Here is a 142,813-nt window from a genome sequence, read left to right on the forward strand (position 1 = left end):
GAGAAAAATATTAATAAAAGAAAAGTAGGAATAATAGTAGATATAATAGGAATAATTATAATATTACTACTAATTGTAAAAATCTACTATAAAACTATACAATACTGTTCAAACCTCCTAGTCTTCAGTAGCCTGATGTCTGGGAGGAATTTGATAATGCAGTGACCCAAGAAGGGTGCTGCCCCTTTAGGGATGGTGGTCTCCAGATGGGGTATAATCCCTGCTAGTGGGCAGAGGCGCCTCCATGTGTTGACAGATGGTCAACCACAGCAGGGGCGCTAAACCATGGGCTAGGGCTGGGAAGGTCTGGGCCTGGCTCTCTGGGCTGAGACTCCCAGGCACAGAAGTCTTATGCAGTGGTGCTGGGCTGGGCCTGAGTCTCTCAATGATACTTCTTTTTAAGGTTCCAAATGAGTTGGCATATGACTGATATTTTTTTCTTAAATTGCGGATACAATTGATCAGTGAAGGTAGATGAGCCTGTAGAATCTTTTGCTTTTGTTTGTGAATGAGGTTTTATACAAATTGAATTATTTTAATGTAATTAGAGTTATTCTGGCTATTTCTTCTTGTGAAGGTTTTGTTTGTTTATTTTAAGCAAGTGGTCCCTTTATCTAAGTTGTGGGGCTTTTTGGCGTAAAGGCATTCACAGTATTCTCTTCTTATTCTTCTAAACCTGTAGGGTACATAGTGATGTCTCCTCTTTCATTATTGTTATTTGTAATTTGTGTCTTTCTCTTTTTTCTGATCAGTTCAGCCAAAAACCTGTGAATTTTATTAATGGACAAAATTTAATTGTGTTAATTTTTTCTATGGTTTTTCTTTTTCAATGCTTTCTGGTTTTGCCTTTTTTGTTCTTTCTGTCCATTTATTTTTTGTTTCATTTTTCTACTTTTTCTAGTTTTTTTTTTTTTAATGGAAGATGAGATCATTGACTTGAGAACCTCTTTCCTATATGAGGATTAAATATTACAAATTCCTCTGTAAGTACTGCTTTACCTTTGTCCCACAAATTTTGATATGTTTGGTTGATATTCTCATTCACTTCAAAATATTTTTTCAATTTTCCTTGTGATTTGGCCTTTGACCTATGAATCATCAAAAAGTATGATATTTACTTTTTAAATCATCTGAGAGTTTCTCAGATATCTTTTTTCTTGACTTCTAGTTCAATTCTACTGTGACAAAAAATGTATTTATGTGATTTTCAGTCACTTGAATTTATTAAGACACTTTATAAACTCAAACATGGCCTATCTTGGTAAATGTTATTTGTTTTCTTAAAAAGAGTGTTTATTTTGACTTTGTTGATTTGAGTCCTATAAAATGGCAATTAGGTCAAATGTACTGCTAATGCTGGTTGATAATGTCTCCTACATCCTTACTTATTTTCCATATTTGTTTCACCTAGTATCAAGAAAGGAATATTGAAATCTCCAACTGAAAGTGTGACTTCATCTATTTGCCTTTCTAATTTTATCAGTTTTTGCTGCATGCAGATTAAAGTTGTTTTCAGGTGCATGTGCATTTAGGATTATTACATTCTTTTTGTGAATATGTTTATAGATTAGCTATCGTAAATTCTTGTGGTTACTCTCATAAATGATTCTCAGCTCTTAGGTCTGAGGTCCACTTAGGTGGAGCAAATGATCTTTCAGTTCATTAACTTACGTATTCCCATTTTCCAAAGCAAATTACCAAGAAAAAACAAGATTAACAAAATTAAAATCTACAAGCTATTCTACCAATATACATACCACTGTAACACTAGAAACAATTGAAAATCACATGCATTCAAAACCACATCAATAATTTAGTGAAAACAGAGTGTGATTCCTGAAAATGAAGGAAATTTCAATGCTTTGTCTACATACTTGGCACAGAGATTTTTGCCAAGGACTATTACCGGGAATTTTAGCAATATTACCAGCAAGTCAGACTTCCCAATGGAATGCTAAAATGGGTCCTTCAGTGTAACTCCATACCATGTACAACCACAAGAACGAGGTTTTATACAAATTGAATAAGGACCATAGTACATGGAGTATTATACCATGTACGTATAATATGTCAAAATATACCCTACTGTCATATATATCTAAAAAACAACAAGGACATTTTTTAAATTGAAAATAAAATAAAATAAATGGGGTCCTTAGTAAACTATAGAGGTGCATTGAGCTTAATTCCTAACGACTATATTTGGTGACCTTAGTAACCGAGTCCCTGCAAAGCAGACAGCAATCACACATGGCAAAGGTAAACGGGATGAACCATTCACTACAGGAACTGGGCTCTCAGCGGATGCAGCACATCAGTCTGCAACCACACAGGCACTCCCACTTCTCGCCAGTGGGCTCTGGACTAGTGAGGAGTAGACGCCATCTGAGGACCCAACAAGAAACCACTTTCAGACTGAAGTTCCAGGAAACACTTGGCATCCCCTAAAGAGTGACTGTGGTCCTTTCCATACTGATGACCATCCTCCTTTTATCCATTTTCCCATCAACAGCTAGGAAGCTCAGAGCCAAACCTGCCAATCAAGCTTTAGAATCCCATTCCATGGGTGGTTTCATCTCACTTCTTATTTCAAACTGGTGTTTGTTTTAATCCTACTATTCATATTGTTAGAATTTATTAAACGTATTTCTGAGCAGCATCTCCCGTGTAGGGCATACGTGTGGACACGTGTGGAACAAGTGACAGCATGAATAAATGAAGGCATGCGTGACCATCTGAGGGTTCTACAGATATTTCTACGATCACGGAAACCAAATCCCTGACCACGACTTTGCACTCTGTTAGACTCCTTCCAAGCAGCTGAAAATACCATTGCACGTTTACAAGTCTAACCCTTTCAAGGAAAGTCAGCTCCCACCAGCCTTCTGGATGTGGCGACACCCTGGGGTCCTAGATGCAGCCCGGGTCTGGTGGGCACCAAGTGACTGAGGATGAGAAGCATCCTGAGCTTCCCACTCAGAGGGACGCGGGCTGCAGGGGTGGGCTTTGCATTCTGCTAGAACAGTTCCAGGGTCTGGAGTCCCAGAGAACATGACATTGTAATCTCAGTTATGTTTTATTTATGGGGAGAGGTGCCGCAGCTAGGGTGTGTTAACAAACAAAGATGATTGCTTCTGAGCCACTCTCCTGTCCTGAGGTAATTAACACAAAGTGATGCACCAGTTGGGGGATTCAAGGAGTCAACAGCCTTTTCCGCCAGAAAATGATCTGCAGCGCCCAGGCCAAAAGGGTGGGACAGGGGGAAGCAAGGACGCGTTTTATCTTTGGTTAAAGGTGCATCATTAAAAGGCACTGCATAAATTATTCTTTCTTTTTTAAAAAATCCATACAGCATTAAGAAAACTACAGAGTATAAAATGTCAGGGGCAGAGATGTGTGGATTTGCAGCTGTTGGCAAAGTGGGCCAGGGGCTCCCTGTGTATCTCCAGCAGCATAAATTAAAAATATTGACTGTAACCAAAATAGCATTTGCAATCAGCTCAGTGTTGCAATGTGTTATACAGACCATTTGCTTTTAAAAAAATTAAAATATGAATCAAACTTGGATGACAAAGAAGTTCAACTTCTCGGGAAAAATCAAATACATCATCAAAAGGTCACAATTCATAGACAAATTGCTGTTAAAATTTATTACTTGTTTGCAAAATGTACTGTTGATCATTGGTAACTGCTAAATGCTTGGGCGCCTCTGACAAAATAAATAAATAAAGTGCTCTGCATTCATTAGGTGGGGGGACGTGGAAAGGTACCCAGAACACTAAGACCCAGCTGGAGAAGCCGCAGTTGCTAGCCAGAGAAGCAGAGGAGGAAGGACCAGGGAGCTCAGAATGAAAAAGAAAAGAGAAACAAGCATTGCAGAGCAGACTCCTTCTTGCTCCTTTGGACACTCTGACATGACCATGATCCAGAAAACATAAAAGTCTGAGCATTAACCAGCCAGGGGCATGGGACCCCATGCATAGTGCTGGCAGATGCTGCCCAGTTCAGCAAGCAAGCCCAGGGCCTTGCGCTGGCCCTCATGTGTGCTAAGTGCTCAGCCCCACCCGTGTACAGTAAGGATGGCCTGCAGGGCTCTGAAGTCCCCGGGGGCAGAGACCATGCTGAGGCCAGGCCCTGCTCTCTAGAGCCCTATAGAGCTCCAGGCACGAAGCAGGACATAGTGCAGGGCTTTGTGGCTTGCTCCCAGCATCCCTGGCTCCTGCCCACCTCGGGCAGCAGCCATGGCCGGTTAGCACATGGTGTTCTTCTGGCCAAGGAAATTGGTTTGGAATAGGCATGTGATCCGCTCAGGCCAATGAGACGTGAGAGGAAGTTGGCCAGAAATTCTGGAAAGTGCATTTTTTGGTCTTCTGGGAAGGTTCGGAAGATCTGCCGGTGCTCTCTCTCCTCAGGACCACCTGGGGTGAGGGAGGGAGGGTGGCTGGAGATCAGAGATAGAATGGAAGGGGGGGACCAGACACACCAAATCCAGGTTTGAAGGATGCGAATGCTGTGCCGAAGCACTCCACAGCCTCCTCTGGAGTCAGAACAGGGCATGTCACTGCCTCCTGGCCAGGGAGACAGGGACAGAAGTGACATTCACCAGTCACAGGCCTGGCCCTGAAGACACCTGCATGGGTCCCTCCATATGTTCCATCATGAATGGCTCAATGCAGAGGGTCAGGCCAAGACCCTAGATCAGCACCATCTGATAGAACTTTCCGGGATGGTGGGAATGTTTGTGTCTATGATGTGCACTATACAGTCAGTGGCCACGTGTGGCTATGTAGCCTTGGAAATGTGTCAGGGGCAAGAGAGGAACCCAGTTGTTAATTTTGTTGATTTTTAATTAATTTAAATGTACATCATTCCTGCAGCTACAGGACTCTGAAAGATGAAGCAAAACAAGATGGAAGAACTGGAGTCCCTGAACCACCATGAGGAAGCTGCTGGCTGTTCTCTGTATGGGACTGCAACATTAGCCAGAAACAAAGTCAAGTCACTGGGACCTGGGGATTGTTTGTTACAATAGCTAGTATGAAGTACCCTGACTGATACACTGATGCTAATTGAGTGTTTCTGTATGCACTATGCTCTGCATTTGACCTACCACATCTTATTTAATTATCTTAACAATTAAAATAGTACTAATATTATTCACATTGTACAGATGAAGAAACTGAGGCATGGAGTGGTCACGCAGATTGAAGGACCCTGAATGGGATTCCACCCTGAGTCAGTCTGGCTCCAGAGCTGTCTGAGGCTAACATCAAGGGTTCCATGAGCGAAGCTTTTGAAGGAACCCAGAATGGAGCCAGGGGCTACGTTGGAGAGGAACCTCAGGGTTCTAGAATCTAAGGGGGCTGAGAGAAGGTGGGTTCTCAGCGGGAGGGGGCCAAGCGTCCTGCACAGCCCTGGAGCCAGCCCCCGGGTGCTTGTTTCCTGGCACCAACACCCTTCGTGCCCTTCTGTGAGGAGAGGGCCATTGATTTTCCAGGGCTCTATCATGCCAGGTAATGTTCCCTCCACCAGGAACCACAGGACACCTCCTCCTTCACAAGTCCTCCAGAACCTCTTGTGCTAAACAGAACAGATGTCCTGGGGTGAGAAAGTCCCATAGCCTGGGTGGTGGGAAGTCCAGCAGATGGGGCAAAGGGGACCAACCTTGAACTACAGGGGCCACAGGGCATGGATGCAAGGGTCAGACATTCCCAAAGGGTTGATCAGCAAGGAAGGAGCCTACAGGGCTCATCCAGGGATGCGCAGGCCCAACGAGCTGGGCTGGGATTCGCCATCATCTCGGACTGTCTCTTTACTACATCCATCCTTTCTGATCTGTGTTTGGGAGCATAAGCTCTTCACAGCCTCTCTGAATGCATGAAGTCATCGATCCGACTAACCATGCTGTGGAGATGGTTTGTCTACCCACCCAATTTGCAGAGAAGGGGACAGACCTTTCCAGGTGGTAGGACATTTCCAGGTCCCCAGGGCATGGACAGAGCTGGGACTCGTGAGGCTGAAGATCCCAAGTCTAAGTATCATTCACTGCACCCCAGTTGCCCCCTCCTGAGCCTGCCAGCTCTTCTCGCCACCCCTCCCAGAGGGTGAGGAGCAGACCAAGAAGACCAGCCGCCATCTCTGGAGTTAGCCACCCACCACAGGTCACCCCTGACCAGCAGCCAGGCACTCAGGGCTGTGCCAAGTGGGCATCTCCATGACCATGCCAGCAGAGTCCCTCAGACACACATGGAGCTGGGGCAGAAAGCAGGGAGCAGGTGAGAGGTTCTGGGCTCCTCTGCAGAGTGTGCAAGAGGGAAGGCAGGAGGTATTGGTGGGGGGTGGTCGGGAACTTTCTAGAAGCATTAGGAATCTTGAAAAGAGAAAGGAAGGTAAATGGACCTTTGCCGGGCCCTTCCACCGCCCCTTGCCTGTTCTCTGGTTGCTCTGTGGTAGAGATCCTCGTGCCCTAATTACAGGCAGGGAAACTGAGCCTGAGGTGACAGACCCCAGGCACTTAGCCGCTGAGAGTCCTACCCAGACCAAGCCTAAGTCCAACTCTAAGTTCACAGAATCCTTCAACTCCACAAAATTTCTCAGTTCTCAAAAATACAAAGAACAACACACAAGATTAAAAAAAAAAAAAAAGTACGATTTAGCAATACCCAGGTTGTCACAAGTCAGTTGTGAGATGTCACAACCAGAGGTTCAGACAATACATGCAGCAGAGTCTGCAGGGGAACAGAGTGTGCAGTGTCCTGGGATGGCTTCGAGAAATGCAGGATGTACCACCCCAGGGGCTGTTCTGCACACTGGGGTCATCAGTATTCAGAAGACAGTAATAAAATCATGTGCACAATAAGGTCGTCAAAATAGCATAGGAGGAAGTCATTTTTAAAACATCTCCAACCAATATTGCTGCTAGGATTAAACATTACATTTAACACTGAGCTACCTGGCAGTTGTGGCAAAAATAGAAACTGCAACAAGTTGTATGTTTCAAAAAAATGGAACATACTGGCTCGCTAAGGGAGCTATTTATTTCCCAATGCTAAGTCCTAGAAATCACTAACAGGACACCCAGGAGGATGAAATGTCCCAAATACTTGTCATCTTGGTTTTTTTATGTAAACATATATGTGTATGAGATGTGAATAAATTATGTCATTACGTGTGTCTGCGTGTGCACATACACAGAAAACACGATGAGCTCCCAAGCAGAAACCCCACACCCAGGGATGAGATCCAGGGGAGTCCTCCCAGGTCTGGGGATGAGAGAACCAGAAGACTGGAATGCCACAACCCAGGGAGCTCGCCACCCCCATCTCAGCTGTTCCTTTTCATCCCCTTGTTGGGAACCACGGTTACATGACAATAATACTTTTGCAACCAGTGCTAGAAGAGACCATCATGTGACATCATAATGAATATCATTCTAGATGCAAAGGACAGGGGCCCTTCCAGTGTAGCCAGGGGGACTTCCACCTGGAAATCTGGGAGGAACTTGAAATTCAGACAGAGCCAGATGTTCCCTCGGCTCTCTTTACTGATGAAGAACCCTGGCAAGAACCAGAGTCCTGGTCCTCCCTGGGAGAAGAGATGGGCTCTACGCCCAGGTGTTCAGAGCTTTCTAGGTGTCTGTGTCACTGGATACACTTGACAGCCACAATGAGCAGAATCCTCACCAGGTCCCCCAGAGTGGGCGTGCCACTATGCCCACGTTGACAGGTGGGGACGCTGGGGGACTAGCTTGTCACCGTCGGCATTTCCAGCTTCCTGGGCTGGAGAGGAGTCTCCATCCCCTTCCCGCCCTCCCTTCCCCTCGCCCTGGTCTTCCCCGGTGGGGACCTGGCCACTCCTCCTGTTGCTCTCCATGGTGGTACTTGACGCCCTCCTGCACACCCACACCCAACCCCTCACAAGTTAGGCAGTGCGCTTGTTCCCCAGAGATCCCGAATCCCAGCCCTGTCACCACCTCGACTCCTCTGGTTCAGTGCAGGCCGCCGTCCTTTCTCGGGGGCCCAGCTTTTCTTCCTGTGTGGCCATCTGTCCTCCACATGCAGCAGAGGGCTCGTGCTGCAAGGAGGAGCTTGCTCTTCAGTTCATGCATCTTTGCCAGATCACAAGGACAGGACAGACGGCCACACGCTGATTTTAAAACCCAACATTCCACCAGGGACATCTTTCCAGTACCATTTAAATTGTCCCAACAACATCATTTTTGATGACTGCCTAAGGTTCCGTTGAATGGATAACCCATCTCTTGCTTCTTAGCTAATCCCGTCATGAGACACTTTCTCTACAGTTCTTGCTTTTGAAAACCATTGGAGTGAATGTCTCTCTGGCTAAGTCTTTGGCCAGATTTTAGCTTCCTTAGGATGATTTTCCAGAAGAGGAATTATTTCAAAGATTAGGCAAAAACAACATGCCAGCTTACATTGCAATGAGTGCCAGGCGGCTGGAAAGAGAAAGGCACTTCCACATCATCCAGGGGGAGTCTACCCAGGGGCTTAAGGAATCCTGGAAAGTCATTTGAGGTGGAGCAAATGGTTCCCAGAGATGCAGATCCGGGAGTATCCCCAAAGCCTGCGGCAACACACCATCCTCCCGACTACTTCCAGTTGCGAAGGCGGTAGGACTAACTTCCTGCAACTCTGAACAAGCTGGGAGTAGCAGCTCTCTGGCAAGACTTTCCCCCGGGCACCTGCACCTGGTGCACATCCATAGCCACACAGTGAGCTGGGTCATTTAGAATCACAGCAGAGGAGCAGTTTCTATCCTTTTGACAGTTCACATTCTCTCACATACAGTTTTCCTGTTACTACCAGACTCTCCAACCCCCTCCTCTAGAAGAATGGAAATATTCTGTAATAATAAGTTCTTTCATTCATTCTTTCATTGCTGAACACAGGGGCTGCTCCCGATGACGTCACCGATGTCATTCACTGCCTGAGTAATATGCAGCATATTTTTGTGTCTGTTTCCTTCTTTCTCTTTGGCTACCAGGAAGCATAGATTCAGACATGTTCAACCTTATCTAGTTTTAACTTTTCCACGGGGACAGACATTTTACTTTATCTTTTAATCTCTCTGGTCCTGACGCTTTGTTGCTTATTTATGTTTTATTACACTTCCTCTTGGCCTGCATCTGTAGACACTCAGCTTTTCCTCTCTCTAGGAATCACTAATTAGTATCCTTAGTATAGCTTTCAAGAATGACATCACCAGACCAAACACTCAGAATATCATTTGGGCCCCGATACACACTATCCCAGAGCTTTCCAAAGGGAAAAGGGAAATGTGGTTGAAACCTGATACAGGTAAGAAAACTGAACCCTCAACTATATCTTCAAACAAAGGCCAGAGGGCAGGGCAGGAGAGTGACTGTCACCTGCTGGCTACCTCTCCACTTCCTTCTTTCTCTCACCAACCTATTGGTGCCAGAGTCACCTCTGTGCTGCGCCACAGGACATGAATAGCTGCTTAGTGCAGGGCTAGGAAAAGAGAAGGGGAGGCACCAGCCCCTGTCCCAGGGGCTCCTTGCTTTGCTGAGATGCCAGTCTTTGCAAATGGCACCTGAAGTGCATTTTGAGTCAAGAGAGCCTTGTATGGTCTGGCCCAAGGGTGTAAGTCAGCATCACTATCATGTCTGGATCTGGACAGGTAAGTGGCCACTCACATCCTCCAAACAGGAAGGACCCCTGGGCTCACATTCTGGACAATTTTTCGTTTTTAAGCATTTTATTATAAAAGATGGCAGAAACACAAATTCATTTGCATTATGGCCTTTGAGGAATAAACCATATTAGAGGGAGACAGGGTGGGCTGTGGCAGGGTGCAGTGGGAAATTTTCCCCTCTGAAATGAAGGGCAGGGACGTTTCCTCCAGCCCTTGCTGCACCCATGCTCCCCTGAAACAGACTAAGTCTGGATCGTCCCTTCCCTCACCACCCTCCCAGCTAGGTGGGAGTTATTCCAGGGCAGGGACTGCATTCCAGGCCTGGAAGTTGGGTGCAGTCAGTAGGAACTCCAGGAGAGTGAAGGGAATCAGAGACTAAACAGAAAGAGAGCTTGTCCCATCCTGCCAACTGAAAGGTAAACTCCCGGAAGGCAGAGGTGAGTCTTCTTCGCCCTAGCTTCCCATCAGGGTCTGCAACACAGCCTTTGATCAATGTTTGTTAAATGAACAAACTTGTGGGTGGATGGGTGGATGAATAGATGGATAGATGGATGGATGGACTGTCAGATAGATGGGTGGTAAGTAGATGAATGAATGGATGGATGGATAATTGTATAAAATAAGTAGTCCAGTGGTAAAGTACAGGAGATGCTGTTCGTAGGATTTGAGAGAGGATTCCCACGTTGGATGGGAATTTACTAAAGGAATTTTAAGAATCCCAGCCAGTCAGCTCTGGGATTCTGCTTCTTGTGGGCTTGCTTGGGCTTCCCCAGCCTCCAAGCATTTTCCAGTGTCAAACACTCTGCAAGTCACACATTTTCCCCACATGTGTCTTTCTGGTGAATTCTTACTTGTCTTTTCAGGAACAGCACAATTTCCCTAACCCTTCCTTCTGTTGACTTGTTTCTCCCCTGCTCCTAGCCCTTTTTCTCTGCCCAGCTGACCCTCTCCTATAGTCCTGTTTCATAACATGTTTCTCTCCTATGGGCAAGACCAGGCCAGAGACCTCCCTTTGTGCCCAGTTCTGACATCCAGCTGTCTTTGCTTTGGGAATTAAATTGACTTCCAAGATCAGTCTTTTGTGATTTCTTTCAACCACCCTAGATGATCTGTAATCAGAATCCCATAAAAGTGTTTGGAAGACCGTGCAGGGCAGCCAATTGGTGTGGGCTTCACCTGCGCACAGGAAGAACTTTCAACCTCCCTGGTGGAAAGTCACATGAGATTTATTACATATGCCCATCATATTGACATAAATTTCTGCTCAGGGCTGGGGTGCAGCTCAGTGGTAGAGTGCTCGCTTGGCATGTGCCATTCCAGTACCAACAAGGAAAAGAGAGAGAGACAGAGAGAGAAATTCTACTCCTTAGCATTATCTCCAAAGCAGAAGAAATCAGTTTCAGTTTTAACCTCGGGACCTAGAGCTCACAGTGAGCTGTCCAGCTGCCCTCAGGGATGTCCCAGACCATGACTAGAAAATGCAAAGATGACCACAGTGTGGTAGAAGACTCCGAGCCACCACCAACGACCACATGGGATTTTCTGTTCTCAAGATGCATTCCCCTGATGTGTAGCCTGGAATGGAAACTCCTGCTGTCCCATCCAACCTTGCTACTCTGTGTGCAGACAACGTTATCAGGGCCTATCTGCCTGCAGCACAACAGCTCCTGAACCCTTCATTTTACAGGTGGGAAAATAGGCCCAGATGGGGGCGGGGACTGACCAGAGGTCATGAAGCTAGTTACCAATGAAACAGGTGAGAACTGGATCGAGTCTTCTCTTTGCCCCACTGGTAATCCCCATATTTGGCCAGGCCACTAAGTGTGAATACCAGGGGCTCACAAGAGTTCACCTACTCATCCAAGCAACATCTGGGACTTAGTCTAAGTGTTTTTTCCTAACCAAAATGTGGAAAGTCTCTCCCAAAAGAGCATATGTTACTGTGACTATCCAATCAGAAATTAACTGAGCTATTTGCGCAGCTTTTTAGGTAGAAACACAAAGGTCCAAATACCTGTGCTTAAAATCCAACTGGGGAAAAGGTAGGACTTTCCTCTCTGGGAAGTTTTATTCTTTAAGCCCTAGAAAGCAGGGCAGGCCCTCTGCTGAATCACTATTGTTTCCACTTCTAGGACGGGGTTCAAACCCCATTTCAATGGCGGAATGAAAACTTGTCTGGGGTGAAGACAGGACATTATATGCCACCTTGTTTCTATTGTCACCTCTGTGAGCAGAACCCACAAAGTGCCTTAGCAAGCAGAGAGCTTCTTGCTTCCTTCTGTGCAGTCTTCTTGGGGTGCCTTGGGGTGCTGGCTGGGTGCCCAGTGAGAGCTTGCAGAAGTGGAGTGAGTGCAAGGTTCTCTGTCCTGTTAAGAGCAGGAAACAGGAAGGGAATGCTCTAGAACCTGGTGGGTCCTTAATCCCTTCACACTTAGGTGGGCTCTGGCTCTCACTCACACGGGCGAAAACTAAAGCCCCTCCTGGCCACGTGGCTGGAACCCTGCAGAACCCTGCTTTCTCCCACCCCAATTCATTGGCTGCGCTGGTCAGCACCGGGAAGGCCAAGTTCAAACCACTTCATTCTGCAATACCCGACTGATTACTCCCAAAGAAAGCTTCCACAACCGTATCAACAACCAGCACAGGGAAGGGAAGGGAGACCTCCTGTGTGGTTTTGTTAGAACTCATGGATGTTCAGAGGCTTCATTTTATACACAGGAAACTAAGAGGCCCTGCCCAAGTGTGCACAGCCATTGCGGGCAGGGACTTGTCCTCTGGTTGATTCCTGGACGGCTTGCTAGGTGTTCAGGAAAGGTTGGCCGAATTAAGCTAGACCTGAGTAGCAATTCCCAGACCGGGGCTCTTTCTTTTAAGCCACTTGTTCTTGAACTTGACTGTATCAGAGAATCACCTGGGTCACTCAAAAATGCTGGTGCCAACCTCAGCAATTCTGATGGAATTGGCCTCAGTGCTATCCCGACATGGAGATTTTTTAAAAGCTCCTGGGAAATTCCTGTGTGCAAACAGGGCACACAGCTCTAAACCACACTGCTTCCCCAGAGGAGAGAATTGTTGGTCTCTGGGCCACTGTTCCCTCCCCTCCAGGACTGACTTAAGGTTTGGGTCAGCAGGAAAATGGAGAAAGACCTTCGGTTCACCCTTGGAAATAAGCTGTCCACTCCCCACCTTGAAAAGACACAGAAAAGGACAAGGTTTGGAGATCAAGTTAAATGTCCAATTTATTTTTATAACTTGAAACCAGAACAAACTTGGTTTTGAACAAGCGTACAAATGAAATGGCAGACACATGCTGAACTCAACATTGTGACATTAAGGGAAAAAGAGGCCCAAAATCTTGTACAGAGAATAAAAGGAACAATAAATATTTTACTAAGCCATATTGAAATGACCTCCTGTCATCTCAACATTTTATCCATAATTAAAAAAAAAAAGAGTGCCCGTTTTTTAAACAGAGCACAAATACCAAGCAATAATAAATAGTTCCAAACTTGTAGTAAAAGACAAAACCTCCAAGTAAACAACAAAAGCTCATACAATAAGTAATAGAAAAGGTAATAAAAATATTTCGCCTTGCCGGTACAAATGCAAACGACTGAAATCAATGTAACTTTGCTTTGCAGGGCTGAGGTACAAAGAGCACCAAAATCACGGATTTGCCTGTGTTCAAAAAACCTTCGGCTGACGGACTGGGATGAAGGGCTGATGTCCTTGCTTTCACATTTTGCTTAGAGTAATTCAGTCTCCTCTCCCCATGAAAGACCCTCCAATGGCAAGTGGCAGGTTCCAATTGGGGGCAACTTTGGGCAAAGTTGTGGCAGTGTGGAACCCGGCCTGAGGTCGGCTGGGTCACCCAGGCTGGAGGCCTCTCACTGGGTCACTGCTTAACCACGAGAGAAGCAAAGCTCTCTTCTCTCTGCAGTCCACAGAGACAACCCTTGTGCTTTAGGATGGCTTAGTCCCGGCATTCCGGTGACTTTGTTGAGCTGGTGAGCGCTGGCTAGCCTTCGATAGCCACAGGAGGACCACGGTGGAGGCTCCCAAAGCTAGGAGGGCTGTGCGGGGGAAGGGCAGCGCTGGGTTTTGGCTCAAGCAGGTAGGAAACTGAAATCTCAGCTCTATGGCCCTCTGCCTCCCCCTCCTTTAACCCTGCAGGTAAGTGGCAAGGGGGGCGGGCAGCGCAAACAGAAAGCTCCCAGAAGAAAGATTTCTGCATTTGGTAAAGATTTGCCCAGAAGGATGCTTGGTTATCTTTTTATAACCTGCAATAATGGATCTTACATTTCCTGAAATAAAAAAATGGCTTCCTGATATAGGTATTTGTTAAAAATGCATTATTCCCTTATCCAAAAAACCACCAATGTATTATCTTAAAGCTACTTGGCTTTACAAAAAAAAAAAAAAAAGAAGAAGAAGAAGAAGAAAGAAAGGAAGGAAGAAAGAAAAGAAGTGGAAAGGACAGAGAGGGAGAAAAAAAGAAATTAAATAAAAATGAAATGAACAGATAAAGGACCAACAGAGGCAGGGGCAACGCAGAGGAGGGAGAGGTATGGAAAGGCACCGAATTCATTCATCCCAGGCCCTCGGCAGTCGGAAACTGACAGAATGCAGGTCTCGGAGAGAGAAGCAGCGAAGCAGGGGAGCAAAGCAGACCACCACGGACGGAACGGAAGGTCCTGGGTGCGAGGGTCCCCTTCCTCAGCCCCACCTGCGGGGTCTCTCAGGGCAGAGGGCTCCAGCTGGACCCCACTGACACCAGCTCCTCCCCCACACGTCTTGCCTGTCTCCTGTTTTCTCAAGGACTAAAGCAGCTTGGTTTGCTTCCTCTCTGCTCTCAAGAGCGGGACAGGTGGTGGTGAGCGCCATGCAGTGACAGCAGAGAAGGCAGGCCACCCTGCTGGCTCCCCTCTGCAGCTGCCATCTTCAAATGGCCTCTTAGAGGAAGGGAGGACTGTGTGGAATGTCACCCACATCTTGACAAAAACTGATTTTTCCACTCAACACAAATAAAGCATTTCCCATCCGGCCTGCTGTGGCCACACCAAGGAGCCTTGATGTGAGGTCGGGCATTCACCCGGAAGCCCAAAGCCAACAGCTCTTGCGCAGGCCAATTCTGACAAAAATATATGCAACTAAAATGGTTTGTGACCCAAAGCATTTACTTCCTTTTGCTTCTTTTTCTCAAAGGTTGTCAAACAACCTTTCTTCTCCTGTACAATAGGACTTAACATACAAATTTTTTTGCAATATTTTATCCTGCCAAATTAAAAAAATATATTATGGCAGCCTGTTTTGTTTTTGTTTTTTTTTTTTCTTTTTATTTCCAAATTCACTAACAAAAAGGTACATTAAATCCCTTTAAAAGGACAAGCTTACAGTTAAAAAATTACAAGCTCCAGTAAAAATACAGCAAGTGCCTACATCATATGAACCAACCAATATATCCATTCCAGAGGGAGGTGGGGAGAGAAAAATAAGTACAGGTCAGAAATGTGATTTTTTTTTTTCTGCAAAGCAATGACAATATTAAGCACTTTTTTTCTACATACTTTTTCTACATGGTGTAGCAATCCCCTTTTAATCCCCAAATACAAGTTTCTATACATTTTTTTTTGAAATAAAAATTCAACACCCAAGGCAGAAAAAAATTTACTAAAACTCCGACTTTACAGTTACTGTGACAAGAACAAATTTATAGACCCACCATTTAAATTTTACTGCAACATTTTCAAGGAAAAGAAAAAAGTTTTTTTTTTTCTTGTTTTGTAAAATGCCCAGGCATTCTCGATTATTACAAATACTGGTCCACTTTTACAGTAATCAAGAAATTTTAATATATATAATATATACTAAAACCCCGTCACCAAAAGAAAACAATATACACGCAGCCATTGTGGCATGTTTGTATAACCTATTAAGCAAACTCTGAAAAAAAAGATCGCTCCAACACACATACACACAATTTTTTTTTACCCTTGTATGTATCCAATACTGTAAACGTATTTTTAAGACAGAGTGCACTAAATTTAACTTTAGAAAAAATTAGCCATTGTTCCTGAATTGTTTTTCGTTTTTTTGTTCAACGATATCAACTTGTGTCACTCGGGTTTTAATTCAGCAGTAAGTCACCTCTACTCCACATCTAAGCAGCGTTGTCCCAAAAACAAAAGGGGCGGAGGATAACAGAGCTAATGGATGGCCAAGGTTGTGCTGGGTTTATTTCTTCACTTCATTGGGTCTTATGGCATTTCCATGTCCTCTATGTTCAACCAGGATTTTTTTTTTAATTTAAAGTAAATGTGGCTTTGTTTCTAAAGAATGTACTTTTCTTGTTTTACTTTTTTAAAAAGTCTTTTCATTTCAAAAAAAAAAAAGTTTTGCATTTGTCTCAAGAGACTCAAATAGGAAGATCAGTTTTCAAGGCACTCACATCAAATTGAATGGCAGTAGAAAAACTGTCCAATAAATTATTATTTCATTTTGTTCTTTATAGTGCCAGTATTGTGAATGCCACGCTTAGCAACACCGACACTCAATCTCAGCTGTCCCTTACAGTTTAACCCACCTCTGGGCAAAGAGAATATGCTGCAATTTCTTGTTTAGAAGCCATTTAATTTAAATGCAAACAAAAGCTTTAAAGTGCGGGTCAACAGAATTCAAATGTCTAATATTAACAGTCCAATGTTAGTACCTTCCAACCTAATCCGAGAAAAAAAATAATCGGGAAGTAGCGCTGGGCACCTTCGGATGGAACTCTTCCTCTGCTTCTCCAGGAGAGGGAACAGAAATCTGCAAGATATTCCCCCAGTCCCTACAGTGTCATCAGTGTGCACTGAGTAAGAGGGCACTGACTTCCTCAATTCTCCATCAAGGCTTTTGTCTGCTTGAGAAATGATCAATCACCACGTGTAGCAACAGACGCTGGGGACTGATAGAATGGGGGTGAGTAAAAGAGAAGTCGACAAGTCAGAAGAAGCCTGAAAGAACACCACTGGTTCCTCCCTTTCTGTGTCACTGAAGACCACCACCGTCTACCCAATAAAGTCCCCTCAGCCCACTTTTTTCAGACAACTCTACAGCAAAGGGCAGAGACGGCATCCCGGGGCGCACCCACATTCCAAGAAAAGGGTGCTCTCTGCTGTGGATGCACCACCTCAGAATGCTCTGGGCCTCTTCCCAGGGTAGCCCTCGAAAAGGGTTTTTCTAGCAGTACTTTGTGGGGTGTCTCCCCCACCACCCCACTGTTTTCCCTATACAAGGTGAAAATTGACATCAACACAGAAAAGGCCTCTGGGACTCAGAACATCATCAGTGCTACATCTCCATTCCAACTCTGAAACAAAGTGCTACAATTTTAAAGATTGTTATCCGCTGTACATCCACCCCCCCCCCCGAAAAAAAAGAACAAAAAATAAAATAAAAAGCCTAAAAAATGCATGCCACTTTTTATTTCAGGACCAAAAAAAGGGGGAAGGAATAAAAAAGTAAACAACTTTAAAAGTCATTTAAGTGTTGGCTTCTTCACAAGAAATTACACATGCTTAGCTTAAATTTCAAAAAAGCAGCGCCCCCCCCAAAAAAAATTATAATTTAAAAGATATGCTTCCCCTCTACATTGCTTGCGAGTCATTGCTCAGACCACTACGGGGTTAAAAAAAAAAATGAAGAAGGGATGGATACCCAACAAAATCTTTTAAAGGAATTTAAACAGAAGGAATAATAATAAAAAGTACCTGCACATGCCAAAAAAATTACAAAACCCAATAAATACAGAAATTATTGCACAGTTAAAAGGCTCCACAATTTTTACTTCCTTAATCAACCCTCGGGTTTCCATAGGACTTCGCAGACACAGGTTAGGTTGGGGTGCCGCCTCCCCTGGGCCCCGGGGACACACGGGGTGCTAAGTGGCGGTGACGCGGAGGCAAGTCAGGTCGGCATTCTCTCGGTTGGCAAGGGTTCCACTGTACAGGTGGGGGCGCCCGGCCCGCGCGCTTAGCTCCTCTCGGCCTGCTCGATTTTGACGTCGTTAGTCAGCAAATGCTCCCCGTGCCACTTTTTCATGTGTTTCTCCAGGGTGCTGTAGACGCTGAAGGGCATCTGGCAGATGTCGCAGCGGTACACCTCCTTGCCGATCTGCCCGTGCGTCTTCATGTGGCGCGTGAGCTTGCTGCTCTGCGCGCACGCGTAGTTGCACAGCTCGCACTTGTAAGGCCGCTCGCCGGTGTGGCTCCGCCGGTGCACCGTCAGGTTGCTGCAGTTCTTGAACACCTTGCCGCAGTACTCGCACGTGTCGCTGCGGCGGCCCTCCTTGGAGCTGGGCCGCCCAGGGCCCGGGCCACCCAGATGCGGCGTGCTGCCACCGCTGGCAGTGCCACTGCGGCCCGAGAGGCCGCCGTCCAGCAGGTCCCCCGGTGGCGTGGAGAAGCGCAGGCTGCCGTTCTCGGACGAGTGCTCGGACGACGTGGCGAAGGGCGACTGGCGCGCGTCCGTGAAGCCCAGGAAGGGGTCCTTCATGAAGTGCCGCGACGCCGCGTAGCCCACGAGCCACTGTGAGTACACGTTCTCGGACGGGATGAGCGCGGCAGGCGGCAGCTCCAGGTCCTTCTCCACCTTGATGCGCTTGGCCGCGCTGTTGAGCCCCGGGCTGGGCAGTGGGGCCGGCTTGCGTGGGAAGAGGCCCGGGAAGGGCTCAGCGCCGGGCGCGAAGCCACCGCCCCGCCCGTTCACCGCGCCTCCTGCACCCGCATCGCCGCAGCCACCCGCGTCGTCGTCGTCGCCCGTGTCACCCGCGGCCGTGCGCTTCAGGAAGGCGCCACGCTTCTGCTTGTCGGCCAGCAGCTCGCTGTACTGGGGCAGCGCACCCAGGCCCACGTTCTCCATGACCTTGCCCAGGACCAGCGCCTTCTCGTCGGCCAGCGCCTTGGCCGCGCTGCCCACTCCGCCCCCGGGACCCGGCACCCCGGCCACCCCGCCGCCGTTCTCGCGGTTGCGGCTCAGCTCCGAGTCCATGCTGAAGCTCGACTCGGGCCGGCTCTCGTTTTCCAGCAGCAGCTCCTCCTCCTCCTCCTCCTCTTCCTCGTCCTCCTCCTCGGGCTCGTGGCCCAGCGATGGGTCGCTCTCGTGGTGGCGGAAGTCGCCGTCGGCCGCTTTGAGGCCCTCGCCGGCCAGCTCGCTGGTGCCGGGCTCCGGGGAGCTGGCAGCCGAGAGTCCGTCGTCCGAGCGACCGGCCAGCGAGCCGGCCTTGTGCATGTGCGTCTTCATGTGGCGCTTGAGCTTGCTCGCCTGCGAGCACGCGTGGTCGCACAGCTGGCACTTGTAGGGCTTCTCGCCCGTGTGGCTGCGCCGGTGCACGATGAGATTGCTCTGGAACTTGAAGGTCTTGCCGCAGAACTCGCACGACTTGCTCTTGGCCGGGGGCTGCGGTGGCGGAGTGCTGCCGGGGGGCATGGGGGGCAGCGGCGGCGTGCTCAGGAACGGGGACTTGGGGCTGGGCTGGAAGGGGTTCAGGAGCCGGTGCATAGGGTTGCCGCGGCCGGGCGACACGGGTGGCGGCGTGGAACTGTTGCCTGCCAGCTCGCGAAGCCGCCGCGAGAAGTCCATGGCAGGTGAGTCGATGGCCATGGGGTTCAGGCGCATGACTCGGTCAAAGGCACTGGGGTGCTGGGCGACGAGCCCCATCTCCTCGGCACTGAGGCGGTGCGGGTCCAGGTGGTGGCGTGGCGGCGGGCTGAAAAGCGGCGGCGTACCAGGCAGGCGGCCCTCGCCAAAGCCCGGGTGGTCCCGCAGGATGGGGCCCGTCATGCGCAGCAGGTTGAAGGGGTTGCTGTCGCCCAGGAAATTCATGAGCGGGGACTGTGCCACGGCCTCGGGCCCCAGCGGCGGCGGGATGGTGAGCCGGGGCGTGAGCGAGCTGCTGGCCGGCCCGGGCTCCAGGTAGATCCGGAAGCCGTGCGTGTTCTGCGCATGCTGCAGCAGGAACCACGCGCTGTTGAAGGGCTGCTTGCATGTTGTGCAAATGTAGCTGGAAGGCTCATCTTTACCTGGGGAGACACACGGACAGAAAGGCAGAGCGTGAGAAGGGGCAGGGGGCGCGGGCACCGCGGGGTCACTGACCTGTGGGCACTTGGAGGACCAAGAGCCCTGTGCTCCGACCTGAGGCTGAGGGGCCACTTCCAGGCAGGCCTTGCTGGGCTGTCTCCACCTGGCTGGCTACTGAAGAAGTTGAATGTGTGCATACGGGGACCCTGGTGACCAAGTCTGAACAAGTTCCTTCCATTCTGTAGGCCTGGCTTTTGCCTGTCCTTAGGGTGCTCTTCTTATCTCAGAAACCAGATGAGAGTGTGCAGGTAGAAAAGCCTTATTCTAATGGAACTACCAAAGGCTGGACTGTGGAAAGCTCAACCATGGAAGGCCATCGAGGACGGGGTTTCTCAACCCAAACTCTACTGACATTTAGACCTCAATGATTCTTTGTTGGGGTGGGAGCAGGGCAGTCCTAGGTTTTGTGGGGTCTCCACCAACTAGATGTCAGGAGCACCCCTCCTTCCAGGTGGAGACCAAAAATTGTCTCCAGACACAGCCAGATGTCCCCTGCAGGGCAAAATCACTTCTCCACCTCCCCTGGGGAAACACTGATTCAGACAGCATCGGACTCAAGGTAGTTCTACAGAAACAAATCAAACTATTGTCTTGCAAAAAAATTGTTTTTTCTTGAGCAGAGATGGTTGTGATACCTTTGCAACGTTTGCCATTTAGCCATAGGAAATTCCCGTGTTTCCCACACCAGTGTCTGCAGAAACAGAACCTAAATAAAGTGCCGCAGAGACCCAACAGCTGTCCCCAGCCGGTGTCCTCGAGCACAGTTGGGGTGTGGAATTCAGCCTCCCCCACCCCGTCGGAACACTGGCCTAAAGGAATGAAAGACCGTTGCCATGTCTGACAGGCCATCAGGATGAACAGCTGTAAAGGCTGATTTGTTAGAAACTGGCTCTGGTGACATCGGCAGCAAATTGTAGTGGACTCTGGTGGCACTGAGCCAAAATGTCACCGTCTTTGTCCATCATTGGGGCAGTCACAAAATGGAGGCTGAACCTTTCATCTGGAACATCTCACGGCTGGCCTCCTCGACCTCTGCTGAAGCTGGCTGCTCTGCCAACCGGAGCCCCGTTAACACTTTGCATAAGCGAGACAGGCGCAGACAGGCCATCTTCCGCCATCAGATGCACCAGCCGGGAAGGAAAAAAAGAACAGGAATCCCTTCCCAGACTGGGCGCAAGACACGGCAACTGCAGTCCTGAAAAGCTCCTTTTGCTTTATTCAAACTTTCCTGAACCTGGAAAATCTAATGCAGATATTAAGGTCAGGCGCTGTGCAGCCCAACATGCTCGAGATCACTGCGCCCCACGGAGGAAGGGCAAAGCAGTCCCTGTCCTCGCTGCTCCCCCAGGCAACTGAAGGACTCTGGAATCCCGCACAGAGCGTGTTTTTATTTTCCTGGAGGGCACACCCTTAGCAGTGCTTGTAGCCCCCTTAACGGTCCTTCAGAAACCATCTTTAAAAGGCACGTGGCTCAGGGACATGTGCCCTGAGTTCCACCAGAGGGACTCGGTCTTGAGTCTGCCTCTCTCACAAACTGGGCTTGCCAGCCTCCGAGGGTCTAGGACCTCTCAACATGCCCGACGTGGGCAGTGTCACGGAAGTCACCCAATGGGCAGGGCACAGGTTCCCCAGGCTGCAGAGAAGACCCAAAGGACACCCAGTGCTGGAAGCCAGGACGTGCTTTTCCGTGCCTGTGATCACTCAGGGATCATTCCACCTGCATCTCGCTTTGTGTCTGTTTGGTGGAGAGAAGACCAGAGACACAGAGGCGGGCAGAACAGAATCCTGAGGTTCAGCCTCGCCTCGCCTTTACAGCAGTGCAAGGAGAACGTCTGAGGCTATTTTCATCTCCAGGGGGTTGGGCCTTTTCCCTCTCCCCGTGTCTGAGTGACTCCGGTCCTGTCACAGGACCCCCTGAAGGGAATGTCCCCCACCTGGAAGAGGGTGGACAGGCCCTGGTGGCCATGCCCCACCCCTTCTGCAGACACTAGCAGTGGGGGCACAGGTTTCTCGGGGGTACATCTCCTGTCCTCGGCTTCTTGGAAAAGGTTCTTGGGAAGGGGACACAGTACCTCAGACGGCTCATGAGCCAGCCAGTCAGAAGCCATACTTAGGGGACTCCTCACACTCTCTGTTAGGAGTAAGACAGAGTAAGTAAGCAATAAGTAAGAAGATAAACGAAAGTCCCTTCCAGACACAGGAGCTAATAACACAATAACCCTTCCCGGCTTCGGCCCCTCTAACTCACGTGCTGATGGCCCACAGCCACTGTGCTTCTGCATGGTTTGCATCCGGGCCTCCCTCCCCCCATCTCTCCTCCATCATCTCTGCTTCCTTGGGTAGCTCCTGTTTCTTGATCTGGTGGCCACACATTTTCTAGAAAGTTCTGTGGCTAATGGGGTATATCAGAGGAAAATGCAGAGGTCCTAGGCAGGCAGGGGATGAAGACTGCCTGAGAGCCGAAATGGCCGATCACATTTTTTTTTTTTTTAACTCAAAATGGCAACTGCTGAGAAGCATGTAGCTGCCTGTTCTAAAAAGCTCACAATTCCACGTCTTGTTGGTTTTTTTTTTTTTTTTTTTTTTTTTTTTAAAAAAAGGACACTTCTAAAACTCCAGCTTCGGGAGGAAGTTACCTGTCCGGAATTCACCGTGAGGTAACCAAGAGCTCTGTTTACCAGTGGGATCTTGGGGCCACCTGTCATGCCAGGGTAAGTGCTTTCTGTACCAGAGCCCCTGAGCCACTCTGGATGGTAGTGCCCTGTGTGAACAGCAAGGTTGACCGCAGGCCATGGCCTCCCCAGGATCTGATGGCACCTGATCTAACACTCTCCCAGCGCTCAGAGGCCCTCCCTAGACAACTCCTTTGACTCCCCCCCTTTTAAATAAAATGACTTCCTGGTTATCTCCTGCCATAAGTGGCCCCTGGCAGGGGAGCTGCTCACTTTTAAGGACAGAATGCCAGAAAGTCTTTGAAGAGCCACTCAGAATGGTTTTCAATTCAAACACTCAATATTTTTAAACAAAGCCCAGAGACACAGGTGGCTGGTTTTTAAATGCAGCAGAAGACCCTAGGACAGCAGGCCGTCCTTCCTGGGACTAAACCTGTCCTCAGCATCATGCCCTCCTCGAACTTGGGCCACCTGCCCCTGGGGAGCTGGAGAGTCCTTTGCTAGTGTCCCAGACAGGCTCCGCTCCCACCACACGGCTGCTGCTGCTGCTACGGCTCCAACAGAGACGGGTCGGGGCCTGGACTGTTCAGAAGCACTTTACCAGAAATATCAAGCCTGGCCTTCAGACCTTGGAATGTCAGCTGTGTTTTGCTGGCGGGTTGGCACGGGGCGATCCAGAACTCAGGCCCGGGTCTTGTCTTCATTTGCTGGCTTCCTTCCTCCCCCCTTTCTCAGACCTTCCTGGTGCCCACTGGCAGGAACCCACACTGGCCCTTCTCGCTCTGCTGACTCTGAAGCCATCCCCTTGATATCCGTCTCAAATGCAAAGCCCTCCCAGTGACCTCTCGGTTACAAGAGCCCTGGACAGTGCTTAATCCCTCTGCCCTGTTCCCAGACAGGTGTCGCCAACCGAGTCCCCTAACCCCTCTGAGCCTTGATGTCCTCATCAGCAGTACACAAATGACACACCTGCCTTGCTAGAGGGCTGCGGCATGCGGGGGGGCTGTGAGTGACATGTCGCCCCTCGGGTGCAGGGAGGGCTCCATGCGGTTGGGTTCTTGTTTTCCGTCCTGTACCTGGTGGTGGGTGTTTCAGGGAAGCCGCTCGGTGCCACTCGGGCAGTAATGAAACCCTGGAGGAATTTTAGTGCAGCCGGTCGCGTGCGTTAGAGGTTCCTGGGAAGTGGAAACTTGCAAACGTTGAGAAAACATGATTTTTTATTGTGACGCTTGGGAGCCGACAGGCAACTGGACTCCTGCATTGCCATGTTGCTCTCCCTCTGCTTCCAGCCTCTTTTTACGAGCATTTAAATGATGGCTCCTCCTTGTGATGCCGGCTACTCTAATAATACCAATAAAGGCATCGGGGTGTTCAATAAAAAGCACACCTTTAATTGAATTATTGTTCAATGAAAAGGCCATAATCGAGAGCGCTGGCCCTCAAGGCCAACTGACACCTGAGGGAAGGGCGCGGGGCCTGTGAGAGATCCCGCGCCCAGGCTGCTGGAGAGGACCAGGTCCGGGCTTCGCAGGCCCTGCGGCCAGCTGCAGAGCGTCCTACCGGCATGAGCTCATCTCATGACTCCTCACCGCGGCCTCAGAGGGAAGCCAGGCAAGGACCGGCTGTGCCCGCTGGCACATGACGCCGAGGCTTAGAACAAGGTCACACCGCCAGAAAGCAGCCGGGCCAGGCCCACTGGCCCCCAGCAGGACCCCTTGCTTCCCCGCACACAGCACCTGCCACTGGAGGGATTCACTGTCCTCTGTCACAGCAGAGGTCAGAACAGGGGTTCCTCCGCTGCACTGTGTGAAGGCACTGAGTCCCTTGGATGGACCCCAGTCAGGTCCACCACAGGCCTTGACCCCAGGGAGAAGAAGCGGAGTCACTTCACAGAGCCAGCAAGCCCAGTGGGTGCCATGTGCTACTCAGGGGACCCAGTGAGGGAGGGGGTCACAAGATACTGGGTGGCTGAGTCTAGGACCAAGAAGCCAGGCCCCAGGAGGACCGGAGGCAGCTCCTTTAGGATGCCCAGGACGCAAGGACGCAAAAACTGGGCTGGTTTTGCAGGCGCAGGCCTAACCTTCGTCTAGAGTCTGCCGCTGCTCACAGAAGGCACGGCCCAGAGCCATCCCCACAAAAAGTGAAGAAAATGACCACCTTCTCCCTTTTCATGATGCTGGAAAGAAAATGTCAACTGAGCACCTTGGAGGTCTACGTAAAGTGTCGTGTTTGTATTGTTCCTGGGCAGTCGCCTCTAAAACCGGAAGGCACCCTGCTCGTTCCAAATGCCTCCCGTCCACTCTCAGCCCTCCTCAGCAGAAGGTGGAGTTGGGCGATAAGTACAGTGAACCTGCAGGAAATCCACTCCCTGGCCATCCCTGAGCCGAGCTCACAGAGGCCCTCACCCCAAATGGCCTCTGAAGCTGGGGACTGAGGAGAGGAGGGGCCCACCCAGGCCACACTCCTGGCCAGTGGGCACTGTCAAGATAAGAGCTGGGCCCAGAGAGAGACCTGCAGACTCGGGGTCTCCAGAGCCGAGGGATCAGGGAAGGGAAACTGCATGCCTTGGTATTTTACCTTTCATGCCAGCCCAAGTGCCAACGGAAGTGTCGAGATGTGCTGTTTGGGGTTAGAACTTCAATAACTCATGAAATCATGCTGACTCATGGGAAAATAACAGTTGTGGCTAGTTTAGAAGAGAAGAATCTTCCACGAGTAGTCCAGAGAGGGTGTTGCTGCCATGGTGGAAGTGACCGTGCTACTAGGACCAATAATAAGTACTTGCTCCCTGATGGGAGAACAGACCCATTCTCCAACACCAGTGCCTGTGGCAGACATCACCAATCCATCCCTGCACGCTTGCTCCAGACCTTCAATCCTCTTGAACTCCACATTCCAGAACTCCAGCCATTACCAAATCAGGTGTGTCTGAGCCTCTCTGCTGCTCTGGACACCAGCACACCTAAGTCCAGGCAGCGGGTGATCACAGCAGTCAAGGATGAATACACGCAGTAACACACTGTGTCCTGCTGAGCTCAGTGACCACTCACCTGCCTGTCACTTACTCACGGGACAAGCGGGAGCTGAGGTGCCACATGTGTGAGGCACCTGGCTGGGGATGCAGCTCACAGTCCAGGGCAGGCAGGGAGCACCTAATAACCAGCTCCGTCACTTAATGAAAATTTGGGGTGATGCTAGAGGGGGAGAGAGGAATTCAAGGGCTCGGCTGGACTGGGGTCTTGGAGCCTGTTCCGTGCCGGGCTTCGGACCTGGCCTGCCTTCTCCTTCACACTCCCAGGAACTACAACACCGTCACCACTTATAAAAGGAACAAAGCAAACTCCAGAGGACCTTCTTGGCCTTGGATCATTCATCTCAAAATCACCTTCTGCCTGGATTCCAAGCTCCCTGAGGACACGTCTGAGCTGCTGTGACCGGCGGCTGGGCCCCTGCCCAGTGCGGTGCCTGAGACCGACGTGCTTCCAAACCCTGCGTGGCCTGCAGTCCGGCGTGTTCCTCAGCTTGTGCCAGCAGGACCCGTGTTCCCTAGACGCGCTTTGGAGCCAGGACACTATGGCCGGGTGGCTGGACTCCAAGGAGCTTCAGGGTCCTCGTCTGTGCGGTGAAGACGACACCTGGGCCGATTCCTTGTGGGATGAGGAATCGTCCTGATGAAGCACCCGAGACGGGGTCCCCAGGCAGCAGACCCTGGGTGCGCAGGGCGTCAAGCAGGGAGACGCAGGGCTGACCTGTCACTTGGTGTTCTGTGTTTTCCGTGGTCAGTGTCACTGCAGGCATCACCACCAGGAAAGGGCCCAGGCATGGCCGACCCCGATCCTCAGCCAGCCCTGCCCCACACACCAGCCACCTCTGGAGCTCGACACTCAAACCGCCCCTTTTCCTGGGCACGAGGGCACGCGACCCATCTGGCACCACCCAGCCTCGCAGCAGCTACATTGCAGCCACAGGAGCACACCAGGATCCAGGGGACACTGAGCAGCACAATACGCCACCACTCTGCCACTACCCTCCCCCAAGCCCAGAGCTGCCCCAGAGGACGCGGTCCTTCAGGCCTGCACACACCACGCCCTGGCCACGCACGCTGAGGCCCGTGTCTGAGCTGTCCCCTGCCACCCCTCCAAGCCCTGCTGCCTGAAATGCCTGCCTTTCACTCTCTACCTGCAAAGCACCCTCTCAGAGGCAGCCCGTTCCCACAGGGCTGTGTTCAGGCCACTCATGCGGATCACACGGCAGCACCGGGCTTTTGAAACGGTCTGAGCGTCGGCTGGATGCTCCAGGGAGTTTGAATCCACACTTTCCAAGAAAAGGAAATGAAGTCTCATCACAGACAAAGTGAGGGGCCAAGTCTCATGGCTTAAGTGCAGAACCAGCACCCACCCAGTCCGCGGGACCTGGGGCTGGCACTGCGTCGGGGTGCCCAGCTGGCTGTCCCCTCCCACCCAGACTGACAGCTCCGCTGTCACTAGCCTTGAGAGGAGACTGGCCTAGCTGAGCGCCATCATTCCACCTGAGAGAGCGGGACAGGGAGGCCCAGCTGTGGGATCTGGAGAGCGGAAGGGTCAAGAAAGAAGAGGTCTGACACACGAGGAAACGGAAGTCAGCTGCACCGTGCTTTGCCACGCCCCCTTACCTGGAAGGGATCTGCTTGGCAGGGCTGACCCACGTGGCTCCACCTGCCTGGAGTTAACTGAGGCTGGAGAGAGCCCTCCACTGACAGCCTTCACTGCAGCCTCCAACCAAGAGCTGGCATCGCCAGGGTTTGCCCAGGCTTGTCCAAGACAAGCAAGTCTTGCTCCCCTCCCCTCCAGGAGGCCACAGGTGGACAGAACACAGAACCCCAAGACAGAGCCAGAGCTGCAGCAGGGCTGCAGGGCACCCAGGGAGGAGGCAGTAGGCAACAGTGCACAGAGTTGATGTCCAAGCTGGATCCCAGAGCTGTGCATGCCCATGAGGAGGGAGAGGCCTCAAGGTGCAGGGAGGCTGCCTAAGCACATGCAATTGCAGCACACCACACAGCACAAAGGATGAGAGGAAGACAGGAGATGCAGCAGCCACACCATGCAATTCTGAAGGGGCTTCCATCCGGTGGTGACCAGGCCCACCATGGCCCTCAGTGCAGGGCTGTCCTCGTCCCCAAGCTCACTCTCCTAACATAGGCTAAATGTGAAACTGTGTCCCACTCCCAGAGGTTCTTTCCTGGGGAAGAGTATGAGGACAGCCGAGGCCACACTACCTCTTGCAACCCAGGTACCACTGTGGCAAGTAAATGTGTCTCCTTCCCTCCCTGCTCTGCAGGTGCTGGAAGCCCTCTGCGCAGCGGGACCCAGAAACACAGGGCTGTCCTCACACAGCCCCCAAGTCCAGTGCAGAGGCTGAGGATGCGGGAAGGGTTGAAGCCACCAGGTCACAAACAAGGAGTGTGTACAAAGTGGGACCCAGGGAGGGAGAGACCAATAGCCCGGGAGGCCCAGAGGTCCCCAGGACTGAGTCCAGCTCAGAGGGAAGAAGGAATCCATGAGGCGAGAAGGAAGAGCAAGGGTGCACCCGGCAGAGAAGACTGCTACTTGAAGGCTCAGTCGGGGGAGCCGAGGTTCAAGGAGCGGAAGGACTGGAGGAGGGACTGGAAAGGGGATGGGAACCAGTCTGGGGATCTGTTCAGGAACCTAGCTGGAGACGGGACAAATCCCAATTGCTGTAAATTCCATCCCAGTGAAAACGGCCAAAGAAAAGCGAAAACGGAAGATACTCAAGCCCACGTTCAAGACCTCCCGGAGTCGGTCTAGTAAAATCTCAGTACAACGAAAGAATGCAGGTGAACCCTTCAGACAGCTCTGCTTCCAGCCAGACCCACCCTGCCCAAACAGTGAAGCCATGAGACGTAAACCAATAGAACTTAAACAGCATGAAGATCATGATCCCGGGCAGTGGCTTTTCTATCCTCCTCTCAGGCAGGAGGTCAGTGATTCCAGCAAGCTTCTCCTCTGAACGCCAGAGGACTGTGAATCCACCTTCAGGAACAGTGCGGTCCAGGCTCTTTGGGGAACAGAGAAGTATTCAAACTGAACCACAGCTGCAGGGCCCCGCGCACCCCAGATTTCCCAAAACAGTCTTTCTTTCAACCGCTCAATTCTGTGGTCAGACCAGGTGTGCAGTTTCAGGCTCAGGAAATAGACACCCAGCCCCAAAGCAAAGTGAAATTGCTGACAGTGGAGCACCTCAGCCTAGGGAGAAAGAGCAGTGCTTGTCAGCGAGATGGAAGAGTGGTGGGCCCGACAGGACACCCAGGGCATCTCGCAGGTGGCCCTTCATCTGAAGCAGCCCCAGAGAGGGCTCCAGCACATCCCTCCAGGTCCTCGGAGCCCCTCCTGTCCCGCACAAGGTGCTCAGATTCACCGGAAGTCATGTCAGCCTTCGGCCAAAGAGATCAGACTCCCCTGGAACCTGCTTCTGCACACTTCCCTGACGGGGGTTGGCAGATGAGCTCGTTTGGGTGGTTTGGCTCCCACATGGAGTGTTCAGAGAGGGTTCTAGAACTCTGGGGACAGGAATGGCCTCCAGAACAGGACCAATAGCATGAAGCAAACCACCCTTATCCTCATGTGCGTGTGCGCCTGCATCTTGGCCTCACGTGGGCGCCCAGCCTCGGACCGGCCCCACAGGAAGTCCCCTTCTCCATGACTCACCTCCCCTTCACGGGCAGGCCTGCATCCCCGCGTTCCTTAAATCCACAAAAATCTCCACTTTCCACCCCAAGAAGTGCGGCAGGGGCAGTAAATCTCGTGTTAATGGAGTGTACGTTTAGCTCTGAGCAGATAATTGACGTTATGGAGAGCCTCGACGCCGAGTTATATAGGTTAGCGAATGCAGAGGGGACTCATTACCGACTCACTACAAACAAGTAGTAATATATGTATATTGTTCTGAGTGGTGTTATAGCAAAAGTGTTCCGGTCCGCAGGGATTGATAAAGCACAAGAAAACAGCAGATATGCACTTGTAAATTTGTCTCATTTGTCTCTGAAGTTAAAGGTTATTCCCTTGTTCTGAATTTGTAATAAAAACACGCTAGCCCAGGGTTTGTGCAGGATGTTTGAATATTTAAATTGTGTATAATGATAGGCAATTATAGGGTAAAAACTGGACCTCGTGGATGGGGGGAGCACTCCACCAGGTGTTTGTGCTGGATGGCTCTCTCATCTACAGCATTCCGCAAGCACCTTTCCCCGGGGGCCTCAGGGAGCATCCCCAGGACCCTTGGCCACCCAGCAGTGACCAGTCAAGCTTGGGTTTGCCTGGGGGCGTCTTTCCCACCTCCTTCCCCTCTCTCTCCCCGCTCCCTCTTTTTTGCCCTTTTTGTTTCCTTAAGCATGCACAGTGCATCTCTCCCGCCAAGGGCCGGGCCCACCGCCCTCTTTCCACAGCTGGTCACTGTTTCTGCGCTGCTGAGATGACGGAGCCGGACACCGGGAGGGCCTGCAGGGTGCAGTGTGAGTTCGCTTGCCCCCCATGGGGCGCCCGTCCTCCACCCTCTCGTCCCTCCAGGAGAGCAGGGGGCTGGCAGGGAGCCCCAGCTGTGCCTGCGCCAGCCCAGGGCGGGGGCAGGGGGTGGCGCTGCAGCTCCGGCCTGGAGCCCAGGTGCCCGCCCGGCCTCGGCAGCCCGTCTGCCCAGGTTAACCAACCACAGTGTTAGAGTGACTCCGGCCAGCTTGTCACCGAGCACAAAAGTCATCAGCCAGTGAATGTTCTTTTCTGCACCACAATTAAGACGAATCAATACGACGTGCCACAAATGGTATTTTACTCTCAATAAGAACTCGAGCTGAGTTTATTCAGAATATTTTAGCGCTTCCCCGGGGGATTTTGGGCCGACGCAGATGGCAAATAAAGTACTCAGCCTAAGGCTACAGCACATTATGGTAATTCTAATGTCAGATGTACTTTAATATACAGCTCTATTTAATCACCCCATTATTTCACATTTCCATATGAAAAACCTGCGGCACTTCTGCGGCACTCTGCCTCTGCCACAGTGCCAAGCGTCCTCCAGCCCGCTGCCGGCAGCCGGGCCGTGGGCATCCTCGCCAGGCGCAGCCCGATGCTGTGGAAGTTTCCGGGTGCCCGGATGCACGGTCACAAAATCAAGATTCGGAGGTGTGCCAACACCACCACGGAGCGTGTGGGAGGCCAGGCGCAGTCCACACAGACATGCAGGACGTGTGTGGCACAGGCACCAAGGGAGGCCGGGCCCGCTCACTACACGCCCCCTGCAAGCACCACAGCCCAGCTGCGAGGCTGGGCGGCCCAGTGGCTAGGCCGAGCCAGGGCACCGGCTCTGGTCTGTGACCACAGCAGCTGAGCCGGCGGGTCCTCCCGGCACTGTCCACCACCCCGTGAGGCAGGATGAGGCCCAACATCACAGGCAGCACCCAGGGCCAGGAGGGAAGGAGCGTGGGCAGTGGCTGCCGGCTGCGACACAGAGGGCGTGGTGGCGGGTGGGGAGCTGCGGCCGGAACTGAGCGCTCTGAGCCAGGAGGCCCAGGCCCGCGCTGTCGGGCGGCTCCAGAGAACCTGAGGCCCAGAAGCCCAGTGGAGGTGGCGTCCTGTGAATTCAAATGTCTGCAGTGCCTGGAGGCTGGCGGGCCGGCCAGCTGGCGGAGAGTGGCCCGCGGAAGCGCAGGTCTGGGCTGAGCCCACGAAGCACTCCTGCAGTCACGTGGTGCTCCCAGGCAGCCCACACAAACCTGCTGGCCACCCATTGCAGATTTCTCCAGGATGGTCTGCGATGGGTGCAGGGACATCTGGCACCGGACCTTAGTGGGTGCCCTGGAATGAGTCAACGTTGAGAGCCACATGACACGGTTCCTGTAAATGGTCACAGCACGTGTCCCTAAAAGGAGGCACTTGCCTGGGGGCAGGCTGGGTCCAACCCTGACACCGAGCAAAATCAGTCAATCAGTCAGCCTCTGAGGAAGGAGGGAAGCAGGGAGGAAGGAAGGAAGGAGGGAGGACGGCCGATTCCTCAGAAGTGTCCACTCACCATACCTGGTCCAGGCAGCGCTGTCTCAGGAGACCAGCAGGGGGGACTTTCAGAGGAAAAACACTTGAACATCTGAAGGTACAGTCACCTGGGCTGCCTGGCCACACTACAGGTATGCCCTTGAGGGACAGCGTGCCACCCTGGCCCTGCTGCCACACAGGTCACTCTGAGGTCGCCCTCACGACAGGGCCATCCTATGTAACGGCCTCTTAAAATACGCTTTGGAGGTAAAATTCAATGGTGGACTTCATTCTCAAATTCCAGGGTCTTGCTATTATTGCTCAATCCTACACGTAAAAATGGTACTACTATCCCCAGACCAGGGGTTCTCAGTGGAACCAGGAACCCCTGGTCAATGTCTGGAGACACGTTCGATGGTCACAACTGGGGTGCTCCTGGCATGCACTGGTCAGAGGCCAGAGAGCTGAACATTGCCCAGTGCACAGGACAGCCCCCCACAAAGAACAGCCAGGCCTGGAGTGTCTTCCGTCCAGGGGGCAAGCTGCCCTGGGCGAGAACCTTCCACTTCAGTCCTGGTCTCTGTGTGGGCACTGCCCCTGAGCCCAGCAACACACACCTAAGAGAAAGCAGGACTGGGGAGTGGGGCGAGCGGGCGGGGTCGGGGGGAGAACCGGGGGGACCAGCAGCGCCCGCGGCCCAGGCTGTCTTCTTTGGGCAGTGAGGGCACTGTGGGAGCCAGCCAGTCATGGGGAGAGAAGTCGTCTGAATTCCAGGGTGGCCCAGGGCTCTGGGGCTCGGGGCTTCCAGGGAGGGAGCCTTGCAAAGTCGAAGAGCGGCCTGAACAGGCGGAGGAAGCAGGTTGGTCCCCTGGTGGGCACCCGTGGCCCGGCCCACCGCCTCCCGGAACCGAGTGCGGGTGAGGGCCGGAGACGTCGGGGGCTGCCCTAGATTCAGCTGGCAACGTGGCTGCAGGAGGCCAAACCCAAACACGCTTCCTGAAGTCAGAGATAAAAACACCATTTCTGCTGCGTGCGCCACTCTTGGAGGCCACAGCCACGCCGTGTGGGGGGCGCGGGGGACGACCATGCAAGCTGAAGTGATTTACAAAGAAAAGCACCGTCCGGGGAGATCACCCGGAAAGCACAGTGAGGGGCTGCTGAGCGTCCCGGGCCGTGGGGAGCGGGCCGCCTCGGGAATATTTTTAGAACGATCCCTGGAGCGATTCTTCTTGGTTGTAGAAACGCTCCAGATCAGAAAGTCAGTTTTTCCCCTATTTGCAGAAGGGAGCTGGCTGCTCTGGACCGAGCGCGTGTTTTGCTTGGCGGCTGCTCGTCATTCTGTCTTGGCAGCCTTCCCTGGAGCGCTCGGTGAACCTGGCTCTCACACAGTAGCACTTTGATTTTAAGCGCCCCAGCCACGCTTCCCTAATAACAGCCTGGGAACTGCAAAACCCCTGTAAGCCCAGCCCTTTAAATGGGGAACAGAGTAGGGCTCTGGGGCCGCTCACCACAATAGGGCCTGGAAACCGGGCCGGGGCCATCGAGACCGAAACGTGGCTCTCGTTAGCAGCGGAAAACGAAACAAAGCCGCATGTTCTGGGGCCAACAGCACGCCACCGCGCCTCCGCCCTGCTACACGCACAGGCCTACCCCCTTCCCGTGGCCCTGACAGGTACCAGGTGTCTCCCATCCACTGAGGGTGGGATGGGAAGGGACACAGCAGCTTCAGAACCACATGGGGCTGGGGCTGGGGCTGGGGCTGGGGCCGGGGCTGGAGCTGGGGCAGATCCATTCAGCTTCCCGAATTTGGCTAAACTTGAATGGGTGAGCTCCACTCTGCCCTCCAGTCTCTTTATCCACAAATGGGAATAATAGCTATCTTGAGGATGGAGGGAAGATTCCAGAGCATCATGGAAAGATCTTGCATCTGGTCAGTGCGCAACAGAGAAAGCTAAAATAGTAAGGATATGAATGAATGAGAGTGCGTGAATAAATGAGCAAGTAAATGAATGAGTGAGTGACGGTGTGAACGAATGCATGAATGAATGAGTGAATGAGTGAGTGTGTGAATAAATGAGCAAGTAAATGAATGAGTGAGTGAACGAGTCTGGGAATGAATGAGTGAGTGAATGAGTCTGAATGAATGAGTGAGTGGTGGGTGGGTGAGTGGGTGGGTGAGTGGGTGGGCACGTGGGTGTCAGCAGCATGGGACTCTGGGACCACGTGTGAGCAAACCCCACTTCATGGCTGACCAGTGGTGCTGCTGGGTCCTGCCACTAGGGAGTCATTACTCATACAGGGGACTTCCAGGTACAATTTCCGCCCCTCCCTGGCATCAAGAAATGTAGTTCTTTGGGCCTCTCAGAACTGGCTCCTCACCACTGTGTTTCACACATTCGCCTTTCTTTCTCTCTGTGTTGTTTACAAAGGTTTCATTATGTTTTCAACTAATCAGAAAGGCCCCGCTAATACACAATTAACATGTGATTATAAAAAAAAATTAAAATAGCTTCCAGAAGAAGGAAATGTAATTAAGTAGAGAATGCTTTTCACTAAGTGCTTGCTTTAACCCATTGTCCGGACACAGTCTCCGAACGTCCACAATGCCTGGAACAGATGCCAAGGGCAGAATGTTAAAAGCCAGTGAAAAGGGACGAGCTTTTCTGGGGAACAATAACCGTCACTTGGCGTACCGTGCTGGCCCCCCTCAGAGTCCGGCCACAGAGTGGCCACCTCCCCCGTGCTCACCCCACTTTTCTGAAAAAATGTCTCCCTTGAGCATAAAACAGACGATGGCTCCCAAGCCCCAGATGACAGGCATGGGGTGAAGGCCAGGGTCAGGTGCAGCAGTGACAGTCCCCACCAGGAAGTACACTGCCCCCACTGCTCACCACTGGTCCCTGTCCTGTTTCAGTTCACACAGGGCCACATTTCAGAAGGGACCTGTCTCTCAAACCTCCCAATTCAAAATGGAATTTGAACCTCCTGTCCAAAAGCCAGCTGACAAATCGGGATTTTGTGACCACGCGACCCGTTCCTGAGCCATCCCAAATCCTTCGAGCCCACTGGCCCCAGTGTTGGTCCACCGGAATTCAGGCACCAGGGTTTGGGTGGTGTCTGCCAATCAATACACCACATGGCAGCCTGCACCCCCCAGCAGCCTGCACCCCACAGCAGCCTGCACCCCCAAGGCAGCCTGCACCCCACAGCAGCCTGCAGCCCGCAGCAGCCTGCACCCCCCCAGCAGCCTGCACCCCACAGCAGCCTGCACCCCTAGGGCAGCCTGCACCCCACGGCAGTCTGCGCCCCTACAGCAGCCTGCACCCCACGGCAGCCGGCAGCCTGCACCCCTAGGGCAGCCTGCTCCCCTACGGCAGCCTACACCCCACGGCAGCCTGCACCCTAAGGCAGCCTGCAGCCCGCAGCAGCCTGCACCCCCAAGGCAGCCTGCAGCCCGCAGCAGCCTGCACCCCCAAGGCAGCCTGCACCCCACAGCAGCCTGCACCCCACAGCAGCCTGCACCCCAAGGCAGCCTGCACCCCACGGCAGCCTGCACCCCAAGGCAGCCTGCACCCCACGGCAGCCTGCACCCCAAGGCAGCCTGCACCCCACAGAAGCCTGCACCCCAAGGCAGCCTGCACCCCACAGCAGCCTGCACCCCAAGGCAGCCTGCACCCCACAGCAGCCTGCACCCCACAGCAGCCTGCACCCCAAGGCAGCCTGCACCCTAAGGCAGCCTGCAACCCGCAGCAGCCTGCACCCCACGGCAGCCTGCGCCCCTATGGCAGCCTGTACCCCTAGGGCAGCCTGCGCCCCTACGGCAGCCTGCACCCCAAGGCAGCCTGCTCCCCTATGGCAGCCTGCACCCCTAGGGCGGCCTGCACCCCACGGCAGCCTGCGCCCCCACGGCAGCCTGCACCCCACGGCAGCCTGCGCCCCTATGGCAGCCTGCGCCCCTACGGCAGCCTGCACCTCAAGGCAGCCTGCACCCCAAGGCAGCCTGCACCTCAAGGCAGCCTGCACCCCAAGGCAGCCTGCACCCCACAGCAGCCTGCACCTCAAGGCAGCCTGCACCCCAAGGCAGCCTGCACCCCACAGCAGCCTGCACCCCAAGGCAGCCTGCACCCCACAGCAGCCTGCACCTCAAGGCAGCCTGCACCCCAAGGCAGCCTGCAAGTGCAACCACTTCCCACGGAGATGGGACCTCGTGCGAAACATGCTCGGGCCACCCGGGAGGCGTGGCTCCTGCTCATGGCTCTCGCTGCGACGTGGGGGAGAAGTGAAATCCAGAAGGGGGGCACTGTCCAGGACCCATCGGCCCTCCGCAGGGCGAGCAGCACAGCCAGCTCCCGACCCGGGTGGTCCGGCAGGACGGCAGCCAGAGAACTGGGTTCCCAGACATGCACAGCGGTGGCAGTGCCAGGAGGCCTGCCAGGCGTGGCCAGCTCTCTGTCCGTTCCCAGCTTCTGCCCTCCAGGCCCTTCCGAGCCCATCCAGAGCTGCCCCGTGGGCCCCAAAGGACTTGACAGCACATGTTTCCACAGTTATGAGCTGGGTGACCCCAGGCAAGGCGCTCGGCGTCTCTGAATCCACCCCTGACGTGTAGCCCCACGTCACTGGGGAGAAAGTGCCATCCAAAGGGCGCAGGTGGCTGGTCCTACGCACAGGGAGGAGCCGGGCCCCAGGCCTGGGTGACCAGGCTCAAGAGCCACTTCCTCACCTCGGCGGAGGCTGCCTGCCACGGTGAAGGCCCCACAGGAGCTGGTAGCCCGCAACGGGCACTCGTCACGTCCTTGCAGCAAGCCCAGCCACTGCGGTCCCTCCAGGAGGAGCCAGCACAGGAGCGCCAAGAGCGTTTGCCTGCGGTCACCCGCATTAGGAAACAAAGGGCCACCAGTAGAGTCAGGCCCAGCAGGCCCTTGCTCTCCCCAGCAAGTCACCTTGATCCACAGAGCCCTCTCCCAAGAGTGCACGGAAGGGGAAACCGAGGCCACCCAACACAAGGAGGCTCCGAAGGTCAATGGGTCAAGGACTTGGTCTTCAGACTCCAGTTCCACTCAGGTGAGAGGAGGATGACAAGTCCCCTGAGGCAAAGCCAGGCTGTGCTCCAGGAAAACCAGCCGACCATGGATCCCCCAGCACCTGAGTCCCACTCACCAACCCACCACAAGCACCTCTGTGGGCTGCTCTGACCCCAGGATCCTCTGGAGAGAAGGAAGAAGGCCACCAGAGGCTCCCGGATACGCCCCAGGCCTCCTCTCTGGGGCTCCCCCAGCACTCGTTTCTCAGAGACTAGAACACAAGCCAAATGGTACCCCAGCATTCGCTCCTTACCTCACTCTAACCCACACCCCATGATCAGGGCACTGTGTTCGGCACCCCCAAGACAGCAGCCCGCCCTCAGTGCACATTTGCCAAGTGTCTCAGGGGCTTCAGTGACCCCTAAGAAGCTTGTCCTCCCTGGATCCCATGCTCAGAGAGGGAAAGCAACCTGTCTGAGGCCACAGAGCTCACGTGCATCCCAAGGCCTGTAGCACAGTGGCACTCAAAATTCACCATTCACCCCTGCGTCCCTTCACCACCCGCCACCACCTGACGCACAGTAGGTGCTCGACCAACGCCTGCTGGGCCCTCCTGAGACGGCCCTCCTGCCCGCTGCCCAGAAGAGCCGTTAAAATTCTGCACCCGGCGCCTGCCCCTCGCGTCTGTGTGGCGCAGCAAGAACTGACAATTCTTCCTAGATAAATATCTGGAAAGAAGTCGGGAAACAATTAAAACTAGAAGCTAATAAATGATGAAGAAGCCCAGGAGCCAAGTCCTGGCCCACTTCCCAGTCTTCATTCATGCATCAAAAAAGCCCCAGCGGTCCGAGGCTTCGAGGGCAGCTGGGCAGTGGGGCTGTCCAGCGTAATATAAATGGGGATTTGATATGATCGAATGTACGCGCTGCATTCCCAACAGCAGACACTAGCTCCCGGCGCCCCACCCCCGTCTGCATCGCCCCAGCCAAACCCCCTTCTCGGGGAGCACGTGACAGATGATCTTGTAACCAGGCAACTGGGTGAGGAAAGGTTCCAAAGTTCCTCTGCAGGAGCGGGCGAGATGGGTTGCATCCTGCTCCGGGGGTGGCTGGTCGTGATACCCTCCCCTAGACCCTAAGATCTGGGGGGAGGAGACGCACCAGCCTGACCCCCACGCCGAGGCCTGGATGTCCTGGACTTCACCTGCCCACACGCACCGAGCGGGCCAGGCCTGCAGGGAGACTCCACATCCTTCAACAACCACCGCGGCCAAAGGTGGCCCCCAACACGGTGCCACAGGAAGGTCCAGGCCCTGGCCTTTCCACGGGGGCTCTCACTTTGCAGCTGTTCAGCTTCCTGACCATTCCCCGCCCCAGCTGTAGGCACAAATGCTCTCAAGCCCCAGTCAGCTGCGCTCCAGGAGAGGCGGGCCTGGTCAGAGGGCCTGCCTGCTGTCCAGGACAGGGAGACGCACGGGGGTCTCGCGCTTCTCGCGGATGAACAGGAGCCCTGTGTGCGGTAAGCGTGCGTGCTCCTCCTGGAGACGCACAGTGCTCTCCCAGGCCGCGGGAGGTGCCCCCAGAGCCGGGCTTTCACAGGGCACCTCACAGGCAGGTGCTCCCCATCCCAGGACGCGCAGCTCCTCCCTAGAGGGGCGTGTCTTATGGTCACCATGAGAACCTTAGCAGACACCCTGAGGCTGGGCTGGACAGGACAGTGGAGCGCTTGCCAAGAGCCGCCTGTTTCCTGGGTCCCAGGACTCTGCCTGCATGAGCTCTGGAGTTCACAGGTGATGAACTAAGGCCTGAAACCAGAACCAGAAGCCGGGGCCGGTCCTTCTGCAGCCCTAGCCCATGCGCCTCTCAGGAGCTTCTGCTGACAGGCACCTGGTTTTAGGGCACCGTCATAGGATTCAGGGGGGTGGCAGGTCACAAGCAAGGAGGTGAGTGAGAGGAGAGGTCCCTGGGGTGAAGGACACCTGCGGGGACCCAGGGTGTGCCAGGAACTGCCCAGGAGCCCAGAGGACCCCGTCACCCCCTCTCGCTTGTCAGCTGAGCTCAGTATGCAAAGCAGGGTCCCACGCTGAATTCAGGGTGCAGCTGTCAATTCATTCCTTTCTCTCCAATATCCACAGTGCACTTAATAAAGAAAATAAGTAAGGGTGGAAAACTGAAAACTGGAAAGAGTGTTTCTTTTTCAGAAGGCAAGACTCCAGCCCCTCTGGGTGTCAGAGGGTGGCGAGGGGCTCTCCAGGGAGGAAATGAAGACCTTGCTGGGGGGCAGGGGAGAACTATCTGCGTACCTAATGAGGTTCTTCTGACAACACCAAGCTACACGCCCCACTCGCGCTCTCCGCGGCTGCATGAGTAGAATATGATCATTCCTAACGTCTCTATCTGAATGGAAATGACCAGGACCAGAGGCAGGAGGACAGCTGGAGCGGAGAAGGCGCAGAGACCAGGGCCATCAATTCAACAGTGGGTGTGAGGGCCCGTCCTCGGCAAGCGTCCCCATCCTGGACATGCACCCCAGGCCCAGGAGAGCTCCCCATTCGGAGCTCCCAGCAGGGTATGGAAATAATACCAATAAACGGAAGAGGCCTCCCAATGCACAAGGGTGGTTAGCAGCACTGAGAAGCCATCCATCACAGCCCGCTGACACGGTGTCTTTAGAGCATGTCCCCTGTTACATCTAAGGCTGAATGGTTTTCTGGGAAGAGGAAAGATGAGCTGATGAAACCCAGGCCTGGCCGAGGCTGCCAGTTCAGTGCGCCCCACTGGACACCTCCCTCCCATCAGCAAAAGTCACTGCAAAAGTTCAATGTCACCGTACTTTCTGATTTTCAAGGATCACTTCCTTCTTGCAAAAAACTTAAAAGATACAGACAAGGATTCAGAGGAAGATGCAAACCACCAACGTAACATCTGTTAAAATGCTGGCATTCCCTTTCAGTCTCTCTCCACTGGATTCAGACAGGCCCACTCAGACTGCACACAGTTCACTTTGTGCTTCTCTCTCCTGACACTGGCCCCATCTTTAGAAAAGCTACAACACCGTTCTTTTTCACTGCTGTGTAATGTTCCTTCCCACAACTGGCACATGGTCCATTTCACATTCTCTTCCTGCCGGAATCTACCGGCTTCCAGTTTTCCACTCTTCTAAGGATGCTGCGTATTTTTATGCATCTCCCTGGTTAGTGTTTATGGCCTCCTGGGAGAGAAGTCCTGGGCCAAACGTTACAAAAGTCCTTGCCTTGTGTTCCCAGCCATATCCCCAGTCCTCCCAATACTGCTTCAGTTCACACCACCTTGGGGCCCGTTTGGGCTACCTGCTTCCCCACCCTGGGCCAGCACGTCAAGAGAAGTTTCCAGAGCATCCATCATCTTGGGAACACCTTGCCAGGCTGGGGCCAACAGGTGCTGACCCTCCTCATCCCTCCCAGGCTGACCGTGATGCCATCTCCCTGGGCGCACCCCGAAAGCACAGCACCCCGATGACATGCCAGAACACCGTCCTCTGCCTTCCAAGCCACAGGACGGTGCTTCGCCCGGGCCACTGTCCACAAACAGTCATCTTTGCAAAAACAAACAGAGCATCATGGACACTTTTGCCATACTTGTCCGCTTCCTGAAAATGTGAGATAATGAATAAAAATGTTCATTACTGAATTATTCACTTTTCCTCCCTGATTCACGTCCTGGTAATTACCGTGACCAGCCTAATAAAAACTGCTACAAACCGAAGGTCAACTGGCAGTTAGAAGTGTTCATTTTCATTTCAATGTATTCATCTCTGGCTCCTAATGGCCTCATTTTCTCCTGTGCTCCTTAATAAATACCACTGAATTACAGGTTAAATAGCTAAATTAAATTATTGCAATTATAGCGTGCAGAGCCCTGAATCTGGGTTTACCTTTCCCAGTTCAATTAGAGGCGAAGTTTCAACAGCCACGGAATTCTGATTGCTGTCAATATTCTCAATGGCTGAGAGTCTTGCCCAGATATTTGGTGAGGGCCTTTCCCCCCGTCTCGTCGCTGAGGGGCCGACGGGAGCGCTCTCGAGTGAAACAAAATCACACAATCAAAAGTGGTTTTTGGAAATCGACCACAAGGCATAATTGATTCTTTTCCACTAGAAAGGGAGAGGGGACTTAGCGGGGTTCTGGCTGGCACTGTGTGTGTGTGTGTGTGTGTGTGTGTGTGTACACAAAAGAAAGTCCCATCTTCCGAAGGGGAAAAGTCCATTTCAATAAATACAGAGCCTCTCTTCCTCGTGCCACCAGCCCACAGTTATTTTACGGGTCCACATTAAAGAACTTCCTCCTTATTTAAATAGATTCGAACGCTTGTTGCTACTGCCTGGCCACAGGATTAATTACCCAACATCCCTTATAAGACAGAGGGTCTTAATAATACGGAGTGCTGGGAAGGGAAAAAAGGAAAACCTGCCAGCTCTGCGTCCCCAAATCCCAGGATCTGAGCGTGGATTTCTTGTGGAAGAGCTCCCCCTGACTTCTCCATCCCTCGGCTTCCAACGGCACCGAATCCCATCAAAGGGACTCTCGTCTTTTTTGGAAAAAAAAAAAATAGCAAAATAACAATAATCTTACTAACACCCAGCATGGGTGTGGTGAGCCGAGAAACCCCTGAGGCCACCACCCACGAGAGTCTGGAAGCCAGGCTGCTGCAGGGTGTCCACGGCAAGGAGCGGAGCCCACCGCCCTGGCACTGAAGGCCGGTCAGTCAGCCCCAGGACAGCAGATTCCGGCCAGTGGGCAGCAGAGGGGATCCTGCTGAAACCCATTCTTCCCCGGGCGACTTCACTCAGAAGGGCTGTCGCTGCCGAGCACTGACAGGCCGGCACCTGAAAGCCAGGGCCGGGGCTGTGGGCGGCCACAGCTCAGCACGTGCTCAGTCAGCCTTGTGGGCAAGGGTCGGCCTGCGGGCTGGGGACCGACATCCAGAAGCCCTAAAGCAGGACAGGCCTTCTTCCCCGGACCCAGGCGTCCGTCCCCCGAAGGGGAATCATTTGCCAGGCCAGGGGCACCAGGCCATGAGCAGGGGTGTCTGTGTTCGCATGGCCCACTCCTCAGGCCAGGGTCACAGTCAGGACCAGGCACCCCTGCAAATGCCCGTTCTAAGACCTGCACCACAGCCCCCCACAGCCACACGGCCCCAGCCTGGGCTCCCGCTGGGGCCGACCCGGAACAGATAAGAACCAACAGGTCTTGGACAAGGACTCACAGAGGGCAGAGCCTGCATGTGGCTCCCCTCCAGGACCCGGGGCCTCCCCCAGGCCTGGCACAGAGCAGTCCTCAGTCAATATTTGCTGACCGGAACCGAATGTGAAGCAGCCTCCAGGGGTCCACAGGGCCAGAGGAGCTGGGCTCCACCCTCTTCCTCTAGGACCAGACTCTGCTGCTCAGGGAAGGGGACCCAGCCAGACCCAAACCAGCAGCCAGCCCTGGAGCAGGTCAGAGTGGACACACACCACCCCAACTTTGCCGATGCCCAGCTCTTGGGCCACAGAGAATCCAGGTCCCCAGGGAAGGGACAGCGGCCACACAAGGAGGCTCCAGGTGGAAAGCAGTGGCAGCCAGGGGGTTATACCCACAAAGCAAAGCCAAGGCCAAGCACCCCGGAGGGGAGCAGGGGCTGGGGCTCAGCAGTGGAGCGCTTGCCTAGCATGTGTGAGGCACTGGGTTCGATTCCCAGCACCACATAAAAAAAAATCTAAAAATAAAGTTAATATTTAAAAAAGAGAAAAGAACCCCAGAGGAACAGCCACCTCTTCTGCTCACTACTAGTCAGCAGCTGAGAAGCGGTCACACACAGCAAACAGTGTTTAGGGGGAGCGACCAAAGCGGGTCAGCAGCCTCCACACTAAGCAGCAAGCTCACATCTAGATTCAGGCCTTGCAGCCCACCGTCACCGCCATCCCCGGGGGCTGCCTCCTCCCACCTATGGACAAGGAACCTAAGACTCAGAGCGGTACAGTGGCCTATCCAGGTGACAAGGCTAGGCCAGCCCTCCTCCAGAGCTCTCGTCACCAACACACCTCCTCCAACCCAGTGCTGGCCCCGTGTTCACTGCGGTCTGTGCAGGCAGCCATCTTGGCCTTCTCCCTCACGCCCTCTGCACAGGTAGCCTCCCATCCAGGTGCCTGCCAGTGGGCGTCCTGGCCTCCTTCAGGTGTCCACTCAGACGCCCCTCCAGAGCTCCTGGCCTCCTGTGACCGCCCGGGGTGCAGCTCCCGGTTCCACTGTGTCCTCCAGGGTCTGCACCTGTGCCTGGAGCAGGGGGCACAGGTCCTCGGGCACAAGCCGGGCAGGAAGGACAGCGTCAGTCACACACACTGGCCCCTTCATGCCCCCGTGGCTTGTGAGAACTTCTACACGTGCAGGAAGCTGGCCTCCTAGGTATGTCTACCCAGGAGGAGCAGGAACTGTCCCCTCAGCAACCGAGCCACCAGCGCCCAGCAGACAAGGCGGCGACCTGCTAATCCGCCGAAGGCCGGGTGAGCTCACAGGACAACTCCCTCCTGAAGTCCAGGCACAGGGGCCAAGGGCTCAGGGGCTGGGTGGGAAAGGGCCGGCCCCTTCCAGGCCCACACCCCCCAGAGCCCTGGGGAGGGAGAGAGGCCATGAACACCCAAGTCCAACGGCACCGGTGGGATGGGTGGCCGGACCTCCTGCGCAGGCCAGCTCAGGATCCGGACAGCAAGGCGGGTCTGGAGCTGGTGGGACACGCCTGCTGGACCCTGCTGAGTGACCTGGGAGAGCCCTTTGAGCCCTTTCCCCTCTCGAGGCCTGGGGCTCTGGTCAGGGAGTGGGCAGGCCGGCCAGATGGCTCTAATGCCAACCTCCACCAAGAAGCCCGGGCCTCACGGGGCAAGTGCCCCGGGAAGGGGCATCTGAAAGGCAGCTCGAAGAGAACTGCCCACGCACCAGCAGGTCAGCCTCCTGCCCCAACCGGGCAGAACAGATGGCAGCGGTTTTTTCCAATCCCCCTGGCGCCCAGGCACAAGGCTGGATCCTTCCACACATTATCTCAATTAACCCCCACTTCCTGCAAGAGGTGAGGCTGGGGCTGGGGCCCAGACGGAGCTTCTAGCCACCGAGCAGGAAGGCAGTGGCCACTCCACACCACCGGCCCTGCTCTCCTCCCGCAGCCTCAGTGGGCAGAGTGGCCCCAGGGTCAGGCACACACTGTCCATCTGCTGTCGAGGGTGAAGAGGCAAGTGTGAGGTCAAGAGGGGCTTCTGAGGGGAGACCTTGGTCCTCACGGAGACCTGTTGGGCAGCAGGGACTGACTTGCATGGCCAGGACAAACCATAAACGCTGAGCCCACCACTTTAATTTCTGAAATTGGGCTCAAAGAGGTGAGTGAAGGAGAAGGGCAGCGTTCCATCCGTGAGGACGGGGGTCCTGGGGGTCCGCTCCCTGTGTGCAGGCACTGGGGCTTCTGGAAGCTCCCTCAGGCCTCCCTCCATGCTGTGCTCTCAATGCACAAATGGGCCTACTCGACGGGTCTTCTGAGCAGGCACTGAGCTGGACAGGAGCAATGGCGGGCTCGCTGCAGCCCAGCAGAGGACAGCGCTCGGCGGGGCACAGAGGAAGCAGCCCCTTCTCCCTCTCAGAGCCCAATAAACCCCGTGGCAGGCCCTGCCTGAGGCCGGTGGGTCTCTCAAGGCCATCTGCATCTGGGGAGGGTACTGTCCCTCCGTCTCCTGGGCTGCTGCACAGCTTCTGGGACCCTAGCTGGTGTAGGCTGGCCCTGGACTGAAAGGTCGTCTGGCTTCAGCACCGGGGTGTCCATCTCAAGGCACAGACACTGGGTGCAGGGTTGAGGACGGGACCCACACACCCGCTGCCTGGGGACCTGGAGACCTCCCCGGGGTCTGGAGTGAAGGTCCTCCCTCCTGGGTGAGAAGCTGAGGCACCTGCGACCAGCCCCTGCTGCCTGGCACCTGAGCTACTGTGGCAAAGGCATCTCACAGGCCGGCTGTGGAGCCTCCTGGGTAGCAAGGAGGGCCGGGAAGTCAGCGCCTGTCCCTGGAGCCCACAGTGCACCCCGGCAGCGGAACCCCTCCGCAGGGCCGCGGCCAGCGCTGAGCAGCTGGGAGCCTGACAGGGTCTAGAACCTTCCCCCTTTCCCAGCACCCTCCGGCAGAGTGGGAATCCGAGGCCAAATGCTGTAGGAACAATTGAGACAAAACGAGCTCCACACCCTGGTTCCACTCGGGTCTCTGAAGGCTGCTGGAGAGGGCCGCCTGTGTCCCCCGTTCAAAAACGTCCAAAACCCAAAGAAACCTGGGAACTTGCCCACAATAAGGCCACATGGACAAAGAGAAGCAGCCCAGCTGGTGTGACAGCAGCGTAAGGGCCCGGGGCCCCACCTTCGGATGCCACCTGTCACCCAGGGTTCTCGGACAGGACAGGCAAGCTAGGCCCCAGGTCGCCTGCTAGAAAGTGAGGTGTCCTCCCACTAAATTCCTGCCACAGGCAGGAAGAAGGGACGGCTACTCAATGGCGGTGGACCTTTGACAGCAGGGGTCAGGGGTGTTGAGATCAAACAGGCCCTCAAAGGGACTGTAGGCCCCTCCCGCAGGCGAGAGAGAATTCCAGAACCGGAAGTGACAGAATTTCTGTCCACGGCTACTTCTTCCTGATGGCGTGGAGGGTCTCAGCCCTGGTGAGCACGTGGGGACAGCCAAGCTGAGACAGGCCGGGCCAGCAGGGCCCACGGAGAGCTCGCCTGCACTCGGGGCCACCCACGCTCTAGGGCTGGGGGCTTTCCAGGGTTCTCCGACTGCACCTGCCACTTCAGACCAGCGACACTTAAACGCACACCAGGAGCTGGACAGCTAGCGGCCGGGGACGCAGGCAATGGACCCCGAGCCCTGTGGTGTGTGCAGCACCCGCTGGGGCACTGGAGGAAGCCCAGGCGGACCCAAGGAGGAGAAGCAGCTGGACTTCCACAGGGGGCTCCCAGCCGCCCTGGCCCCCTCCCAGCCTTGGCAGCAGGAGGTCAGAAGGAAAGGCGCACTGTACGCTTCACCGATGAAAAGGAAATGGGGGCACGTGCACCTGACCCCGGAGGCTGCAGCCTCAACCACGGCGCAGCACATCCCGGCCAGTCCCAACGCCACTCCGTGTCTCCCTACCAGTCTCTTCAAGGAAACGAGTTGTCCGCCCTGAAGGTGCAGCCCTGTACAGCAAGAGGTCCTGCAGCCTGCAGAAAGGAGCCAGGTGGCCTCCCTCCATCCTGGGAGGCCTGAAAGCTTGGGAAGGGAATACCTGAGCAGGTAAGGTTCACCTGCTCCAGCCAGGGCCAGTGGCCTCCTTGATCACCAGACCGTTCTCTCCAAGGTCAGAAGTAGAATGAAGTTCAGGGATGCAGAACAAGAGAGCCAGTCCCTGCATTGTCTCCGTTCCATCAGGGTCAGTCTGAGAAGGTGTCCCAGCTACTTGTCTGATAACACAGGGTCACCTGTCAGCGTGCTGTTCACTATTCTTTGTTGAGGTTGGGGGAAACAACAGCCATGCCCATCCTTTAATTGCCCCTGGGTGCTGAGGGGTGGCCACAGAGAACTTTTGGTGCACACAGCCTAAGTAGTCACTGTCTGCTCCTTTACTCCAGATAAAGGCCCGCCTCCTCGGAAGTCTCCCAGGCTTGAGATGGATCCAGTCTTTCTAACCTGGACTATGACTCTTTCACAAGCTCCTCCAGAACTCGAGATGCTTCCCTTTTTGCCAAGGCTGCCAGGAAGCTCCAAGTTAAATGCTGTGCTCTGCCGCAGAGCAGGTCACTGGGACAACCCCGGATGGGCGGCCTCCGTTCCTCCACCTTTGTTTGAATGTTCCTTCAAGAAGACACTAGGGATTCCGCTTATTACGGAGGCAGCTGGGACAGATAAAGAGGCAAAGAGCACCAGAAGGAGAGGGGCTGTGCAGCTTGGGGGTCCCTCTGCACCCAGACAAGCCTTTGCAGACCCACTCTCGGAACTCCCCGGTCAAGGGCCCCTCCAGCCTCCTTCCCTGCCCACCTGCTCCTGCGGGTCCTCTGAACCGGGACGCCCACGCTGGGCTCCAGCCACTGCCAGTGCCCTTCCTACTTCTAGGGGGCAAGAGGGCTCCAGAGATGGCCCTCGTCCCCAGGCCCTCCCTGGCCCTCCTGCACCCAGAGGCGAATGCAAGGGAGGACAGGTGCCCACAGGCACTCAGAGTCCAAGGCAGAACACAAGTGCTCAGCTGGGCTCAGCCCAGCAGCCAGCCTAGGGCTGCAGCCGAGCCTGCCCCGGGAGGGTGACCGGGAACAGCCCGGAGCGGCAGAGAGCGTATCAGGCAGAGGCGGCAAGGCCAAAGCACAGAGATGGCAGGCCCCGAACAGGAGCCCCACGGAGCAGTCCTCCACCCCGGGAGAGTGAACCACATGCCACGGCTCCCCCTGCAGATGAGCCGGCCAGCTGGGTGACCCGGAGGCACTTCAGACCTGGCAGCTCTCCAGGCAGGACTTGGGTAGCCAGGGCCCCACGCCGGCACATTGCCGCAGCCTGCTGGGGCTGCAGGACACCACTGGACAGCACTGTCCTCTAGAAGGTCCAGAGGCCTCGAATGCCCAGCGAGGAGCTGACTTTCCCAGGGCACCTGAGAGCCAGGGCCTTTCAGCGCAGGAGCAGACAAACCTAGCTCCTCGCCTGCAGTGCACTTGGGACTGAGTCTTCCTCAGGCCTGGCCGTCCTCGCCCTGTGGAAAGCCTGCATGCTCAGCCAGGGCCACGGTCACAGGGCTCCAGACTCTGCTGGGCCCTCGATCCCAGGCAAGGTCAGGGGAGCCTGTCCCTCAGGGCAGCAGCCCCCTCTGACCCTTGCTAAGGACTTGGAGTTTATCTGACAGTCACTACCACAGGCCGCTGGCAGGCTCTCACACTGACACCCAGCTCCCTTGAGGTCCCTGTCCCCTGTGGTCTCCATGGGTTCCACCCCAGGGCCGTGGCCTGCTCTCCAATTGCCCGAGGGTAATAAAAGAGCCATTCCTTCCAGCCACGGACAGGGACACCAACCAAGCAAGACCAGAGCAGAGGTGAGTTTTGTTTTGTTGGCACTGGGGATTGAACCCAGGGGCACTAAAAACACTGTGCCCCCTCTCCAGCCCTTTTTGTGTAAGACAGGGTCTAAGTTGCTTGAGGCCTCACTAAGTTGCTGAGGCTGACCTCCAACTTAGGATCCTCCTGCCCCAGCCTCCTGAGCAGCTGGAAATTCAGGTGTGCATCACTGTGCCTGACCAGAGTCGTGTTTAGTAAGAAGAGAGGGGTTCTAGGGGTTCCTTCATGACTGGTTCAGAAGGCTTTCCTGAGAGGTAATATCCCCAGCTACCCCACCCTGACCAGGGAGGCTGGGGGCAGGGCCCCTTGTTTGAAGCATTCTGGCTCAGGGCCCCTGGAGCTCACACTCTGGCGGCCCCTCGTGCACAAGCAGGCACGCTCAGGCCTTCAGTGGGCCGAGCACACGCTGTATCACAGACGCCAAGGTCAAGAGCACACGCCCTGCTCAGCAGGGCTGGGTCCAAAGGGGGCCGTGCAGACATCCACATCGCCCCCACACACACGGGGCCAGGGCCCGCACGGACACGGGACCCTGGAGCCCCAGGACAAGGGGAGCAGCTCCACCGGAGAGCCAGACGTGTGCAGGGAGGCAGAGCACCACCGTAGGGCGGGTCCCACCCGCCGGCAGAGAAGCACTGGCTGCAAAACAGGCCCCAGGGAGAGAGAGGGCTGAAGTCCCAGAGCTGGTCACCATCCACTTGGCAGCCCCTGGGCCTGCAGGAGGCCTGACCCTTCTCAGCCTCAGTTTCCTCATCTGTCAGATGGGAGGCCATCCTCCCTCAGAGATCCCAAACATGGATTGAGGACGTAAAAGGGGAACCTTTCGTGGTGATGGGGGGCTCCCACCTCTCAGCTCATGCCTTGATCCTGCTGGATCCCAAAACTCTGCTTCTTGTTGATCAAAACACACAGCCTCTGCTGACATCAGTGGGGAATTCTCGGGCGATTGGAGAGCAGGCCACGGCCCTGGGGTGGAAACCCATGGAGACCACAGGGGACATGTGATAGAACAAGTCACAGCTGGCACCAGGTCAGTGCCAGGGCCACCCCTACCCCCGCCCAGGGCTTTGCAGGTGACACCTGAGGCCCCCAGAAGAGAAGTCGAGCCACAGTCCCAGCAACATGTCAAAAAGGACCCGTCCTCAGCCCCCCAGGGAGCCCGGGCCCAGGCAGGGGGAACCTCGGCCTGGGTGGCCACAGCCACAACTCCAGACAGCCAGGTCAACCTGGTAGGAGGCGAGGCAGGAAGTGCCCCGAAGGGCACTGGCAGGGTGACAGGAAAAGCCCTGGAGTCAGACGGCCTCCCGTGTCCTCCCTGCCTCTGGCCAAGTCCGGGACCTCAGACCCAAGCCTGCCCTCCTCTGCACCCTGCGTGCGAACCACACGGCGGCAGCATGCGCTGGGCGTCAGGCTGAGCCTAGCACACCTCACCCTCAGCGAGGACGCGACCATCTCTCCAAGTGCAACAGGTGAGCAGAGCCTCTGCTCGTGCCCCACGGCCAGCAAAGACCCTGGAATCCCCAGGCCTCCCCTTAAGGGCTGCAGAAATGGAGGCAGGTAGTGTCCCCTCCCACCAGCCCCTCAGAGCAAAGTCCTGCCGGGACAGAAATGTGGTTGCAACTCCTGGGTGAGCAGTGGCTGCCCGCCTATCATCCTGAAGCAACCAGGAGGAAGAGAGGCTGCAGTCACCAAGTGATGTCTGCCGTGCAGGAGGGAGGCGGAGGCGTGCGCGCCCTTCTGCCCGGTCACGCCCGACCCTCACTCACCTCGGCAGCCTATTCCTTCCAGGAGACACTAACAAAGCCTCGGAAGAAGGACTGTGGAAAACAGCAAGGTTGGAGAGCTGCTCCAAAAGAACGGCCAAAACCAGGGAGGGTAGGAGGAAGTGCCCAGATGCCCTGAATCCCTGGGCTCCGCCAGCACACGGTAAACAGGAGGCCGGCCCGCACGCAGAAGGGCTTGCCCGGCAGGTCTTCTCCAGGGAGGAAGCACAGTGGCTATTTCTGTCCTCCCAGAGGGCCGCCAGCCCCTTCTGGTTCCAGCCCCTTTGCTCTGGGTCTGAACCGGCTCCCAAAGGAGACCAAGCAACTCAGGCCTGAGGACTGAGGAACCAACCGCATGAGGTCGGGCCCCGTGAAGATTCTCCCTGCTAGGTGTGGACAGCCCCTGCGGAAAGAGACAGAGCCTAGCAAAATCGAGAGGCCAGCTTAGGGCTGGGGTTCCCCACGGGGGGACAAGGATGTCCCCAGGGCTGGTCCAGACAAACACTGCAGCCACACAGAGCAGCTGACAGTGGCCTAATAGGGGCAGGGGTGACACGCCACCCCTCCAGAATCCAGGGCCTCTGCACCTGTGCCGTGCCAAGGAGCCCAAGGTGGGGCCCAGCCTCCAAACCCATCTCAGCTCAGACACACGGCACCAGGTGCTGCAGACCCAGGGTCACGTGGACAAGACCCTTCCCCACCTGCAGTGGTCATTATTGTGATAACCAGGGCAGTAACAACCCACCTTGCTGAGGCCTCCCAGGCGCCACCCGTGCCAGGTAAGGAGCAAGTGAGAACAGCCTCCCAGCTAAGGAGGGGAAGAGCTGGCTCGAGCCCAGGACTCTCCAACACCCCATCAGGCCTCTGCCCGCTGGCTCTGCCTCAGGACTCACTGAGGGCAGCAGAGGCGCATCCCCACCCTGGGGAACTGTGCGAGCCTGCAGCTGGACCCAACGGTGCCCAGGCCAGGCACACCTGGGAGTCGCTTCTGCCCTGAATCCCTCGCCGTGCCCTTTGCTGCTCTGTCCCCATCTCAGAGCATCACAGCAGCTGGTCAGAGCACCTCCTCAGGTGGAGGGGGCCGTGCCCTCAACACACGCACATGCGCCTACACACAAATGAACATGCACGTGAACAGTGTGCACACTCATGTGCACACACATACATTTGCATGCGTGTGCACATGACCATATTTCTGCCCGTGCTTGAACACAGGTGTGCACGGCACATGCTTACATACACATGCCTGCATGTGTTCGCGTGTATACACACACGCCCCTCCTCTGGCCACCTAGCCCATCATCCCTTACTTCTTGGGGCTGCACCTTTTCTCTCCGATACAAGTGCATGACCTTGACCCGCTGGCCCATTTCCTACCCAGAGGGAAACACTCCTACCCTCCGCAGGCCCCCACCACTGGGTCCTCCATTCTAAATCTTTGTTTATTTTATGGGAAATTTAATGAGTAAACAAATGGCTTTACCAGCCTGTGTTTCTCATCATCTTCACAAGCTTTTTCTTCTTACTCATAAAAAGAGGAAACTTCAACTTAATACAAGTAAATGAACTTGAACTCCTGCCCATCCCCACTCCCCCACACATCCCAAAAGAGAAGCATTAGTTCCAAACTCAGAAACCACACTCGGTATCCCATTCCAAAGCGGAAGGCTTCCCCCACCCCAGCAGCTGACGTCCCCTCCCCCTCCCCCTCCCACACATCCTCTGTGTCCCTGGAGATGCCTCAGACCCCAGGACCCACCCTCCCACCCAGGGTTCACCTGAGCAGCAGGGGGGGCTGCAGTGACTTGCTGAATAAGGAGAAACGAAAGCAAAAGGGACCCCAAATCTCCAAAAAAATCAAATCATGTACCCAGAGCCAGAGAGATGCAATTCAGGGTCAGTCGGTCAGCTGCGCTGGGTACAGCTCCAGGCCTGTTTCTCGAATGTGCAAACCCGCAGTTTCCCCTGAGCCTGACCCAGCAGGCAGCCTACAGTGAAGGAAACAGGTCCCAGGATGCATCTGCCCCAGGGTCTCTGCCACGCTGGGCTTCTGCTGTCACCCAGGCTCAGGGACAGCCTCCTGAGGGTCAGACCTTGTCCTGAGCATATGGGGACAAATCAAGACCCAAACTAGCCCACTGCCTGGAGTCACGATGGAGAGGTACAGGGACCCATGCAGGAGGGTAGAGGTGACGCTGACGTCAGCCCCAGGATCAGTGAAGACTTCCCAAAGGACATCCTCATCCCCAGGACCTGAATCTGGAGCAGGAAGTTGGCCTGCCCACGGACCAAGCCCTGCAGGGACAATGGTCAAAGACCCAACTGAGGGAGGCAGATCCCAGGTCCACTGGGCTCCCCAACCTCCTCCACCTGCTTTTCCCCAAAGCAGGAAGTCTCTGAGTCCATCCTCAGGCTCCAGGGACACTTCCCTGCCTAGGTCCCTGTCCTGATCATTATAATACCACCTAAGCTGCAGACCAAGTCACTGAGGGAACAAAGGCGAGCCTGTCTCCACCCTCACTCACACAGGGACCCCAGATTCTGTAGCAGAGCCAAGCTCAGAGCAGGGGATCCCCACTCATCTGCTTAGAATTCACGTGTGCAGCCAGACACCAAACATTTCCAACAAGACATGGATCACTTGCAACAGTTAGGTGCCGAGACCGGGCAGAGGGGACCCAACGAACCCCAAGCACACTGCCTGAAGCACCGAACAGAAGCCCCGCCCAGGTGTAACGGCAGAGGAAAGGACGTCCCTGAACTTGCCCCTTTTGGGTGCACAAAGCCCCAACTGCAGTCCATGGCAGAGGCCGCGATACCAAGCGCCCGGTGGATCATTCAGTAAGGCAGTATAATTGAAAGGATTAACATGAATGCGATGTTTCCCTTCCAAAAATTCGAGGAACGCCGACACAACTCTCATCTGGGCTGGTATGACTCATGTTTTTAATAGAAGAACTTAATTTTCAGTTGTGAGGAATCTGGGCTCAGGGAAACATTGTCTAAGAAATGATCATTTTACTCCACGGACAACAGGAAAAGCCACCACCTCAAAAGTAAAAATGAAGGTTCCCCAACCAGTGCCTGGTCTTGCAGGCAGTGTCATGAGCCACAGGGTGTGTCCCTCATCAGCCAGAACAGAGTGCAGGATTCCAGGGGAAAGGCACGAGCTCTGAGGTCAGCCAGACAGGTCCTGGTTCCGCGTGCTGGCCTGGCACAAGCATCATGCCCTCTCTGGGCACACAGGCATAGCTGGGGGGTGGGGGGACACTTTCTCCTGATCCCGGAAGGCCCCAGGTGATGCAGCTCCTGCTGCCAGCTGGGGAGGGCCAGGCTCCATATCCTGAACCTGCAGTGCTCCAGCGGGGCTGGCTGGAGAGGGAACAGGGCCCAGGAGACTGAGCCCCAGGTCTTCTGCTCCTCTCTTCTGCCAAGGCTGTGCTCAAACCTGGCAGAGGCAGGTGGAACCTGGGCTCAGGAGTCCCCACTTATCAGCTGCCTAATGGGCAGAGATAACTTTACCTGCCTGGGTTACCTACCGGGGAGATAAAATGTCACAGGTGCACCCCCACCCCCACCCCACCGCCTGTCCCCTAGCTCATCCTGCAGAGATCCTGCCTCCCAGGGCCTTCTAGCCCACCTCTTCCCACACAGGGCTCCAAAGAATGGGAGTAAAAACGAAACCCTGGGCCCAGGCTGCCTGCAAGCCCCGGACCTGGCAAGACACAATTTTTCTGCCTCTTGCTCTTATTTACACAGGCCCCCAGCAGGTCCCAGGCACTGAGCTTCTAGCCTCCTGAAGCGGGGAGGGATCTTGGGTGTCGTCAAGCGGCAAGGCAGCAAGTGCTGGCTGGACCCTGCAGGACCCAGGGAAGACCATCACGTGCCTGAGAGCTGAGAGGGAGTTTCCCTATTGATCCTACAGGACGAAGAGGCTCCAGATACCTGTTTCCTGGAGTCTCCTGAGCCCTGGGGCCCATTCACGGAGGCCTCCAATGCGACCTGTCCCCAGTACAGCCCCTACCACCCCCAGCCCCCACCCTGCAATTAAGAACAAATATCCAAAGTCCCCCTCCCTCATTCTCCCCTCCCCTGCCCCGGCCAAGGGAGAGGCACTAATTTATAAGTTGCAGATAATGTCACCCACCATTCATCCAAATGTGTCACTAACATCCCATTAGACTGTAATTATTTTTTAATTAAAACTAAGAAAACTGGCATGCCTGAGCCGACTTTATGCATCTGTTATGGGTTAAAATAGCTTTTAAAAAATGTTTCAGAGACCGCAGTCTATTGTGGCCGCGGCCTCTGCCAAAGGAAACGCAAGCTTGCTTATTTTCTCCGTGGGGCGCAACAGTGCCTGTGTGTCGGCACAGAATCGGCTGGCCGTGAAAAGAATTCTAAATAAAACACAAACATGGAATTTGGCAACGCCACAGAAGCAAGCTTAAGACTAATTCCAGCAAGCGGACGACTCTCACATAGTAAGTCTGGCTCCAGCGTAAATGAAACCAGGCACTGTAAAATACCGAGGCCAGTCGGAGCTGCAACTTAAAGAGACAGGACGCGGATTCCAGGTATCAAAGCTTATTAAGCCGGCTCGCCCGGCTCCATAAATCCATAGGTTATTAGCTGTTTGCGCTCAGCCAATCCCTTCGTAAAGAGATGTATATTAAGGGAGAGGAGGGAGAGCGGAAGAGAAGAGCGACAAATGAAAACCACCACTTTGCACTTGACTTTTAGTGCAGCGGTTCTGGAAAAACTGTGTTCATTATCTCAATTACAGGAGAAAGACCCTCCGAGACCTCAGTATGCAAGTCCCAAACAAGGGAGAAGGCGAGGGAGCAGCAGCCGTGAGGCGGGAGGTAAGAGCGGCAGGGTAAGGATGGATGTGGCCCCGGAAGCCAAGGCTGTCCGGAGGCAGGAGGTGGCAACAGGGAGGGGCCTCGCGCATGCTGGACCACACCTCCGCCCAGCACAGCAATGACCATGACCGTGAAGGTGGCGATTATGGTTGAAATGACAGTAAAAGCCTAAGAGTAGGACCTTCCACCATCCAGAGACCAGCTGCTGCCTAAGGCAGTCCAAGCTAACAAGGAGGGGTTCTCAGGATAAAGCAAGGAGGGCCCTGGAACCTTCCACCCCCACCTCCTGACAACACCACCTTCCCCACAGAATGGAGGTGAGGACGTCCAGACGCAGCCCACAGCAGAAGCCACCGGTCCCCTTGTCATTGCTACCCATCCCACTGGCTGGCACCATCCTCGCTTCACAGATGAGAAAACCAAGGCTCCTTAACCCAGGTCACCTGTCCAAGGCCAAAAGGCTCATCAATATCACAGCAGGGAGGGGACTAGCCACCTACGTCCACAGTGCTCACACACCTCCTGGGCTGGTCACACACTGGACCAGGACTGGGAACCATGGGCTCCCCCAAAATTGAGGTGCAGTGGGGGTTCAGTGTCCCCAAGAAGTTATCAAGAAGGGGATTCCTCTCCAGAAAGAGACTCTCCCCAAAGGCTTCAGCAGGCCTCAGTGCTGAAATATGGGCACACCACAATCCTGGAAAAATCGCCAGGTTGGGACACTAATCAAAAGTGGACACCCAGCAGCAGGCAGTGGTAGGAGGGACCCACCAGGTGCTGAGGGTTCCCCCTCGACACCACATGAGGAACACACACACACACACATACCAGCATAAGTACACACAGACACGCACATATGCATACACACAAATCTGTGTCCATGTGCATACATGCACAGGCACATACACACAAACACACACGAGCACCCGCTTCCCCCGCCACAAATGCACACGCATACAGTTGAACACACGGGGCCTTTTATTATGGGGTCTGCCAGGCCTGAGGACCCTGGCAGAGGGAATGGGAAAAGTCAGGGAGAAAATTACAAGAGGCAATGGTTGGCTCTACACAAAAATGCCAAGGACTGCTTCCCTCGAGTCCTGGTTATTCCTTGCAGGTCTGCTCAGACCCAGATCATCCTGGGGTGGCTGGTCAGGTCAGCCTCACCCCCAGGGAACCACCCACCCCTGCCCAGAGCTGGCCTGCTACCACCCTCCCAACGTTACCAGCTACCTGCCCAGGTGTGGCCAGGACATCCCAGGCCACCAGCATGGCGCCTGCTCATCACACAGACACTCAGCAAACTGGGACCAAAGACTGGGCTCCCTCACCTTGGACCCTGCCACTGGCCACCCCCTTTCCACAGGCCTCTGATGAGTTCTGTCACCCAACATGGTGACATCACCACACACCGGTGGGCTCTGGGCTGCTCTGCCTGAGATGAGGCACAACGTCTTAGAAGATGCAGGCTAAAAATACCCCAGCTTCTCAGAGCCAGTTTACAAAAATAATTGTTTTCTTAAAAAAAAAGATAGATTATAGGCAAGTATGGGTCCAGCTATTTTTAGCTTCTATTCAACTCTGCTAATTTTTCTCATAACAATCATTTTTTAAACCATCCCCCTCTCTTGTTCCTAACTGCACTCTCACTTGGCATAGGGGCAGGGCCGGGGCCCAGATGTGACCACACAGCCTTCCGTAACCCGTGGAGTTTGAAAGCTGGTCAAAAGTGCCAGGCGTCTGAGACTCACCACGTTCCTCAGCAAAAAGGAACACATGGCCACATGGCCACCTTTTCAGAGCCGACTGCAGGTTCCACACAAGAGGCCTCTGGGGGAGGCCCCACAGAGCCCTGAACCTGTCCCAGACCACAGGCGTTCCAGAGGAGACCCAAGACCCAACTGGGGTTCCTGGCCTGGAGGGGCCTGTGAGCCAGCAATGGTGCCTGCAGAGCTGACTGGTGGCCCCTGAGACCATATGTGCACAACTGAATCAGTGGACCTGTGAATGTGGCCTTATTACAAAAGGGGCCTTCGCAGCTCTAATTAGGTTAAAGATTAAATCATCCTGGATTTCTAGGTGGGTCCTAAGTCAGGGACAGTTCACTTCATCATGCAGAAGAGAAGATGGCAGGTGACCATGAAGGCAGGGATGGGGGCCACGTGGTCACCAGCCAAGCACATCTGCCACCAGCCACTGGATGCAAATAGGAAGGACCCTCCCCTAAGGTTCTGAAGGGGGCCAACACTTTGAACTTGTGGCTCCTCCACTTGTGGACACGATTTGTGTCCATTTGCTCCAGGCAGGCCTGGGACCCTCGTACCGACTGGCAGAAATCACAGGCCCAAGCCATCATCCTCACGATGGCTTCACAACCACCTACTCCCATCTATGAAGGACCCAGGCCCACTCACCAGGAACCCCGCTCTCCAGTCCCCACCAGCACAGCCATGGAAGCAAGGCCAGCAGGAGGATTCCACTGAGATAGGGACAGCCCAGGAGGCTCAAAGGGGCAGAGCGTGCCTTGGGACGCCCAGCCCCAGGGGGCTCTGCTGCTAAATTCAGGGCTCCCTCTGCTAAGCCACTCCCTCAGATCGTCACCCTGAGGACACAGCAGAAAGGGCTGTGAAAATTGCCCATTGGAAGAATTTTCTTCCCCAAACTCTCAAGTTAGGCAAATGTTTAGCTGATTGCTAGAAACTTGTCCTGGGAGACAAGTCTGTCACGGGGGAGGCAGTACGTGTCACTGGGGTGAGGTGCTCAAAACGGCGTAGGAGGCAGCCCAGCCCGGGTCGGCGGGGCCTGGGTTCCAGTCCACACTCTCAGGCTTATTACCCTGAAGCTCAGTCCAGCTGTTGCCCACACCCTCGAGAGACCGTGTCCTTAGTTCTAAAATCCAACAATCAGAACTCTTGTGTGTTGTGGGGTGGGGGTGTCCCATGGAACAGCCATTGTGGGAAACAGTTTGGCTGGTCCTCAAAAAAGGAAACAGAATCCCCATATGATCCAGCAATCATACTGACGAGCATGAACCCAAAAGATCCAAAGAGCGCGGCCTCAGAGAGACATTCGCACACACACACCCGAGGAGCACTGTTCACCGCACGCCCCAGGTGGCCGCGAATGGAGAAGAAGATGCGATCCATCCACAGCAGGGAGTAGGATCCGGCCTCCCATGGGAAGGAACTCTTGTCACCTGCTGCCACATGGCTGGCTTTGAGGACACTACACTGGGTGAAATGAGCCCGTCACGGAAGGACAAATGCCATGTGCTTCCCCGGAGCAGCGGCTTTCATAGAAACAGGAAGTCATGTGGAAGAGGCCAGGGGCTGGGGAGGGAAGGGCAGAGCTGGTGGCTGAGGGGACAGAGTTCTGTTCGGGAGGGGTGGTGGCGAGAGTTGGGTAACAACTGCAGTGCGCCGAAGGCCCCTCACTGCACCCTGAAACTCCTCTGTACATTCTACACCGTGAAAGAAGCACTCCCAGGATGCTTTGTGAGGATGGCGGGACTCGGTGGAAGCGCTGCCTATTCAGTCTGCGGCACAAAGTGGGTCCTCCGTCACCAGGTCCTTTCCTGACTGAATCAAGGATACACGAGCTGGTTAATAAAACACAAGGAAATTCAGAGCAAAAGAACTCGAGTCAGAAAGAACTGGCTAAATACAGCAGCACCGAGAGCAGACAGGTGCCCCTCCCGGGACGGGGGAGGAGCAGGCCTCGCCCGCCTCGCCTCCTATTAACAAAGGCAATAATTAAAAATGTCCAGTTTTATGAAAAGATTCCAACTGCCCCTGTTCCTGCAGACAGCGACTCCGTTTTTGCATTAACCTCCGTGGAGAAGTTCCGCGCCCTCTGACCCTCTCTGTTGAAATCATAAAATGCAGCATTCTTATTACCCAGGGCTTGGCCGGCTCTGTGGCAGTTCAGTGATTCACTGGCTCAAGCCTCTCCCTCGGCCGCTCCCACACACCTGCCAGGTGAAGTCCAGCAGCAGGGGCAGCAGGCCCTGGGTCGCGACCCGAGTTCTGCTGTCTGCAGCTGCACCACACTGAGCAAGTCCCGACATCTTTGGGACAACAGTCTCCTCACCAGCAAGTGGCTAGTGGAAGAGGCCGCCCCCGAAAAGAGAGCTGCAAAGAAGCCCAAGTTCAGAGCTGAGAAGGCCCCTGCCCAGGCCCAGCACAGAGTGGGGCCGTAGAAACGGCCCGGCTATGACCTGGTGGCTCATTACTAAGTGCAAGAAGGACCCCGATGGGAGAGGAAATCAAGGCTGACACTTCGCCTGCCTCTGACACACGCCAAGGTCGCCGCCACCCGCTCTCAGCCATTATTAAATGAAGTCCACGTAGGTGGCCACAGTGAGGGTCAGGCTATGATCCTTCTAAGTTCTAATGGGGTCTGCGGAGCCCCACAGAGGGGCCCCTGCCCACCCTAGGTTTTTCCTGCCGCTTTGTAGATGACATTGGCCCTTCTTGATTATGTTTGGATAAACTCTATTTCATGGTTAGGACTATTTGGATTTGATTGTGAAATATGCACAGCACACAGCCCCTCCACTCCTACCCTGCCCTCCGGGTTTGCAAAGTCAAGGACATACTGTTCCCCTCACCAAAAACACACAAAGAACACCTCAAGCTTCTTCAGGACATAGCCTGCTCCTCCCAGGTGCACGGAAGCTGATTCCACGTGACAGGGGTTGGGTTCTCCGTGGAGAATGCGGCTGAGGACCTTCTCAGTCTTTCCTTTCTCTCACAGATGTAGACCTGCCCTTTGCTGGGTCTCCTGACCCTTCCAGTAAGAGATCCTGGACCAGGATGCCTGCCACTGACCACACCGGACCAGAAGACACTCCCCCTACCCCAGCCTCACCTTCCAGCGCAGTAAAACCCAGTGGTCTCCTGGAGCCTCCAGCTCCCTCCCATAAGCTTGGTCCATGTGTTTATTCTTTTTAGATAGAGAAAGGCACCAGGGAGCAAGTGTCTCACATCACGGCACGAGAAGGCCTCCCCGCTCTGGGTCCCTGTAGGGCAAGTGCCCGGCAAAGACCCCTCTCACTCGCTTCTGCATCCCCCTCTTCTAGCCAGGGGTCACGCACAGGCATGACCCGTGAAATGAAGGAAGACCTTGTATCCTTCCAGGATGTTCTAGCAAGATCTGGTTTCCCACCGGCCAGTTCCACTTCTATTGTCCACGTCCACGTGGCCACTGCAGTCCCCGGGAAGTGGGAAGGGACAGCCAGGAGCACACTGAGGTTGAGCAGACCTGAGTCTCAATCTCAGTTCTGCCCTTTGTGTGCTATGTGACCTCAAGTAGGTTTTCTGGCCTCTCTGAGCCCAGTGTCCTCATGGGCAAAGTAGGGAGCTGTCCCTTCTTAGGGGCAGAAAGAGAATAGAATGTTGTGTCCATGGCAGTAAAGGTACATAGTAGGTTCTTTAGGAAATAGCAGCAAGCCCTAGGAACACTGATAATAATGGACCTTCCTCCCCTGCTAAGAAAGCGCAGACAAGGGACTCAGAGTTGACAAGCTAGTCGTCATCGGGAGCAGGTCCCCGAGGTCACCGTATGGCCCTGCTTCTCCACAGTGCAGGCTGCTCCCTCCTAGCCCCCTGCTTGCCCTCTGCCTCTGCTTCACCCACGTGTGGGAACGGCTGAGGCCACAGCCCATGGTTTCTTTTCAGAGCACCTCCCAACGGAGGGATGATGAGCAGGCACTTCTGGTGTCCCCATTGTGCAGGTGAGAAAACTGAGGTTTGGAGATGGCAAGTGGCCAGCTGGGGGTCACATATCCACACCCACTCACTCTGAGAACCAAGCCCAAGGAAGGACCCATGCCTGGAGCGTCCCTGCTAACCCGAACGCACAACGACCCTAACACAAACACTTCCACGCCACGGAGCAAGGACACGGGCAGCCAGCCACCAAGGCACAAGCACGGACCCACGGAGGAACATCCCACAGCAGACAGAGGGCTGAGGTCCCGGGGCCACACAGGGGGCTCCTCAGTGTAAAGACTCCACCTGCCGCCACACCTGCTCGCAGGCTGCACAAGGAGTCTGGAGGTGAGGTGGAAATCGGTTTTTAAGCAGCTTCCCCTGGTGACGATTTCCTGTTGTGTTCAGTGTGAACTCAAGAGGGACAGTATGGCCTGCTGGGTGGAGCCTGAGGGACCTAGGTCCGAGTCAGCCCTGCCACCCACCTCCTGTGGCATCTTCCCCACTGTCTGCCTCAGTTCCCCCATCTATCCAGTGAAGGGACTGGATGAGGTGACCTCGCCTGATGCTGGAATGCTTAAGACTGCAGCCTCGGGTCACCCGGGTTGAACCCATTTCTGGCCAGGCAGCTGCCCAGGGAGAGCAACACCCAGGCTCCTCTGCCACGTTCCAATTCCCTGCCAGGGAGCAGCGGCTGCTGCGCTCCGAGGTCCCTAGTGCCAGGCCAGTGCTGGTTCTCCACAGCCACTAACTGCTTGAAAGCACTGCATCCAGCGCTGCATTAAAAATTAATTACACATGCTATTTTATTGCCAGTGCATAATGTAATGAGCACCAGCTGTGCTAAACAGCCAAACTCCTTTTTAAGACAGCTATAAAAAAAAAAAAAAGAAAAAAAAGGAAGAAAGATAGAAAGAAACTGCACTTCCAAATGCCTCTCCCGTCAGAGCAGAAAAACAGCAACATCTTGTATGGATTTGAACAGAACTCTCTGATTGAGCTCCGCCCGCAGAACGACGTAAGGGCCAGCTCAGAGGCTGCGACAGCGGGGCTGCTCCGGGTGATGGCTAGGACCTTTCATCTAAGGACAGTCACCCCACAGGAGCCCCACCTCCAACTGGGCAGCCACACAGTCCTTCGGCCGGCCTCACTCCCAGGCTGCTTTGGCCCCTGGAGGTGCGATTTTCCAGCAACACTGGATGGGGGACTTGTCTGGAGTCCACTAAAGCCCTGCCACCCTCGGCCACCTACAGGCCCTGGAGAATGGGCTTCCTGCAGCTCTCCATGGCGCATCCAGGCACTTCCTCCAGTGGCCGAAGGTGGCGCCTGGTTGCCAGGCAGGCGGTGGAGGACAGCCTCTCAGCGGAGCATCCCAAGAGGACACACAGGCCAGCGCGGAATCCAGGAACTGGCAGGAAGGAATCGCCGGGGACGCAGTGAATGCTGGGTCCTGAGTGCTGGGAGCAGCAGCCCCTGGACAAAGCAGGCACATGAGGTGTGCAGATGACTCTAAATTTGTAATAACTCCCCAAAAGCCCTTTTTATCCTAGAAGCCAACCCCGCTGATGCTGGAATCTGGAAGACCTTGACTGCCCCTTTGCAAAGGGGGCCCGTCCCACAGCACGTTCCTCCACCACCCCGGAAGGAGGTCCATCCACACACCTCCTTCACTCACAGCTCTCCGCTTCTTCACCCCGCACTCACCCCTCCCTCCGGAGTCCCAAGGAGGGCCCTAACACCTATGCAGCCCTGCCATGCATCAGCGGGGGCTTGGGGAGGCTGCCGTCTGTCCGTCCGCATCGCTGTGGGGCTGCACACCAATCCTCCACTGTTAATCAAACCCAGTCCAGAAAGCAACTCCAGCTTGCTTCTTGTTCTGGTATGAACTGTGCAGCGCACAGACCATATCATTAACATAAAACTTCCAGAAATAAGGCCACTTTCCAGACAGGCTGTATTAATTGCATCAGGCCTCTGCAGCAAGGGTGGTCTAATCCACGGCCTCCCATTGGACGGCTCCAGTTATAAAACCGACACAGAAGGAACGCTGGGATATAATTGAAGGAGGAGAAAACGATAGATTCTACTGTTCAACCCTACTATTTACTTACAGGTATTCTTTTATCTTTATTGTCCCTTTAACCCATGCCAAGAAACCCCAGACTAGTTAAATAACACAGCAAGCACAATTTCAGTAGAAAAGTAAATTGAATTTAACTTTACAAGATTGCCCTGTGATTTCAGCATATACTAATGACTGCAACTGACTCCCTCTATTAAATCCAAACACTTCCACTTCCCCGAGCCGGGATCCTGTGTGTTCTTGCACGAGACCTTGAACTTCTCCAAGCACATGTATTAATCACTGTGGCTGATGACCATTTGCAGCCTTTAAATATTCAATGAAGTGTCTGCGTTCTGCTTCCACCTCGTAATGCTGGTGCATGATCTGAGGCGGCCAAGAGGCTCGATACCTTTAGGTGTGAAGCCAGGCATGCAGCTTGAGAGGACATCCACACAATGCCAGGCACCCAGCACTGCCAAGGTAGGAAACCCTTGTGCTCCAGCATGGACCCCAGCTCCTGTAGGGTCCGCTCAGCACCTGGCCTATGAAACCTCACGCAATCCTAGGATCAACCTAGGGAGCTACTCTACCCCCAATTTACAGATGGGGAAATGGAGGAAAAGAGAGGGACAATGACCCATCTGAGGCCACACAGATCACACTGCACCCCCTGGCAATCTGATATACCCTGAGGACCACCTTCCACTCACAGAAACCTCAGAACAGAGAAGTGCTGGGGGCAGGAGGAAGCCCAGTGGTTTTCAGTTGCCTCCTGAGTATCCCGGCCTGTCCTGGAACCCCACCAAGCCCATGCGGCCCCCAGTGATCTGCTTCAGAGATCAACATGAAAAGCCTCATTTTCAAATGTTACACACATGTGCGCGACATACATATACATGTCAGTGTGCGTGTGTGTATATATATGTGTGTGTGTGTATATATATATATATATATATATATTTTTTTTTTTTTTTTCTTTTTAAACAGAAGAGGAAACCAAGGTTCAATGAGGAGCAATGACATCTTCAAGTCCATTGACCAGAAAGACTAAGGACCAGGGCCACAGGTGCCCTGCAGAGACTTCCTTTGGAATAATTCGGGGAAGGTGTTCATCAGGGCCTCAGCTCAGAGCCCCACATTACTTAAGCAGAGTCCAGAGGAAACAGGCCCTGAGTCCCTGCTCCCCACTGTGACCACCAGAAAGACGTCTGGGGTGGGGGCCCGGGAGGCGGAGCTTCTGGGATGCTGGGATGCAGGTGAACACATACCTGTGTGAGCTGCTCCCCAACAGAATCACCCCTTCTCTAAATAACCGCGAGTGCGGTCACGGCACACGATTAACCTGTGTGCCACACGGCCGCACAGGGGTTTTCCCTATTGATCTGAAGAGATGGGTTCAAGGCATCCTGATCCTAAGAGGGATGAAACAAGGTGAGGACAGCAGCCCGCTCCACCGTCACAGCGGGCTGCTTCCTCCTAACGGGTGCCGCGAGTTTAACGACTCCATTCCAGCTACTCATTAAACAGGCACTAAAAACACTTACGCAAACAGCCCAGTGCCAGGGACAGAAACTACAAAGGGACAAGACCCACTGGAATGGGGTATTTTCAGATATTGAAAATTGATCGGAAAATATGATGGTCCACTCTGGTGCAGGCTAATAGGTCAGGATCAAATGAGGAACAAGAGAAGCACTGGGTATGGGGAAAAAGGGTTGGAAAGAGCAGGCTCCTCAGGAGCGGCTCCCGGAAAGGTCCAGGGGCTGTCCACTACAGTCCCTACCCCAGGAACAGGCCTCACCCTTGCCTGCTCCCCTCCCCAAGCATGGCCACAGCCCTGGAAGCTCCGAAGCCCTAAAATCCCGAATTCGCCCAGGCCACAGAAGAGGCAGGTGCTGCATAAGGGCACCTTCCTCACTGCCCGGTCTCCCACCTTCCAGTCACCCTTACTTTGGGTTCCATCCCACGCCTCTTCTCCCCAGCAGACTGCAAGCTGCAGGCGGGCAAGGAGCACGTGGCGAGTTGCCTCCATTTGCAGGGTGCCTACAAAGTAGGTGCCCAAGAAACAGCTTTTGGTTGAAGAATGAGTGAGCGCATGCAAGCAAGAGACCTCGATATCTCCCAGGTTCTTCCATAAAGCAGGAAAATGAAGTCTGAGCCTGCTGCGAGGACTGAACACATGCACACGCCTGGCGGAAGGCAGCATCCGCACGCCTAAGACACACTCGGCCCTTATCAGGCGCCAGGCAGAGTGTGAGGACAGACTGGTGGCAGGGTTTATGGGGTCAAGGCCATGCGAACCCGCAGAGGCAGAGGCAGTGTGGCTCCACGGGAAGAGAGGTGGTCTGCTCAGGAGGCCTCCCAGGGGCAAATCCCAGTTCTGCAGCCTCAGCCCAGCCGCACACCTCCCGGTCTGTGCCCCTGCCCCCATTTGCACAACAGGACGGCAATGGCTCTGCCTGGCACTCCACAAGACTGCCAGCAGAACCCAGCCCCGTCAGGGAGGTGCCAGTCCCCTGGCTAACTCTCCTTCACTCTGGCAGCTCCTAAGGAGGGCCAGAGTCAACAGAGGGTTAAGCAAACTCGGGTGCGCCTCTGGCGAGGAGATCGTGTTTCTACATGCAGAACTTGACCGAGTCCAGTCGTAAACACTCAGGCTGATCTTTGATAGCGCGGCCCCCCGAGGGGCTGCAGGGCTGCTGCACTAATTACAGGAAGCCACGAGAGCGGGGCAACCACCCAGACAGAGCAGAACAGACAACCCTCGCTCAGCAAAGGGTCCTCCACAGACTCACAGAGCAGACAACCAAGCCAGAACAGGAGCCCCAACCAGACTGGGGACCAGGCAGCCCCGGACAGGGAGCCAGCTTCTTTACCAGCAGTTCCAACACCTTCCTGGGTGATTTTGATCTTTGCTTTGGGCATTTAAGGCACAAGCCCAATAAGAAACCAGAACGCCCCCTTGGAAGCCAGATCCTATGACGTCAACACCTGTCATAGTGGGGTGGTACTGAAGGCTGCAGGCCACCCCACCAACAGGAAGGCTTGGAGCAGAGGCTAGCCATGGACTTTGCAGAGCTACGGCTCCAACAAAGATTGTCTTTTGGGGCAGTGTCAATGAAAAGCAAAACCTGCTCAATACCAAGCCTTCCTTCGACAACTTGAGTCAAGAGAAAGCCTGCAGTGTGCCTGGTGACAGGGCGGCAACAAGCTGAATCTGCCCCAGCTCTGCGCCACCCTCTCCTTTCTAGCTGCCACGGAAGCCAGGCCACAGCCACTGCCACGTGAGTCTGTGTCAGCATCCTGGCTCAAACAGCCACCAGGCCCCGTCTGGAGGACGCAGTGAGCGCCCTCTGCCCGTGAACTCCTGGGGACCCCTGGCCACAGGAGCTTGGGTTTTCTCTGGGGAGAGAGTCGGGGGAGGCAGAGGCTGTGTGTCGCCACGCTGCCCCTGCCTGCCCTTCTGCACAATGGGCTGCCACACGGCCTCCCAGGAGAGCGGGTACAAACACAGATGTGAAGGTCTGAGGTCCGCCCAGGGCCAGGTCCTGTCCCGCCCCACCCCCCAAATGTTTCCCTCCCTCCCGTGGCCACAGCTTTTTAAAAAAGGCTCCTTTTGAGCAGCATTTTTTTTTTCCCTCTAAGTTAATGGGCAACACATTGTCCCAAAGAGAAACTCAGCATTTTGGATGGCTCCAGCGATGCGCACAGCCGACCGGGAATCTCCGGGCCTTGTCAGGGCGGCGGGGGGTAGGGGTACAGAGGCAAGGGCAGAAGGAAACCTCAGATGTTAAGCGTTATCCAATTAAGCTTTAGCTAAACAGCCCAAAGAGATGAAATTTGGAGGCTGGGAAGTGCATTCTGGGAGTTGGGGGGGTGGAGGTACCTCCTGACCCATGGGGACCAGGCATGGGTTCACAGCTCTGTGGACATCCTCACCACTTCCCCTAGCACCCCCAAAAATGGCTTTTGGGTTGAGGGTTGCACATCCTCCCTGGGTCCCACCTTGGGTCCCCTGCTCTGCCCAGGCACACCCCGCCATCCCCGGGAGCCCGCCCCCCATCGCGGCGGCCTCGTTACCTGACAACTGACACTGGCATCCAAAGGGAGCCTCCGTCTGACCCTCACCCTGAGTCCCGTCACCCGAGACCGGGCGTGCGCTGCAGCAGGGCAGCGGGAAGCAGGGCGGGAGAGCGCCCAGGGCGCGCAGAGGTGGAGTGATCACGGATGTGTGAGGGTGGGAGGAGGCAGCTATGGGGGCCATCGCTGGCAGCTGGGCAGGCCTGCACGGCCCTGGAGAAAAAACAATAGAAAAGACGGTCAGTCGGGCCCTGGACTGCACAAGGGGCTCGGGGCGTGGGAGGGGCCCGGGGCACAGGGCCACAGACAGCCTTCAAGGGCGGGAGGCCCCTGGGGTGCCGGGCCCTGCAGGGAGGATGACCAGGGCACAGGCAGGGGAGGGGGCCAGGGAAGTGGGCAGGGGGCACTGGAGAGAGTCATATCCACAGCTGCCAGGTATAGGGGCTGAGACCCCCACTTCTGGGGGCCTTATGTAGGGCAGGGTACATAGGGACTGTCAGGGCCCCCTCCCAGGGAAGACCCTTCCAGCAAAGGTCTTCTGTAGCAAACTGGAGCAGGCTCCAATGGGGGATTTCTTCCCCCAAATCTGGGCCATCCCTCTGGAAGAGCTGGGAAGCTCAGAGCCACCACCATTTGACACCAGAACGGGCTCTTTGGACAGGTCTGGTCTTCTCAAGTCCACCTCCGAGGGTCTGGGCGCTGGTAAGCGGCCTGCCTGGCTAATGACCAGCTGGGGCCTCTCTCCAGTCCCCCACAAGCAGCACCCATGCCCCGGTCACTTTCAGAGGCTTTTTTGACTCCCTCCTCCCTCCACCCCCAGGAAGACCTTGCAGGGACCAGAGCCTCTTCATGTCTCAGCCCTGGCTTGGGAGTCCTTGCTCCCCCCACTTGCCACCCCCAGTGTCTGATGGCAACAGCAACTACGAGGGCCAGGCTAGGGCCCGCCTCGCCTCCGCCCAGCCCCACGGCTCGCCCAGGCTGCCGGCAAGGCCTGCGTTTGATTTGGCCGTTTATCTTACACGGCTAAGAGACCACCAGGGCAAAACATTTGTGTGAAGCCCTTGCCAAAACCACAAGTGAAGAAGCCCAAATTCCCTGGGTAAATAATTGAGCAGGGAAGCATCAGAGAGACAAAAAGAAAGCATCAACGAGATGACGGGCAGCTGAGCCCTGCCGGCTCCGCCAGAGAGGCCACAGCACCTCACCTCCCAGCACAGGTCTGCAAGGGGGGATCGGCCCACTCCACGGCCACCATGTGGATTCCCCATCCCAGGGAGAGCCACTGGGCTCAGCGAACCCACTGCAAGCCAGGAACCTGTCTGTCTCCATGTGACTGAGCCTTCTAATATGCCATGGCGGGCATGGACTTAGGGCACCCATTGCACAGAGCAGAAAACTGAGGCCATGGCCCAGAAATCCACCGATCCCAGCAGCCGGCCCCAGCAAACCCTGCTGCCTGGCTCTAAAACCAGAGCTCTTCCTCTGCATGCCCATTTCCCTAAAATGTGAATCCAGCATCAGGGTCATCGGGGCATTTGAGAAGAACCCCAGTTTGAATCTTGGGGGCTGTGAATATGCTTTGCCAAAGGACACACGAAGCTCGTGCCAACACTGCTCAGACCCATGAAGACTTTGCACTAGGCTAGCCCAAGCACCCGGATGTTGCAGAGCTGGTCACAGCCCCAGAATGGCATGGCCAAGGACCCCTGAGCATTTCCAGCCCCAGAGGTTGATAGGAAGGCCATGCCCCAGATTTAGTGTAGGCACTGAAAAAGGTCTGCATGTGAGGCCAGTGTCACCTGCCTCCTTCCAGAAGTCTGCCCTGGACAGCACTTGCCTGAACCCCGAGCCCAGAACTGAACATTGTACTTCTGACCCTATCCACTACAGGCCTCGAATCCCTACATGGACCCTCCCTCGGACCACTGGGGGCTCTGGACCCTCTGTAGCCCTGACCGTGGCTTTGTGCTAAGTATACCCTCACCACCTTGTTCAGAAGGTGGGAATAGGGGGGCCTGGGGCTTGGGAAGCTCCGGTCCTGAGTCCAGTTGTATTTCCAGAGCCTGGCCATGTCCTGCCTCCCCCTTCGGCTGCAGATGGGGTAGAGGGACCAGAGTACCTGGGATCCTGAGAGCAAGGACTATGTGAGGCAGGGAAGCCTGAGAGTCCCTGGCCTCAATCTGGCCTTCACTGGATGGAAAAGGCCAAGTCCAGACTCTGGCTCCTGGGGTCTGAGCAAGATGGCCACATAGCCAGCAGTATTTACCGTGTGAGCAGCACCTCACAGCCTGGAGTCGGCCGTCCCTCTGATGGGCAGAAGGGCCGAGGAGCAGGAAAGAAAGGGCGACAGTGGGCTAGACCAGAGTCTCATCAGGGCAGGCCACAGGCCATGACACACAGAGCTCTGCACCCTCAGGGCCTCAGTAGGAATGCTGACCATGCTGAAGTCCCCTGCTTTAGGGGTGGCACGACAGAGGCAAAGCAAGGGGCTGCAGGGCAAGGGCCTCTGGGACTCTTAGGGCACCCTCTGCCCGCAGGAGGACGTCCCTGGGGGCAGCTTACACAGCAGCTCTGCCCACAGGTGGGATTCAAGAAGCCCCTTCTGCGGCTACAGAAGTCAAGTGACGAAAAATCATCCATCACATGATTCCATGGGTAGGAAACATCCAGAACAGGCAAATGGAGACACAAAGTCCTGGTTGCCAGGGGCTAGGGGCTAATGGGTGCAGGGTTTCTGTGTAGGAGTATAAATTAGATTATCTGGAATCAGACAGTGGTAACGGCTGCACAGCACTGTAAATATGATCAAAACCACTGCCAGTACAAAATGGTAAATTCTACACTTAATGAATCTTAAAAACAATCAAAGGTGAGACATTGTCTCTAGGTCTCAGTACCTGTCCCAGGCCACCTCGCAGGCCCACCTTTCCACAGGGAGGGGTGTTTGCCTTTAAAAGTGCAGCCAGAAAATCTAGGGTGTGGGTAAAGAGTACCTGAGACCTGATGGCAGTCTGAGCATCCAGGCAGACACAGGGGAAGCCAGGGAGCCCAGAGGCAGCCTGGGTTCAAATTCTTCCTCTGCCATTTCCTGGCCATGTGACCTAAGGTGGTCACTTTCTCAGAGCCTCAGCTTCCTTGCTTTGAAAAGGTCAGGACAACACCAGTCAGAGTTAGACATCTGGTAAACCTGATCACCATCCTTAGTGACCACTAAATGTTCAGACTCCTTCCATTATTTTCCATTTTGGAACTTTCCCCACTCCTAAGGGTGCTTCTCACAGCACTGGTGCTGCCCGGTGGAGGGAGCCCTGAAAGACCTGCAAGTCACTCTTTTGAAAAGAAAGCTTTCAGGGCTGGAGGTGTGGCTCAGTGGTAGAGGGCCTGCCCAGCAAACTGGAAGCCCTGGAGTCCATCCCCAGCATTACGAGAGTAAATAAAAATGTAAAATGCTTTCTTTTGCAGTCTACGGGTTCCCCTTTGGAATCGAACAGACCCCCACGCACCAAGAGATGCCATGCCACCATCTCAGTTTTATGTGGCTTATAAATAAAAATTGTGGTTGGCTTGAATTTTACCGTGGAAGTTCACTTGCATTAGGGAAAAACAAATAAAGGATTAATACCTAAGTTATCTCAAGCTAGCCCAGAGCCTTCTTATGGGGTAGCGGATCCCACTCTCACAAAAGAAGAAACTGAGGCTGGGGAAGGCTGCAGAAGGTGCCCAGGCACCCTGGTAGGAGGGCCAGAAACTGCCGCTCCGCTCTCTGCACCTTGTACAAAGAGGTACTCCCAAAGAGTCTCCCTAAAATGCTTCAGAAGCTCCAGCACCAGGCGCGAGCTCATTTCAATGCCTTCCCGGCCCGAAGCGTTCCGAGGGGTCCGCAGCCCACCTCCCTCCCGGGGCCCTGCAGATGCTCCGCTCCAAGCCTCACACATGCGCACTGGCAGCGACACGCCCACCGCGAGCGTGCAGACACAAAACGCCTGGAAACGCCCCAGCCCGGCGAGCCGGGAGCCAGCCCTGCCCAGCGCCGCGTCCCGGGGCGGCCGCTCCCGGATGGCAGGACTGCAGATGCCGCGTCCCCAGCCAGAGAGGTGGCCCGGAATACACTGCGCGGGAGAGGTCTATTTTTCTCCCTACTGGTGCCTTTCGACGGAAACATTTTTTTAAGGCGAGAACTCCTACTGATAGTGCAGAAATGAGTCATAGATCAGGGAAGGAGACAGACAGGGAGCCAGGCATGTGAGCGAGGGACACTGGCGAGGGAACCTGACAGTCCCCGCGCCCCCTCCCCCATGCCAAGACATTAATTCTCACAAGTCGGAGAAAATTACTATGCATGAATGCAAAAAGCATGATCAGGAGTAATTAACATGGCTTCATATGCAAATTTTATTAATGCAGAAGTACAAAGTCATTATGCAAATGAAACTTACGTCAACTCTCTTGACAAATATTCATCTCTGAGGCTCAAGTTTCTCCCTTTTTATTTATTTATTTAATTTTCTCTCTCCTCCCTCCCCCTTTTTTCCTTCTTTTTTTTTGGGGGGGGGTGGTGCAGGAGGACGTGGGGAGGGAGGAGGCGCTGGTGGCCGCTAAGGCGGCAGCAAGCCACAGGACTGTTTGACAAGTTTGCAAAGTTGTTTTTCAACCAGAGAAATTTATTCTTGCATTGTTGATTTTTTTTTTTTTTTTTTTTTTTTTTTTTTTTTTTTTGGTGTGGTTGTTGGCAGGTACAAGACAGCTCATAGAAGGAGAAATTTAAAAAAAAAAAAAAAAAAAAAAAAAAAGCTCTGGGCAGCAGGCAGCCAATCAAAACGCCAGAGCCTGTAATGAGGGCGATTGATGGCTGTTTGGCTTTTACTGCAGGGTAATGAACTAGAATCCAGTCTGAGGAGGGGGGAAAATATGAATATTCATGAGACTGTGCTCCTGCCTTTGATGATTAAAGAAATTTTTAATATTCAAATAAGCGCTTGCCAAGTGATTAACAAAGAACAAGCACGCAGAAATATGGAAATGGGAACCGGGAAAGATTTGAGAGGCGAACATACTGTGTGGAAAGGCAGCCCCAAATTTCATGAACAAGATAGGCAGATAACCCAGTTCACACGCAGGCAAATAAAAACATTTCTTTCTGATCACTTAAATATTTTGCCAGCTACTTTGTCTTAAAGATGATAAAAATGCTGTGTATTAAGGGGGGAGGGAGAAATAACACGAAGGCAAATACACTGCTCATATTTAAGAATCATTATCCCGATGCTAGCCCGCCTCCTCCCACCTCGAAGGGAAATTAGGATTCTTTTTCCGGTTTGCTAGAGAGAGAAGATGGAGGTGAAACCGGCTCAGTCGTAACCCATGCCGAGATGCAGGTCTGCCTACTTCGGTACCGTGTTCTGGGGGTTCAGCCTGGAGTGGCACTGCCATGACATAACTTGTGGTCATTCATCACCCCTAGCCAGGTCCAGAGGCCCAGAGACTAGGGTGGGTAGTGAAGTCTAGAGAGCTGTGTGTAACCACTGGTGTCCACAATCTGGAGATCTCCAGGCCTCCTCAGACTCAGACCCTGCTCTAAGCACAGAAAGAAAGTCGGAGTCAGGAAAGCCCAGGCTCGTCTTGAGGGGTTGAAAGGACTCAGACCTTCAGCACAGGCCAGGCCTGGGCATTTTTAGGTCCGAAAATAGGATGTCCCTAGCCATCACTAAGGGGAAGTGCCTCCACAGATCCTGCAGCCTCCATTAGCTGTCTGTTAAGGCCTCGAGCTCATATTGTAACAGCTCCACCATGGGTTCACACTGAAGCACATAATAACAGTATTAGCTGGTAAAATGATCCCACAGTTAAAATACATCTAATTAGCAGCCGATGACATCCATTTTGGCAATTTCCTATTCGAAAGAAGTGGAGTGCCACCTTAAATGAGACAGGCCCGGGGGTCTCACCCGACAGGACCCGACCTTCCCATCACTTATGTCTCTCTCCCTCTCTTTTTTTTTTTTTGGTGGGAGGGAGAGGGGTGGTGGGTGGAGGAGAAGCCCAGACAGCACGAATAGAGAACAATTCTAAGGAACTTTCTTTGTTGCTCAGTTTCAGACCTACACAAGTCTGGGGGTGGGGGCACTCAAAAAAGTAAATTTCTCTGCTCCATAGGTAGGATTATCCCAAGATGTAGGAATCAGCAAAAGACTGGAACTTGGTTTCATTTCATGGTAATATATATATATATATATTATATATATATAATTAATATATATAATATATATATTAATATATTGTTATATATATTATATACATATTAATATATATATAATCATCATCATCATCCTCAGACACAGAAGGAACAGTCAATCCCATGAACACCCACAACTCCAGGACAGGTCTCCAAGACAGGAGCAGAGGGTAAGTGGGTGTGTGCACCACCCAGTTCACTGCCCCACAGCAAGTGGGGGACCTAGAAATCCTACACAGGAAGCCAGGGGTCCCCAAGTCCTAGCTCTCACCTCCAGATTCTCATTCTAAGTCAAACACTACTGTTTTGTCTGAGTGCCAAGTGGCTGTCCCGGGTCTCCAGTCCCTCACTATCAGAGATTTGGTGTGGGGATGAATGTGGAAGTGTCCTTTGGAAGGACAACAAAAAGTAAGTGAAGCCTCACAGGAGTTTGCACAGCTGTGTTTACAGAGGTCCTTCAGGGTCATCACATGGAAGACATAAAAACACAGTTCAAACCCATGTTCAGCCTCTACAGACTGAAGGACAGAAACCTTATAGGTGGCTGGAAAGGGTGGGAACTTGGATGCAAGTGAAAGAGCCCCACGAACTTCACCAACAGTCAGCCCAGCGGGACTCGCAGAGGGCCACTGCCAGTGCTGGGCAGCAGGTCGTGGCCTCCAGGAGCATACAACTGCTCAACTCTGGGCTTGAGGCCACCTCTCCCTCCACTTCCCAAATGACCACCTGAGACACCGCCACACCGGCAGCCCTGGGCGGACACCTGGATGTCTTCTGGCACCTGCCATGAGAAGATCTGGCCACCCAAGAGCGGCAAGAAGCAGGTCTCTTGGACAGGAAGCCAGGTGGCCTCCTCTGAGCTCCTCCCTCCTCCAGCACTGCTGAAATCTGTCGCAGTGAATCACCACTTAAACTATTTTCACTTCCCAACATGCTGCCCAGTTAGTGCATCCCAGAAAGGAGACAGGAGAGGCAAAGACAGATCATGCCCCTCAGAACAATACCAAAACCTGTTTTCCTCCTTCCTCCGGGGTTTGGAAAGGGAGCCGTCCGCCTGGGCAGCTGCATCTTGCAATTAGAAGCAGGCGAGCAGCCACGCCCCTTTCCCGGGTCCAGAAGCACCTGCTTCAATGACTGCCAACCCCAATTTCCTCAAGATGCAAGCTGCTGAAATCCTCTGAGGCAGCAGATCCCCTTTCTGCACCCTAAGCCAAGAAATGGTGAGGTCGTATGGCCATGGCCCTTCCAAAAGCCCCCCCCCCAAGGGACAGAGCAGAGGAAATTCCAGGTGTTGCTGGGGAGGACGGGTGCTCCCGCATCATCTATGCAGAACCACTCAGGGTAAGGCAGAGGAAGTGACCAGCTATTTGGGGCTCACCTTCCAACCCCCAAACAGGAACCTGCAGGGAGGAATCTTGCAGCTTGGATTCTCTCCTGGGGAACACCCTGCAGCTCTCTGAACCGCTGGAATGCAAATAAACTATAGCCATGCTGAGGCCTGTGCATTACTTCTTCGGGAAGCACACAGAAGAAAGAACAGGACTGCTCTGGGGTGACCCTGGCAGGCAGGGTCCACCAATCCAGGGCCTGTGATCCTGGAAGTGGTAAGCCTGGGGACAACATAAGGTGAGGCCATGTGTTTGAGGAGTTAAAAAATGTGCGCATGCACAGCTATAATATACAGAGAGATTACACATACACATGCACACACACACAAACACATCTACATCAGCAACATGGACATGTGGAAATATCTGCATGCATCGCCTGAAGTCAGTCTGGAGGGGCCAAAGACAAAACTGGGGTGGATAGATTCTCTGAATCTACCCAGTACCTAGCAGAGGAATTTCCCCTTCTTCCCCTGATTTAGGCCTTCTGGTCAGAAGCTGGGCGGCTGCTTCATTCAACCTTTATTTAACAGCTCCTGCCCTCAGATAAAACTCATCCGAGAGCCTTCATGAATTTTACCTCCAGCTGTGTCCGGAGCAACCACCGGTGTGCCACATGTATTTGCAAGAAGCATGCCTGGGCGAAGAGCACAATCTACAAACTGAACGTAAACGAGTAAACGCTGGCTACATTCTAAGCATGAAGGATTTGGGACTTGAGATCAGAACCCCATACCCCTTTCTCAAATGGAGCTTAGAGACCAGACTCCAGACAAGCTTGCCAGGCATCTCTCAGATGTGTCCCCACGTTTCCCTTATTTAGAGCTGGAGGAAAAATCCACAGTGAAGACAGAAGTCACATGTCACACGAGGGAAATAAACCAGGAAATGAATCTTCAGATTCCATGCCAACAATGAGTTTTCATCTAAGGACACCTTTCGCTTTCCCGCCAGTAGCCACTGTGCCTGATGGGAATAACCTGGAAACACGAGCCCGGCTCTGCTCAAAATCTGGTCCTTCATAAAACAGGTCTTAAAACAGTGTGCTCCGGAAGTCATTGTGGTTCCAAGGTCCCACAAACTCTGACACTGGCTTTTGCTCAAGTACCACCACGAAGAAGGCAAGAGAATAAATAGAAGGGGGAAGGAAGTCGGGACTGCGAGAATCCCGGGGAATTAAGAATGAAAATATCGCAGTACAGCCAATAAAAATAACATAAAGGAAACAGAGTGCCCAACAAGGACGCTGCTGAGTGACCTGGGCAGCCAGGACAGAGGACTGAGGGCGCAGGTGCAGATGCAGTCGTGGGCTTTAGGAATGCATAAAATCCTACCTGAGCAGGAAGGGGCTTGGCAACCATGGGGCCAGCGGGGTTTCTTGTTTTAGATAGAATAGAAATGAACTTGGTTAATAGAAAGTTGGAAGAAAGAAAGAAAAAAATGGAACTGAAATTGTAAACATAAGGATGCTGCTAGTCTAAATGCACATTTTGTCTTTACTTGCATTTACCAGTCAGAAGCAATTGATCTCCACTATTGTAATAAAAATAATCTAGCTCTCCCCGGAATTTTGTTAATGATTGAGCCTTTTTTCCCCCCCATTTCATTTCTTTTTACCTTTTCCTAATGGACACGTAGAATACTGAGGCCCGACGCTCTGCATCACGTAAGAACAAAATCTTTCTATGGCCTCTTTCTGTTTCTAAGCCAAGTCTGAAATGTCACTGACTAAAAAATTGTACAGGCCTGTAATTACTTTCAACCAAGTAGTTCCTTTAACTGAGTTTTCTGTATGTAGATGGCATTTAATATACATATTATGAGCCTTCTTTTCAGCACGGTAGCATTTGACGGCAAAAAATCACGAATTTCTTTCTCAGGGCGCAGCCTGACAGCCGCCCCTTCTTACTTATTTTTTGACGTGAAATCCATTTTCATCTTCTAACACACCAGAGGTGACGTGCAGTGTGTGCACAACAAAATTTGTAAAAATTAACACTTCGCGGGATTAATTTAATAAAGATTGTTAGCACATTAACACTGGTAACATTGCTCCTTACGATTCAATCTAGCCCGGCTCGCCACGCGGCTGTAACAGGGGTTTACGTTCTGCTGAGGTTTATACCGCTATTTAATGTAATTAAAGAAACCGGCAGCGCCGTCCTCAATGGAAATATCATTTCTATTGCAGAGTATTCCCCTTAGAAATTGGGGGAAATCATGGCCCGCTGACTTTGATTTTGTTGTATTTTTTTTCCTTGGCTGTCTTTGAAACCAAGCTGAGGAGCTGGACCTCAGACAGAAGCCTGCACAGCTCACCTCCCTCCAGGAGTCCCAGTGTTTACTTGGCATTTACTTGTTTTTGAAATTCTTTTTAATTTTTTTTTTTTAAATCTGCAAGTCTATATTTGGCTGTAATTACCCAGGAAGTCCTCTGGCCGGCCAACAGCATCCCACCATGAAAACGACTTCTCAATGTTCCCCCCCGTAAATGTCGTGGAAGGAGCTCAGAGGAAGGGGGGTCACCGTCGCTGATCTTATGCACAAACAGTGACAGAGCAGCCAGGATCCCCACAAGCTCCCATCCCAGATCAGGGCGAGATTCTCAACTGCAACCTCAGAGGAAGAACGCAGCGAGTCCTGCTCAGAACCCCCTCAGAAACTAGGCAGACACAAAACCAAACAGGAAAAAAAAAAGAATCCTTGCATAACATCACCAAAATGGCACAGAAAATGAAGTCCTGGGGCTGAAATGAAGGAAACCTGACTCAGCTCTCCAGGCCCAGAGCAGCCTCTCCGCCTCCAGCGGCCAAGTACACACAGAACCGAGACCTTTCTTCTCTCACCCTGCTCTCTACAAGCCCCTGAGCGGCAGGGGTGACTAGGTAGCTTTCTTCCCCCTCCCCTAAGGGCTTTTTAATACCCTTATTCTACATCCTAATTTCTTTGGAGAAAAAAAAAATCAGTGTCACTAAAAAAACGTCACTCTGTTTTGCAAAATCCAGCAGCTTCCTTGGCAGCAAGAAAGGCTGGCTGGCATTATCCCCTCATTTGACAAAACTACTATTTCTGGGCATGTGCTCAAAAACAGGTAGGAAGCAAATGCTGAGAAATAAGGAAGTAGAAACGGCCAACAGATTTTTCACTACCGAGAACGCCAAGCGTAAACATGATTTATTTAGCTGTGTTTAACGTGCCTGTCCCCCACTCAGCTACAAGCCCACTTGGGTTTAAGGGAAGGATGGGTGGGAGAGGACAGGATGGGGGGAGTAGGGAGGACAAGCGGGAGCAAAGAGGCGGCAGCGCTGTGGGGAGACTTCCTGAAAGGTTCAAATCAGAGTTTTGGGAGACCAAGAATCTTCTACCCCGAAATATATGCAAGTGTCAAAGGAAGGCAGGCGGTAGGATTCTGCTGGTTAATTAACGAGCTGCCACTAACAAAAGCTGGAAGAACCCGTTCACACAAACAACATCACCAGGCGTCCGGATCTCCTCGCCAGCCTCCCTACCTTTCTGCACATCGTGTGGGCCAGATGGAGGCCGGGGAGGCTCCTGGGATTAGGGGGTTATGAGCTTCCCAGTCCAGCCACAGGGAGACGGGAACATCACTGCCTCCCTCGGCCACCCTTGCATGCCCACGTGGAATTTACTCAAATCTGTATTCAATTAAGAAGCACCAGACACGTCCTGGCCACAAGCCTGCAACAACAGATTCGGGGTGGGGGCTGCCCCCACCCACCCCACTTGGGCTCAGATGCCCAAACAAGGGCTCCATCCAGGACCCCATGGGGAAGGGAGAGTTCACGCTCTCCCACCCCCACCCCGAAACCCAAGCCCAAGGTCTGGACCCTGCTGGGGTGAACAGGCCAAATGTGTAAAGACAGCATCTGTATTCCTAAAGAGCAAGACTAACCCAGAGGTTTGGGGCCTTGCCAGAGGTTACCCTTGTTAAAAATCTAATTCAGGTCACCCAGGATTGCTGGGAAAAGAAACTAAGCCTCTTCGAAAGGAAAACTACAAAAAGTAAAATGAAGCCCCCATAGGCCACTGGAGGCCTCCATTTCCCTAGTGAAGGTACCACTTCATGGAACCAGCTGTGTACTCCGTGGATATAAATGCCAATTTCTGTTAGCTCGGAGAGGCGGCAGCAAAAAGAAAACAAGAATTTCCTCCCCAGTTTGCATGACATTCCTTCCTCACCTGCACCTAGCATGACTGTGCACTTAAAGGCTGCCTGCTGTATGCACTTCTCCCCACCCAAGTCTCTATTGCCCCTGTGCTGCTATCTTGCTTCCAGGGCCAAAACCCAAATATTGGGAAAAACATCTACTGGTGGGGGGTATCCTGGTCAAGGACAACAGCAACAGATTAGGAGTCTGAATCACATGACAGTCCTCAGGGGGAATAGGGAGCTGGGGAGAGAAAGTGGGGAGGTTCTCTAAAATGAAGGGGGACGGGAAGGAGTGTTTCCCATTGGTATTAGGTTACTAAATTGAAAATCTAAGTCCTCCTCCCTGGTCCTCCTCCCCAGCCCCTAAAGCTTCTTCCTTGCATTAAAAATGACACCCTATACAAGCAGCTATGTGACTCCTTTCCCCTCTGCAAATTAGTCACCCCGCCCCCACAGACTGAACAATAACAGTCTCTACTTTTATGATGTCTTCGAAATCAGCAACTGCTTAACTCCACAGACCGGTTTGTGTTCATATCTGGACGGTGACAGGAAAGCAAACAACTTGCTCGTCCCCATTTTATGGACGAAGACACTAACACAGGAACTGGTTCGCCCTGGGCTGTTTGGGAAGTAAACACCTGTGGGGCTGTGCAAGGCTACCCGCCGGTCTCCACTCTGGTGCTTTCACCTTAGGATGGGTCCAGCCACAGCAAACATTTATCAGACGCCTAACCGGGACTCAGGTGCCACCACGAGAAGCCCTGCGGCAAGGGGGGCTCCTCCCAGCACTGCAGCTCCCAGTTCCACCAGTGCAATTTCAGCTGGATCCAGTTGACAAAATCCCCCATTGCCAAGCAAAGCCCTCTGCCACACACTGCTGCTGAACAACACCAGGCAAACCCACCTGTGCCTGCAGACCCAGGCTAGGGCTGAGCCACGCGAAGCAAAATGTGCACCCCCCACGGAAGGCGAGCACCCTGAACTCTGAATGAGAACCTTCGGTCACTGCCAAAGTCTTAACCCAAACCTAAAATGAGAGATCATGCCTGATTTTTGTCACTGTTGGGTCGTCGAAATAAGGAAAACAGATGATAAATTGGCCTCCTCCCCAGGTAATAGCCATTAAGTCGACCAACAGGATACCTGTCTTTCAAGCAAAACATGAACAATTACCCACACACACACACACACCTGGTCTCCAAAAATCCAGAAATGTGCATCTCTCCAAATGAACTGCAGAGACCTAGGATGAGGCCCCCTCAAACACACACACAATTAGTGTTTCATCTTTCCTTCTGTAAAGGAATCCGGTAACATAAATATTAATCAAACACGAGAATCTGCCTTTTCGTCTTGGCCCATTATGAGTGCTGGATTGTGATCTTTACCCGTATTTACAGATATTCAAAGGCAGATTCTATCTTGTTGGAACTGTTATAAATGGACGTCTGAGAAATCAACGAGCAAGTTCAGGCAGATATGAAAACCTTCCTGTCCAGGACTGGCAGCAGCTTTGGGTTGCCAAGTGTTGAATTGGTTCCTTCTCCTCAGGCCTTTCAACAAATAAATTGACAAATACCTCTGACTCCTCCACCAGAGGAGCCTGCTGCTCAAAGTTTGGATTAGCTAAATTGGGGATTTTTTCTAAATACTCAAAATGCCAGGAAGACACTATTTACCCAGTACCTGGAGAGCACAGAGGGTGCAATATACACTGTTCATGACCCAAATCCTAAATATTTATGTATAGACCTATTCTTAAAACTTCCTTGCCTGTTATAGCGGATGTGTTCTGTCTGGTTCAGACTTATTTCTGAATAATGGAGAATAGAGATGTGGATCCAATCCTGGGCTGGAAAAGCTGTCACAGGGAAGGCAAACTTTTCATCTTCCATAGGCAAACAGCATACATTTTTTTTTTTTTTTCCTGGAATAATAGCTTTGGGAAAATGAGCATTTTCTTGAGTTTTTCCTTTAGAGGTCCACCAGAGATCCAACCGTTGCTGTTGCTGATCTTTAAGGGCCTGTAGGTGCTTCCAACCATCAGAGGCCAATTTTTAAGAAGAAAAAATAAAGGCAGGCTCCCGGCAAGGTGACCATTTCCATCCAGATTCTTTTTTTTTTTTTTTTCCTTGGGGGGGTAGTGATAAGAGAGTCAGGGCAGAGAAGGACTAACATTAATTCCCTGTAATTCCAGGAGGCTTTGTGTCCCATTCCAGTGGGGGGTTCCATTCCCACACAAGCGGGAAAACACTTCTGTCCCTCTGTGTTTTTAAGTCGCAGCCTCAGGATTTCCCTCTTTAAAAAAAAAAAAAAAAAAAAGGCTCTATTTTCCAATGCGGGGGGAGGGGAGAGGTTCCAAAGAAAACCACTTTGAGAAGGCCGGTTTCCCCCGCATGATCACAACCCGCACTAGGAAACTCTGAGGCTCCTTCCTTCTGGGCCTCACCTGCATCTGGACCCCGCCGGCTGAAGGCCGCGCGACCCTTCCGGGAGATGGCGGCGGGCAGAGAGGGGGTCCCGGGACGCCCCCGGGATCCGGGACAAATGCCACCGAGGAGAGGAGGCCCGCCCCTCGCGCCCGGTGGTTTCGGGGAGGGAGCCAATGGCAGTTTCCAGGGGTCCAGAAAAGCAATTCGCCACGCCGGGCAAGGTCACCCTCCTGGGCGCGCGCCCGGGGGGCAAGCAGGGAGCGACTGGTGGAGGAGGGGCGGCCCGCGCGCACAAAGGGGCCCTGGGCCGGCGGGCTCCCCGCCCTTGACCTTGGGTCTCCGCCTCCATCCATCTCCTCCGGCAGCCCAAGAAGGGGGCTGGCCCCGGGCCAGGGGCGTGCTCGCCGGGCTGCGGCTGGGCGGGGGCCGCCGGGGGAAAGGGGCACGGAAAGCAGACTCCAGGTCTGCAGAGCGCCGCGAGGAAACCTGTATTCCGGTTCCAGCGGGAGCGGGTCCCGAGGCGGCTGGGATCACTGCACGCCCCAGCCCCCAAAACAAAAGTTGTACAGAAGCACGAAGGGTGCCCCCTCCCCAGGGTTAGCCCTTCGACTCGCCCACCACACGCCTTCCTCGGACCCGGGCCGAGAGGGGGAGGGGAGCTGTCAGAGGAGGAAGAAAGGAGCGCGCCTTCCCGGCAAGGCCAGACGCTGGCAGGGTTCGCTGCGCCTCCGCCCGCCCCTCGCCGCCCCGCTTGGGCAGCTGGCCCATTAAGCCCCCGAATTATGCATGGGTCTGGAGCCCCCCAGCCCTCCCGCCCGGGAAGGCACAATCAACGTGCGCGGCGGGACCCAGGCGGGGAGAGCGGGAAGGAGGTGGCCTATGGGCGTACAGCCGCGCGCCCTGGGCGCAGGCTAGAGAGGCCAGGGGCCGGGAGGGGACCAGGCGCGCCCCAAGGCACGGGAGTTCCCCGGTGAAACGCGGGCCAGTCGGAGGAGCAACACCACCGCAGAGAACGCCCCTAGCACAATCTCGAAGTTGCCCAAGTGTCCGCACGGCGCGGTCCGGGAGGTGCGGGCCAGTCCGGCGCTCCCGCCAGGGCTCAGCCACCCGCCGGCCGGAAGACCATTGTGTGCTCAGGCTGGACGATAAAGGGGTGCTAATGGACCCCAACCTCGCAGCCTCTGGAAGGGCGGGGCTAACGTCCCACGCCGGGAAGGCAGGACCTGCCCCGGCCCCTCTCGCGGGTGGCGGCTGTGGGTATTGTTGTGGGAGCGCAAGGGTCCAGGAGAGAGAAGGGGGCGCTGGAGGCGGGGGCGACAAGTCTTGCAAGTTGCGATCGTCGGGGGACATGGGAAATTACATTGGTGGCGCCTGGTTTCATGGGAGCGGGAGCAAAGATTCGGTCGCAGGGTTGGGAGAATTTTGATGACCTCCCCGCCACCGCCACCACTCCCCCACAAGCACCCCAGCCGCCGAGCGCTCCGCAGTCTCGTCCCGCCTCCCCTCCACACGCCGCTTTCTGCGTTCCAGACCGCTTCGCTGCGGTCCGCATGCCCCGACACCGGAGTGTGGGCTTCTTTTGCGACCTCAAGACTTGTCTGTTTATGGAAATGACTTCTCTCTCGTTCCTTGTCTCCCCAAAGCAAAGGCCAGGTCAGGAAAATTACATCCTTCTTTTTCCCAGCGAATAAAGTCGCCTCGTTTGCAGGGAAAGTTTTACAAGCCAATGATGCAGGGCGAAGACCGCACTGTTTAGGTTTCTTAATTGGCTAGCTTTGAACTCGTGGTGGAGGGGAAGAACCCGCCCAGACGCCCAGGGAGAACTTGAGTTATGAGGGTCTACCACCCCAACGTTTTTAGGTTGCTGGGGGTGGGTAGGGGCCATTGAAGGCTTGTTCTACTTCCTCCTTCAGGGAGAAGAATCCAGACCCTTGGTGTCACACTGAGTCCGAGACAGGCAGTCCCTGGCCCCTGCCCCAGAGGACCCCTGACCCCCCGGGAGGCTGCACTCTCCGGAAGGCGTCCTCTCTCATGACTTTGGCTTCTGAAGTCAGCAGGGGGTTGCATTCTCTGGCTGCTGTGTGGGATTGGACTGTTGTCCATTTGTGCTCCATCACTTGGGGCACAATCCAGGCCCTGCGGCTACCAGCTTGCAGGACTCTGTACCTTTGGGGTCATCTTGAGTGGGTGCTGACCCACACACCTGAATGCCTGCACCCTCAAGGCTGTGTTCCCAATGAGAAAGGCTGATGGTCTAGAATCCATGGAAGCTGCCTGTTCCCCCCGGGGCAAGAGCCCTGATCAAACACCCTTTGCATGGAGGAGAGGGCTGTCCTGAGATGGTGCCTCTCAAGAGCTGCCATCTCTCTACACCAGGAGTGCTATCTTTCCACCCAAGAGTGCCTAGAACCCAGTTTCCATGTCGTCCATGTAGTCACAGGCAAAAGCTTTCCCAGATCTGTGGCTCCCCACCTGGTCCCACCACCCTCTTTCCCAGCCCCTCTGCACATCCTTCCACCCTCAGCAGGGACTCCTCCTTTCTGAGCACCCAGGGACCTCCAGACCAGACCAGACCAGCAGAGCAGCAGCAGGGCTCTAAGGAAACCCACTTGAAAATAAAAGAAGCCTCCAGCAGTCTGCCTTCTGCAGCCTGGCCTCTGGGGTCCGTCCACTGCCCCAGCTCAGCCTGCCTCTGGAGTTCCTACTCCCTGCCCTCCCACAGGTCACCAGCCAGGCCTAGCAGCGTCTGGTCAGGGTAGGTCCAGGTTTTGTGGAGCCTGAGGTTTATACAATTCAGGGGACCCTTTTCCCCAAAACTAAAACAAAACCAAACCACACAGCTACAGCATTAGAGACAGGCCTGGGCCCTGGAGGGGCCTGGAGCTAAACCCAACCTCCTGAGAGTACAGAATCCTCCCAGGTGATCAGCCACATGGGGCAGAAGGACCCTGCTGAATCTTTCTTCAAATAGTTTTCACTGCCAGCCATAATCTTCAGAGAAAACTTATTTCCTGCACCCCACATGTGAAAACCAAGTTAAGTCGGGGCTGCTGGATGGGAGGGGATTTAGGTGGGAAATTGTGGTCTCCCACCCCCGCCCCCCAGCCTGGCTCTGGTAGCTGTTGGAAGCCCCTGGTGGGTCCTTCGCACATTTCAGCTCAGGAGCTCAGGCCCAGATGGGGAAAGGGCCCACCCAAGGCCACATGGCATGTCAGTCACAGGATAAGGCCTCAGGCCAGAGTCCACCATGCCTACCCCTCCCCATAATGCAACAGACCACCTGCCTGTTGCTACCCAAGCTAGTGAGGGGCAGCTCCTCACAAGATGCACAGTCAGCAGTCCACACAGAGTCCACAGACAGGGTGCCACTGTCCTGTTCTCTCACCCCCTCTGGGCCCCATGGCCCGTGATGAAGATCCATCCTTAGAAGACTGAACATCATCCCTCCTCGCCCAGCTCAGAGCAAAAGGGACCTGCACTAGTCACGTTAGAAGACCGCAGGATCCCTGGGGGCCTGGGCTGCTGGGAGATGATGATGGCCCAGCAAAGACCCAGTGTCTCCCTGGGAAGCCAGGAGCCTGGTTCTGGGCACCATGGAGCCAGCAACTCTCGGGTTGGCCATGACGGCACTTGGCCACCCTTGAACTCAGTTGCCTCCTTTACAAAATGAAAGCAACTTCTGATTCACCACCTTCGTAGGGCAGATGGGAACGCAGGATGAAATGTGACTGTGGGCAGCCTCAGGTGGCTACGGAGAAGAGCCCACTGCTGGAGTTGACACCCTGGGCCCTAACTCACCACTGTGTGACCTTGAGCAAAATAACTTAACATCTCTGGGCTTTGGTTTCCTCTTCAGTGAAGCGGGGTTCATATTAGCACCTACCTCATGAGGTTGTAGGGAGGATTAAATCAGTTGTTCTTTGCAAAGAGCTTTGACGGGCACACACTAAGCTCCAAAAATCTGAGTATGAAAAACTGCATCTCTTTGTTTCCCCAGTGAAAAGGTGACCGCAAGGGCACAAAGGTGACAGCCAGGCTGACTGTTTTTACAGATCACCAACAGAAAGCCCACTCCCAACAGATTCTAAAGCTGGTAGCCATGCGCTGGTCAGGCGTGAACATTAGCAAAAACAAACTGTCAAGTGCCTAATAAAAAATTTAAGTCAACTGCTAACTATTTATTGTCAAATAAAAAACCCTAACAATAATAATAACTGAGGCTGAATGTTGGTTAAGCTCTCCCCTCGGGAGCCAGCTCTCTTTCTCGCTCACTCTCTTCTCTCACCCGCCTTCCTCTCTCCTGACCCGCTGCTGGGAGTGTGGACCCACCTGTGTGAACTGGCAAGTCAGGTCTCAAAAAGGGAAAAACACCACCCTTCTGGCTGACCTGTATTTTTGTCCTTTTTTATTGAAATCCAAAAAAAAATTTTTGCCCACTACAACTCAGTGCTAAAATCAGTGATGTCCCTGCTGCTGTCCTCTGCTCTGCCTTGTGGTTTGTGGGTAGCCTCTGACCCCTGGCCCCACCTCGTGGGAGGCCAGCAGGATAGGCATTGCCTGCCGCTTACAGGTGAAGACCCGGGAACTCCGCCCCATGGGGATGGCCTGCCTCAAGCCCCCAGGCTCGGGAAGGATGGGAGAGTGACTGCAAGATGCTCCCAGCTCAGACCAGGAGGCCAGAACCTCCCTTTGGATCCCTCCAGTGGTTCTTTATTATTAAAAATAGTTAAAAACCAGCAGGGACCTATTGTATGTCCACATTGTCTAAATCAGACCTTCTGTGGAGCCTGCAGATAAGAAAGCACCTTCTGGCCTGCTAGGTGCTCAGCTTTGGGGAGGCGAATGATTAAGGCAGTCACACAAGTGAGTCGCTGGCAAACCCCGAATTCCACAAAATAAAACAGTTCGTATTTATGGGGGGTGCCGTGCAACAGCGAGGAGAGAATAAAACACATTTGCATGTATGAAAAAATCCGGCCGGGCCCGCACGAATTAATATTTTATTGCTTTCTTTGCTGCCACCTGCCTCTCCAAAACCTTCACCAAACAGGAAAGTAGATCAGGATGCCGTGGACTCGGGCGTGGTTTCCAGGGGCCCGAGGACTCACGGCTCTATCCACAAAGGTCATGTCTGCGATGGCTGCAAGGGCATCCCCAGATGGGGTCCAGGACCACTGGCTCTACCAAACAGGCAGGCAGAACTCCTTTCCCTAAAAGACTCCCATCCCTGGTCGCCCAAGGCAGACCCTGGTCTGACTCCACTTTGCTCTGTGGCCTTGGGCAAGTCCCTTAACCTCTCAAAGCCCAAATTCAATGTAGGGCTAATCTGTTTCAAGATGGAGAAATTCACTGAGCTAAGCCAGGAAACACGCCTGGCACAGCGAGGAGTACGGGGCAGAAGCCCTGCCTCCTCCTGTCTCCACGACCTGCCTGCCTGAGCGGCGTGGTCAGCCTGAGCACCAGCACCAGCCCCCAGCCTGCGCCCAGGGCCATGTCCCTCAACAGACAGTGCACTGCTCCTCGGTGCAGACAGAACTAATAATTAGCTGTCATGATTCAATAATAAAAAGAGATAATCCATGCCACAACGCACATGGATTTAACTAATCTTAATTTGGAGGGAAAATAACAACTCCAAATAGATCAAATGCAAGTTTTCCAAGACAACCTGTGAGTGGGGTTTATCTCCAGTTTCCAGCACAAGCAAGTTATTTAGTTTCTTCCACTGGCCAAGCTAATAATTTTTCCCATTTATTTTATTCATTTTTTTAAAGTCTGAAGCAAATATTCTCAGAGCAGCATGTAAATCCTGAGGCTCCTCAGCAACCCTTCTCTCCAACACTTCTGGCTTAGCAATGGTCACTGGGACCCGCACTGAAGTCCCTTCTGTAGCTTGCCTGCTGTAAGAACCTCCTGGGCTCCTCCCTGGCCACTCCCAGGTTCCAGAGGAAGACAGACAAAGAGGGCAAGAACTTTACAGCAGGGGGTGCCCGGCACCTCCCAGCCCAGGGGGATCTGCCACCTCCAGTTGCTTGCTGCCTATCTTTACACTTCTCCAGAAAACTCATGTTCAGTTTTGCGGGGGGATTGCAGGGGCAGGAAAAGCAAACCCATGAGTGACAGCCAGTACCCTCCCTGTTGCAGCTTCTTTTGGCTAAGGAAGGGGTGATAACCCCGAAACCTGAATTACCAGTGACCAGGCACCTCCCTCCAGGGCTATTGAAGGGCCATGCTAAGGAAGCATCTGGAAGAAACCACTTAGAAATCCCAGGTAGGTGTGCAAGGTTTGGACTGAGAAAACAAGTCCCCTGAATGCTGCCAAGCAGGGTCCACACTTTCCTCAGCTCAGCTTTCTAGAAGCGTCTTGGTCAGGTGCCTCCGGCTCAACTCCAGGCTGGTCAGGTGTTTCCCATGCCTCAGCTCCTCTAGCCTCTACTTAACACTGTCAAGTAGGTGTGGATGAGGAGACAGGCCAGAAAAGTGAGGTGCCTCACCTGGACCGAAGGACTCAACCCAGGAGACGCCAAGGCCCCATCCCCTCCCCAGGGCAAGTTCAGCATAGAACCATCACTAAGTGACATACTGTGACAAAAGACAGAGGGTAAACGTGACCGTGGTCTATCTCGTTCTGACAGTGTTTCTGAAGGTGAAATCCTCAGACCCAAAGGAAGTTTACCCCAACTCTAATGGGGAGCCCAATTCCAAAGAGACCCTACACAGGTTACTCCTCAAAACATCCCAAAGTGTGTCAGAGCTGGGGACAGCAAAGCACAAGAAGCTCCTGTGTGCACATGCCTATGTCCACGTGCCCCAGGCACAAATACGTCATAAACACCCCAAGCACTGCCGGGCACAGTGGCACGCAACTGTGATCCCAGCAACTCAAGAGGCTGAGGCAGGAAAATCAAAAATGCAAAGCCTGCTTGGCAACTTACTGAGACCCTGCCCCAAAATAATAGTTTTAAAAATAGGTCCAGGAGTTGTAGCTCATTGGTAGACCATCCTTGACTTCAAACCCCAGTAATACACACACACAAAAAAAAACTACCCAATTATCATTAAGCACATGATGCACAGACAAGGAAACTGAGGCTAAGAGGTCAAGTCACATGTCAGAGACTGGCGGGAGCAGGGTGAAGCTCCATAGGGCTGCACAGGGCCTTCGAACCCCAAAAGCCAAGTTCCTTCCTCCTTGCCCCTCCTCAAAGCACCCTCCCAGGTAACTGCTCACTCAGTGACTTCTGCTCTTTGCCAGACCTAAAACCCCTTCCATCTCCCCTCCCAGGGTTCAGGGAGCTCCTGTCTGCCCCTCCACACACGGACCTCTGTGATCCAGAAGAACCTCCTCAGAGGCAGGGAGAAGCCATCAGAAGGGACCTAAGGACCCCCATGACTCACACACGGGCAGTTGTTAGTGGACCTCCAGGCCAAAGGCAGAGCCTCTGACCAACTCCACCCCCTGCCCCCAGGCGGGCCTGGAAACACAGCCAGGGACCTCCGCTGTCCACAGCAGACGGACACTAGAGGTCAGGCCTTGAGCAGCATCACACAAGTCAAGGACAAGACTGCGACCAGCTCACACTGGGCCATGGTCTCCACAAAGACATCCTCTCCCTCTCCTAGGGACTCTCCTCTCAGGAGCCTGGTTGTCCAGGACAGGGAAGGGTCACAGGTGCTCAGAGAATGAATAAATGCATGTCCTCCAGAAATCTCCTCCCTTCACCTTCCTATTTATCATGAGAGAAGGAAGGAGAGAAAGGAGAGAAGCGGTGGGGGAAGGAAAAAGGAATAATAGGACTTTCACACCCATCTCCAGAAGGACCATCCTGAGGAAAGGGTTGATACGGGGTCCACGCTCCATGGAATGACCAACCCAAGTCCACTGTAGTCCTCACCCTGGGGACTGGAGAACAGGAGGGATCCCACATATTTAGGCCAGCCCTCCCATCCATCTCTGGGGTCCCTGCTTCTAGAAGCACCTAGCAGAGAGGAAAGCCTGGGACCTGTCTGGCAAAGCAAAAACCAAGGGCTTCAGCACAGGTGGATCTATGTGGGCACCTTACCTTGGGCTCCGCCACGCTGGGCAGCCAAAGCCAGAGGTAGGGTCCCAAGAATTAACTGCCGCCACTTGCCAGCAACTGGCCAGGGCCAGCGAGGCCATGGGAACAACAGCAGGGCATGAAGCGGCTGGAGGACCCCTTAGAGCCATGGCCTGGAGGCAGGAGACCAAGGGGCCCAGCGAGGCCAGCCATGCCAGAGGCCTGGGCAGCAGCCGTGCGGGTTTCCGGAAGCCCGGGCAGAGAAGCGCCCATGATTCCTAGTTCCCCTCTTAAAATATAAAGACTCAATTATCTTTGAGCAGCTTGCTTTACACATGAATTGACACATTTATTTTACAATAAATAACTGAAAGTTATCTGTGTTTCCTTTACTGTTAATCTACACAGAGAAATAATAAACAGGGCTTGTCTTCAAAAACTGCAACGACTGCAGTCCTCAGAATTCAATTAAGCTAAAATAATTAATGCTCCTACCATATTAAATTACTTTACACATTTGAGCCACTGAAGTTTTATTCTTTAATCTTTCCTTTTTATTAAATAAAAAAAAAAAAAAAAGAAAGAAACGAAAAGAAAAGTTGGTACCAAAGTAGGGAGGGAAATGGGAAAAACGGGACTAGAAAGGCCTGCGTCAGGCCGTTAGGATGGGATGGTCGTCGGCAGCTGACACAGCGTGTAGACGGTGGCGTGTCTTTGATTAAAATAACATTTTAAATGCTTTGAACAAACATATCTCTCTAGACTTCTGAGGGATTATTTTACATATTTCTTCTAAAACGAAGAAATCTATTCGTCCTGTCGCCGAACAGAAAGGCCAAGAATATCTTTCGTCACACATAAAATAAAAATACTGTAGCCGGCTACAGTCTTACTACCCGAAAAGGGAAAATATGGGGTGCAGGAGGGGCCCAGGATGAGGGCAAAGCTGCCTCGGAGATTAGCCTTTCCCGGCATGAAATCACATGGAGTCACTTTCTTCAACAAACCTCACCATGGGGACCCTAACCTCTCCTTGGAAACACCTTCGATGGGACACGAGAATTCAGGTGTTTGGGGTAAAAGCTGCAGATCTGTGCATTGAGAAATAAATGGGGGCCTCAGTAGAGGCCACCCCTGAAGTCTGTGTACCCCGACAGCAGGTATTTATCCACTGCTGGAAACTGTCCCTTGAGTGGCAGACACACAGCCAAGAGACCCAGCACCTCTCTCTCCTCATGTCTTGGTCCCAACATCGAAGTATCACCCCTTGCATCTGGGAAGGAGCATATGATCTCTTTGGTGGGCTAGAGCACCCACCAAAAGGCAAGGTGCAGAGTGCAGGCTGGTTCCCAGGGTCTCCCACTGCCCAGCATGTGCCAGCAGGAACCCACAAACCACCTCGTTGACCCCATTGTACAGGTGGGCAGAGTGAGGCCCCAAGTCACAAAGCTGCCACGTGCTGGAGATGGGCTGGCTGAATTACCCAACACCTCCTAGGTGATAGGAGGTCCCTGCCACACCCATCTCCCTCACCTCCAGTCCCTCCAGTCCCTGTTCAGCCTCCATGACCACAACGCCTTGGGGACCCAGTCACACAGTTGCCCAGCAAGCCACCTACTAGCATGCTGCAGAGCCAGAGGGGCCCCTGGGAGAAGAGCTGCTCTGGAAACGCCTTTACGGGGCTCCGCGCATTGATCCCTCATTCCAGGTCCGCAGGGGATATCATGCCTTGTTGGCAGATGGGGAAACTGAGGCTTGGGCTCATGAATTAGCCAGCCCGCAGTCAAGCAGCAGGATCCCACCTCTCATCTGCCTGAACTCTGATGCCTGTCCCCCTCTAGGACAAGCTGTCACTTTCAGGGAACAGAGCCAGGCCAGGGGCCCCTGTTTCCCGCACACCCCCTGGGCTCAGAAGTATAAACCAGAAGCAACAGCCTGGTTTGCACGCAGAGCAGCGACTCCCGGGGGAGACCAGCAAGCCATGGTGTGGCCAGGATGGGCACACCTTGCTGGAGGATGCAGGCAAAGCCCCACACCTGTTCTGCAGGTGGTGAGTCCAGCTGTCCAGGTTAGCCAGGTGGCATGTCCAACCTCCCCCAGGGGCACAGACCCACCCACCCCTAGGGTCAGGCAACGTGAGAAGCAGCCTCAGGGGTGGGGAGATGGGTGCCCCCACTCATGGGAACCTGCCAGGCACTGCCACACACACTGTCTCCTCGACCCTCACGAGGACCCTCAGACACTAGGCTTCCTTAGCCCCACTTCACAGCAGGGGAGGCTGCTGTGTCCAAGTTGTGAAGAACAGACTCCAACCCACAACTGTCCAGTTCCAAAGCCAGGGACTGAGCCCAGACCACCAGCAGAGAGCGGGCCACGCAGACTTCCAAACTTCCCTTCTGTGTTCCTGGCCATCTCTCCATCAGGCCCCCTCACCAAAAGCAAAGCGCCCAGCACGGGCCAGAAGGGCTTCCCTGAGCCTCAGGCTTGTCTCCTCCAGAGGGTCACCTGGATGGTGGGCCCTCAGAAAGGGGAGCCCCAGAGGCCATCCTGGAGGCCCCCCGGGGCTCCCCAGCACCAGCTCTCTCAGACCGAGGGCATGGGACCTAGGAGGTGGCCTGGCAGTGGCCAGGTAAGCGCCTCGTTCCATACCTGCAATGTTCTCCTGCTTGGGGCAGATGCCTTTCGTGGGCGAGAGCAGGTGGTCGTCTTCATCAGGGGTGACCTGGATCCCGATCTCTACCGGCTCCGACACTTTCCTGAGCTCGGAGCGCGAGGGAGGCGGGCTGCCCTTGTCCAGGCCTTTGTCATAGCAGGCACCCAGGCTACCGCCACACTGCTTCTTCTTGTGCTCTATAAAAACCAGGATGTCCCCCAGGGGGAAGTTCATCTGACACTGGCCACAGGTGAGCAGGTCAGGGTCGGGGCCACCCACCATCAGCCCCAGGCCGCTCGGCTCCTCTATCTCCAGACCCTCATCTTCCTCGAGGATGGCGGCCTCCACGTGGTCAGCCTCTGCTGGAGACAGAAGAGAGACAGGGGAGGGGCAGAGAAGACAGAGATGGGCTTAGGCGATCACAGGCACCCGGCGCTCCTTCCCCACCTTCCCCACCAAGAAGCAGGCACCCTCTGCTGCTGGCTGCTGGGCCTCACCACGCCCTCCCCAGGACAGGGGGTCACCATCCCCCCCGCCGGGAGAGACACCAGGGCTCCCAGAGATCATCACGTCGGTGGTGCTGGTTTTACGGCTTCCTAGCGTGTTTTCTGCCAGTTTCTCCCCAACATGGCCTGCAAACACACGTGTATGCACGCACGGCACACACATCCTGAGTGGTGTCGACTGGAGACGCTTCTCTCAAGCCTCAAGGTACCTGAGCATCACCTGGGGAGCTCTGAAACATCCTGGCCCAGGCGCCACGCTCCCGATCCGCCACAGTGGGAACCGAACATCGGCATTGTGTAAGGCCGCCGGTGACCGCATGGGCAGCCAGGGCTGGGGGCAGGGAGCCCAAGTCTGTCCCCCTGCCTGGGCGGCAGCCACCAACCCTCCCTTCCCGGGACACTTCCACTCATGTCTGTCCTCCCATTCATGCCCGTCCTCCTCACATTCTCCACCTGGGCCCTGGCCTTGCACCAAACTAGGAAACAGACACCCAGACCGGCGCGGAGGGCCGGTCCTCGCGAGACAGAGAAAGAAGCCCCCATGCTCTGCAAGCAACAAGTGAGCGTCGGGCTCCAGAAACCCTGGAAGGACACAGGATGCTGCGGAAGGGCGCAGGAGGCGGGCGGCCAGCGGAGGGACGCAGGCTGGCCCTCCTTTGTCCACTCCCCGGCACCCCTCAGCTGCCCACGTCCCCTTTTTGTTGATTGGTTTTATTTTCACTCTCAGAAACAGAAAAGAAAAAGAAAAAATAAAAATCTTCAGACTCCAGAGGTATTCCTCAATAAATACCACACCAGGCTGTATGTTTCGTGTCTTTAGTCGCCGGTGTATTTCCTTCTGTTGTCGTCGGAGGGACGATGCTTGGAAGGAGCACAGGATCCAGATATTCTGGAGCTAATGCATGCCTTCAAATGCAGCCACCTTCTCAAGGGGACACTGCCAGAGCCCAGGGTCAAAAGTGTCATCAATAAGGGGAAGAGGGGGACAGGGAGGGTTCAGATTCCCTGAGGTTGGAGCAGACCAGGACTGGAATGTTCCAGGAGCAGACATCTGTGGGTGGCAGGAGGCACAAGGGGCAGGACCCTCAGAGAAGCCAGGGGCAGCCAGGGGTCTGAAACCCAAGGAGGCAGGTAGATTGTAAGTTGTGTGGTGTTTAGGAAAGGATCATGGAAACCACAGAGGAGAAGGAAGGAAGGGAGCGCATTCCGTGGCAGTGAAGTTACCAACAGGACAGAGCCAAAGAACAGATAATTTAAGGAAAAAATTCTGTGGCATCTTCCCCCTCCTTAGAAATCACTGCTGTGTGTTTTCTGAACACAGGCTTGCTCAGGGCCCGGGCCAGCCGGTGTGTGGAGCTCAGCACAGAACGTGGGGCTGGTGACGTCGGCCGTCACGTATGAACGGAGCGTGGAGAGGAACAGGTATCGCAGAGAAGGGAAATGACAACTCGAGTTCCTGCCTGTGGTTACAGAAAAGCAGGCAGGGCCCTTGATGAATTAAATGTAGAAACGCGTCACAAAAGTGGCAGAACCCAGAACACCCCGCCGATGAGGAAATCCTACATCTGCCGTCGGCAGACCTCGAACAAAAAGATCCGACAAGGTAAAGAAACAGTCCTCACAAAGCCGGTCCCACAGACCATTAATTACACTTGAAAAAGAAATCGGAGTTTACTTAAAAAGGAGTTTGGAGACAATGCTACATAATTAATTTACCAATTTATTTTATGAAAAGATGCTTTGCTATGGTTCAAATGTAATCACAAGCTTCCCGCTGAACAGGGGTTGGAGGGAGAGTCTGGAAGCCTGTGAACGGTTTGTCAGGACGTAAAAGGTAATTATTCGGTGCCTCTTTTCCCTTTAATGATCTAACATTGAGCAATACTGTTTATATTGAAAAGCTCGCACCTTTAATTACCAATTACATATACATAATTTCAGAGCCAAAGGAGAGGGCTGTGAAAACAGTTCTTTAGAAATATAAGGATGTATTGTGCGCCATTTCTAGAGAAGGAGCGCTAATAAATGGGAGGAGGATGTCAAAATATTGTTTTGTTAAAAAAGAGAGAGAGAGAGAAGCACAAAGGAAATGAGCTGAAAAGAAAAGAAAGAGAAAAAGAAAAAAAAGAAGAGGACAAAATGAGATTGAGAATTCAAACGGAACAGGGGCGAGGTAGGTACCTGGTTCCGTCTAAACGCCACCCCTGAGCAGCCTGGCACGCTGACTGCCCGCAGAGCAATGATAACAACCACAGGGCATCCACATTCCCGACTTGGTGGCCCCTGCTAAGCGCCAGGAGCTCCCTTCTGTCTTTTAATTGACTCTTCAGCTGACTTTTTTATTGTTTTTTTCTGAACATTTCCAGCCACGTCCACCCTCCCGGGCAGAAGTTCTAGCCAGCAGAGAGATCTCCCCTCTGCTAGGAAGTTTCAAGCTACAGATGCATTTTCTGACTCAAAAGAAACCCAGATGAATTTTAAACTGAGCCAAGGTCACAGGGGCCTGGACGCCAGCGTCCCTCCCTGTCCAGGCCTCCTTTGCCAAGACTGTACCAGTGCTTCTTTCTCTATATTTTTTTTTTTTTTTTTTTTTTGTGTGTGTGTGTGTAACATCTGGTGCTCCCTCCTCGTGCCGGCAGTCCCTGTCTTTACACTGTCCTCATGAAGCAAGCCCCGTGAGCCCCAGTAATTGAGTCTGAAGGTCTGCAGCGCCAGTGACCATGCCACAGTCCCAATTTCAGTGTCAAGTCCCTTCACAGCCAACCAACCTGGGAAACCAGGCCCTGCCAGCCTCCCACAGGCAGCCCGGGGCTAGGCAGGGCTCTAGGCTCAGCTCTGAACGTGGGTCTCCACCCCCAGACCTGGACCCGGTTCACCGCCTCCAAGAGAGTTGGGAGGAAAAGAAACCAGAAAAGAGGGGGGGAAAAAAAGAAAACCCTCTCCCTGTCCTTCCCCTCCAACTTCCAGCCTTGAAAACAAAACTCCTGAGATGACAGCATGTCCACCCTGTCAACTGCACAGACTGGATTCCTCTCCCCACCCGCAGGCTGCAGCTCCATGTGAACCTGGGGGGAAGGTCTGCACCAGGCAGCAGAGTCTCCCTGGACCCCAAACCACCCTACTTCTGGGTCAAAGCTGGTGACCAAGGCAGCTCAGGGCCTGAAGCTCAGGCTCAGGCCCGGCAACGACACCCCAAAGACTGTGGTTTCATTTCCGCTGGCAGGCGGATACGGGCTGGGCCTGTTGAGTGTATGCGTATGTGCGTGTGTGTGTGTGTGTGTGTGTGTGTGTGTGTGTGTGTTACAGGGTGCGTGTGTGTGTGTGTGTGTGTGTTACAGGGTGCGCGTGTGTCCCTTCTTAGAACTGTATCGATAACGAAAGAAAGAAAAGGAGAAAGAACCACTCAGCCAAGCCCCAAGAAGCAGGCGAGAACACACCCAGTCCTCAGGACCCCCTCCTCTGCATGTGGACACCTGATTCATACCTAAGCCCAACTCGGCACCCCCTCGGAGGACCAGGCCTCTGCCCTGGCAGGGAGAGGTCTGACCTGAGAGGAGGAAGCCCCAGGAAAGAGAAGACACAAATAAAAGCAGTCCTTTAAATCCCCAAGTCCCACAAACCAGTCCCTCGTACAGTCACATCCAGCAAAGTTGGGCCTTAAAAAATAAGTCAAAAGATATAGTGAGAGGTGCTTTCATGAAAGTTCCCCACGTGTCAGGCAGCCCTGCAAAATATTACAGCTTTCTATATACTATGAGCAAATAAAATAGAGCAATTGCAACAACGTTTGACTCATTAAGAGGAAAAATGAATGGATACAGCCGGCAACTGGCTCAAACGTCAGAAATCAGAGGACTGCGGAGGCTTCGGAGATGCTCAGCCCTAAAGTGTAGGAACAAATGCATATTCCACGGGCACATGCACGTGCGCACACATACACACAGAGTTAGATTTTCTTTTACAACAAAACCACATTTTATTTACAAGGCCGGGCCTCCTCCCAGCTGGTAAACGCATTTAGAAGCAATGAAATCAGGCTTCACAAATAATAATGGGCATCACTGTTAAGTGGAGGGAGAGCCCTCGATCCCAAGGCAAAATTCCCCACATCGCAGCTCTGCTGGGAAGGAAATTGGGGCAGAAGGCAGAAATGAAGAGATGGGGTTAGCACGCGCCCAGCCAGCCAGCCGCCAGGGCTCAGCAAGACCTCACCTGGAGGGTTCTTTCCCCACACGCAGGGCTCCAGGGGCCCGCCCGCCCGGGTCCATCTCTACCAACCGCCCCTGTACCTGCCCCACGGGGAATTCCAGCCAAGACGTCGGTCACCTGCTGTCCCGGGAGTACAGGGCGTGTGCACCGCTGCAGACACGTGGTCACACCACACACACACACACACACACACACACACACACACATACACACACACGTGCACTACCCCATACACAGCCATGGGCTCTTGTTCCCTTCACTCTGTCAATTCAAATCCAAATCTCTATCTTTAATGGCTGACCCACAGTTCACAAGAAATACATGCACAATTATTGTTTTGGTGGGGGAGAGAGGGGTGGGGAGAAATGCACCAGGCTCTTAAAACTGTGAGCCGCCAACGTCACAGCCGCCATCATGATGCGTATTCGTGTTTACAAGAGATGTTCAGCATCCATCGCCCGAGCTCTGCACCGAGGAGACTTTGCACCTGCTTCCTACGAAGTGGCAGCCTCTGCTAGCAAGCCCTTGCTCACCAGTAATCTGCAAAGGGATCTTTTTATTCTCTTCACTGTGAACGTTCGGGGAGGGACTGAGACTCCAGGCGACACGGAAACGCCACCAAGGCGCGCACGCGACAGAGCACAACACTTTCTGAGCTGCCATCAATTTTTAATTTATTGGATCCAAGGGAAAATAACAACCATGGGGAGGGGCAAGGAGTGGGGTGGATGGGAGAAAGCAGGAATCAATTCTTGGTGGAAAAAATAATCTATGACCAGATGATGCTTAAAGGCAGGACAAGAGGTTTCATGAAGTTCCCCCAGCTGAGGGGGTGATGCAGCCCGGCAGAGACGCAGATGGAGTCAGAGCGAGGCGTGTGGGGAAGGATGTCCCCTCAGGACCACGCAAGGTTAGGACATGAGGAGGGGAGGGACCAGAGGGCACAGCTGGCCAGGGTCTGAAGCAGGGAGCATCACACACAGGAGCCCTCTGTGCCCTGACCATGCTCAGCGGACCTGCACAGGCCAACCTGTTCCAGGTGTCACTGCCTTGCACCTTCCTGAGACCCTCCAAAGACCATGTCCGTGGAGGGATGGTCCACCAAGGCCACCACCCTGTCCGCTCCATGCCAACCAGAGCATATGCCTTGAGGTAAAATTTTCACCAGTCTGACATTTAGGAAGAAGACAGAGGGCAGGCAGCCATGGTCACCAACTTGGGCCTGGGTTCCCCCTCTGGGAGGATGACCAGGCTCCTGCTGACCTGGCCAGCAGGAAAAGGTGTGGGCCAGGCCCCTGTTCCAGGAAGTGGTGATTCCCAATCAGTGAAGGGGTTCTGGCTAAAGGGAGAAAGAACCTCACTCACAGTCGAAGGACGAGGGGGACATTAAACAGTGCAGGGGGAACCCCAGGAGTACAGCCACCCTGCAAGACTCCAGCCTGGCTTTGGAAAATCTGGACAGAGTAAGAATGGTCCCCTGCAAAATACCTCGAGGTGCTCCACGGGCCCAGCCCAGCCTCCTCCCCTCCCCCACTGCACCCTCTTGTCCAGAATCCCCAAAACTGAACTCAGGAACCTGGGTCTCATCAGTTCTCAAGCAGAAAAAGGAACAAACAAATAAGGAAGTCACATCCAGAGTATTCACAGATCTTACTAAAAGGCTGCAGACGAAAGGTTAAATCGACAGCCAAGAATGAAGTATCCTATGTTTTGAGTAAAAAGCTGCCTTAAAGCGGGGGTGGGAAAAAACAATGTCCCACTCTAGAACACCTTCTTAACACATTCTTCCGTAAAACTGCAAATGCCTTAAATCTTCAGAGCCACATGGGGCTCATAATGATGTGACACAAAAGCATTCTTTGTGGCCAAATGAAGAGATTTGTTTTATTTAGCGTCATGCTTTTTCAGAGGTGCCAGCAGTAAAAAGGACTTCCATAGGGTGCCCTGGACCATGAGGCTGTGGCTGGAAGAACTCAGATTCTCAGAACCCGACAGCAAGATCACAAGAGCAAGGGTTGCTTCCAACATCTCGTTTCCAAGGTAGAAATTTCAACATGACCCCATTTAAAAAAAAAAAAAAAAATCTGAACAGGGCATCCATTTGCGGCACATGTTAATCACAATAACATTGGCATTCAACTTTCTTGAGTCAGCCCTGCATGTTACAAGACTCATTAGAATGTTTCACAAATGTATTTGTATTTCAGCAGTTCAGTGGAAGGGGGTCATAAAAAAGTTATGGAAAAACAGAGGATTATTTTCCCCCTCTTTTTACTTTGAAGTTACTTAATTTTGTGTGGTCTGGGATTTCATTACAGTGAAACAGCTCAGGCTGGCTAATTCAACACCCAGGCAAATTATCAGCTGACACCGAGAAAGAAAAAAGAATGAATTTCTTGAATTTCAGCAACTACCCAGAACAGTTGCATATGTCAAAAGACCAGGCCAAAGTCCCCATGAATCTAGCACCCTTCACCCAACCGCAGTCTAGTGTCACTTTGGCCAGTAAGAGCAGGGCCACTCTGCTCAGCCCCTCTCCAGCTCATGAAGAGAACACAAGAAGTGAGTCCCCATGCTTCCACGCGCCTCCAAATAGGCTGCTCTGGGGCTTCGCGTGCGCGTCCTGGGAAAACCCACTTACTGCTCTCGGAGGTCGTTCTCCAGGAGCGGAGCACAGAGAGAAAATGTGAACGGATCTCACCGACACTGGGCTCCCTGGGGCCGGAAGGCAGATTTGCGGGATCGGGGAGCAGGGAGCAGGGAGAAGACAGAACACACAAGACCCCACTGGATCATGTGAGTAAATAAACTGTACTGCAAAGTGACAGAGCCAGACTCAGTAGCTGGATGACACTGACGTTCATCCCTGGGACAGTCCCCTTGCCCCCAGCATTCTTTGGTGACCCCTTCCCGTTAAAACCTACGTAAGTGTGCCTACAACTAGCTCCATCGTCAAGGAGGGCAGTTCAGCTAGTATCAGTAACTGGGCCGTGCCGTACAGGGCATGGTCCCCAGAGAGCATTTATTTTCCCCTTGTCCTCCCCAGATGTGACACCAGAAGCCAAAGTCCTTAGAGAGTTCCGGTTAAAGGTGAGGCCCGACCAGGCAGCCAGAGGCCCTCCCTTCAGCCCCTGGAGATGAGTGGAGAGCATCCCCAAGGACAAGACCCCCACTCTCCCTCCCCCGCTCATTGTTTGGCCTGCCATGCCTGTGGCCAGTGTTCAGTCTCCCTGCAGAGCTCCCTAAGTTCCCAGGCAAAGGACGGGAATGCTCTTAACAGTCTTCTGCAGGCCAGGAGCCACTGCAGGGCCAGAGCCTGCGAGGTGACCGTGGCTCTTCCTCCCCAAGTTGTCTGGTGAGCTTGCTGTCGCTAAACGCTTACAACCGGCTCCATTCGAACATTAACCGAAGTAGAGAAATCATCAGATAAATGGCTGGCCCTCTTCCTCCAGCCGATGACAGCGCTCGGCTTTCGTCTGACCTAATTTATCTCTCTTTCAGGTTAGAATAAAGCACTCTTTCCTGCGGCAGGGCAACCTCTTCTGCTCACATACTGAACTCAAGCATCAGACTGTGCTGTCTGAAGATTTGTCCAGCTTGGTAAAGAAGACGGTACAGACCCAGAAGTCCCGTGACCAAAGCACACATATTCCCCAGCACTAAATGACACGTCTGGGGGAATGGTCTCCTTCCATGCCATCCACGAAGGGCACTGCCTGGGGTGAAAGCAAGCACACGCTCCTTCCATACCAAGTTCAGCACATTACTTGAGTTGGCATCTGATATCTTTGGGGAATAGTGCTATTTCCTTCAGTAGAGTGAGAGCATTACCTAATAAATGGAATTGAGAACCCAAGTGTTATAAAATCTGAGCTGAAAGGATTTCCATTCATCAAGCTGTTTTAGGTACATGACTCCCCAAAGCAGCAATTCTCTGTGTTCCCAGATCTGTGACATACAACGCAGAAGGGGATGGTATGCCCGACCCAAAGTGATGAACTCTTCCCAGAACCCCCGACTGGATCACAAATGCCTTAACAACAGAATGGAATTCTCAGAACGTCAAGACCACAGACAAAGCGGGGAAACCCCTCATTCCAAACTAACGATTTTAATTGTTAGAAAGAAAGAGAAGGAAGGAAAGAAAGAAAGAAAAGAAAAAAGAAAAAGAAAGAAGAGAGAGAGAAAAGAAAAAGAAAATTAAAGAAAAAGGAAAACGCCTCCATCTGTCAAGTAAAGTCTTGTAAATCAATGGCGGTGGCTCGAAAATAGATTTCTCAAACTTATATTCTCATTTTGTCCTGCACGAATCTCTACAGGAAAATCAATATTACAACTTCACACTTAAGACATTTTGCAGCAACGTAAACTGCCGGCTGCTGATGGAAGCCCGTTCCTCGCCATTGTAGCAGGGGCGCCACCAGCCATGACACGGGCACCGAGCTCCCCCTAGCTGTGGAGCTGCGCCAGGCGGAGCCTAGCATTTCAGGCTTGCCATGAACCAAAAGCCAGTTCCACTGAAAGTTTATTTTGGAAAGTATTTTATCACAACAAACAACAGAGAATGCAAAGCAGGCGAGACAAGAGACGCACAGGGCGAAGGTGAGGCATGGAACCGGCCGTGTGGCCTGAAGATTGAGCCCAGCGTTCCCTTCTGATAAGGCCCTGGAAACTGGCATGCTTACGCCTCAGTTGGAAACCGGGCTCCACAATCGGACTGTTTACATGTTTCGCTTCCCCTGAGACATCATTCTCATTACTGTCAAATGCACCCAAAGTTGGCTCTCCCTTCCATCAAGGAAGACCTCCTGGGTCCTGTACAGTGGTCACCAATGCGTCTCACCCAACCCTCTGATCCCAGCCCCCTTGGATGCTTCTCAGGCCCGCTTCACAGACACAACTGCGTTCACCCTAGAACTGGAGAAATGATTCCTTTTCTGGTACAAAATATTCTGAAGGCCAGGCAGAAAACACCAACATCAAGGCTCAGCAACGCCCCCCACCCCCCGCCGCCAAAAAAGAAATATGCCTATGTACAAAATCTTCAGGTAGGAAAAAAAAATACCCTTTAAAAATATTAGGAGTTGTTAAAATATGCTCACGGCTGTTTTCTCTCAGGTGTGAATTACAAATGAATAAAACCAGCCTGGCATAACACCTTGGATGAGCACGTTCCTATTCTCCCGTGGAATCGAAGCAGCTGACATATCACACTTCTAATGATATGGGGTTCCCTTCTGTGCAGAAGGGAGACAAACTTCACTGCCCCCACCCAACTACCAAAAAAGAAAAAAGAAAAAAAAAAAAAAAAAAAAACGGAAGAAAAGGAGGGCCCATGTCTTATGAAATTTATCAGAGGCCCAGTTTTGAAAGATAAGTGGACCACTGTAGATATACCATCCCCTGGGGAGTTAGGGTAATTGTGAGCACAGCCACCTTCAAAACATACAGTTAGAGCAAAAGCTAATTTAAAAGGCAACCGTGGAATTAACACAGTTAGTTTAACTTCCCCGTCAAATCCTGGGTCTCTGTTTGTTTTGCAAAATCATGAATTCATACCGAAAATTATTGATCTTCCGAGGAAACCTGTTGGTGGGTTGCTGAAAATTCACCTAATTGGGGTTACATAATTTACCATGGACATCCTAGTTAGTTCTGTTTCTTCAGACAGCCTCAAGCCCCACCAAGGACCTGAGTGCATCTCCCTTCACCCTGGCCCTGTCTGGCTCCGCTGGCTCTGGGTCCCTCCGCTGCCTGGTCAGTCGCTGCCCCTTCCCTCCCCTTGCACTGATGTTACGGTGTTGTTTTGCGATTGTTTTTATTAATAGCTGTGACTGTCCTCCAGTTTTAAAAGCTATATCCATCTGGGTCAAACATTCTGAAACAAACCAGAAGCCAGGTTTTCATTTCCAGCTGTCTCCCCCGCTCTCTCTTCTACCTTGCTCCTCTTCCCACCAGCCCTGTCTGTAAATTGAACTAACTCATTACGCAGCCCCTCTCCCTACCCCCGACCAAGAACACGGAGGCTATTTGTGTGCTCTTCTGGCCTCCCAGGCCATCAGTTATCCTAAGTTGCATCATCCCTAAAGAACCCAAGACTGCTGCCCCACAGGCCCAGGGGCTGCCGCCCAACTGATCAGGAGGCGCCACGTTTTAGGTGGGTTCTTTCATATTTAAAAATCTCAAACATGATCACCAGGTGGGATTTGTGACCGCACCTGCTTTGCTAGCCTGGGTTCCAGGGCACACTAAGTCCAGGGCTCCTGTACAATCTAGAGAAAGGCAAGTTCTCAGGCCCTGCAGCCTCAACTGCATCTGATTCCTGCCTTTCCCCTGCTTGCTCCCACCTCCCGGGTGACACAGGACAGGCAGAAAAGCCAGCTGCTTTTGGATAATAAGTAGCCTTGTCTGAGAACGGGTTGGACCACGCTCCCTGTTCAAACCCCTGCACAAACCAGGGCTCCCTATGTCCCAGGAAGGCAGGCAGACTGCTTCACCCCTCCTCTCCGTCCCTCCTTCTCCCCACCACCCTTCTTTGCTTCTCTTTCCCTCGCTGCCCCTGCTCCAGTATCAGTTGGCTTTCCCCAGATGGAAGGATGTTGCACCAGGCACCCCTCGCCCCATGCCCAGCTGCCACCCGTCCTCCTGCCCAGGGTTTCCTCCTGATGTCCCAGGAATGCCAGGAGAGGGGAGAGCAAAAGCAGAGCAAACCTACCTGCCTCTTTCCCCTCACACACAACTGCAAAGGCTCCTGTCTCGGCTGCCAGCTCGGCAACGCAACCCCAACATCTCCCCCTTCCCCAATCCCCCCCACTTCCCCCTCCTCAAAAACAACCCTTGCAATTATACAGAGGCTCCGTGGGGCAAATTGCCTCCTGGAGAAATTAGGCGTCTGCAAGTAGAGACGTTTTAACAACCACCCCATCTAAAGGGGGGGAGTGTAGAATAAGCATAAGCAATTGCTGTGGCTTGGTGAAGGAACGAAATGTCAACTGGCGAAAAGGACCTTGATCAAACCACGCTCAAATCTGGTTGCAAAACATTTTGTTTTAAATGCAACCAGCGACTCTTCTTTGATGTTACAATAGCGAAAAATAAAAAAGAAGTCCTCTTCCCTCCCTCCAAAAAGGCATCCCTCTCCCAAGAAGCCCGCATTAATATCTATTCCTCCCCCCCAAAATAATAATAATAATAAATCCACAAATTCTTACTAATGTATGTGCTGTAACAAAGGAGAGATGGCAACAGCAATTGCTCCGAGCAGATGGTTCCTATGCTGGGTTTTCAGGGGAGGGGAGAACCCCTTTATATATTTATTTATTTATTTAAATTTTTTAAAATATAACATAAATATTCGGCTCTCGGCCGCCCGGCAGCCAGTCCTCGGCGGCGATTGAGCGCGCAGACCTCTCCAGCTCTGCGCCCGGAGCCCGGCCCTAGCCGGGCGAGGTGCGCGGAGGATTGCAGGAATACAACTTGCCTCCGGTCTCGATGGCACCCAGAGGATGTTTTATTTCCATTGCAATAAAAAATAAATAAAAAAGCAACGGCGACCCAGGCACCGCGACAGAAAGGAACGGCGGGGAAATGTTCGCGCGCCGCGAGGAAGCGTCCCCGGCGGGCTGCGGCGGGCTGGGAGCGATGCGAGCGGACCTTCCCTGTGCAACAGAGCGGGAACCCGGGAGGGCTCCCCTTGAAACACCGTACCTGGGCCGCTCGCGCTCGCTATTTTTCTTTTCTAAATAAACCCAGCTGGAGCGTTGGGAACTGCTGCGTGTCCCGGCCGCCTGACTCTGCACGCCCCGCCACTTGCTTGAAATCCACACGATTCCATTCGGTGGATTTCCACTACGACCTGCCTTGTTTATTTAGATAGGGAAGATGAAAGATACCGAGACAGAAAGATGGATAAGAGATTGAGAGGCCTCTTTTCTTCTTCTTCCTTTTTATTTTTTTTTTAATTTTGACTATTTTACAGGCGCATCCCTCTCTGCCCACTCCTGACAACCTTTTTTTTTTTCACCGTGGCGGGGATTTTTCACCCACCCCATTTCCCACCCCCACCACCATTTTTCCCCCCTTCGGAGTGGGGGAAATCAGGCAGATCGTCCCAGGAGACGGAGGTGGGGAAATGGGGAGGGGGTGCTTGTGCCCGGCAAACAGCCGCGCAGCTGGATTCTTTTGCAAATAGCAAGAGGAGGGGAGGGAAAGGCGGCTACGGAATCCTAGGACTGGCGTGGCCGGCGCCCTGCCGGCCCGGGCGCAGCGACCGAGAACCGGGAGCCGGCGGCCACCCCTCGTTCAGCGGTTCCCCCAGGCCGGAGCGCACCCCAGTCTCCTCCGCCCGCGCCGTCAGCGCGGACCCACGCGCTCGCCAACTTTTCCCCACTTCCCGGCTCCCCCCTCCCCCTCCGCTCCCCCAGCCCCCTCCCCCTCCTCTCCAAACCCCGCCACCAGCGCCGCCGCCGCCACACACGCCGCTCGGAGGGGCTAGCGTCCAGCCGGGCTCGGCGAGCACACACACACCTTCTCCGGGCTGCGCGCCCCCTCCCCGGCCCGGAGCCGGCTCCGCAGGCCCCCGAGCCCGAGGCGCGAGTGGCTGCGCAGCGCCCCGGCTTCCCCGGCTGCAAAGAAACTTTCCTTGGCCCCCCGCCCCCCACCATGCCGCGGGCGGACACCACTGCCTCTGCCAGCAAGCGAGCGGCCCCGGCGCCCGGCCGGGCCTGGCTGCGCCGAGCTCGGTGTCCCCCGCTCCGGGCGCCCGAAGCCCCATTCTTCGGCCCCTCTCGCGCACGCCGCAGACACTTACGGGTGATGAGCTCCCTCTGGGACAAGTGCTGCGGGTTGCCCTGTTTTCGGCGGGACATTGCCCCGGCATCTATTCTGGCATCGCCCGGAGAGCTGCACTGATGGGGGCCGGGGAGGGGGTCTGAGCCGCCGCCGCCGCCGCCGCCGCCGCGCCGCCGCGCCTCCTCCTCTGCCCGGGTTGGTTTTTTTTTTTTTTCCCTTCCTCTCTTGCCCTCTCTTCCTCCTCTTCTTCTTCTTTATTTTGCTCTTTCTTCTATGCTGTTTTTTGTTTTGTTTGCAAAAAGAAAAAGAAAATAATAAAACAAGAAAGACCTCTCGATCTAAAATGAGAAAAGATGCAAAAAAAAAAAAAAAACTGCTGTAGCTGGCCGCGGACTGGCTGGTTTCTTTAAAAAATATATTCTTTCGAAGGAAAAAAAATCTCTTACACTTCTTCAAACTGCTTGGCCTCTTGGACTTCTAAATGTCTTCTTGAACTTAAACCGGATTTTGCACCGGCTCCTGACACTTTCTTTCAGGGTCTGGTAGGTGGAACGCGCACTTCCACCAGAAGGGGAGAAAGGAAAAATGCAAACAAATTTAAAAAAAAAAGAAGAAGAAGAAGAAGAAGAAGAAGAAAAAGCAAAGAAAACTTGGGGACTTGTCTCGTACCCCCTCACCCCGCCCCCTCAAAAAACCCAAAGCAATGTAAAACTGCCGCGGTTCGGTTGTTTCTGGGTTTTCTGCGGGCTGCCTGTTTTTTTCTCGGAGATTGACCCTTCCGAGGCTCTGGGGGGGACTCCAAGAGCGGCTGCTTCCCAGTTCACCTGGCAGGCTGGCGCCGGCCGGAGGGGCTGCCGAGTCCCCGCGAGCGCTCCCCAGCGCTCCCCCGGCGCCGCGGGCCCAGGGGGAGCGGGCTGAGGGGCGGCTCGCCCAGTGCGCCTGGGTCGGTGCGGGCGCGGACTGGGAGCTATAGATTGCAACGTGAAGATGGCGGAGTCCGGGTTCTCTGGGAGCTCTCGGTCTCTCTATGGCTGGGGCTGCCTCTGTACAATGGGATAAAATTCAAGTTCAAGTGCGGACGTGACGTTTAATCTGCACTAGAGACAAAAAGACCCAGAGAGTCGGAGCACTGGGGGCGACTAGCGGTGGCTTTTTAACATTGTACCCTGTAAGAGAACAAGAAAGCACACAGAGACACGCGCGCGCGCACACATACACACACACATACACACACACACACTCGCCCGTGCGCACACCCGCAGCCCAAGCCGGCCACACGTGCAAACCGCGTTTTTGTGCGCTGGTCTTATCCCAGAGCACCCGCTGCTCAAGAGCTGGGGGGAGGGGAGTTGCGCGGTGGGCAGTTTATTTTTATATAAAAGAAAATCCTTAACCCTCCTTCCCTCCCAGGACCAGGACCCCCTGAGAAGGGGGGCGGGGTGCTGTGTGAGTTTAGTAAATTGAATCAATGAAAGTCTCCACCCACCCAAAATGTCTTTCGGACTTGGGGAAAGGGGGGCTGTGGGGAATGGTTGGGGTCGACCTGAGAACTAGAGATATAATCAATCGCTTCGCTTCCCTGGAAAAGTAGCTTGGTTGCTTTTACTTTTGTTTTATTGGGGGCTTGGGGCTAAACTTCCAAAAAGTGCCTCCATATAAACCCTGGTGTTACAGACTGGCAAAATGAGGTGGATGAAATGAAGGATACTAGGAGGCCACGGTCAAAAGCACGTGGGGTGTGGGAGCACAGGTATCTGAGACCTTTTTTGAGTCCCATTGCAGAACGGGTTTTCACCCAAATCTTTGCCCTCTACACCCCATTAACTCCTAGAGGTCAAACATGGCCCACCCCCTAATGCCAGGGTCTGCCGAAAGCATGGGGGCAAGGGGCGGGGCGGGAGGGGGGCTTCACGTGGGAGAGGTATCAGCACTTGCTGACCCTGAAGTGGGTGTGGCCACCTATCTGCAGAAGGATGACTCCACGAGGCCCCCCAGTTCCGTCCCTCCCCCTTCTGACAATCACTGCAACCTGCAAGTCACCTCCCCCCTGCTCCTCGGCCCAGGATAGGACTTGAAATTGCCTGTCAGAATGGGAAGGACACAGCTGCCTTGTCAGCCGTTTGATCTCCGGGCGGCGAGGACAAGAGGAGTTGTGGGGGTCTGTCCTGGCCCTCAGACAAGGCCAGGCCGCAGTCCCCGCGGACACCGCCCCTCCCGCCGCCTTTCCCCAGGTCGCTACCAACACATCCTATTTGATGACCTGGCCTGCGGGGCTGGGTGCGCCAAACGTCTGGACCCCTCTACCTTCTCAGGGTTTCTCTGGTCTCCGCCGGTAGGCGGCCTGGGCGGGTCGGGGCCTGGGTCCCGCAGGGCTTCCCTGGTGAGCAGGACTGCACCCACCCCGCCCCGGGCCCGGCTCCCGCGGCCTCAACCCAGGAGCGGCCAGGCCGGGACGCCTCCAGGCTCACCGCCTCCCTCGGGGCCTTTCCTCTGGGGGCACCTGGGCTTTTTGTTCGTCCTGAAGGCCTTGGGTGGGGCGACCGCAACAACTTAGGCACAGTGCCGGTTGAGCCAGGACAGAGAGAGCTCTTTCCCGCCCACCTCCCCAAAAATAATAACAATAAAATGTGCCCTGGCTTGCAGTTCTGCGGACTGTGGGCTGCAGGGTCGGCGGACGTGAGGCTGAGCGGGTGGTGACGCAGGGTAGGGGCGGGATTGCCTCTCCTCCCCGGCCTGGCAGGCTGCACGCAGCTGCCCACTACCTCGCCACCACCCCCCACCACACACACATACACCTCCACGTGGTCCAGTCTAAAAGTGCGTCCCTCTCCTCCCATCCTGCCCCAAGAAAACCTTTTCAATGAAGTGGCCACCTTTTTTTAATGCCCACACCCACCTTTAATAAACTTCTTAAGAAATTCAGAGAGTGGCCATCTCGATTCGCCCAGGCTCTTGGATTTGAGAGATCAACTAGCCCTCTCTTTCTGAGAAGTGGAGATGTGACGCCCAGAGAGGGTTAGCACTTTGACCAAGACACACACCGCATCAGGGGCAGGTCTGGACTCCAAGTGCCGCAGCGTGCCAGCCTCCCTGCGCCGCCTGCGGCCCCAGGCGCGAAATCCCGACACATGACCCTCACCCTCCCGTGGTTGATTACAAGGAAAGGGGACCCGGTCAGTAGCGGCGGGAAGCGGGAAGGCCCCCTCAGGAAAGAGGGCCCCTCCACCGGCTGCGCAAGGGAGCTCGGGGGTCCCAGCTGCAGCTGCCAACTCGCGCGCGGTCGGGCTGCCGGGCCTGGGGAGGGGGCACACCTGCCCCACCCCCGGCAGGAAGTGGCGGGCAGGGGGCGGCGCGGGCCCGGACTGACCCAAAGAGCACTTCCTCCTTGGCCCCGCTCTGCCCCGACGGCGGGAAGAGGGACGCGCGGGCGGGCAGGCGCAGGGCCGGACAAGCCGCCGCCCGCCGGCGCGCTCCACCTCGCGGCAGCCGGGGAGAGGCTGCCCTGCCCAGCCCTGCGCTGGCCCCTTCGCCCTCCGCCTTCACTTTCCCCTCCTCCTCCTCCTGCGCCTCTTCCTCCTCCTCCTCCTCCTCCTCTCCCGGGAGGCGGCCCGGCGCAGGCAGCGAGCGATCCCCGCTGCCACTCCAGTCTCCTCTTTTTCCCTCTGCCCGTCTGGCACGGGCATCATTAGCGCTGAAAGCTGTTAATGTCTGGTCTCACAGCTCCCCCTTTAGTCTTGCGGCGCTCCCTGTCTCGCGTTCCAAGCTGGATCAATAGCCGCCTCTCGGCCGACCTTGACCTCTCCCTCGACCCCGCCCGGCTCCGGCAGCTGGCCCACGCTAATGTTTCCCGCACTTGATGCCCAGACAGCAGGCAGCTGGCGGGGAGGGAGGAGGTGGCCGAGCTGGGCCCGCGGTGCCGGCCTCACCCCTTCCTCTAGACCCCAGGCAGGAGAGGGGGCACCCAGTGCCCTTCCGAGGTCACTGCAGCCTCCCACCCCTAATTTGCCAAGTCTTTGTTAGAATAAGTCACAAGTACACCCCACAAAAGGGTGCAGGTCACCAACCTAAGAAAATGAAGAGGAGAAAGGGTAGGGCCTGAACTAACAGGAAACTTCAGGTTAATTCTGCAGCACCTGCTGCAGCCGACTTTGCTCTGCCCAGAGCTGGGGCTTCTCACAGACTGGATCAGATGGAAAAAAAATGCCACATTCTCTACACCATCTTTACACACACACACACACACACACACACACACACACAGCAGATGTCAAAAAGCTTTTTGAACTCCCAAAGATTTCCCTACTCCCCCACCCCCAGCTTCCCAATGCATTCCAGCAGATAATCCTCCATGGTCTCAGCCCCTTCAAGAGGGATAGGGAAATAGTTGCTTTATAGAGGAATAGTTCAGAAATCAAAAATCATTTCGCCAAATCATTGTGTGATTTTATTAACCTGTGTGACTGTCCTGATGCTCTGGGGGTGCTGTCTGTAACAAGTCCCGCAGCAGGGGCAGACTGAGCACATCCGTGATCCCCAAATCAAGCTTTTGATTTAAAATTCTTTGAACGATTCTCAACACTTAGCCGCAGGTTGGGCCCTGTTAGATTCTACAATGTTATCTTTGCCTTGGGAGCTGTTATATTTTATCTTATGTCTTTACAAAAATTTGGAAAGAATCAAGATAAGAAGTGTCAGTAGAAATGGGAACTCCTCCTGTCTCTGCAGACAGTTTCATTTGTTTTTGTTGTTTTCTTTTTAACAAAGATCCTCCCTCTTAAATGTACTCAGATAACTTTGTAGCAACATTAAGACCCAACAACAGCATCTTACCAATTTGGGCTTCATTTCTGGTGCTTTAAAAAAAAAAAAATCTGTGCAAAGAGAAGACAAACCTTTTCATTTTCACAGGAATATGACAAATTCAGAAGTAAACCATCTCTGCTGGTTTCTGTTCCTCCAGATCTATAAACTCTTGACTAAATAAGAGGATAAACGTGATATGCTGATCTTATCTGTGGATTGACTTATTCTAACTTGCAAGCCAATAACAGTGGAGGTTCTAAGCAAATCATATTTATCTGAATATTAATAAGGTCCCTAATATGGTCCTTATCTCTCTCCTTACACTTCTAAAATATTTCGGAGCTCTCAAACCCAGAAGAATAAAGAGACAAGAGAGGCCTTTTGAGCTTCCTGACATCTCTTCTAGAATTATTTTATGTCGTTTCTGAAAATTACAGCAAATTCCTAGGTGCCATTAACACTCAATTACGGCTTTGCTGGATTGGAAGAGGGTTTCTTGTGTTGTCACCTGATAGCAGGGGCAGGACCACAAAACTTGCCTTTCATCAACCGTTTGGTTGATTCCATGTACTGAATTTAAGAACAACATTTTAGTTAAAACATGAATTGTTTGCCTCTTATTTTTTTCTACAAATAACACCAGGGCTTGGAACACTAGCAGATTTCTGACTATTATTTAGCTATATGAAGGGTGAACAGGCTCTAGGAAGCCAAGGAGCACCCTTGCCTGCTGTCTCCATATCTGCAGACTGCAAGAGGTTAAACCAAATTCACTGCTCCTGATTCATGTATTATTTTCCTTAAAAAATACTTACCCAGCTCCTCGTATATGAAAAAGATTCACACCCACATTGAATGTTCCTAGCTCTGTCCCTGTCATCAGAAATGATATTGAATGGCTTGGTACTAGGGGATCTGGAACTATTTCTACAGCTTTCTCACCTCATTTGGAATTTTCTTGCCTTGCTAATTTTAATTCTCTAGTTGAGTCATCAATTCAAATTTGGTAGGGACTGGCATCACCCAGTTGGTCGACTTGGGAGAAATATTGTTCATGTAGATGATCAGACTCCACCAAATCCCACCCTCGCCCCTCGCGTATACAGAGATCAGAGTGGTGCTGATGTGCCTTGCGCATGTGGCTTCTGGTGTGCAAAAGGGTCTCTCTGCCGCATTCCCTCATGTCACTGTGTCTCCAAATGGTCTCACTGAAAGTGCAAAGGGGACCATTTTCCTGGATGGGGAAAGTGCTGTTTGGAACACACACACACACGCACGCACGCACGCACGCACGCACGCACGCACACACACAAGAGTTTGAATTCAGGGGTCTGGTGACCATCAACCGGCTCTATTCAGAGCACAGACGAGAAAGAAAAAGAGTTTAAAAAGGTTCATCTGGGGAAAGCACTGGGATTCAGAAGGGAATTTTCAGTTCCAACTCTGGCTGTCAGCCGCTGTCGCTAGGAACTGGAGCGACAATGAGGTGTCTGGTGGTAGGAAATGGGGAGGGGCAATAATGATCACCTTCCTAACAAGGGTTTTATGAGGCTGGGAGGATTAATTAGTTCGTATCCTTAAGCAGTTTGAGACAGAGGAAGTTTCAGTAAATGCTAAGCTGGAGTTGTAGACAAGTCTGACTCAGTGGAGAGCTCTTCCCCCACCCCAAGCCCAGGCGCTGAGAACTCCTATCTGTGCTGTGATGCACTACAAAGGAAGTGAGGGGGAAGCACTGGCTTATGGAAGAACAGAGGAGAGAGAAGCATGAGTCAGGCCAGCATCTCTCGGAAAGGCGCAGCTAATGAGGGTACTGCAAGGGGGAGCTTACCAAAAAATAAAAATAAAAACCAGCCGACACCTTGCTTCAGATATGCCTTCTAGAGCTAGAAAAGCAAAAGGAAAAGGGCTCTGGGAGTGCTCAGCTGTTGTTTTGTAGTTTTAGAAACAGCCAGGCATGCTTTCGAGTGAATTCAGCAAAGGTAGCTTGTATCCTAGAAAACCCGGAAGTGGCTTCGCTCCTGATTAATAGAGAAGGGCCAAGGCTGCGGACTGAGGACGCTCCACCGCACGGTTTTAACTGCAGATGCATTATTGACGATGGAATAATATTTCTGTAGAACATGGAAGTTTAAAAGTTGTTCCGTTATGTACGTACTAAAACATGCATCGGCTTGAAGATGCTCTTTCGGCTCAATTTACAAGGCAGACAATTTGCTACAACAAAAGATAATTAATGCCACCCAGGGAAAACTGAGAGACTGGATTGCTGTGCATTCTGATATTAGTTTAATCTGGGTCTTTTTTTAAAAAATTGATTTCACTGTGATTTTAAGCCTTTGGGATCTTTGAAACAACAATGGCTTCTAAAATATGGATGTGGCAATAACATCCACCATTTGAACTTGCAACAAAGCCCCTCTGCCTCCCTCTCTGTCTCTTTCCCACAAGCATCATGAAATGGAACACGGAACAGGAGCAAAGAGCCCATCTCCGACCTGTGTCCACACCACCCTGATGATCTGGATTCTAAGTAGCGCAGATTTATGGTCAATTGTTAAAAATCTGTATTTGGACCTCCGGATGCAAACGATGGATTCGTCAGCTGCTGGGATTTAGCACAGGCATCTGCAGTTTCATTATTTGTATCTGCTTAACAGGGACAATTAGAGAACTGAAGAGTGAGGACGCCTGTTTGGGGACCGGTTCGGTATTGTACCCAGACCACACATTCCGGCTGGGAAGGAACACGGTAATGTATAAAGCATTAGTGGATTGAACACTCTGCATTGTGCTTGGGGAATCGAATCGTTGATGTTTCTGGCAAGAACTCATACTCCAATTGAAATCTATCAAACACCTTAATTAGCTCCGGGTACCTAAATGCACCCAACCCAGAGGCAAGTTGGAAAGCAGGAGAAGAAGTAAAAGGCAGGAGCCAGTGCAGAAACAGCACGGCCTCCCCTGTGCTCCCAGAGTCCCCTGGCCCTGGTTTCCAGATCAGAATGCACAGGCCACGGTGCAAAGCAGGACAAGCGTGGCTGTCCCCGTGGCAGCCACGGGCCCTGATGGAAGGTGTTTGGATGGTTCAACCGGCGCTGGCGAAGGGGATGAGGAGAGGCCACAGTGACACACAGCGCTGTTGCCGACAGTAACTGAAGCCTTTTTCTGAGCCAACCGTTCCACCTGGACCTCGGTACAAATTATTGTTTTCAATTACCACCTGTGTATTCCTTCCCATGCAACTTATTGATGTAAAATTACAGCTACACCGGTATAAATAAGTTATGCCGCAGTTGTAAAATGGAAGAAATTTTGTTGTAGCAATTATGTTCAGCAAGATGACAAAATAAATTTCCAGAGCTGTGCCTGCAGTAACCTGGGGAATTTAAACCTCATAATTTCCATTCATTTCAGATAATTTGGAGTAATTTCTATATGTAATAACTTTGTAATGAAAAACACAGCGGTACTGAAGTGATTTCACTCTGTTTTTTCCTCCTATGGTATACATGGCACAAAATAAATGATAAAAATAATATTTCCTTTTTATATGTGTGTGTGTTGAGTAATTCCTTCAGTAAAAATCATAAACTAATACCCGGACTAAATCTCTGTCCACAAAATGAAAAATAAATTGAGTTAAAGAAAGCGAAAAAGTATGAAAGGCTTTGGATGTTTTATTGTGACTTTATTGAGTTGTCTGATTCTCAGGCTCCTCCTGATCTCGAAGGGTTATGGTTCCCAAGTTAGGGGCAATGCTGGCGAGCCCCTGGACTGCCGAAGGGCTGCAGGAAGACCCCGCAGGCTGCAGCTCCTCTCCAGATGGTGGTTTCACCCCAGAGGCCTTGGGGAGCACGTTCTCTCTCCTCCTGAGATGAGGGGACTCTCCTGAGTTGTCCATTCCCATCAAAGTCTTTAACTGCAACGTTCACTGCCACCAGAAATGCCCCGTTAGGCTGGACACTGGTCATGTAGCTTCTGACATATTTCCTCCTTTAATTAAGGACTTGGCGAGGCGGTGCTGCGTTCCCCCACCGCACCAGTGCCCTGCCCGACCTCTGCTGGTGACACATGCGACTGATGTACACAGCCCCTGAACGCTGCACGTTATTCATCGGAAGCTCCTGCTGAGTTGTTAGAAGGTGACGGGAATTACAGGGCTGCATTAGCTCCCGGCTCTGTGCAATTGGCCTCCGCCACCGCCACTGCGTCCATCAAGTCTCTCCACTAAATGAAAAATGGGAGCCGGGTCTGGATGAGACGTCCACCCCCCAAACCTGCCTGCCAGGAGTGATGGCCAGGCCGGTTGCCAGCCCCCTCCCCACCAGCCCTGAGGGCTGCCTGCTGCCTGGAGCTAGAGCTGCTCCCTGCCCTGTGGAACCTGGCCCCTGCGAGCTCCAGGGGCGCAGACCTGCAGGCACCAGCTCTGGGGGAAGCGCCCATTTGCTAAGCAGTGTGGGAAAGGTGATCACATCTCTGGCCGGGTGGTCTCCCTCATTGCTGGGGCTCAGCACACCTGTGGGGCCGGCTTTGCATAAGCAGCGATAAGGGGGCCTCGGTACACCGCCTGGTCTCTGCCCCAGAGTGCTCTCATTTCAGCATCACTGTGATTCGTTCCTTGAACACATGTTGATGGGAAGCCTGTTACATGCCAAGCACACCGCAGGGTGCCAGGGCCCAAAGTGGCAATTTTGTGTAGTGGTTAGTATCCAGGTTTCTAGTTCAGACAAACCTGAACTTGATACATCACTCCAGCAAGGTACAGCAAAAGCCAACGACATAGTTGTTTGTAGCAGTTGTAACACAGCCCCCCAACGTGCTCGCTCACGGTGGATGTGTGTCCCAAATGCCATGGGAGGAAGGAGTGTGGGCAGGGGTCCTGATCACAGATTTCAGAATTCTTCCAAGAACTCCAAGGCCTGCTGGGTCAAATTACATTGTTAGGCAGTTTGTCTTACCCAATCCCGGGACGGCAAAGGCTTTTGTTTCCCATTATTCAGGGAGCCCAAGGCCAATCTCCTAGAGGCAGAGTAAAATCACCCCCGGGTCTGCCTCTATGCATAGCCAGGACACAGTTCATCAGATTCAATTCCAGCCATCCTGCAAGCCAGGAGCCAGCGGCTGGAGACTTCACTAGATGCACAACTAGAACAGCAAAGCCAAAGTTCAATGCTGGCTCAGGACTTGGAGGAAGGAAGAGAAGGTCCAGGTGGAGCAGAGGATGCCAGCTTAGTGGAAGAGTTGGGGGGATCTGTAAAAGGGGAGAAGACATGTACCATGGCTAGGAAAGCAAGTAACTGAGGCAGAGAGGCCTGGGGTGAAGGAGGAAAGATAAAAAGACGTGAGGTAGAAGAATGGACTCCAAGAGCCGCAGGAGGGGGTGGAGCTAGACAGAAGCTTCTGCTGGTCAAATTTTGGAACAGACAATAACATTGGTGGAGAGTTTCAAAGCATACAAAGCCCTTTGCCTCCCTAATTTGAGTTTGGCCTTCCTGTGACCTGTGAGAGATGTGTGGCTGGGCACCAACAGCCTGATGTGTGGCTCCTGGGGGACTGGGTTCAAAGCCCTCCATGCCCGCACAGGCTGAGAGCCCTCAGGCAAACTGTTGACCTGCTAGGCTTCCTGGGACCTCCTATGCCATGTCCCGGGCCTCGGATCCTGTGTTAGAAAGCCTGTGGCACGGGCCCTGGCACATAGTGGGCATTTAATAAGTTGTAGATATTACTCTTATAGAGGCCTGTGCTTGGCTCAAAAGGAAATTCACATTCAACTCAGTCCAAGATAGACACCCCAGCACGTTGTGCCACACAGAGAAATCCCCACCCCCATTCTTTGTGAACATACCCAACTAATGTTAACGAATCAACTGCTTAGTCCACTTGTGCTGCTATAACAAAAAACATTAAAAACTAAGTAATTTACAAAGAAAGGAACGTAACTCCTCACAGGCCTAGAGGCTGGGAAGTCCAAGATTAAGGCCCTGGCAGGTTCGGTTCTGCTTCCTCCTCTGCTTGCAAGATGGCGCCTTGTTGCTGAGTCCTTCAGAGAGGACTGATGCTGTCCTCCCATGGCAGAAGAAAGAAGGACAAAAGGCCTTCGGCCCTTTTATAAGGTGTACTCCATTCATGGGGATGGAGTCCCCATCATGAGTCACCTCCCCAAAGGCCTCACCTCTTAATATCACCATCATGGTGGGACTTAAGTTTCAGGATGAATTTTGGAGGAGACCCATGCAAGCCAGAGCACATCTATTTTGTACCAGGGACCAGGATAACCTTTGGGAACAGTCAGAGGGAAACATCTTAGTCTTCGACAGGAGGAATATTTGTCACTCACTGGGCTCTAAGCTTCTCAAAGCAGACATCCCAAGGCCCTGCCTTGTCTCCTCTGCTCTTAACAGGCACATAGTAGGCTATCACTGACAGAGCCAGCTAGGTCTAATGCAAAGGCCTAATATATCTGCAGAACAGAATGGCGTGTCCATGAGGAGAGGACTGGGAAGAAGGCCCGGGCATGTTAGCAGGTGTCATCTCAGAGAAGGGGAGCGGGTGGATCTTCATTGTTCCTTTTCTTCTCTTGGTCCCCAAATTTCCTGTAGTCCACTTTAGGGGTTTTATAATCAGCCCCCAGAATTACAATTCGTAGATGAGCCATTTTTCTCCGTTCAAGGGGGAAACAGACTACCTATGGGGGGGCCTGGAAGGCGATTCAGAGATGAGGGCCGCCGTTGCGTTAGGGTTACAGGATCAGAGGAGGTTTTAGAGCGTTTCATTTCACAAACCTTCTAATGCAGCATCATAGATTTGCCATACATTTTAAAAATATTGTTTTAGTTGTAGATGGACACCATACCTTTATTTTATTTATTTATTTTGATGTGGTGCTGAGGATGGAACCCAGGGCCTCACACGTGCTAGGCAAGTGCTCTACCACGGAGCCCCAGCCACAGCCCTGCCACACATTTTTATAAATAGTTATGTTTAACTATTCTTTGTAGAAGAGTCAGGGAAGCCACAAGCACTCTAAGAAGCCGGGTCCTGTGTGAGAGTCCAAGGAGGATGGTGTCTTGACTGCAGGGTGGACAGTGGCAGGAGGGGACCCTGTTTAAGAGCCTGCCTCACTTTTTCCTTCCTTCCCTTCTGTGTGGGGGTTTCCATCACCTGAGGCTGCAAAGTCTCCACAACTCTCTGAAAAAGTCCAGACAGACTGGTTTTAAAAGCCATCCCTCCTCTGCTGGAGACACTAAAGAGAACCTGGTGACACCCAAGCTTTGCACCAACAGAGAAAGTCTCGGGCTCTCCGCGGGTACATGCTAAGTGTGGGGTACTTGCAGACACTCACAATGAAGAATGTCCTCTGGAAGCTGCCTCCTCCTTCCCACCTTCTGTCATCCGGAGAGATAATTCATTTATGCAGCTTTCGCAGAAGACTGACATTTTCGACTTTTTTAGCAGAATAAATTTATAAGGTAAATTAGGGGGTGGGAGCCCTAGTGTCCTAGGCAGATTCAAACTGGTAATTACAGAGGGCTTAATTATGTATTCACCACGGAGCCTTCTGGAACAGGGAAGGCTACAGGATGGCTTGTATTCTTCCTGCAGAGGATGTTCCCCTGGAGCCTCCTGGAAACTTCACAACCAGCCTTTGAGACACTTCAGCCTCCACCCCTCAGGCTGAGTGCTCTTCTCTTCGGCACATGCCCTGATAGTCCTGACCCTGCTCAGGGCCCAGAATCTCCCAGGAGCCATGACACCCAGTACCCGTAAGACCAGGAGTCCAGACCTGGCTAAAATGAAAGCCAAAACTTCAAGGCAGGTTTTTAAAATCTTGCTCTTCCTTAAATTCTAGGTCTATATTTGCCAGTCTGGAGTTTCAGAGTATCCTACCCCCAGCCTTCTCTGCTGGGCCCAGAGCTCCCCGGAAGCAGTGACTGTTTTTACTTCTCCATCTGATTCAGACCTCTGGCCTCCAAGACTGTCAGACAATCAGTGTGTGTTGTTTGAAGTCATCGGGTTGCAGCAGTTTATCATCGCAGGCCTAGGAGACCAATGCACGCTCCCCTGCATGCTGGACGTGGAGTGACACACAGCAAAGCTGAGCTGAAGGACAGACAATGACCCTGCCACAGAGACTTGGAGGTCACAGGCTTTCCTAGAAAGCCACCAAATACTGTGGAAAGTTCCCCCCACTTTTTGTATTTGCAAAGAGAACATTGACAGGACCTGCTGGCCCTCTTTGTCAACTGCACAAGAGCAAAAACGGCTGCACTGAAGGCTTCCAGTGTGAAGGCCGTGGCGGGTTCATCCAGACATCCCACTCCTACGTCCCATGACAAGCAGGCTCTTGTCCCTGCTCAGCCCCTTTGCACCTAGTTCAAGTTCCAGCTGTAATGGCAGGATTTGGTTTACAGTAATACTTCTGTAGAGGAAATATTTGGGGGCTGAAGGACATTCATAGTGGCCTCAAATCACACCCTCTAGTAACCACAGACTCAGCATCTACAGAAGGTGGGCCCTAAAATAAGACTGCAACCCGCAGAGAGGTGTTGGTCTGGTGTGTGGTTGTGTTTCATAAACAAAGACTACAAAGCAGGAGGCAGCAAGACTGCTTCTTCAAAGCAGCAAGAAAGGACCAGGAGGTGCTAAGGAACATGGATTTGGGTAAAAGGTACCCCTCTTTGTTTTGTACTGAGAAACGCTTGCATGTAACACGACGAAGAAGCCCTAATCCCTCTCCCCCTCCAGTCCTGAAGTCATTCGGCAAACATGCGACCTCTATCCTGCTCCTGCATGTGGGGGACCAGAAAGAAACCTCTTGTCTGTGCCCCATGCAAACTCTTCAGGAAGCCCAGGCCCAGGCAGCCCAGCGAGGCTGGTCTGCACCTTTGCTCCTGCGTGCAGCGTGGGAGAGGCAAACGCAGAGTTCACACTTTGGAGCAGCGCTGGGTTCACACGAAGGCCCAGTCTTCTGAAAGCCTGGCCAGCACACATATGGCAGGTCCATGTGACCTCGCTGACAGACTGTGAGCCTTCACAGGGAGTAAGGCCACGGTGCTGAAAGGGACTGTGCCCTACCATGTGCCAGGCACAGACTGGACATTTGACATCTGCTCTTCCACATACCTGCCCCGTCAGTTAGACACTGGCATCCCATCAAACAGGAGAGAACCCAAGGCCCACTTCTGCACCTCTAGCAGAGGCAGGGCCTGACCTGGTCAGGTTTTCTGGTGACATGGGTCCTCTTTGTGTCAGGGTAAGACAAACCGTGCCATTGTCACAGATTATTCTCTTTATCTACGAGGTTTGTGCAGGCGAACTTGCATGCTCATGCAGTCCTTAGGCTCAGTGGCAGCCCTCCTGCCCTGCTCGCCAACTCTGGTGGCTTCCAGAGCCACCAAGGCAGGGGAAGGATACAGGAGAGTCACACTGGCTCTTCACAGTCTCATCCAAGAACGGACACCCAGCCCTACCACTTAGAGTCTGTGGGCCAGAGCTAGTCACATGACCCAACCAAACTGCAAGGGAAGTGGGGAAATGTAGCCGTTCTCTGAGTATTGGAGGACTGTTTGTCCACTGCCATATGCAGACATAGTGTGCTCAGTTAAGGGCACTGACGGAAGGAGCAAAGGAGCCTTCGCCTGGGGAACAGGACCAAGGTTCCGTGAAACATAACAGGCCTGGATCTGTTACCTGACTGCACTGAGGATTCGTATTCTGAGCCAATAGAGATATTTTTCTTTCCATCCTCTGGTATTTATCAAAGGTGTAGCTCCTTTATCCACCCACAGATGACGGTGGCCCATCCTGTAGTTGTTTGAGGTCTTCTGGGATAGTAGGGAAGTCTTGACCTAGGAGACCTGCTCCTCCTCGAGCCATCTGCCATCAGGAGCAAATGAACTTGCGGGATTCAGAAGTGACCAGTTAGCTCTCTGGAGGGAGGCTCACAGGTAGCGCCCCTACCCCAGTCCAGAGCCGTGTCCATTTGACATGTCAATCAAAACAGCCTTAAGAACTTCGGAAGGTGTGAGGTAGGTGTGTGGGATAAAGTAAAAACACCCAGGTTTCTCTTCAAAGCCCTCAAAATAGTGTTTGATGGATGGATTTAGAACAGAATTTTTAAGCTGGAAAGAACCAAGAAATAATGCAGTCCACCTACCTCAGGAGGGAGCCTGAGGCCAAGGAGAGGCGGGAGGGGTGCATGCCAGGGGCAGTGCCTGAACCGTCAGGGCCTCGAGCCCCCGAACTCCAGGCCCATGACAGCTGCCAGGACCCTTCCCTGACCCCTTTCCTGATCCCTTCTCAATTCGTCCAGCAGCAAAAGAGAAATGTGTGGCTGGGAAACCATAGAACTTTGTCTCCAGTCAGCTTGACGAGGGCCCAGAAAAGGCTCATGAATGCCAGTCACCCGGATGCCACTGGGTGGTGGGCAGATGGCATGTGGAGGGGCAGTTCGATCACCCGAGAAGGGAAGCAGAGCATTCGAGGGCTTCCCTGCCTCAGCCTCAGTCTGCGCTGCTAACAGAATACCAGAAAATAGGAGGTTTAAAGGACAAACATTGAGGAGCTATTTCTTTCCTAAGATCAAGGTGTGGCCAGATCCAGTGTCGGGTGCTCACCTGTTTTCTGGTTGTGACCTCAACGGTGGAGAGAGATCATCTCTCATCTCTCTTCTTCTAAAGGAACTAATCCGCTGGTGAGGGCTCCACCCTAACCTAATCACACCCAGGCCCTACCTCTCCATACTGGGGGCACGGCTTCAGCATACAGAGTGCTGGGGGACACACACATTCAGCCAAGGGGTCCTCCATGCCCTCCACCCCTAGTCACCCCTCTTCATGGCCACTTGAGTTCCCAAGTGCCTGCTCCACACCCCTAAAGGGAGACCACACGTTCTTCAAGAACACAGACATACCCTGCGGGGGAAGTGGGCGTTCCGGTAGTAAAGAGTTCGTGCAATTCCATGTGGGCACCCCCACTGGTGTGTGTTGGGACCCCAGTCAGGACAGAGGCCTCCCCAATGGGCCAGCCATGGCAAGCACAGTGCCATGCTGATGAGTCTCGGCTGCTCTGCTGTAAGCTTCCACCTGATGTGGAGCGTGGAGGACCCAGAACACCCCAAGTGCCAGCGACACTGCTGCGGGCTCGGGATCTACTTCTAAGGATGCTCGCTGTCGAGTGGGCCAGAATGGACACTATTCCACAGAGCACACAGAGAGCTGGAGGACTCCCAGGGACTGGCATTTCCCCAGGTCCGGATAGGGGAAGAAGGCCTCCCAGCGTCAGGTCTCCAATGCAGCCCATCCTCGGGGCCTGGGCAGGCCAGCACATCCTCCACTGGGTTGTAACTCCCTACGGTCCATCACTGCCATTGAATAAGAGATTCAGAGATAAAGAAGAACCATAAATGGTTGCTCATCAGTGAGGTGGAAGAAAACACCTGGGCTGTGTGGCCCCTTTGAAGCCCAGCAACAAGGAGGGAATGATCGGCCGTGTCACAGGCTGCTGGTAGTCCTGGTAAAATGAAGACTGGGACCTGTCCATTGGATTTAGCCACATGGAGGTCACTGTGACCTTGGAGAGTGCTTGGGTGGGTTTCAAAGCCAAAACTCTCTGATCATGGGGCTGCCCCAGAATGATCACCTGGACCTCTTCTCAGTTCACTCATGCCCTTGGCAGTATCAACCCCTCTGGTGACTCTAAGTGCCATCTGCATTCCAGGGACACCAGATGTAGAGCCCCACCCACCAACTCTGCTTCCCCGTACTCAACTTTCCGAGCATCTCATTCCTTCCTCCTCCAAGAACAGGTCCTGAGCTTCCTCCCCAATCCATTCCTCCTCTCACAGTTTTCTCTAACGCAATCGGCATCATTGCTCAAGCCAAAACTCCGAGCATCAGTCCTGGCTTTCTCTCTCTCCCACAGCCAGCCTCCAACCCGTCATTTCATCCCGTTGGTCTCACCTATAAAGTCTTTCCAGAATGCGACCAATTCCCACAATCTCAACTGCCGCCGCCTGGAGAGTCTGCTCTGTGGCCTCGCTGACTCCATCCTCGAGTCTACTCAAGAGCAGTCTAGGATTGCAGGGTGAAGGGAGCTGAGTCACCCAGGTTCAGCTGGAGTACCACATGGGTTTTGCCTTCTCTAAGTGACAGAGTTGTGGGCAGAAGAGTTTTGTGACCTGACTTGTGTTTTGTGTGATCCTGACCATGTTCACATTTCACATTCTCAGAAAATAAAATCAGTAAGAATGCTAGCACAGTGCAATGCTAAATTCCAAATGGGTAGCATAACTGTAGTGAAACGGGAGAACCATGCAACTTCTAAACACAGCCTTTGGATCATACGCCCTCAAGTAACAGGCAAAAGAACAGTCTGAGTAGCCTCAAAAAAAAAATTAAGTACCTAGAAATAAACCTAACCAAAGAGGTCTTCTGCCCCTTCGAGCATAATAAAAATTATAGAACACTAAAGAAATAAATTGAATAAGACACTAGAAGATGGAAAGACCTCCCCTGTTCCTGAATAGGCAGGATTAATGTCGCCAAAATGGCGGCGCTACCAAAAGCAATCTGCAGATTCAGCATGATCCCCATCAAGGTTCCAATGACATTTTTCACAGAACTAGAAAAAACGGTTCTAGAATTCACTTGGAAGACTAAAAGTCCAGAATAACCAAAGCAATTTTGATCATTCTTGCAACTTTTCTATAAGTCAGAAATTATGTCCAAAAAGTAATTCATCAAAAAAAGCGAAATCCCAGTACCATTCCTGGCCTGTCCCCCTTTGCTTTATTTTTCTTTGTAGCAGTTACTGCATTATCAGTATAGTGTAAGCATTTTGATCGCTGTCTGTCTTCATCCACTAGAACGTAAGCTCCAAAATGGCAGAAGGTTGCATCTATTTTGTTCACTGCCATGTCCCCATCAATGGAACAGTGTAGTCACAGAATTTTAACAATATTTGTTAAATTAATGATTTGCACAGAGTTGTGCTCGACATTTATTTGTAGAATGAATGAGTGAATTAGTGGAGGAAAAATTGAATGTTAAGCTGGGCCTGAAAGAGGAGGCCCTCTCCAGCCAAAGACATCACCAAGGTGAGGGCAGTGCTGCGTTTAAAAGTAAACCTTGATGAGGAGATCCCACAGAGCTTCCCTGCAGCCTGTCACTGGGACTTGCTTAGTTGTGCTATTAGCTCAACCTGATTCTGATGAGTCTATTCACACCCTCAACAGGAGTGAGACTGATGTGAGACTGTCCCCAGGAGAAATACCAGAGACATGATTCTCCTTAGCCCCCACCACTAGGAGGAACCACTAGCAACCACCAGAACCCACCGATCCTGGGGAAAATCCCGGAACTGCGAGTCCAAGCTCCCATTATTATCTCAGAAGACATCTAGTGCTTCTCCTCCTAAACAAGACTGGAGGACAAAGGAAGTTACAAGAATATCTGATTTATAACATACGTATGGAAACAACTTGGGAAGAGACAAAGGGGTCTAAGTGAATTGAAGCATATAGAAAATGTCTATTCCCCCAAATAGCCAGAGTGATTGAGCAAAAGCAGTAAAGCTGGAGATGTCACAATACTTGACTTCGAAATATGCTGTGGAGCTACAGTTAACACAGTATGGTATTGGCATAAAATGGACACATGGACTAATGGAACAGAATGGAAGATTCAGAAATAAACCCACACATCCACGTCACTGAATTCTCAACCAAGGTGCCAAAAACATACACGGGGGACAAGGCAGCCTCTTGAACAAATCGTCCTGGGAACCGGACAAGCACGTGCAGAAGATTGAAACTAGAAATCAACTCTAAATGGATCTAAGACCTTAATGTTAGAACTGAAAAATTAAATCTATTAGAGGAAAATCTAGGGGAAACACTTCAAGATATTGGCCCAGAGGACCATTTCCTGAGTGGAACCCCAATAGCCCAGGAAATAATAGCAAGAATTGACATATGGGAAATCCAATTCAGGATCTTCTGCACAGCACAGAAAACCGTCAACAGAGAGAAGAGACAATCTGCAAATGGGAGAAAATCTTTGTCAGCAATTCATGTGACAGATTAATATCCAAAGTATGTAAAGAACTCAAAAAAATTCTGGTAATTTGAAAGAACACAAAATTCAACCAATAAATGAGCAAATGATCTGAACAGATACTTCTCAAAAGAAGTACAAATGGCCAATAAATATATTTTAAAATGCTCAACATCTGTAGTCATCAGGGAAATGCAGATTGAAACTTCACTGCGATTCCAACTCACCTGAGTCAGAATAGTTATTATTAAAAACAAACAAAAAAATTTACAAATGCTGGTTAAGATATGCAGAAAAAGGAATACAGTGTAAAATAGTGTAGCCCTGATGAAAAACAGTATGGAGATTCCTCAAAAAAAACTAAAATGTATCTACTGACTAATCCAACTATGCCACTCCTAAGTATATAACTGAAAGAAATGAAGTCAGCATACAAGAGACACCTGCTTAACCACACTTACTGAGATATGTTCACCATAGTCATGATGTGGAGTCAGCCTCAGTGCCTGTCGACAGGTGAACAGATAATATATATATATATATATATATATATATACACATATGATTTTATTCAGCCATGAAGAAGAATGAAATCATGTCATTTTCAGGAAAATGGATGGGACTGTAGGTTTTCATGGTAAGCAAAAGTAGCCAAACACAGAAAGGTAAGTTTCACATGTTTTCTCTCATGTGTGGAAACTAAAAATTCAAAAAAAAATTGAGATGGATTATTGGACCAGGGGAAAGAGTACAGGGTGGAAGAGAAAAGAGAGCGGAAGAGAGAGAGGTAGGGAAGGAGGCTACAGTCCAAGCACAGTATGTCCAAGGATGGAGTGTCACAGCCGGACCCACCCCTCTGTACAATCACTGTGGTGGGTGGTCTAAGTAAACAAGTAAACAGGAAATATGTGTTTCCTCTTTCCCTTCCACTCCCCCTGAAAGTTCATACTCAGCTGTGATGCTTTGGCGAATCTCATCACTGCAACATGCTCACTCCCGATTTAGGGCAGTAGTTCTCCAGCAGGTAGGATCACAAAACTTATCTGGGAAGCAAATTCAATGCCTCTGGAAGGAAGTACAGCTGTGCGTATTCTTAGCAAAATGAAGGATCAGAATCTCAAGCCAGGAGTCACCTGTGGCTCCAGCTACTCGAGAGTGAGGCTGCAGCCTCTCTGGAGTCCAGGAGTCTGTGTCCAGCATGGGGAACATGATCTCAACCCTGCTTTTTCCGATTCTCTGTCAGAATCACACAATAATCACCTACTAATTACAAGGATGCATACTGCAACATTTTAATAAAACAAGACTGAAGATGAACTTAACATTTACCAGTAGAAGAATGATCAAATCGGGATGCCACAGAACTTGTCTTTAGCTTTGATGGAGCAGCAAATAGACAACACGACTGTTAAGAACAACTAGAAAATCCAGAAAAAGTTAAAAACATTTTTTTTAAAGAATCAAAGCTGGGCCATAAATTGATGTTCAACAAATTCTGAAAGACTGAAATAATTCAGAGTCTGGTCTGGGACTATGGTGGAATTAAGCCAGAAATCAATAACAAAGAGAAAATCAAGCAAAACAAAACCCCCAAATGTTTGGAAATGAACCAAAACACTTCTACCTAACCAATTGGTCAAAGAGTAAAAAAAATAGAAATTAGAAAATATGTTAGAGGACTTGAGACTCAATATACAACACACAAAAACATGATATAGAGCTAAACTTATGATTAGAGGGAAATTTAAAGCCTTAAAAGTAGATATTGCAAAAGAAGAAAGGCGGAGACTTCATGAGGTAAGCGCCCACGTCAAGTTGGTGAGGAGCAGGGACAAAGTGGACACAAAGACAAAAATAGGAAATAAAGCAGAGGACAAAAACCAATGAAGTGAGCAGAAAACAAACACACAGCAGAGAAAATTGGCAAAGGTAAAAATTATTCCTTGGAATAGGATGACCTAGTTGATAAACATTCAGAAAAACCAATCCAGATGAAAACACAGAAGAAAATTGCTAATGTTAGTCGTAAAATGTGGACATCACTACAGACCCTACAAGCACATAAAGAACAATTATTTTTGTATCCCATTTGTTTATAATAAAAAAAGAACAATTATTTTTCAAAATAGCCAAACATTTAGAAGATATGTTCAGGGTTCTAAAAAACCGCTTTCCAAAATGGATGTAAGAAGGAATAGAAATCCAACCAGCTAATAAATAAAGCAAATTTTTACTTATTTTATAATTTTAAATCTTATTATAAAGAAATATCCAGGCACAGACAGTAGACGTATTCCTGGTGAATGTTTCCAAACACTTAAAAAAAAAAAAATAGCAAAGCCAGTAGTAAACAAACTTTCAGAGAATAAGGAGGATGTACTCTTCTATTAATTTTAGGAAACCCACACAAACTTTATGGATGTCAAAATTCTGATAAAGACATTACAAAAATGTAAAATTACAGGCCAATCTGCCTCAGAAATATAGATGCTAAAATCCTAAGCAAAATATCAGCAAATTGAATCTCGTGATTATTAAAAGAATGAGAGCTCTCCAAACATATTGGGTTAATTTCATGAATGCAAGTCTCTTTTAATATTTGAAAACAACCAATTTAATTCCCAACGTTCTCAGAAAATGCAGAAAAAGCAAATTACTGTTTCAACAGATACAGAAAAACATTTGATAAAATTCAACATTCTTCCTAATTAAAAAAAAATTTTGAAGCAAACAGCATAGAAATGACTTTCCATACTCTTGTAAAGAGCATCTATTAAAAAACCCTGCAGTGATGATCTCCCTTCAGCTTTGCCTGAGGTATAGGAAAGAAAAGCAGCGTCCCCACTGACACCATTTATATGCACATTGTTCTAGAAATCCGAAACAGTGCAATAAAGAGAAATAAATAAATAAAAGGTATCGGAATTGGAAAAGACTGAGCCAAGTGATTTGTCATTTTCTCAGACAACAGACTAGCAGGTGTAAAAAAAACTACAAAACAATCCACAGACGGTTAGACTTAATAAGTGATGTCAGCAAGATTTCTAGATGGTAAATCAATATAAAAATGTCATTTTATTTTTTATAAAGCAGCAAATGGAAAATGGAATTTTAGAAATGATGTCATTTCAATGTCTGACTTGTCACAATGGCAGACTTGGTTGTACAAATGCTCTCAAAGACAGCAATTATAAAAACTGGGCAAAATTTATTAGAGGAAAATTATTTGAAGGCATTGTCAAGTCATCAAAAGGAGGCGGAAACCAAAGGAATCTTGTGTCATAAGGTGGCCATTGCAATTTTTTTTAAAATGGTTATTTTGTGACTTTTTTCTTGACAGAAGATGACCTCTAAGCCTCACAAGTTCCATGGTGGAAAACCTCATGCTGACAGACTCGAGGAGGTGGAGGAGATAACTCAAAGTTGGCAGAGTAGCTCAAAATGAAGGCGGGGGCATTCCTGGAAGCAAGAGACCAACTCTGAGTGGAACTGATGGGGTCCCACTTGGGAGAAAAAAATCTGAGCGTGGGTAAACTCTCCATAAATTCCTGACTGGTTGCTGATTTGCACACACATATGGGAGAATCCAGGGAGCCCAGTGAAAAAGCAGCAGAAACCAGAGACGCCTCTACCCTTGAAAGAGAGAATGTCATGGGAGAGAATCCAAAGTTTGCTGCATTTTTTATTAAGGGCATTCCCCAACCTACAGAGCTCAGGCAGCTAGAAATTTAAGACAGAATTGGAGGAACAAGAAAGTCACAGAACATGTGGATTCCAAAATGTGGGTATAAACTGTCCACATCCCTGCCTGACCCCCAAACTCTGCCACTGCAGGGAAGACCCAGGGAGTTGAGCTAAAAATAAAGCAGCTGGAAAGTGGAAATATTCAGCTTGGGAAAAATGGTATTTAAAGATCGAGTCCTGGAAAATTAACCATCTCCTAGATCTCTTCCCCCAAAAAACTGAGAAAACAATGGAATCTAGACTCACTACAATATGTCATTCATAATGCCTCATTTTGAACAAAAATATTAGACACTTAAATAAATAGGAAAACTTAATACATATTCAAAGTGAAGAGCAACCAGTGGAGACTCAGCAAATGGCACAGGTGCTGGATTAGTGAAGACCTCAAAGCAGCTGCCATAAATATTGAAAAGAAAGAAAAGGGAAGGCAGTATTTTAAAATATTAAATGAAAATGTAGCCTTAAGGAGTCAACAAATAAGAAATCCCAACAGAGCAATATGAAATTTTTGAAAAACTAAAGAAATACCCTATTGCTGAAAAGTATATGACTTCTCATTTTTCATTTGAAATGGAAAATTTACTAGATGTACTTAAAAACAATTTGGAGATGGCAGAAGGAAGTTGAAGATGAATGACTCTTCAGTGACTTTGAGAATAAATGAATAGAAACTATCCGATCCAAAGCAGAAAGAAAAAGTTTGCAGGAAATTGAACATCAGAGACGTGTGGGAAAGTATCAAGGAGCCCAATGAAGATGCAACTGGAGTTCAAGAATGAGAGCGGATGGAAAAGGACTGAAGAACAGTTGAAGAAAAGTTTCCACTTTGATGAAAAATTTTAAGTTCCAGACCAAGAAGCTGAAAATGCCTAAGTGGGATAAACACCAAGAAAAGGATACATCAGCACCTGATGGTCGAAAGGCTGAAAGCAAGATAGCGAGACATCATTGAGAGTAGAGAAGAAAAGAAAAGAACATTGAGTTAAAGGAACCAGGGACTTCGCAGCAGAACAGTGAAGACCAGAAAGTATTGAGCAGGTTCAAAGTGCTCGAGAATGAAGCTGTCAACCAAGAATGCCATATCCAGCACAAACAGTCCTTCAACAATGAAAGCAAAATAGTGAGGAGAGAGAAAGAGGGGTGGTGGGGAGAGACTTAGTCCTAGAGGGCAAGGAGTTTTAAAGAGCTGGTTGAGGGAAATGACACCAGCTAGTAATTTGCATCTACAAAGAAAACATAAAGTGCCTAGGAATTGGCAAATATGTGGGCATTATGGATATATTTTTCTTAGTGTTTTGCAAAGGCATATGATTACTTAAAGCAAAACTAACAACACTGTACTATGGGTTTATAACCAATCCAGAGGTTCCATATGTGATTATAGCATTAAATAAAGCCATTGCTGCAAGGCTCCTGCATTTTATCTGAAGGGTTTCAATATAAACTCTAGGTAGACTGTGATAAAAATGCCTATTGTAATTTCTAGATAAAGTTGTCAAGGGAAGTGAGTGGGGAAGACCTGCCTTCCATGTGGCTGACCCTGATGGAACAGAAAGACTCTCCAGTTCTTCCTCCTTGAGTCGGGTAAGTTACCTCCTGTCGTTGCACTTGAACACCAGCCTCGAGGTTCTCTGGTCTTTGAACTCTGGGACTGGCACCAGTGGCCCTTGGAGGTTCTTGGGACCTCAGCCTCTGGAGGCTGGGCCCCAGGTGTCCTGAGTTCTGAGCTTCCATCTTCTCTGGTTCTCCAGCCTGCAGAGTGCCTTCCTGGTACTTTTCAACTTCTGTGATCACATGAGAAAATCTTCTTCTTAAAAAATGGTGCCACTCTGGTAATCCCAGCAACTTGGAGGCTGAGGCAAGAGGATCGCAAGTTCTAGGCCAGCTTCAGCAACTAAGTGGAGCCCTGTCTCAAAATAAAAAATAAAAATGACTGAGAAGGTGGCTCAGTGGTTAATCACCTGTGGTACAAATAAACAATAGCAACAACGAATTTCACTATTATATATGATAGAAATATATATATATATAATGTATTATATATAATAAAATGTATCAATAAATAATAAATATAAATATATTCTGCTATTTCTGTTTGCTGGTGAACTAATACAAATGACTATATTAATATTAGTCAAAATAGATTCCACAAAAAGAAGTATTACTAGAAAGAAAGGGGCATTTAATTTCATAATAATAAAAGAATCAACAGAGCAGAAAGATATAAAATAATAAATAAATGTGCACCCCAAAAAAGGGACTCAAAATACATGAATCGAAAGCTGGTAGAACTAAAGGGAGGAGGAGAAAATCAATACAGTTGGAGAATTGAAGATGTATTTTTTTGAAGATGTATTTTAAATCATTGATTTATAAGAACACCATTGAGCACATTACTTGATGTTTGTAGTGTGATCCACCCAACGTCTGCACTTTTCAAGTACGTATAGAGTGTTCTTCAAGATGGATTAGTGCTGGACCTTAAAACAAGTTTCAGTATACTTCAAAAGGCTGAATCATACAGAGCTTATTCTTTGACTTAAGTGGAATTAAATTAGTCATCAATAACAGAAAGATGGCTCAAAAAGCCCCAAGTCTTTGGAGATTAAACAACACACTTGTAAATAACCCATGGGTCCAAAACAATTGCAATCAAAATTGCAAATATTCTTAACTGATTGAGAGCAAAAATACAACTTATGACGATGGGTGAGATGCAGATAGAGTCGTGGAAAAGGGAGAGTCGCAGTTTTAAAAGACATAGTAGAAAAACAGCAAGGCCTAAAATCCATTATATGCTACTAGATTATGAAACAATATATATATATATATATATATATATACACATTTTTTTAAGTAAAACAAGTCAGCAGAAACAAAGAAATAATAGAAATCAGTGAAAACACATAAAAGAACAAGTGAAAGTAAAAGATGATCCTTTAGAAAAAAATAAAATGACAAACAAACCTCTAGCTAGAGTAATCAAGAACAATAATCAGTTTCGAGAATGAAAGAGGGTCCCAACCACAGATGCCGTAGACGTTGAAAGAACAGGCAGTTTGGTGATGGTAAGGCAGGTCTCTACAGCGAGGTTAGAAAAGGTCTGATCTGCAGCGTGTGCCGGTGGGTGCTGGGAAGTTTCTTTGATTAGTATACATTGTGGCCACACTAGTGGGCTGGCTTTGGAGAAATCCATTAAGGCACATGATGTAGACTGTGTGTGTTTTTACACATACACTTCACTTACACTTCGATTTTTAAAATGATAGCCACGTGCTGCACACCAATGCTTTGGTCATCAGTGGGTCACTTATAGAACCACTGTCCCACAAGATTACATCACCTAGTGACATGGCTGCTGACTTAGTTTGTGCAAGTTCAGCCCATGTTTGCAGGATGAAGTCACCTAACCAGGGGTTTGGTAGAACATGTCCCCAATGTTGAGCAAGACTTGACTGTACCTCCAAAATTAGGTTGCTTCTCCTTCACAAAATGCCATGTAATTGCTGCTTTAAAGTGCTAACTCTCCCTATGTGTACTCATTTGAAAATCTCTTAAGGAAAAATAAATGACATATAACGTACTAATAAATTTAAAATTGTTTCTATCATAAATTTAAGAGAGTATAATGTACATTTTAGATAGATGGATAGATAGAAAAATGAATGTTGATAGTTTTGAGTGAAGCACCAAGATATTTTAAAAATTGACATTCACACAGAAGAGCTCTGATTGGCAAGGAACTGTTCAACAAGGTGTCTAAGCCAGTAGCATTTCAGGGTGCATCCAGGGTGGGTCTGGGAGAGTGGACTACACCCGTATGCAGGCAATCGTCCAAGGGTGATTTTAAAAAAATAACCAAACCCACAAAAAGGTGATTTGCTCTTTATTAACACTCTGCACTGACAATCCTAAATAATACCAGTGATAAAATGTTCCTCCTGGAAAAAACCTTTCATTGGTCTAAGCTCTAAATACTTGCCGTCATTATTAATAATATGCTTGTCAGCTTTGCATTGGCACATTATTATTACTTATCCTTTATTAAACATTGTATCCGATGTGAAAGTCAATTCAGAGAAATTCCCGTTAAATGGTTTTCTGTCCCCACACTTGAACTCGGTTACATGGGCTCATTTGGGAAGTAAGCTCACCATGGTTAGAAACCATCCAAGCTTGCAAACTGAGAGGCAGGGTGCTTTTGTTTGACAAGTGCAAATTTGAGTTCATAAATAAAATATTTTATTGAATGTAAATATCTTTTTAAAAATTTGTTTTAGTTGTAGATGGACACAATACCTTTATTTTATTTATTTATTTTCATGCGATGCTGAGGATCCAACCTGGTGCCTCACACATGCTAGGCTAGCCCTCTACTACTGAGCCACAACCCCGACACTGCATGTAAATACCTTTAACATTAAAATTTCTTTTTGCAATTAATGATTTTTTAGAACCATCCAAGAAAATAATTATTGTTACATGATCGTTCCTAAAAATGATTTTGTCATATTGAAGATGAAAAGTGTTAAAAATGATCTGGTTCAGGTGTTAAATACATAAGGTATACAACTGCATGATTCTCATTGAGGCTGGAAGGGTTAAATAAGAAAATGCATATAAATGTCCTGGCATGGTGGCTACGGTACCCTCATAACACCTGGCCCCTTGTTATTAGTAGCCGTAAGCATGGATAGGTGGATAAGCATCCCCACTTATTCTATTACCAAACTCAGAGCTGAAGCAATTTCCTCAAATTCATACAGCTAATAACTGTAAGTTTTGTGAGTGAGCCTAATTTTGTTTGATATTAATCCTGCACGTTTGGTGTTTAAGGTACCTCTCCACTGTTTCCTGCCTCCTATTGTTTCTGTGGAAGAGTCAACTGTCAGCCTGTCCCTACTTCCTATATCTTCTCTTTTCTACTTTTTTTTTGTTGCCATGAAATTTCATTGTCTTATGTTTTTCTTTTAATTTAAAGTACCTTCTGAGGATTGTTCTTTCCTCACTTCTGGAAAATTCTAACCATTATTTCTTTGTACCATTGGCTTTGCCCCCTCACTTCCCCCACCCTTTCTCCCTTCCTTCTACCTCCTCTCTCTTAACCTATAACCCCAGGAACTCAGGGGACTAGACAAAAGGATTGCAAGTTCAAAGCCAGCCTCAGCAACTTAGCCGGGCCCTAAGCAATTTAATGAGACCCTGTCTCAAATTTTAAAATAAAAATTAAAGGGACTGGGAATGTATTCAATGGTAAAGCACCCTTGGGTTCAATCCCTGAACCAAAAATAAATATAAATAAATAATTTAAAATTTTAAAATATAAGGAAAAACATTTGAACTTCCCACTCTTTTAGGTTTCTTAGTCTCTTGTCCTTATTTTCCATATCTATCTATTACTGGGATTATTTCTCAATAATTTTCTTATTTTATCTTCAATTTCCTTAATTCTCTCTCAGCTTTGTCTAAACTACTATCAATTCTGTCCACTGAATTTTTAACTGTTCTTACATTTTTTCATTTTTAGAGTTTCATTGTCTAATTTATTTCTTACACATTTTAAATCTCCTCTTATTTCTTGAATATATTAAACATAATTTTCCATTAGTGGTATAATAATCCTAATATCTGATTCTATAGTAATAATATCTCATTCTCTCTCTCTCTCCTGTTTCCTTATTTGTCTATTGATTTTTGCATAAGAATTGCTCATTCCCCATGAAATTTAAATAATTGTATTTATTTTTTTGATTTTCTTTTTATTCGTTGTACACAAATGGGATACAATTTTTCATTCCTCTGGTTGTAACGAAGTAGAGTCACACCCTTTGTGTAATCATACGTGTGCATACAGTAATGACATTGTCTCAATCCATTGTCTTTCCTTCTCCCCGACTCCCCACCCCTCATTTCCCTCTACTGTATGTCTTTAAAGGCTAGGATGAAAGTGCTTCCTCCAGAGAGAACTTCGGTTCTCTTCTATCAGTACCTGGGATTACTACTAGCATGTGGCTACGTTAAGGTAGTCGTGGTTTGAAATTCCCTGTGTGCCCAGGTTGAGTGAATTCGGGCTTCCTGAGGCCTGAGTGGCCTGGCGTAGCTTGGACACGACGTGGGGCTTTTGGTCTTCGCCCACCTCAGGGCATCAGCAGGAGCAAGGGTCTGGGCACCACTGTCTTGGGCTAGGGCTCACCTAACGAGTTTTTAAATGAGCAATAAACCAATGTTTCTGTCCCGACACACAGGGTTTAAATGCTTTCAAGAAGCAGCGAGGACAAGGGGAGGGTCCACATCCAGACCTCCGAGGAGAGGGCCTCTGGGGCGCACTTGCCTCACCACTCCCCGCACTCTGGCGGCCCACAGCAGGAACACAGCCTCCAGGTGGGCGTGCGTCGGGCCTCACAGGGATCCAGGTGCGGTTGCGGAAAGGCAGCAGTGGGGTGAGCACGCCAGGCAGAGGGGACGGTGTGACCTAAAGCAGAGTCCTGCAACGGCAGGGCGAGCTCAGGGAACAGAAGTCCTTCCTGGAGGCAGCGATGAAGCAGGGAAGGAAGACTGAGGGGGGCCGCGCTGCCTAAAGGCCAAGCTGTGGAGTCCCACCCTCCGTCAGCCCAGGGACCCTGTGGGCTTGTGAGCAGGGGAGTGACGCCATCCGGCCAAGCGAGGTCAGGCGATGTCCACTTCACTCGTTGCTTCAGGTGCAGCACCTGGCACCCTGGGCACTCAGCTTCCACATGAGGGATGAGTGGACGAAGCCTGTTGCCTGGCCTCCTTAAACTGAGGGACCCGGTATCTTGTTTCAGCTTGTTGGTTGGTCCATCACCATGAAGCGTGAGTGGGATTCCTTATGCACGTAGCGTGGCTCCATCAGTCTCAATCCCCAGTCCCCCCCAATCCACTGTTCTGCTCCCCTGGTTTAGTCTGCTTGGACAGGACATTAAACAACTTCAGTGGGAGTCTCTCAGCTTGCACTCAGTCCTTCAGAGTCCCCCATACTGTCACTGGCTGTTCCCTGAGAGTACCAGAATTCCCTTCTTGTCCTTAAGGAACCTCCTGGGGTCCCCCATGCCATCCCTGGACATCTGGTCACCTCCCGGACAGCTCTCCTCACTCCGCTCAGCCCAGCACAGCTGCTCCAACACCGCTGTCTTGGAGAAACAAGTCCTACCCCTGCCCGTGCTCCAAGCTGAGCCTCTAATCACGGTGGCTGGTCCAGATGTGGCCAGGGGAAGCCAGCCAGCTGGTGAGGCCTGCCCCTCCAACACACGTCTCCTGGATGGAACTGGACAAGAAGAGTTGTCTTTCCTCTCAAGCCTCTAGGATGGGAGGGTCTGCCTCCAGAACTGCCTCTGGCCTATTTCTCCCCCAGCTTGCCCTATGCATGCAGGCAGCACGCAGAGAGGAACAGAGAGAGAAGTCAGAGAGGGAGCGGTGGGAGGGGGAGAAAGGCAGAGTTGTCTAAGGCTCAATGTCAGCTTGCCCTGGAGGACGTTCCATGACAAGAACCAATAAACCATACTCCTTCCCGCTTCAGCCAATTAAGCTGAGATCTGTTCCTTGCAATCCAAACGATTCCAGCTGACTCAGAAAGCTCTGCGTGGTGTGCCACTTGAGGATCTTCATTCGCTCCTTCTTTTATCTGTTCCATCAATTGTAGACTAAGTGCCAGCCATTTTCTATGAATTCCTGTAGACACCTCGTAGCACAGAATCTTTCCAGGTATGCTTGCGACCTGCCCCTTCTTCCAGTCACCTGTGACTGCTGGGGCTTCTCACCAGGTGCTCTCAGTAACATGTGATGATGAGGAAGTCAGAATAAGCCATCCGAGTGTGTGTGTGCAAGAAGGCCCATGCTTTCCCAAGGCACTGCAGCCTGACACCCCACCCCAGCAGTGACAGCTCCCCCCAAGACACCTGGAGCTCCACCACCGGCTGAGGCCAGGCGTCTCCCAGTTCACCTGGCACGCATCTGTATCAAGTGGGCTTATCACCCCTTCACCTCCTGGAAACCTTCACCTGACGTCACGCTCAGAGAGGCTCAGGATGTACCCCAAAGTACACAGTTACTGGGTGGAAGAACTGGAAACTGAGCCCGAGTTTCCCAATTCAAACCTGGGACCACGGTGAGGTCATGAACAAGGCAGAACAGAAAAGACCTGGATGCAGGTGGCACCTGCTCTGCTGGGTGACTTCAGGGAATCACCCGACCTCCTTCCACCTCTTTTTTGCCTCTTTAGAATGTGAGGAAGCACTTGTTCAGGTGTGGAGCATGTTAACTATTTTTATTTGTGGAATGTGGGGAAAGGACCAGAGGCACAGGGGGAGGTTCGGAGAGAGAGCTGGTGACATGCACAGGGACAGCGCGAGGCGGCTCCTGGGCACTGAGAGAAGATTCTGCCTCTTCTCTCTGTTTGTTGCAGAACTGGGGATGGAACCCCGGGAATCACTCAGCCAGGGCTCTGTCACTGAGCTACACCCAGCCTGAGCTTTGCGGCTGACTGTGGTGGGGGTTAAGAATGGCATAGAAGTGTATACAGACGTACCAGGAGGCAGTGCATGCAGCAAGTGCAAAATCTGAGTCCGGGTCTTTTGTCTTGTTCGTTGCGTTCTGCAAGTCAGTCCTGTTTTCCATAACGTACCTACGTAGGTAAGATGTGACTGTTGGGGAAAGCTAGGGATAGCTATGTGGGACCTCCCTACCAATTTTGCAACTTTTTGTGAGTCTACCATTCTTTCAGATAATAAATTGTTTTAAAAAGAAATACTGGCAAAGAGGGGAAAAAACAAACTGAGAACTCCAGGCGGTGCTGCTACCTTGCTGGAGATACCTGCAGCGCAGGTTCCTTCTTCACTGCTCTGGACGGTAGGAGTCAACAGACTTGCGGCTGGAACCTGCTTTGATTGCATTCATAAAGCAGCACACGTATTATCTCAAATTTGTTTTTAAATATTTTGATAACTGCATTTCGATGTCATTAGTTTCTTTTGTATCTCCTGGTTCTATCTAATGCGTTAGGAAAGCGTTTTTCCGAGAAGATTCTTCAGCTTCCTCAGGGCCAGAGCTCAGAGAAGACCAAGTCACCTGCCCTGGAGCCCAGGCATAAGTGGGCCACCCTGCTGGGTGGGAAACTGAGGCCCAGAAGGGGGTTCCCCATGCCGAGGCCTCCCACCGGACCCTCTCCTAAGCAGTGAGCCTCTTCCAGAAGGAAAGGAAAGCTCCTGCCCCTGCCTGCGGCCACCTCGGGGTGTGCCCGCTCCGCCAGAGCTCGTCCCAGGTCCACTCTGGCCTTTGAGATGGAGAACAATGCCACATTGTGGCCCTGGCTACAGATAAAACAGGAACTTGGCTGCGCTGCCCGAGCGGGAGCCACTGTCCCCTTAATATTAATGCGGGCGGCGCGCCCCACCGCGCCCTCGCCGCCCAGGCCGTTGCGGCCGTTGCGAGCCCGCCAGCCCCTGCCTCCTGGGGGCGGTCAAAGGCCAGCGCGCGGGCACTTTTATTGTCAGCTGCCTCAGTAATCTTTAACCTCCGCTGGCCAAAGGGCTGAAACCCAGAAAGACAAAACAAACATGGGTTGGGCCCCCGGAGGGTGAGTCAGGACGCCGCGCGGGCCCACGCCGCCTGCCGGGGTCTGCGCTCGGGCGCGCCCACGCCACCACGGGCGCCCCGGCTCCGCTCCAGGGTGGCACACAGGGCCACGGGTAATAGCTGCCATCCCGTCACCAGTGGGGGGAGCAGAGCGTCCTGGGGTCCATCCAGGATGGAAAGAGCAATGAGGCCCCCAAAGCCCCGCCCACCAGGCCCCTGTCCTCCTGGGTCCCAGCGTCCTCACCTGTGAAACGGGGCGCAGGGCCTCTCCTCAGCATCATGGCCAGCCGCTGCCCCTTGTCACATGCTTGCCACTAGCAAGGACATATGGTGCTCGGTTCTCATCACCTCCTGGAAAGGGGGCTTCAGGTCCCTGTTTTGCAAAGGATATTTAGAGCACAGAGTGTGGGCTTGTCTGAGGGTGGTGCTGAGATCACCACCCGGGTCTCGGTGACTCCAAAGCTGTCCTCGTTCCACTCCCCGCTGGCAATGGTGTGCTGGCCCAGGTCTGGTAGGATCATGGCTCCCTTGGGCAGATGAGGACTTGCCCTTGCAACCAGGGACCAGGGTCACGACCCATGAAGTTTCCCACCTGTCCTGCTTCCTCCCAAACTGAGGAGGATGTCACACGTCCGTTGGGACTACTCCTGTCACCATTATGAGACAGTTTAAACATGGGGCTAGACCTGGATCTGTTTTAAGGTTCCCTAAGGGTCCCTGGTGACTCAGGGTGCCTGTCCCCCAGGAGGAAAAGACTAGGAGAAATGGCCAGACCCTACTCTTCCCCTCCCCTGGGAAGGGCTGTGGAGGGGAGACAGCAGCCTTGGGGCTGGCTCCTTATTACCCCTTTTCCCCACAGGGCTTCAGGTCTCTGCCAGGCTGGCAGGACGTCCCCCCGACTCTGGACACCCAGGGCTGGGCCTGCTAAGCCCTCCCAGCCTGCTGATAAAGTTTCCTTCTGCACCTGGGGCAGAAGGTCAGGAAAACCAGCAGCAGCTGAAGAAGGTTATGGTCTTGGGGATCTACGCAGGGTGGGGCATGGAAGGGAGAAAGATAAGAGTGGACAATAAAAGATAGGCAGAAAGAGACAGTGGGGCAGCTGGCGTGGAACACAGCCCCCACAGTGCCATCTCTTTATGAGCCATAAAGGGCATGCAAACAGGCAGCAGCAAGGGCCTTATCTCCCCCTCGGGATCTGTAAATGATCACCCAGAACCCACCACTGGCCTCAGAAATGACAGCTGGGCTGGCCACACATGGGAACAGCCACAGGGCACGGGAAGCCCGGGACAGAGGCGGGAGGCAGGGTGCCCAGCGGGTTCCGCTCAGCTCTGCCCTCAGGCTGGGTGTTTGCTGTGAAGGCAGCAGCCCCCGTCCTGAGCAAGGAGCTGGCCCCTCACAGGAGCCCGCAGGCTGCCAGGGGGATTCTCTAAGTGAAACATCGCTGGACCACAAGGACCCGTCGGAAGGGGGCCCGGACAGGTGCCTTGGTGAGTGGCTCAGCAGCATCCAGGCTGGCCCGTGGGGCCCAGCAGGTGGTGTTGTGCCTATCTCTTGCCATCCTTGCTGCCGGCCTGTGAAGAGCGTGAGTCTGGGGCCCCGAGCGAGGCGCCTGGAGGGCCTCCAACCTAGGGGACTCCCTTGGCCTTGGCCTTGCCCTGGCTCCTCTGGGCTTTGAAATCCATCCCCACGTTTTTGACAGCCAAGGGCTGCTGGTGGCAGGGGTCTCAGCCCTGCCTGCAGCCCCTCTCCCTGGGTCTTTCTGATTGATGTGGGCATGTCTCGGAACACCCTGGAATCCACAGCCAGGGCCAGGGCCATCTGGAGCGTTCCCCACCTGCCCCCCGCCCCCGCCCTTCCTGCCCTGTTCTGCCGCCCGGGCCGACTCTGTCACGGCTGTGCCACCTCGACGGCTTTACCCTCTGACTTCCTGCGGAGTCCAGCAGCGGGAAGCCTGGACTGGAGGTGGATGGTGGAGCAAAGGCCCTGTGTCCCTCTCGTTCCCACCTTGCATGCACTGGCTTCGATGGCCACCCAGAGGCATCTCCACGCCTCCAGCCTCCCCAGCCCCAGGGGACTCAGAGCTTCCTGCTCCTGCCGGCCCTGGGCTCAGGAGACTTTCCAAAGTCGGCTCCTTTAACTCTGCTCACACCTCTGCAAGAAGTCCCTGAGAGGACGCCCACTCACTGTAAATTAGCACAGCCATTATGGAAACAGCATGTGAGTTCCTCCAACACGGCATGTAGAACCGCCATCTGACCCAGCAACCTGCTCCTGGGGATGTAGCCAAGGGAAATGGAACCAGTGTGTCCGAGACATCTGCGCGCCCACGTTCATTGGAGCACTATTCACAGGCGCCCAGATGTGAAATCAAACTAGGTGCCCATTGGGTGGACTCATGGATAAAGAAAATGTGGTATGCGTGCACAATGGAGTATCACTCAGTCATGAAAAGGAACAGAATCATGTCATTTGCATGAATTGGAGGACATTTTGTTAAGAAGAATGAGCCAGACACAGAAAGACAAATACTAAATGTTCTAAGTGCAAACTAGAAAGTTGATCTCATAGTACTGGAGAATAGATTATGCTTACCAAAGGCTGGGAAGGGCAGGGACAGAGGAAGGATGGAGAGAGGACCGTTAATGGGCCCAGGGGACCAATAACTCCTAATATTCTATAGCACAGTAGGGTAACTGTGGTTGACGACAATTAATTATTCATTTCAAAATAGCTAGGAGAGAGGATTTTGAATGTTCCCAGCCCAAAGAAATGATAAATGTTCAAGGTGATAGACGTGCCAGTTACTCAGATTTGATCATTATGCATTGTATACCTGTATTGAAATGTCACACTGTACCCCATAAATATGTATAATTATTATGTGTCAATTAAAAATAATATGTATTTTTTAAAAGCTCTCTGCACTCCACCTTGCATGGAATTCTTTATACAAAGGTGGGTCCTGACTGATAGAGACACCCTAATGTAGACCAGGGCCCACCCTCAGGGACAACGAGAGGCTACAGCAGCCGGTACCCTTGACCGTGGCCCCAGACCCTGACCTCCCTCCCAGGTAACAGCAGGAGTTGCTGGGCTGCGGGTGGGAGAAGACCTGCCCCCAGGCCTGCTGGGGGTCAGGAGTGAGCTTCCTTCTCCTGGCTGGTCACGTCTCTGGAAACTGCGTTCACCGATCTGCCCACAACCAGGTCTCTCTGGGCAGGGGGAGAGAGGACAAGCGAGGGAGAGGTCACAGAGCAAGGTTATGGGGTCTGAGTCCTCTTTCTGGCTGCCTCCCCAGCCGAGGTGGCCACCTGGGAAGAGAGGGGACACTGGCAGCAGCCAGAGGGGGAGTGCGCTATTGCGAGGGCCTGGGTCACTGGGCTGGGCAGTCTGAATAGACCTGGCTGTCCCAAGTCAGAGAGCTCTGCCATTGGAAACCCCCGTACTCATACACTCGTGAGCCCCAGGGACGGCTCCCGCCACACAGAGGGACATCAGGTCTCAAGGCCTCACTGAACGGGAGCCACGGTCTGGGTGTGAGACTGGAGTTCCCAGCTGCCCTGGGTTTTCCCTAAGGGGCTAAAAAAGCCACAACTCAGAGGGAGGGGAGAGGTGACATCCATGCGGTGGGGGCCAAACCCTCTGCATATGGGCTGCCCAGCAGGACTGGTCAGCACACCCTTCACAGTCACAGAGGGCCAGGTCCCCAGGGGGACAGAGCAGAGTCTGCAAAACAGAAGAAAAATGATCAACCCATGAGGCTGGAAATAGGGCTGACCCACAGGCTCTGCAGCGCCCCTTGGACACAGGGTCCCCCCTGCCTTGTGCAAATCAATCTGTGGGACTAGAATAAGGCGCTTTATATCTGTGTGACCAGCACAGGGTCACAGGGGGCATTGGACTGTCTTTGATAGAGTCACAGGAAGAGAGTGCCTGGCAGGCACCTGGAAGGCCGGACACGGGGAGGGGAGCTGCTTTGCACCCTATGGCGCCTGGGAGGGGAGCTGCTTTGCACCCTATGGCGCCTGGTACACGCCCGCTATGCGCCAACCCTGGCTCGGACCCTCACATGCACCATGCCACTGAGGTCTCACAGTTAACCTGCCACTGTGAGGCTCTGTGCCTCCCTGAACCTCAGTTTCCTCTTCTATAAAACGGGGGCCATAATTCCTCCAGGCTGTCTCAGACTGAGAGCTGGAGAAACGCACATCCAGATGCTTCATGAGAGGAAAGTCTGGCGGGGGCCTCTGAGGCCCCTGCTCCCTGGACAAAGCCTGGCATGGGGTGGACTCCTGGGAACTATCTCCTGGGCAAGTACAGCTACTCTACTCGGTTTTTATAATTTGGAGCCTTGTGATTTTATATAAAATGTCAAGACCAATCCATGTACACTCCATTTTGTGAAAATGCAGATGATGAGGATTTCCTGCAGCAGTCGCACAACGTGAATGGTCCTCAGTAAAGACACACAGTCGCATGAAGGCAAACCCACCTTTAAAGGGCACCAAGAACCACATCATTTCCATGTGGGTGGCACCGAGGGCACCAGCAACTGCGCTCTGTGTTCCTGCCACAAGGGGGCGCCACTCTAGCTGGGAAACCCTGGTCCTGACCCCAGGAGTCTGCTGTGGCTTGTGTGCTGTGCACCTGGTCACTCTGCTCAGAGTGGGTGGGCAGTAGAGGGCCACAGGGGTGGGCACAGAGAGTCCCTGAGGAAGGTTCACGGTGGGCAAGTCAGTTCCGCTGAGTTGAATGGAATAAGGGAGCAGATGGGTCTGGCTGCACCCCAGCCTGAGTCCCATAGGTGGCTTAGGGGTAGAGGGAGGCCAGGGAAGAGACCCTGGAACAACTGCGATGTGGGCTGTGGAACTGTGGGCCCTGGAGAGGAGCACCCTCCCCCAGGCCTGGGGTCTGAGCCTGCAGCTGGCTGACCACATGGGCTGGCCAGGGCCAGGGCTTTTGTGGAGGAGGTGAGGAAACACCCCTGGCTGAGCTGAGCAAGTGTGGGCAGGGTTCTCACCTCCTCCCACCCAGTGGCTTCTGCCTGTCTCCTCCCTAGAATGTCCTCATTTGCCTGGGCCCTGACCAGTGCCCCAGGTAGGGCTCCAGAAGGGAGGCACGGTGGGCCCCTGACAAGGCAGATGGCTGATGACTCTTTCCGGGGACACTTCAGGGAGGTGCAGCTTCCGGTGGCCTGTCACATGGGCTCTGCCCTGTCATTGGCACAGGAAGTCATGGTCCCCATCTCCTCAAGTTCAAGCTCAGAGCCCCCGACCAGCCCACCGTGAGGACCTCGCCTCTGGTGGGGGCCATGATTCTCAGCACCTGCTCAGGTGGGCCTGGCCTGTCCCACCCCCTCTTCTCAGGAAATTGGCCAGAGGAGCCCACGGTCAGCCAGTGGAGGAGCTGGCCCTGGGCTGATGCGGACGCTGCCCCCATGTGGCACTGCCTCCAGCACCAAGTGTCTACCTCTCATCCTACAGGTGGCTAGGCCCAAGCCACCATCAAGACCCTGGCCGCCGCTGTCTGGTTGGACCTGCAGACAGTCCCACCACACGGCCTGGGCATCGCTGACGGCGTCTGCTGGACCTCGTCCTTCAGGCCCCCTTCACCCAGCGGTGGTCAGCGCTCGCCCTCTCCCCAGGCCCACCAAGGGTTCAGAGAAGAAGACTGCAGTGCTGCAGGTGTGTCTGCAATCTGATCCTGTCCCCCAGCTCTGGCCCCAGAGGACACAACTGTCCCCTCTCCATCCCATGACTCCCAGTCCACATCCCAGGAGGAGCAAACCACATCTCCTTCCCCCTGAAGCCCCCTTGGTCACTGGCCTCCTTACTGAAGAAGCCCCTTAGGAACCCCACTGGCTGTGTGTGCGTGCCTGGACGCAGGAGGTCACCTGGGTCCACCTCACCTGCCTTCCTCCACCTGCACCATCTTGGGCAAAGCTCGCCAGCCACTGCTAAGCTTCCATCTCTTTGTTAAACACCTCATAGGCAGGCCTAAGAGGGAACACGCCTCTGTCGCCTCTTCACTCCGGATTCCAGCTTACCACAACTGCCCCTGCCTCCCGAGAGCCCTCCTGGATCTCCCCCTGGCAGTCAGGAT

At 52.4% G+C, this 142,813-nt stretch overlaps 1 protein-coding gene across 5 annotated transcripts; it reads right to left on the reverse strand.

Moving 5' to 3' along the window:
* Window positions 1-12,894: 12,894 nt before the first annotated feature.
* Bcl11b (BCL11 transcription factor B) lies at window positions 12,895-104,761 on the reverse strand. Of its 5 annotated transcripts, none has more exons than XM_047542138.1 (4): window positions 104,536-104,761; window positions 91,008-91,370; window positions 66,094-66,306; window positions 12,895-19,736 (listed from the first exon to the last, which is right to left on the reverse strand). In XM_047542138.1, exons 1-4 carry the CDS (start codon window positions 104,591-104,593, stop codon window positions 17,689-17,691), a joined length of 2,682 nt encoding a protein of 893 aa, XP_047398094.1. In that variant the 5' UTR covers window positions 104,594-104,761; the 3' UTR covers window positions 12,895-17,688. The 5 variants fall into 5 exon arrangements, with proteins under 5 accessions (XP_047398094.1, XP_047398093.1, XP_047398096.1 ...); XM_047542137.1 differs by having other exon boundaries at window positions 91,008-91,373; XM_047542140.1 differs by lacking the exon at window positions 66,094-66,306.
* Between the last annotated feature and the right edge of the window lie 38,052 nt (window positions 104,762-142,813).

This window comes from Sciurus carolinensis, chromosome 2 (assembly GCF_902686445.1).
Source record: "Sciurus carolinensis chromosome 2, mSciCar1.2, whole genome shotgun sequence".
NCBI lineage: Eukaryota > Metazoa > Chordata > Mammalia > Rodentia > Sciuridae > Sciurus > Sciurus carolinensis.

Coding starts and splice junctions, on each gene's coding strand:
- Bcl11b (XM_047542137.1), bottom strand. CDS start 104,593: ATGTCCCGCCGAAAACAGGGCAACCCGCAGCACTTGTCCCAGAGGGAG. Junction 91,374..104,535: donor CCAGAGGGAGCTCATCACCC/GTAAGTGTCTGC, acceptor TTCTGTCTCCAG/CAGAGGCTGACCACGTGGAG. Junction 19,737..66,093: donor ATGCCAGTGTCAGTTGTCAG/GTAACGAGGCCG, acceptor GTGTCTCCCCAG/GTAAAGATGAGCCTTCCAGC.